At 41.7% G+C, this 144,179-nt stretch overlaps 1 protein-coding gene across 2 annotated transcripts; it reads left to right on the top strand.

Annotated features, from left to right (window-relative positions):
* The first annotated feature begins 28,728 nt into the window (after positions 1 to 28,728).
* mtpn (myotrophin) lies at positions 28,729 to 92,674 on the top strand. 2 transcript variants are annotated; one of them, XM_063059647.1, is made up of 4 exons: positions 28,729 to 28,907; positions 55,873 to 55,986; positions 70,528 to 70,611; positions 80,409 to 80,546. In XM_063059647.1, exons 1-4 carry the CDS (start codon positions 28,830 to 28,832, stop codon positions 80,529 to 80,531), a joined length of 399 nt encoding a protein of 132 aa, XP_062915717.1. In that variant the 5' UTR covers positions 28,729 to 28,829; the 3' UTR covers positions 80,532 to 80,546. The 2 variants fall into 2 exon arrangements, with proteins under 2 accessions (XP_062915717.1, XP_062915718.1); XM_063059648.1 differs by lacking the exon at positions 80,409 to 80,546 and adding an exon at positions 91,912 to 92,674 and having other exon boundaries at positions 28,735 to 28,907.
* Positions 92,675 to 144,179: the final 51,505 nt, after the last annotated feature.

The raw sequence follows: 144,179 nt of genomic DNA, 5'->3' as shown, positions 1-144,179 counted from the left end.
GGCCAGGCTGCATCTATGAAAAAGAGTACAGTTGACGTTTCGGGCTGAGACCCTTCATCAGGATTGGGCCCTTTTCCATAGATGTTGCCTGGTCTGCTGAGTTCCTCCAGCAGTTTGGGAGAAAAGGTTTATCTTCCTTGTCTGTACTGACGGATCTAATAGCATTCTACACACACCCCAACTAAGAAACTGCCAGACACTAGCAAGGACTTATTCCTCTTTCTGCATTAGTCACTTGAGTCCACCCAAAAGCAATGTACCTCTATTAATATAGCCCAAGGACACTGAAAAATACTCCCTTTCTACCTCTATGAGTGCAGCTCCAGAGACACTGAAGAATGCTCTATGCTTCCCTCAGTAAGTGACAGTGCAGTGTATTTGCCTCTGTTAGTGGAGTTCCAGTGAGAGTGATGTATAATCCCTATCTGCCAGTGTGCATGCAGCTTGGTGATACTCAATAATACTCCATCTCATTATAGACAATGATGCTGCTCAATGCCAAAGCCACGAAACATTACATAGCAGTACCACAGTGCAACAACGGTGTAATGGCCAAATAAATTTTGAGTAAAACTTGAAAGCTTCCTCACTAGCATAAGAGGAAGCATTTAGAGTTATAGAGATGTACAGCACAGAAACAGGCCCTTCGGCCATCTAGTCCATGCCAAAACCATTTAAACTGCCTACTCCCATCAACCTGCACCAGAACCGTAGCCCTCCATACCCCTACCATCTGTATACCTATCAAAATTACACTTAAACATTGAAACGAAGCTTGCATGCATCACTTGTGCTGGCAGCTCATTCCATATTCTCATGACCCTCTGATTGTAGAAGTTTCCCCTCATGTTCCCCTTAAGCTTTTCACCTTTCACCCTTAACCCATAACCTTTGGTTATAGCCTCACCCAACATCAGTGGAAAAACCCTATCTATACCCCTCTTAGTTTTGTATACCTCTATGAAGTCATCTCTCAACCTTCTATCTTCTAAGGAATAAAGTCCTAACCTATTCAGTCTTTCCTTATAACTCAAGTCCTCCAGACCTGGTATCATCCTTGTAAATGTTCTCTGTTCTTTCTCAGCCTTGTTTACTTCTTTCCTATAGGTAGTTGACCAAGACTGCACACAATGCTCCAAGTGAGCCCTCACCAACATCTTATACAACTTTAATATAACTTCCCATCTCCTGTACATTTGCTGGCTCTATTTCTAAAGGCACCAGTCAGCTGACTACCATAACAAAACAGACTCCTGGTCATATCCTCTTACAAAGTAGACAAGGGGTTTGTAGACCAGGGGTTCCCGACCTTTTTTTTAATGCCATGGACCAATACCATTAAGCCAGAGATCTGTGGATCCCAAGTTCGGAACCCCTGTGGGACATATACCTTATTTTCCCCGTGTATTCACTAATTCCCTGTTGTAACTGGCCCATAACAACAGAAATCCCTTCTTGCACAAACTATGAACCAGGCAATTGTCAGGGGGGGGTTTGACATTTTAAGCATCCAATGTATTCTCTGGTAATACTTTCATTGCCCTGGCATCCTTGTAGCCAGATTTCCCATGTTCCATTCTTGGTTCAGCTCTCCAGAGGTTGAGGGTGAAGAGATAACCTCAAGCTTAAAAAATTAAGAAGCAGCCTAGAGTGAGAGTAAAATGCCATTTTATTGGTGTGAGTAATAAACATCACCTCTCATAGAGTCAGTTGCACAACAGGAGCGCAACGAGTCTATGCTATCTCCCAGTGAAATAAACTAGTCATTACCATTTCTCTCAAGTATCTATTCAATTCATTCTTAAATGTCTTAATGGATTCCACTTCCATTATTCTGAAGGACAGTGAGCTCCTGGATTGCCATTGTGCTCAACATTTTTTTTTATGCACTTCCTCACTACTGAGACTTTTTTTTAGATTATGAGGACGCGCAGTCCTCTTTTATTGTCATTTAGAAATGCATGCATTAAGAAATGATACAATGTTCCTCCAGAATGATATCACAGAAACACATGACAAACCGACTGAAAAACTGACAAAAACTACATAATTATAACATATAGTTACAACAGTGCAAAGCAATACCATAATTTGATAAGAACAGACCATGGGCATGGTAAAAAATCTCAAAGTCTCTCGAAAGTCCCATCATCTCACGCAGACGGTGAACCTCCAGCACCGCAAACTTGCCGATGCAACATCCTGGAAGCATCCGATCACAGTCTGACTCAAATTCCTCCGAAAAGTCTGAGCCTCCCACCAGCTCTCCGACACCGAGCACCGAGCACCATCTCTGTCGAGCGCTTCGACCCCAGCCCCGGCAACAGGCAATAGGCAAAGCCGAGGATTTGGGGCCTTCTCCTCCGGAGATTCTCGATCGCACAGTAGCAGCGGCAGTGAAACAGGCATTTCAGAAGTTTCTCCAGGTGTTCCTCTGTGCTTCTCACGGCTGTCTCCATCAAATCAGGATTGTGCACAGCCCCCTAGTTAACACATCGATATCATTAAGGGCTGCACGCGCTGTGTCACGCTGCCATCTTCTCCTCCCTCCCTTTTAGCTAAAATTTTAAACCTACACCCCTCAGCCATGCCCTGTATGAGCCAGTCGTGATTTTGTACATCAATATCAAACCCCCTCTAAACATTCTTTGCTCCTTGAAGAAACCTAACATTTCCAGCCTAATCTGGTAACTGAGATCTCTCAACCCTGGAAGCATCCTGGTAAACTTTTCCTTCGTGTCTTTGAGTGAGTGAAATAATTGAGGTGCAATTGTGACCTAATCTGTATTTTAATAAAAGTTCAATAGTACCTCTCTGTTTATGCACTTTGTGCTTTTTTGAAAGCAAGAAGATAATTGAACCAAGTATTCCAAACCAGTAATGCTCTATCACCTCGTTATGCTTGGGAAAAAAAACCTGTGTCATTTGACCCTGCAGTCGTAAAAGCTGATAATTAATTTTTCTGGTGATCCAGATTAAGACACACAACAAAACAAAAACATTTAAAAATTGGAAAACTATTGCCATGCTTTGGCAGAAATAGAAAGATATTATTCAAACAACAACCTGTATCCATGTGCAATCTCTAAGAAAATTATGGAACTGTTACATAAACGGCAACAATGAATATCAATCGAGACAGGTTATATAAAAACAACCAAACATTTATTAAACATGTATAAACGATAAGGGGAAAAAAACAAAAGAAAACTTTAACCAGAAGTTAACAGATATGCAGCCGTTCACCAACTCGCCACTCGACTCTGGTTCTTAAAGCGTTAAATGCGAAAACAGTTCTTAAAGTGATAACTTCAAAAGTCCAACAGTTTTACACATTCAATTGAGAGAGACTTCTCTGGAGAACGATTTCTTCACAGACGCAACTTTACTGCTGGTTCTGTCCACAGGATTCACGATGCCAAAAATAAACAGTTTAAACCGACTGACCTTAAATTCCTTTAGAGAGAGAGAGAGAGAGCACCTTTTTGCATGAACTCCTTGCTCTTTCTGGCGAGAGTTATCTCAATGCAGGTACTCCTCCAACGAAGACTCAATAAGGTTGATTCTTTATTAAACTGCCAAACGATGCCGACTTCTCTCGATCCTTCAATAAATTCTTCACTCTCCCTTCAACTGTTGGAATTGAGTAAATTGGCACATCCAGCCACAAATTTCCAGTCCAAATAATATTCAACGGAATGCACAACCATTTTAAAAATGAAACTGCGTTACAAGAACAAACACAACAGAAACGGAGGCACAGCACGTTCTACCTGGAAATCTACAAACTTAAAAACCCTACTGCATCACCTGAGTCGACCCTTATATAGTCACGGGGCACATATCATCACGTGACCTCACATCGGCGGGAAAATCACATCAGGTGACCTCCAAAAGACCATTACATCATTCTCACCAAAAAAAAGATCTCCTTGAGCATGTAACAGAACAACTTAGTAAAGAACCATTGAGGTCAACAATCTTTCCAGCATGGCATTGGGTGTACTTATAGATTACCTTTAACTTCAAAGTGAAAATAATGTTAAGGAATTAGTATCATGTCAAGCAAAATAAACGGGGAGTGTTAATAAAATATGGCAGGGTTGGGTAGAAGAGTGCTTTAAATCAGTGTTTTAAAAAGTAGCGGGGAAATACATAGTTTATGGAGACATGGAAAACCATACACACAGTCAAACACAGGGGCTGGATGAAAATTTAAATGTAAATAAGGTAATAATGGATGCCAAAAGTACAAACGGTACTAACCTCAGTTATCTATTTATAAAATGGCAACAGCAATAATTCTCTGTGAGAAAAGGTAAACTCGGTGAAAGTGGTTAGCCAGCATGAATGAGATCTACACAGGAGAGAGGGGTTTTAACCACGATATCCTGTCATACACCAGCTCTTGCATGCAGTAATGAGCTCTTAACCAGTAATGTAGAAGAGCTCTGAGTGAAAGTATGTGAGAATATATTGAAATTTACTGAATATTTAATAAATCTGCAAGCTTTCTAACACTTTGAAGTGTTGTCTTTGGTGTTGGAAGCACCTTAATACATATATGTACTTAGGTGTATAATTTTGAGTCATAACTAATTTCACCAGTTTTAATATTTATGCGTATGTAATCTGTGAAATCCATGAAACATTTGGCATTCTGGGTTCATAATCCAATACAGAAACCAATGTGTTTTACTTGTATGAAAGAAGGAAGATGATTTGATTATGTGCATCTGAATTTATGATTCTATGCACATAATCAGATAAATTGTACATTTTATATTCAAGAATCTGGTATGAATTTATTTTGACTGTATTTCTTGTACTACTGTGAAAACCAATAAGTGTTTAAAAGAAAGATAAAATTCAACCTTGAGGAATTTGCATTTGTTACACTGCGTTTGAGTAAATCAATTCCTACCTTCTCATAGCACTTCGCTTTAACTGGATTACATCTAAATATTTCTATTGATCTATGGAGTTTAAATTAAATTGCCTAGCCTTATTTTAATCAATTCCAACATTCATGAATTACTGATTTTATAATTTGGTCATTAGAAATCTGTGAGAAATGATTCCATCACCCACTCCCCACTATGAACCTGCTCCCTCCCCCATACCACACCCCTTCTACAGGTTTCCCACTACCATCCTCAGTTTTTTTAGGTTTGGACTTTTAAGATCTAATTGGAAATTACAAATTAGGTACAAAGGAAAAGCACAAACTTATCAATGCTGAAATGAAGTTGGGAAATGGAAAAGACAGGAAAGGTATTTTATTTTCAGTGTTAAAAAAATAGCCGGTACAAATATTCATAATGCTATAAACTTTAAAAGTTCTGCAATTTAACCCTTTATGGGGTAATATTACAAATCCATTCAGCTGTGAACACTCACTTTTCTTCAATTACAATAAACATTTAACTTCATCAGTGTAAATTTAACAACATTTTGAGGATAGACCAATGAATTTCTATAGCTTAACAACATGTCATTAGCAATAGATAGCCTTTCCAGCCTCACCAAAGTAACTCAGATCTCTTATCTGGGGATGCCTTTCTCATTTTAGAAATAAAGTTAAACCCAATGATTTCCCATGGTGCATCACTGCTAATCTGTAGGTGGGACCTCTTATCACAAAGTGGAAGCACAGAACTGGAATCTGTAGGTTTATATTTACAAGTGTAGCTGAGGAAAAAAGATGTTTTTTTTTCCTCAGAGATATTTACATGTAGGGCAGACTCACAGCAGAAGCAAAAAGACATGACTTGACCACCTTTTTTGAGAAAGGACTCTGTTAAAATATCCTATCAAAATTTTAGAATCCACACAGAGTAAATTGGTCAAGTTATTGGCTGAATAGTAGTGCTAGAAACACTGAAGGATATTGTGACATTTTACTTAATCACCTCTATGGACCTTATATTCTTATTCAATCTTTTTCTAAGATCATATGTGAATGAGTAGAGATGGGCCTACTATGCCTGGTCTGTGTAAGGTGCAATTTAAATGCTCCAACTACTTCCCTCGCTGGATTTCTTCCTATGTTCCTTGAATACGGAACGTATAAGACAAAAAGTGATTGCAAATGAAAGAATATGCAAAGGAGTAATTTTAACTGACAAATGCTTGAATCAGGGCAGCAAATCCAAGAGCAGGTTGATTATGGCAACCCTGCTAAGAAGGACTTATTTCTATTCATCGCTTAAGCTGTCATTTGATCAAAGGCATCTTACATCTTTGCATTATTGCCATCCATTGCACAAAATCAATGCGCAAAGAATATGGATGCAATCTGTTGTAAAGAGTACATGAAACAATTGTTGCCCGTTGATGTGAAGCACAAGCGCTAATTTTTTTTTGCACTCAGAGCCAAGTTTCTCAGTCTGCTTGGAAAGAAATGTTATTTATAACTAACACTGGGTTACAACAGTTAGAAATTATTTTCAGTTTCTTATTGTAATAGCAATAAAGGCTATTCGTAATATTGGACACCAACGATGATTAGCAGTAACATAAGAGGGTAGCAAAATTAAAATATGGTGTTTGAGCAAATTAGAGAACCACCAAGGTTTTGGTCCTTTATTTCAATGAATGCCATAAAAAGGATAATGGATAACATACTGTAATTTCATTTACATTTACAATTATTAATAATCACAACATTCTGGACTTGCTATATCAGACAAAATACAGAATCATAATCAGGTCAAATATCACTGGCATATGCCATTAAATGTATTGTTTTGTGGTAGCAGTACTTTGCGATACATAATAATAAAAACTCCATATTACACTGAAAAATATATGCTGCAGTTTATGGTTAATTGGGCTATTGGTTAATCCGGCCAGCTGCTTACTTGTGACAATTTTTAAAGAACAAAAACTAATTGAGAAAATAGCTGGGATTCCCCGCATTTATTTGGGACACTATGCCACTTAATTGGGGCAGGAGACTGTTGTTGAACAGTTTCTAACTAGCATCAGTCGTGTGCATTTGCATGGCTGTTAGACACGCTTCGAGCAGTTTTTAAATGGTGTCAGTGGCATGTGTTTGTGTTCAAAAAGCAGCAATTTTTGTTATTGACAGTAGGCATAAAATAAGCAGTATGACAATTTGGAATTGTTTTGTTCACTGCGGTTTCAAGTATTCAAGCCTGGAGATGCCGGAAAGGATTTCACTACTTCAACTACGAAGAATTTGAAGATATCAAAAATCATCTTGAATGTTACAATGAAAATGAAGATCTGGAAGATGCAATTGTCAGCAGCATTATATGAAGGTAGTCCACTATCTGCACTAGGTGCCTGCATTGATTTTGTTCATTTTCCGTCAAAAGAAAGCGACACTAATTAATTCCTCCATCATTAAGTATTAGGAAAAATATATAGTTTTATAGTAATGTAGCAGTATTTGTAGTGCTCGAATTTGTTCTGTATTTCATTTAAATACATAATTTGTTACTCAGTTTGTTTTTTTTAAATAGCCTTTTTAACTATCTCCGTGAAACTTAGGCTAATTGGGGCAGTCACTTAATTGGGCCAAAGTGTACTGATCCTGATGTGTCCCAATTAACCAGAATCCAATGTATACCAAAAAAATAATTAATTAAATAAGTAACAAAAAGAGTTGAAAAAATAGTGAGAAAGAGTACATGGGTTAACTGTCCATTCAGAAATCTGATGGCAGAGGGAAAGAAGCTGTTTCTGAAATGTTGCGTCTTCAGGCTCCTATAACCTTGTCTTCGATGGTAACAATGAGAAGAAGCCATGTTTATAATCATAACAGAATCAATGAAAGCCCACCCAGTTTGGGCATTCAACCAGACAGCAGAAGAAAACAAACTGTGCAAACACAAAAAAAAGGAATGATAATAATAAATAAATAAACAATAAATATCGAGACCATGAAGAGTCCTTGAAAGTGAGTCCATTGGGGTGGAAACAGTTCAACGATGGGGCAAATGAAGTACAGTGAAGTTATCAACTTTAGTCCAAGAACCCGATGGTTGAGGGGTAGTAACTGTTCCCTGAGGGAATATTCAGTCTTCCCTTAGAAAATTAAGCTTCCTGAACACAAATTGAGAAGGGCACAAATTTAAAATGATAAAATGAGATACAGGCCATTGATCTGCAAAGATGTAAAGAAACTCCTAGCTGAAGTTGGTCAATGCCAGTAGCACCAAAGTCATTAGAAGTTAATGAAAGGTTTTCTTGTATGATATGGTGATCAAAAGTACTTTTCATTTATTAATTATTTTTCAAGGACATATGGTCCATAACATAAGAGAGAAAACTGTGGCAGGTGTCAGCTCTTCAGACATCCAACATTCATCTCCCAAGAGGGAAAAAACACTTCAAAGCCACTGAGGGTGTTGGAAACAGCTAAGCAAGACAAGTACGAGCTAATGATTCAAGATGAAATATTTCTCCCTTTATTGCATTTACATTAAGTGCCAGACAAGTATTGGTAATTTCCCGTGAACCTTCTGAACTCTGATCATTGGGACATAATTTTAATCCAAATAACCATGATCTATATACAAAGTTCACAGAGACTCCAGATGGGAGCATAACAATGTGGTCATAATGGAAAAATTAACTTGCACAATGTGGCAAGCAAAAAGCTTGCAACAACTTTTATTTTCATAATTGCTCATCAACCCTGCAAGTACAAATCAAAGGTCCATATTATTACTTCATTGGTGACTGTTGAGGCATGTCTAAACATTGCTTATAACGTTTAGACATAATGCAATAAAACAGTTCGTAGTTTTTATCCTATGTCCAGGGCTTGCTGAGCTCAGGCAGGAAGTGCGTGCATGGTGCATAGCTTGAGTGATCTGGCTAAATGAGTTGGATTTGTGTCCCCCTCTTCTGTTCTTCCCCACCTGTAATATCCATTCGTCTCTGCCTCTCACACCATCTGAGCAGACATCTACCCGCTGTCATATCTGTCCACTTCTGTACCAACCTTTACACCCCTCGTCTCTCACTGGCCCTCGACCTTTCTGCATTTCCGATCTCTAAGTAACTCTTTGTCATGTTGTTGCTCGGAAACATTAATATTTTCCTTTTATAATGTCTTACTTGTTTAAATTGTACTTTGAAAACCATCTAAATCATTTTAAAATAAACCAATAAATTCAAATATGTCTTTCCAACCTTTTGATTAGATCAGACCATTAAAAGCTAATTAAGTCAAATGGGTAGATTTAAATGAACACATGTAAGGTACTTCAGATATAATAAGAGATTAGTAAATCTAATTTTAATTTACATTCCAAGTCATTGAAGAATAAAACATCAGCAAAGACCAGTGGAAACACATTTAATCGACACAAAAGATCCTAGGTCTTTAAAATTGTTGGATAGCATCGTGCATCCTAACTGCAGACATCCATCCACCTAATGGATTAGCCCCATATCTACTTGACTGAAAGTTGCTGATGCAAGTCTGAATAGCCATTACCAACTAATACAGCCTTCTTTGTAATTGCAGATGTCAGATAATTGGTACGAGTCACTATTAGGCTCTGGTTCAGTTTGGTCTTTCAGCAATCCACCACTTCCTCACGCTTGAAACACACCATCCCCAGAAGAGAAAAGTATAGGGAACTCACATTTGCGGCTCGACAGTGCAACTATACAGACCACTTGGCACAAATACTCATAACCACCGAGGGAAAAATGTGCAATGACAGAAGATCAAGATTTTGAAAACATTTTGTATATCTTTACAAAATTTCCTATTATGTATTGCAATGTACTACTGCCGTAGAACAACAAATTTCACGACATATGCCAGTGATATTTAACCTGATTCTGATACTGATTCAGACTAATATATTTTGCTGGAAGTGTGGGTTGGTTCTAATACCAATAACACTCTTGACCACTTCTGAGCAGAAGATCAAATTCAGCACTAACTGTGCACAATCTACTAGTTAAGATTTTTGTCCCTTTCTAATCGGTTACACGATTTTAGCATGTAAATTGGGCGTAAAGTAAAATCTTTTAAAAAATCAACCTTTCAGTGTAGTATCTTTTGTCTTCTTTTATCAGCAATGCAGACATTTATATATTGAGCAACACACATCAAAGTTGCTGGTGAACGCAGCAGGCCAGGCAGCATCTCTAGGAAGAGGTACAGTCGACGCTTCAGGCCGAGACCTTTCGTCAGGACAGGCCCGAAACGTCAACTGTACCTCTTCCTAGAGATGCTGCCTGGCCTGCTGCATTCACCAGCAGCTTTGATGTGTGTTGCTTGAATTTCCAGCATCTGCAGAATTCCTCATGTTTACATTTATATATTGAGCTATGTTTAATCTCTGCAATAGCTTAGTAGCTATTGATTAATGAGTACAACATATCAAGGACAGTTTCAATAGGCCACTGACCCTAAATTCCTTATGTGTCTTAAGTTTCTCCAGAAGCAATGGACAGTTGTGAGGACATTGGCCATTGAAGATGGATATTGGTTTGAAATATATATGCGGTAACTAACTGTAGGTTCCAGTCCACTTTATCATACTGCAGAGCTGCAATCTGCATTTTAAATGGGATTAATTCTCATAAGGACCTTTGGAAATTTCCTTAAAAATATTAGCAGAACCTTGGTGATGGATTCTGACTACTGTTGTTATATTTAAATGTTTTGAACACAAGTTTGACTAAAGTTGAAAGGTTTATGATAAAATTAGGTGAAATATATAAGAAAAAGAGATTTGGACAGCTTCGAAATCTACCCTAGTCACCATCTGTGCAGGGACTCTTGGCCTTTCCACCAGATCTCTCAGAACTGGTTTAATGAGAAGAATCATCAATTCCAGGAGTAAGTTTACTGCAGACATAAGGTGTTCTTAGATTTTAATGCTGCCAAGCTTCGAGGGAAAAGAAACAACTTCATAGCTACCAAACTCCACAAGAAAACCAGAAATGGGAAAATTATACACTGCCAAAGTAAAGGATGTTCATGAACTCATTGATAAAGAAGCCCAATGCATTCTTCAGTAGTGTTTTGGCCATTTTGGCCCAAAAAGGCAAGACTCACCCTACTGAAAAATCAGCATGAAGGTGAGTATAATCAGTCAGAATCAGGTGTAATATCATTGGCAACACACACAAAATGCCGGAGGAACTCAGCAGGCCAGGCAGCATCTATGGAAAAAAGTACATTTCAGGCCAAAACCCTTCGGTAGGACCTGTACTCTTCTCCATAGACGCTGCCTGGCGTGCTGAACTCCCCCAGCATTTTGTGTGTGTTGCTCAGATTTCCAGAATCTGCAGATTTTCTCTTGTTTGTAATATCACTGGCATATGTCATGAACTTTGTAGTTTTGTGGCAGCAGTACATTGCAATACATAACAACAGAAAAACTATAAATTACAACAAGAAGCATGTGTACAAAAATTAAATGAAATAAGTAGCACAGAAAGAGAGGGGAAATAGTGAGGCAGCATTCACGTACTCATTATCCATTCAGAAATCTGATGGTGGTGGGGGGGAAGAGCAGTTGCTGAAATATTGAATGTGTGTCATCAGGCTCCTGTACCTCTTCCTTGAGGGTAGCAATAAGAGGGCATGTCCTGGGCGATGGGGCTCCTTAAGGATAGATGCCACCTTTTCAAGACATCGCCTTTTGAAGGTATCCCTGAAGCTGGTGAGGCTATTGTCCATGATGAAGCTGGCTGAGTTTCTACAGTGTTTTCCAATCCTGTGCAGTGGCCCCTCCATACCAGATGGTGATGCAACCAGTTAAGAGTGTTCTCCACAGTACATCTGCAGAAACCTGTGAGTGTTTTTGGTGACATACCAAGTCTCCTCAAGCTCCGAGAGAAATATAGCTGTTGTCATGTCTTTTTTCTAATTGTATCAATACGTTGGGCCCAGGATAGATCTCAGAGATGTTGACATGCAGGAACTTGAAACTGTTCAACCTTTCTACTTCCAATCTCCCGATGAGGACTGGTGGACTGGTATGTGTTCCCTCGACTTCCTGAAGTCCACAATCAATTCCCTGGTCGCACTGAGATTGAGTGCAAGGTCATTGGCATAACACCACTCACCAACTGATTTGTCTCGCTCCTTTAGGCTTCCTCATCACCATTTGAAATTCTGCCACAGAGCTATGCCACGCCATACAGAGAGTAAAGCGGAGGGCTAAGCACACATCTTTGAGGTCTGCCAGTGTTGATTACCAGTGAGGAGGACATGTTATTAGCAATCCATACAGACTGTGGTCTCCTAGTGAGGAAATCAAGGATCCATTTGCAGAGGGAGGTACAGAGGCCCAGGTTTTGGAGCTTGTTAAATAGAACCGAGGGTAAGATTATGTTGAATATGGAGCTGTAATCAATAAATAGCAGCCTGACACAGGTAATACTATTGTCCGGGTGATCCAAGGCCGAGAGAAGGATGTGATTTTGCGGCTTTATAAAGCACTGGTGAGGCCTCACTTGGAGAATTGTGTGCAGTTTTGGGCCAGTTATCTTAGAAAGGATGTGCTGATACTGGAGTGAGTATAAAGGAGGTTAATGAAAATTATTCCAGGATTCACCAGTTTGTCATAAGAAGGGGGTTTGATGGCTCCAGCCCTGTATTCACTGGAATTCAGAAGAATGAGGGGTGACCTAATTGAAATCTATCAAATTTTGAAAGGCCTTGATAGAGTGGATGTGGAGAGGATATCTCCTATGGTGGGAGTGTCTAGGACCAGAGGACACAGCCTCAGAATAGAGGGGCGTCCTTTTAGAATGGAGATGAGGAGGAATTTTTTAGTCAGAGAGTGGTGAATCTGTGGAATTCATTGCCACAGGCAGCTGTGGAGTCCAAGTCTTTACATATATTTAAGGCAGAGGTTGATAGATTCTTGATTAGTCAGGGCATGAAGGGATGGGGGGGTGGGGAGGCAGGAGATTGGGGCTGAGAGTTAAAATGGATCAGCCATGATGAAATGGCAGAGCAGACTTGATGGGCCAAGCTGCCTAACTCTGCTCCTGTATCTTATGATCTTATGTTGCACTTCAACAGGACCAACCAGAGTAGGTTTTACACAGTGAATGGTAGGGCATTGAGGAGTGTGGTAGAACAAGAGATCTGGGAATATAGGTCCATAATTCATTGACGTCACGGGTTGATCAGGTTGTAAAGAAAGCTTTTGGCACATTGGTCTTCATAAATCAAAGTACAGGAAATTGGATGTTATGTTTAAGTTTTTATAAGACATTGGTGCGGCCTAATTTGGGGTATTCTGTGCAATTTTGGTCACCTACCAACAGGAAAGATGTAAATAAGGTTGAAAGAGAAAAATTATAAGGATGTTGCTAGCTCTGGTAGACTTCAGTTATATGGAAAGATTGAATAGGTTAGGACTTTATTCCTTGAAACATAGAAGACTGAGGGCAGATTTCATTGAGCTATACAAAACTATAAGGGTATAGATACAGTAAATGCAAGCAGGCTTTTTCCACAGACGTTGGAAGGGACTACAATTAGAGGTCATGGGTTAAGAGTGAAAGATAAAAAGTTTAAGTGGAACATGAGGGGAAACTTCATCAGCCCGAGGGCCGTGAGAGTCTGGAACAAGCTGCCAGCTCTAGTGGTGCATACAAGCTCCATTTCAACGTTTAAGCGAAATTTGGATAGGTACATGGATGGTAGGGGTATGGAGGGTTATGGTCCCAGTGCAGGTCGGTGGGAGTAGGTAGCTTAAATGACTTGACATGGACTAGATGAGCTGAAGGGCCTATTTCTGTGCTGTGCTTTTCTATGACTCTAATTGATATTGAGGCAGTTCACCTTGCTCTTCTGGACACTGGTATGATTATCAACCTTTTGAAGCAGGTGGAGCAGTGAGAGATTGAAGTTGTCCTTAATACTGCGGCCTGTTGGTTGGCACAGGTTTTCAGTGCCCTGCCAGGTACATCATCAGGGCCTGACACCTTACAAGGGTTTACCCTCCTGAAAGATGTTCTGACGGTGGCCTCCAAGGCAGAGATCATCTTCTGCAGGTTGTACCTGGACTTCTATAGTTCTGAATCTCTGGTCTCGAATTCCACAGATCTAACCCTCAGTAGATTACAAATTGCCTGGTTTATTCACGGCTTTTGGTTTAGATATGAATCTCTGTGAGTCCACCGGGGAGTTCGAAACCCTGAGTCCACATCTGCCAGGGCTGAAACTGGAGGACTGTTTTGGGGTTAACAGACTGTGCACATTCATGGCTGGGAGGGAGGAATGAGGCTTGTTTTTACTGTCGCTGTGTTTTGTGTTGTTCTACCAAGCATTGAGCAGCATACTGTGTTGGCGCCAGAATGTGAGACAACACTGTGCGTGACGCAAGCATACCCTCATATGTTGGTTGTTAACACAATCAACACACTTCACTGTATGTTTCGATATATGCGAGACAAATAAACTTGAGTCTTGATTCTTGAATAGAGCCCAAAGAAATTTGTCTCTATATTATAATGCACAGAAGTCACAATTGTAACCAATGGGTCCATAAAAGAAACAGGCATTGAGTAGACTAATATCAAGCCAGGCTTTAGTCTTTTATAAATTTTCTTCATCATAATGCTCCACCTCATTCCAACTAGGCTCCAGGATAAATGGGAAGCTGTTTAATCTTTGATGCGTCCACTCCACTTCCAATTACATCCCAACTCAATGAACTGCAGTACACAGATATTTGAGCCTCAAACCACAGTTGGCTTGTTCACTGAAGGATATAGAAGAATAGGTCTTATACTGAAGATCTGTAAAATAAAGGTCCTCTATCTACCTATCTGTATTCTAGAACAGCATCTTCCAACAATTCCCCATGATAATACCCTGAAAAAGGTGGACCACTTCCACTTCTTGGGAGCCAGGTCTCAATGAAGGCAAACACTGATGATGAGATTCATCCCAACCTTTAGAGTCCTAGTATAGCTTAATTAACTCTTGTCAACAAAAGAGCTCATCTTTGACTTCAGGAAGGAGGGCAATTCACGTGCTCCTTTCTACATCAACATTATTGAGGTTGATAGGACTAAGAGCTTTAAGTCCTAGCAGTAGCCATCACCAAAGCCTGTCATGGTCAAAAACACATTTATGTTACAGCCAATAAAGCTTACTAATACCTTTACTTACTCTGGAAGCTCTAGAGATTTGCTGTGTCCCCATCAATCCTTACCAATATTTATCAGAATCAGAATCAGGTTTATTATCACCAGCATGAGTCGTGAAATTTGTTAACTTAGCAGCAGCAGCAGTTCAATACAATGCATAATATAGAGGGAAAAAATGTAAAAATAAATAAGTAAATCAATTACAGTATGTATATTGAATAGATTAAAAAGTGTGCAAAAACAGAAATAGTATACATTAAAAAAGTGAGGTAGTGTCCAAGGGTTCAATGTCCATTTAGGAATTGGATGGCAGAGAGGAAGAAGCTGTTCCTGAATCGCTGAGTGTGTGCCTTCAGGCTTCTATGCCTCCTACCTGATGGTAACAGTGAGAAAAGGGCATTACCCGAGTGCTGGGAGTCCTTAGTAATGGACGTGGCCTCCCTGAGACACCGCTCCTTGAAGATGTCCTGAGTACTTTGTAGGCTAGTACCCAAGATGGAGCCATCTAAATTTTGGCCCAGTGAACTTACCTGGATACATAATGGTTTGGTATGGCAACCACTCTACACATGACTGCAATAAACTGCAGAGACTTATGGACACAGCTTAGCACATCAGATCACCCAGCCTCCCCTCTGTGGACTCTGTCCATACTTCTCACTGCCTCAGCCACATAATTAAAGACTCCACACACCCCAGACATTCTCTTTTCTCCCCCTCCCATCGGGAAGAAGATACAAAAGTTTAAAAGCATGTACCACCAGGCTCAGGGACCTCTCTATCCAACTCTTATAAGACCCTTGAATGATTCAGTAGTATGATAAGACAAACTTGATTTCACAGTCTACCTTGTTCTGATCTTGCACATTATTGTTCACCTGCACTGCACTTTCTCTGAAGCTTTTACACTTTATTTGTTGCAAGGACATGGCAGTGGTACAAACCCAAGTGTTGAACACAGGCATGGAGGCCAAGTTGGGAGGCATTATGGTCATAGTGAGCGTGGAATTGGTGTCCAGAAAGAGTCTTTAGCTGAAGGCTGGGTTTATAGTAGAGAATTCAGGAACAATGCCAGCCTTAGAACTGATAGTCCTAAGAACCATGGAACAAGACTACTCATACAAGAGTCAACCAACAAACTGACAACTCTTTGTTGTGGTCACAGGGTCTTTATCCTGCAGTTTCTGATGGGAAGCAGGTGTGTGTAGTTAGTGGAACCTGGGAATGATTGGAATTTAAATGAGGTGATTGAGGCCCAATTCCTGAGGTAAATGGCATAGCGAGAGATTGCCAGAAGGGACCATGACATTATTGTGCATTGTTATTATTTTATTGGGTACTACCTCACAGCACTGTGTAATAATATGATCTGTATGAATAGTATACAAGATAAGCTGTTCACTGTCTCTTGGTACATGTGACAAGAATAAACCAATATGAATAACCTTTATTTGAGAAAAAGACTGTTTAAAGTTCATGTATTTATATATGGCATAGTGTTCATAGATAACTGAGCAAGAACACTGAAATATGGAGAGGTACTACCAAAACTATCTCCACAAAATGCTCCATGTCCTCTTGCAGAACAAGGGAACCAATATCAATGCCCTCTCCTAGCCTAAGATCACTGAGGCCAAAATTACATTCAGCCATTTCTAATGGGTAGGTCACCAGATTCCCAAAACTAACATTTTATTCTATTCATCATGGAAAGCCTCCTTGAAAATGTTTCTCATAGGAATTCTTGGCCCATAACCACTCAGAATTATGTTTGTCGTTCAATTCCACTGAAATAGACTGAAAGCATCCTTGACCCCTGAGACTGCCAGGAAAGGAATAATTCAGAATGGAAGGATCTGGAGCTGTATTTTTCAAATATTTGAAGGTGGAGAAAGAGATTGATAAAGCAGAACTGAAAACAAAGAAGTAATGTGCTTCACAATGAAGTATTTGAATATAAAAGTATGGAAATCATTCAAACCTCATCAGGTATCTTGTTCAGCCTCAGCTGGAAGCCTGGGGCCTATTCTGGGACCACAGTTCAATGAGGAGGTCAAGAATCCTAAAGAGAGTTCCAGGATAAGTCAATTTGGAGGCAAAACTAAAGAAACCTGGACTGTACATTCTGCAGCAGAGAAAGTTATGAGGAAACTTAATACAGCTGTTAAAAACTATGAGCAAATAAGGAGGAGCTATTTCCTGTGGTAAGTCTATTTAGCAATTTGAAGAAATGGCTTTATATAGAGAGTAGTAAAGATCTGGAATAAATTGAAACTTGCCAAACTTTATTAGCCATGTATTTATGAGGAATAATTTCCAAGTTTGGGATTAAACACTGAGAAACAGATTTAAATTTTTCTCAGTATGTAACTGGCTGAATATCCTAATTATGTAATATTTATATGTGGACCATCAATATCAAGAGACTTGATTCTTATCTATATCAAGTTAGTGGCATTTTCTGTGAAGTTCTTGTGTGTTTGTTTGGGTTCTTGGAAGGACACCATTTGGTCCATCCATTTACAAACATCAGTCCTTTGGCCTTTTGGCCTTTTTCTTTAACCAAGCAAGCATCTCCCTTCAAGCATTTATCCAATTCCCTTTTTAAATTTATTATAGGATTTTTTTCAGCATTCCTTAAGGCAAATTATTCTGCATCATTAGACATATGAGAGATATAATTTATTTTGCTTCACGCCACCACTTGTTTCGATTTCAATTGTCCTCTGATTACCTGCCCTTATGCCATTGGAAATAGCTTTTTCCCATCGAAAGCATGCAAGGTTTTGAACACCTCGAGCAATTCTTTTACTGACTTTCCTTTGGCTGTCCATGTAATCGAAGACTTTCATCCTGGTTGTCAATCTTGTAAATTTCCTCTGCACTCCCTGCAGGAATTCCCAGCCCGGAGACCATAGACCCCTTGCTTAATGGCATTGGTACATGGCACGAGAAGTTTGGGAACCCTTGCTCTAAGGGTTTGATATCTTCTTTCACATGCGTTGGTTGGTCAGGACTGGTAAAAATTCAAGCTAAGGTTCAGCATACTTTTCTTATTTTTTATTCCACACTCTACTTACAAACCATTGGGTCACGCAAGCTAAACAGACTTTCTCTATTTTTTTTCCTGCCTTCAGAGACGTCCGTCTATTTTGAGTTTCTTTAGCACTGTTTCATTTGGTTTATACCATCTTGCAAGACTCTTCCAAAAAGGCAGGCGTAACTATTGTAAAAATTGAAACCAGGATCAGGTGAAATTCCAATTCCGGGGGGGGGGGCGGTGGGGGGTACACAAAGTACCGGAATCCCTTCATTCTTATTCTGGATGGATGGAACTCTTTTATAGAGCAAAAAAAAATCTTTAAAGCTGAGAGTGACAGTGAGGCAAGGAGTAGTAGGGCCAAATGCTCTTGTGACAACTCCATATTTGCTTGTACATCACAAATGATCATGTCCATTTAATGAAGCAATAGAAAATCTGCAAATCAATTTCATGCTTTGATATGATGCACTAATGAGAGTGTCAATTTAATTGGATGATTCCTATGGCATATAATGCTGTCCAAAACTAGAGGTTATAAGCTTCGTCTTTTTTTTTGATTTTAGATGGCCGCTTGGGCTCGAGGATGACTTTCTTCCGTTCCAGACCTGTGGCTGAAAAATTCAACAAAGGATCTGCAGACCTTGACACAGTTGGAGGAGTGTATCTTGGTGGGATTGTAAGTGGGTTACTTATGACACTGTGTCCTCTTTCCACTATTTGTCCTTAGACTCTTCATGTTCCAGTCTGTAGAAAGCTGCGGTTGGATGCCTTTTTGCACTTTGAATGGTGACGATCCAGATTTTCTGTGGGCTGGGGGGAATATTATCTTTTGAATATTACCTCGAGATCATTCGTGCAGCATTTTCTCTCTGCAATCACTTGTTATTATGGAGCTTTGAACAGAGGGCTTATTTTGAGAAATGAGTCAGACCTGTTGATAGTACACAGTATATGACCTGGAGATGGTTGAGAGTAATTGGAGCCTCATTGCTTAGGTTGTTGGTGCCTACTACAGTGACGTTAGTCTGCCCACTCTGCTAATCGATTCATAAAATTTTCCTGAAGCACCATTGGTGGTATTTCTCCAGTGTTTTAAGGTATCTAATACTTACACTTTATACTTTATTGTCGCCAAACAATTGGTACTAGAATGTACAATCATCACAGCGATATTTGATTCTGCGCTTCCCACTCCCTGGATTACAAATATTAAATATTAAAAATATTAAAAATAGTAAAAATTAGTAAATATTAAAAATTTAAATATAAATCATAAATAGAAAATAGAAAAATGGGAAGTAAGGTAGTGCATAAAAACCAAGAGGCAGGTCCGGATATTTGGAGGATACGGCCCAGATCTGGGTCAGGATCCGTTCAGCAGTCTTATCACAGTTGGAAAGAAGCTGTTCCCAAATCTGACCGTACGAGTCTTCAAGCTCCTGAGCCTTCTCCCGGAGGGAAGGGGGATGAAAGGTGTGTTGGCTGGGTGGGTCGTGTCCTTGATTATCCTGGTAGCATTGCTCCGACAGTGTGCAGTGTAAAGTGAGTCCAAGGACGGAAGATTGGTTTGTGTGATGTGCGTGCTGTGTTCACGATCTTCTGCAGCTTCTTTCAGTCTTGGACAGGACAACTTCCATACCAGGTTGTGATGCACCCCAGAAGAATGCTTTCTATGGTGCATCTATAAAAATTAGTGAGGGTTTTAGGGGACAGGCCAAATACAGAATGTTCATGCTAGAAGAGGGCAGGAATTAATGCTGCTCAGTAGACTATACCTTGTAAGGCTGGTGATCTTGATCTTTGAACACTCATTTTGTCAGATGGCTAATGGCTAATTTGCTGTTCTTTAGAATCTAGTTTTTCCTAAGACAGTTAATGGACATAGATCAGGAAGAATCAGGTACATCGGACAGCTTCCAGCAAACTTGTGCCATGAAGATATCCAATTCCAACCTGCAAACACGAGGAATTCTGCAGATGCTGGAAATTCAAGCAACACACATCAAAGTTGCTGGTGAACGCAGCAGACCAGGCAGCATCTCTAGGAAGAGGTACAGTCGACGTTTCAGGCCGAGGCCCTTCGTCAGGACCCTCCCCCTCCTGTCTTCTTCTATCATTTTGGATCTCCCCCTCCCTCTCCCACTTTCAAATCTCTTACTAGCTCTTCCTTCAGTTAGTCCTGACGAAGGGTCTCGGCCCGAAACGTCGACTGTACCTCTTCCTAGAGATGCTGCCTGGCCTGCTGCGTTCACCAATTCCAACCGGCAATGGGTTTGTATTCAGCTCTAGACTGACTGGTCAGTTCCATTAATATGTTGATGCATCACACAAAGAAATTTCTGCTAACAGTTCTGACACTTTTCATGACACTTCCTCAGTGTGGAGAATATAAAAATATACATTTTTTCCCTGATTTTCTTTGTTCAAAGAAATGCTAACACTAAAGTAGCTTCAGGTTACTAATTACTTTTGGGATACTAATAGCTACAAAATCTAATATTATTCTCAGCTGAAGGCTGTAGTAAAGAGAGGTTTTTATTTGGGTGTAAATTAAAATTGTATTTCAGAAAGTACAGCTGTTTAATAATTTATGTAAACAGTAATTTCAAAAGTGTGCTACAAGGTATATATTATGAAATTTGTTTATTAACCTGGTCTAATCAGCACAAACTTACATGTCAGTACTTACACTTCAGAACAGCCCCGTCGCATGTAATAATTTTGCACCATTATCTAAATACTCCACACGGCTACTCCGGTGATGTTATTTGTCAAGTAGGGTGCTGTGCACAATTCTGATTTGATGGAGGCAGATGTGACAGCATGGAGGAACATCTGGTGAAACTTCTGAAATGCCTGTTTCGCTGCCGCTGCTATGTGATCCGAAATCTCTGAAGGGGAAGGCCCCGAATCCTCAGCTTTGCTTGTTGCTTGGCGGCCGGGGCGGGGTCGAAGCACTTGGCAAAGACAGTGCTCGGTGCTCGGTGTCGGAAGGCTGTTTGGAGGCTCGAAGTTTTCAGACTGACTCAGAGTCGGGTGTGGTCGGGTGCTTCCAGGATGCTGCATCAGCAAGTTTGCGGTGCTGGAGGCTCATGGCAGGGAGAGTTTCTCCCTTCTACCATCTGCGTGAGATGTTGGGGCTATCGGACTTTGAGATTTTTTTCTTACCGTGCCCATGGTCAGCTCTTTATCAAATTACGGTATTGCTTTGCATTGTTGTAACTATATGTTATAATTATGTGGTTTTTGTCAGTTTTAGTCTTGGTCTATCCTGTGTTTCTGTGATATCATACTGGAGGAACATTGTATCATTTTTTAATGCATGCATTTCTAAATGACAATAAATGAGGACTGAGTGTCCTCATAATCTAACACTCACAGCTCATATTCAAAATCCTTCTCTGTAACTTCTCACTATAAATTGTTTTAAAAGTTAAAAAATTAAAAACAGAACAAATATTGTTTATTGGTTAACAGATATTTTTAAACAAATCTAACTTGTATTTATATTAGCAGGCAGGAGCTACTCAACAACTGATTGGAGTATCTCAATCCACCAAACTATGTGGAATTCAGAACAGAAAATTATATAAAGAACTTTTTATGAGATGATTCATGTCTTTGTCAAGTTAAGAGATATCATTGTTATTAATTTGGCATTTAATGCTGACATTTCCTCGGTAAGCTCTCTCACGTGCAAATGAAATCTCATTAAAATCCTCTCATCAGCTTTAGCTAAGGCTTGCTGTCATCCCTAATATGCACATTCTCCACTGTCTCCCTACTTTTAACTTTCCTACGATTGTGGGCTTGTGAAATAGCATCACAAAATTTCTCTGCTATAGAATCCCATAAAGCACAATTGTATATATTTCTAAGGAAATACTGCTTTATAACTAATGTCATCAGACAACTATCTACATGACATCAACAAAAGGGAGGCATTCAGTATTACATGATGCCCCACTTTCATTCCCGGGATCTGGCTCTGATCACAGCTTGCGATAAAAGCTTCCACCTCCTGTCTCAAGAGATTGTGTTAACATGCAAATTGTCAAATTACACTCTGCAATGCTGATACCATGAAATGTTCTATTATTCCAATTCCCTTACTTGGAAAGATTAAAAGAATAGAGAGCAACAGCAAAAGGTTGGTTAGAATACATATAGATTTCTCCTGGGTCAGCCTTGAACTGTTTTACAGATGTACAGTATAACCAGAGTTTAACCCAGCATCTGACTAGTGCTGTACTTGTCTTGAGGGAGTAGAAAGTTATAGGGGAGGCAGAAAATTTTAAACAATTTCCTTTTATCAGATCTGGCTTCATTTCCTCTTGAACAAGATCAATGCCCCAGACATAGTAAGCGCCAAATAATCCCTTGCACTATTTACCTATTTTAGCATTTTACAGTCATTGTTATGTGTCGCACTGTTCTGCTGCTGAAAACCAACACAACTGCAACACATCGATGAGTATAAACCTGATTCTGATTCCGATCCTGACAAACTTTCACGAAACTTTTTTTAAAATGCAAGCTTATAGTAAATCGTCATTGGCAGCTTGAATATAAGCGACTGTTTCATCATTTCCCATGGTATACAGAAAGGTAGTGACAGTGTAGTCCAGGTAGAACTAATCTGTGAAAACAGCTTAGAAATTTAATTTGCATCAAAATATTTTCCCTGTGTTATATTAGGCTGGTGCAGATTACTTTATGACAGTTATAAACCTATTTGAATTTTTGAGGCTATCAACGATTTCTTTGGCAACAGAAAGGCCTGAGGCCGCCAGCTGAAATCCGATTACTAGTATTGCATTCACTGGGGAGACACAGGAAATGTTATTGCTTGACATAAAGGAGCAATGCTTGACATCAGCTACTGAGATGAGCTCATCAATTGTATAAAAAAATGATTAATGCAAAACAAATAATTGTTGTGAATATAATTGTGTTTACTGGAGATAAGGTATGCAGCAGTATTCAATAATAATAGGATCATACTGTCTAGACACCACAGTACAGAGACAAATTGAATAACCAAAGCACAGAAATGTTAGACTGTAAGTGACAATCTAGTACCAAACACTGGTAACAGTGATATCACAGGACAAAATCCTGTGTAATGCAGGAGTAGAAGTATTTAATAACTCCCTTGACTCAGTGCATCACAGGGATAATCTACTTCTGCATTTCATGTAACTGAATAAACCAGGATTGTGTGGCTGATATCTTATAGATGTCTTGATACCCCATGTAACAGATCTTCTTATTCCAAATGGCATGTACCTTATGTGCTATTACATTCACCACATATTGGTGACCGTACCTGGAAGCTATACAGCCTGGCATAGAGGTACTTGTAACATAAAAAGGTGGTTGTGCTTCTATCATCAGGTCTGCAAGAGCTAACTCTGACTCACTGTGGATATCTTGCTAAAATTAGATTATGATCTCGTAATCCACTTCCATACTTCCAGGTACTGGTGAAAAACTTCACAGATAATGCTGTGTGAAGGATATAGACTTACTGTGTCTGCTTTCACAAAACGGTACAATCTCCCTGATGGATTGTAAAACTGGATTATGGTCTCACCAGTTTTCATTTTGTAGTCTTCCTGTACAGTCTTGGAGTTAAACAGCACGGAAACAAACCTCTTGAACCAGTGTCCATGCCGACCAAAATATTGACCAGAACTCATCTGATTTTCCTGAATTTGGCCCATAGTGCACTGATTTTTTTCCTGTCCACGTTTCCATCTAAATATCTTTTAAGTGTTGTAACTGTACCTGCCGCTACCACTTCAACAGACACCTCTTTCCATTAATCCATCACTCTCTGTGTAACAACATTGCCCCTCAGAAACCCCATAAATCTTTCTGCTCTCACCTTAATTTCTGCCCTCTAGCTTTAAAGACTCAACTCTGAAAAAGACTTGAACATTCATTTTATCTATGCCTCTTGTGATTTTATATACCTCTGTAAGGTCACCCCTAAGCCTCCTTCACTACAGTGGGGGGAGAAAGCTTTGAACTGCATGTGCATTTAACGAGAGCTGTATAACTCATCTCCTACCTTAGGCCATGAACCTATCAATCACCCCTGCTGCGGACCACCTGGAGGTCCTAGACATTCTCGTTACATGCAGGTGCAGTTCAGCTCTTTGAGTGATAATGCAGAATGTGTGAAATTAATAACTCATCTCCTTCTACCTTAGACCACGAACTTATCAATCACCCCTGCAGTGGACCACTTCTACAAAGAAGGGATCCATATGCTCCACGACCACTGGACTAAGTATGTACATGTAGGAGGGTACTATGTTGAAAAATAAATGTGCTAGGTTTTCTAAAATTGACTCCTTCTACCTTAGGCCACAAACTTATCAATCACCCCTCGTAGATGTTAGTATTGTCCAGGTGATCCAAGACCACATGAAGAGCCAATGAAATCACATCTGCCATAGACCTATTGTGGCGACAGGCAAATTGCATTGGGTCCGGGTCCTTGCTGAGACGGGAGTTCATTCTAGCCATAATGAACCTCTCAAAGGACTTCATCACCATAGACATGACTGCTGTTGGACAATAGTCATGAAGGCAGCTCACCCTGCTCTTCTTGGGCATTGGAATGATTGTTGACTTTTAGAAACAGCTGGGGCCTTCCGATTGTAGCAATGAGAGTTGAAAACGACTTTGAACCCACCCGCCAGTTGATTGGCACAGTTTTCAGAACCTATCAGGTACTCCATCAGGGCCTGTCACCTTGCAAGAGTTCATCCTCTTGAAAGACAGTCTGACAGTCTGCATCTGAGACAGAGATCACAAGGATCCTTATAGCTGTAGTTTTATTTTCTCTTTCAAAGTGAGCATAAAAGGCTTTGAGCTCACCTGGGAGTGAAGCGTCACAGCCATTCATGATGTTAGGTTTCATTTTGTAGGAAGTAATGGCCTGCAAACCCTGCCAGAGTTTATGTTCAACATATTCTGTCTCCAATCTTGTCCAGGAAGAACCTATGGACTCATTTTCAAGATCTTTTCATCTCATGGTCTCTATATTTACTGCTTATTTATTTATTATTATTATTTCTTTCTTTTGTATTTGCTGACTTTGTTGTGTTTTACACACTGATTGAATGCTAGGTGATCTTTCATTGATTCTGTTATGGTTATTATTTTACTATGGAATTAGTGAGTACGCCCCCAAGAAAATGAATCTTGGGGTTGTAAATGGTGACCCTGAGGTTCATTTTCTTGCGGATGTACTAATTAATCCTTCAAATCAAATTCAAGTTTAATTATAGATAGATAGATAGACATACTTTATTGATCCCAAGAGAAATTGGGTTTCGTTACAGTTGCACCAACCAAGAATAGAGTATAAATATAGCAATATAAAGCCAGTAAATAATTAAATAATAATATGTAAATTATGTCAGATGAAAATAAGTCCAGGACCAGCCTATTGGCTCAGGGTGTCTGACCCTCCAAGGGAGGAGTTGTAAAGTTTGATGGCCACAGGCAGGAATGACTTCCTATGACGCTCTGTGCTGCATTTCGGTGGAATGAGTCTCTGGCTGAATGTACTCCTGTGCCCACGCAGTACATTATATAGTAGATGGGAGACATTGTCCAAGATGGTATGCAACTTGGACAGCATCCCCCTTTCAAACACCACCGTCAGAGAGTCCAGTTCCATCCCCACAACATCACTGGCCTTACGAATGAGTTTGTTGATTCTGTTGGTGTCTGCTACCCTCAGCCTGCTGCCCCAGCACACAACAGCAAACATGATAGCACTGGCCACCACAGACTCGTAGAACATCCTCAGCATCGTCCGGCAGATGTTAAAGGACCTCAGTCTCTTCAGGAAATAGAGATGGCTCTGACCCTTCTTGTAGACAGCCTCAGTGTTCTTTGACCAGTCCAGTTTATTGTCAATTCATATCCCCAGGTATGTGTAATCCTCCACCATGTCCACACTGACCCCCTGGATGGAAACAGGGGTCACCGGTGCCTTAGCCCTCCTCAGGTCCACCACCAGCTCCTTAGTCTTTTTCACATTAAGCTGCAGATAATTCTGTTCACACCGTGTGACGAAGGCATATGTGATATGTGGCATATCATTCAACCATACATGAATACAGCCAAACGAAACAGCGTTCCTCTGGGGTCAACATGCGAAACATACACAGCACATTCAAAATAGCCAGCAAAATAAATGCAGTCACGCAAAAAAAAACTTATATATCCCAAGACCCTGAGCGGTATGTACCGCAAATTGATGGCACAGCTCCCGGCACACCTGCTCCCACCCTTTCCTGAACCTCCCCGTCATGGTGTTTCAACTCCAATACCCCTCTTCCCTTTTTATTTGTGAACTGTCTCTCCCTCGACCAATTCTGCTTCCCAACTTTCACTACTCTTTCCAATAAATCCTGCAATTTTTTAATCTGCTTACTCATTCCATCACCCCCCCCCCCTTCTCTTTGGTCTGCAAGATCCATCTACTCTCCTTTCTGATCTACCAACTTCTTACCCACATCCCTCCGTCTCCACTTTTAATCACTCACTTTTTAAAAAAAATATACCATGGTGCTCTCCATTCCTTTTGCTTCTTTGCTTTCTCAACCGTCCTCTTCAACTCGTCTTCCCCTCCGCCACCCCAGACATCCCACCTCTCCCGGGAGTTCCAGGAGTCTCCCGCATATCGATAGCAGCTCCCTGATGCCCGCAAATTATATACAATATCCCCGAAATCGATTTTTTTGAGAGGGAGAGGGAGGGAAAAAAAAGAAAGAAAATGAATAAATCCTGTTTAATCTCTCTTTGTGCTAAGTAGACCTATCAGTTTTCTCTGTGGGCGGGCTTTACAGTCTCTCTCTTCCATATTCCATCAGTTCAGTTACTGCCGTTTGTAATGGCCCTGAAATCATCCAGACAACTGTCGGTGATGAAGTACAAAATTCCCAATACTGGCGGTGACAACCTGACTACGCAAGGCTGTCCTATGTGGGTAGGGCGCGTTAGCGTCTTAAAGGGGATTAGAGTGGGATTTAAATTGGAACGAAATTCCAAAATCGTCCAGTAAGACATCTATAAAAACGCGCTTGCAGCAAATTCTTCGGGGTTTTTTTCCTGAAACACTTCCACTTACAGGTACATCAAAGCCCGCGATGGGTTGGGTTTAGGTGCCACTGTTTTCAGAAGAAAAACGTATTTTAATAAATACCTGGCCCCCACCGAGGTCTCGTCATTACAACAGTGAGCTGTTTACCTGTGCTGCTCACTTTATCTGCATTTTGAATTACACTTTATTAAATAATATGGTAATACATTGTTTTATGTGGTGTGTGTGATATATGTATAGTGGCTACACCATGGTCCGGACAGGGGTTGTTTCGTTTGTGGACAATCAGACAGATGACAATAAACTTGAACTTGAAGATACAGAACTTCTAAATGACTCATTTAAAATCCTCCATTTCGATGTAAAAATGTAAGTTCTGATCCCAACTATTGCAGTGTGTGTGTGTGTGTGTGTGTGTGTGAGAGAGAGAGAGTGTGAGAATGTGGGAGTGTGAGAGAGTGAGAGACTGAGAGCAAGAGAGCATGAGAGAGTGAGACTACAGACGTATATGCAATCGGACATTGTCCGAATGGACATTAAGCGATGCTCACCTGTAATAAGGATACACCTTATGCTTTTATTTCTTTTAGGGACCGCAACATATTAGGGAGGCTAATCGCCGGAAAGGCTGCTCAAGTATTTCACAGTTCTTTTCAGCAGAAAACCGAAGTCTGACAGAGAAGGTCACTAGAGCTGAGGTGTCCTTTACACCTTTCGTCGTTGAGCATAACCTGCCATTCCAGGTGTGTAAGCACACAGGCATGCTGTCTCATCCTGCCCTGCAGAGTTGATGTATGGTTAGAATGACAATAAAGTTTTTTGAATCTTGCATTCAGGAAAATGTTTCCTGATTCAGAAATAGCAAAAAACTATGCCTGCTCATCAACCAAGACAGCAGCTATTGTGAACATGGCACATTAAGTCAGAATTCAGAAGTCAACTGTCTCACAAAACACTTGTGAATCTGATGTCTTGCAAAATTAACAAGTTCACTGACACAGACGGCTATGAGGTTGAGACCTCTCTGAAATGAGTTTTGGCAGGGTGGGATGTCCACCACCCCAACTGCCCCTATACGGCTTTTTCACCCCCAACCATTCCCAAATGCCGCCCACGACTCCCCTGACTTTCCCCCACTAGAACTTTCGATCCCTCACCGTCTCGCATGCCCCCTCCCCTTCAGCCTACCCCCTGGCTCCCCTTTCTATTGCCCCACCCGCCACCTCCTGCTTCCAAGCGCTGATCTCGTAAACCCGCCCTTCTGTTTCACCTCTAAATTTCTACTATGTTTTCCACTCCATCTGCCTTTCCCTCCGGACTCCCCCATACCCTCCTTTTGTTAATCAACATCCGAGGCCGACAAAAATTTGGCCTGGAAACACTTCCGGTTTCTCGGCGAGCCGGAGCCCGACCGGAAGTTGTGTTGATGTTGCACTAATATCCTTCCCTGGGTGTGGGTCTGTTTTCCTCCCCCCTTCCCCCCCGTAGACCGTTGCCGCCGTTAGCGCAGATACATACCATTCGCCATCATCGCAAACCATGTCGCAAATTGACACGGATGTAATCTGGTCCGTAAGGAACGGAGAATTAGAGGAAGTGAAGAACTTCGTGGCAAAGGTGTGAGTTTGGGGCGAACGTTTGGTGCGGGTTGGGGTGGGATGTTCGGGCGGCGAGTGACGGCGGGTGAGGCCTGCAATCCTGTGCCGGCAGACGGCGGCGGCCCGACTACGAATGGCTCGGCGGCAGAGAAATAACACCTCACAAGCCCTCCATAAAATCCCTGGATAACAATATTTTGAATATAACTGGGCTGATTGCAAATATCCTGTTATAGTTGTATGTAAATCCCGTCCATTAAAATGTAGGCTAGATTACGTGAGGCTATACTATGCATAATTTGGCCATGGTAAAACCGGAACGTGCCTGAAATGTGCTTTTCCATTCGTAGACTGGAGAGATAAACTTAATGATTAAGGTATTGACCTTTCATCTGTTCACAGTCCCGATGAAGTGGTTTGAAACGGCGACTGTTAATTTCTCTCCATAGATGCTGCCTGACTTGCCGAGTTCCTCCAGCATTTTGTACATGGTGCTAACATGTTCACAGCATTTCCTTTTTTTTAATCCTTTCATCCTAACTTTAATGTATTCTTATAAAGGGTAACGGATCGGGAAAAATAGCTCTAACATCTAATACAGTATTTTACTTGTGTAGTCAAGATCGTAGGTTAATGTAGGTGTGCTTAACTCATATAGAACAAGTTTTATGGAATGTATCAGTTTGAATCATATAGCCCCAGGCAAGTGAATTAATCTAGTTATGTTGGACACATCTAAACTTTTGAATCTATTATTTTGGATTTTTAATAGCAAGAAGTAGAAGTAAATTGTGAACTGTGGGAATGGTTTGCCACTTACCGAGATGTCTGTCATGAAGGATGTGATATTAATTGAGTAGCAGTACCAAAAAGCTGGCTAGAAATTGTTCTAAAGTTGAGTTTACATCTGCATACTATGAGGATATATTAAACAGTGATACAAGGATATATTAAAAAAGGATCTAGTGCTTTCCCGGTGTATATGACGAGCTCACGAGGAATTCTGCAGATGCTGGAAATTCAAGCAACACACATCAAATTTGCTGGTGAACGCAGCAGGCCAGGCAGCATCTCCAGGAAGAGGTACAGTCGACGTTTCGGGCCGAGACCCTTCGTCAGGACTAACTGAAGGAAGAGCTAGTAAGAGATATGACGAGCTTCCAGCTGAGTATGGGTGTCGATTTTAACCGACATTTCAATGACAAGCTCTGTCATCTTCATCAGGGATGATGCCTGGGCATGTCCAGTCTGATGGGATACACCTGAACCTGAGCGAAACCAATATCTTTACGAGCAAGTTTGTTAGCGCTGTTGGCGAGGGTTTAAACTAAGTTGGCAAGGGGATGGGAACCGGAGATAGTGGGCTATGAATGGGACACGATAGTGGGCTATGAATGGGACATTTGGTATACAAATCAATGTAGTGTGAAGTGAGACTGTGAGGGTGGACAGGCAGATGACAGGGTAAAATGTTAGTGAGTGAGTTGATGTGAAGTGAAACGTGATGGCAAAATCAAAAAGGGTGATGAATGCAGGACTGAAGGTGTTATATTTGAATACTCACAGCATATGGAATAAGGTAGTTGATCTTGTAGCACAGTTAGAGATTAGCAGGAGTGATGTTGGCATCACTGAGATGTGGCTGAAAGAACATCATGTGGGGAACTTAACCAGAGATACACCTTGTACCGAAAGGATAGCAGTAGGCAGAGGTGAGTTGGCTCTGTTGGTAAAAATTGAAATGAAATCCTTAGAAAGAGGTGACATAGTATCAGAAGAAATCTTATGGGTAAAGTTGAGAAACTGCAAAGGTAAATAAACTCTGATGGGAGTTATGCACAGGCCCTTGAATGGTAGCCAGAACATGGGATATAAATTTCATTGGGAAATAGAAAAGGCTTATAATAAAGGTAATGTTACAGTAGCCATGGGGGATTTCAATATGCAGGTAGATTGGAAAAATCAGGTTTGTGCTGAATCCCAAGAGAGGGCATTTGTAGACTGCCGACAAGATAATCCTCTCATGTCCCTTTTGCCAATCAACTGTCCAGCTCTTGGCTCCATCCCTCCCCCTCTTGTCTTCTCCTATCATTTTGGATCTCCCCCTCCCCCTCCCACTTTCAAATCTCTTACTAGCTCTTCCTTCAGTTAGTCCTGACGAAGGGTCTTGGCCCAAAACGTCGACTGTACCCCTTCCTAGAGATGCTGCTTGGCCTGCTGTGTTCACAAGCAACTTTGATGTGTGTTGCTTAGATGGCTTTCTAGAGCAACTTGTGGTTGAGCCCACTAGCAAAAAGGCAATTTTGGATTGGGTGTTGTGTAATGAACCAGATCTCATTAGGGAACTTGAAGTAAAGGAACCTTTGGGAGGCAGTGATCCCAAAGAAGTAGCATTCTAAAGGGAGGGCGAGGCAACTGTGGGTGATAAACAAAGTCAAAGGCAGCATAAAAGCAAAAGAGGGCATATAATATAGCTCAATTTAATGGGAAGCCTTTAGAAACCAGGAAAAGACAACTAAAAACAATGAGGAGCATAGGGATGAAGTATGAGGGTAAGCTAGCCAAAATTATAGAGGATACCAAATTATTCTTCAAATATACAATTGCAACAAAAGTTTGTGAGCCCTTTGCCATTATGTGGTTTTCTGCATTAATGACTGATAAAATCTGTTTTGATCTTCATCTGAGTCACAATAATAGAGGCCTGTAGGTTTCAGTGAGACCTTCTCTCCTCCTCAATTCCTATTTGGCTGAGGCTTCCTCATCAAAAAAAAATCCTCATTTCAGGAAGCCTTAAGAAAGTATATACTTTGTGAGATAAATGGAGCAAAACTCTGTGAAAAATCTGGAGCAGTGTTTTGCTTGAAACCTCGTACGTGCTTGTGTTGCAACGCATCTCCATCCTTTCATGCCCACCTGGATATTTTTTTTCCCCCCCAGAATTAATCTTGGCTGTCTTGTTTGTGTATCTGTATGTGTATCTGCACTTGGATGAATGACTGAAATTCTCTTCGGTCATAATTTACAAAGTACCTTGCAGCTGGCGGATTGGTGTTTGGATTGTAAACCTTCTAGTGGACCGAATGAAACAAATACCTGATCTTGCTTTTTTTTTGTTGGTGGCATCTGGCTCATTCTTTGGCAGTACTTAATAATACTGCTGATCAGTTTTGCATTGTTACCCACCAACTGAATCAAATCTGACGTAAAATTGAAAGTTGTAATTCTAAGGTACAAGCAACTAGAAAAGAGTTACTTCGGTTTAAGAGCAGCGACTTGCATTATTACTGCACAATCTTTATTTCCCCAAACCTAAAAAACACCTGCATATACTGGAAATCTGAATTTTAAAAATGAGATGCTGTTAACAGCAGATCAGATAGCGTCTGTGGAAATAGAAATATTTAACAATTCACATCCAAGATGCTTCAGATCTGAAACGTAACTGAAAACGCAAGGTATTGAAGGAATAGTGTAAACCTGGATTGAACACCGGCTGTCACATAGAAAAATCCTATGATGGGTTGCTTTTTATAAATTACCCCCAATATTAATAACAAAGCTTCAAAACCTGGGCTTCTGCACCCCTCTCAGCAACTGGATCCTTGACTGGTGCTGATTGGTGATAACATCTCTATGACAATCAGTACACCTCAATGATGTATGATTAGCCCACTGCACTACTCTGTCTATACTGGTGACTCTGGAAAGTGTAAAGATATAGATGCAATAGCATTTGGTCTATGCATGTTTGTGCGTCTTTGTTCCTTATTTGATATGTGTGCTTCGGCATTTGTCTTCTGCCTGTCCCTACCAACATTTTTGCACTCTCTCCAAATCACTAGGGTGTTACCAGGACTGGAAAAGGATGGATATATTGGAACTTTTTCCCTGGTGTGTAGGGTTCTAAGCGATGTGCTTGTAAAGGTATGCAAAATAATGACAGCATCGATAAGGTGAATAGTCAGTCTGTTTCCCAGGCAAGGAAACCCATTTTCCCAGCACTCCTGCAACACTCCTTTAGCAGGGTGAGAATCATTGTGCCCCTGCAAGGTAGCCCAGTAGTTTGCCATCAGTTGCATCCTTCTTAGTTCCAAAGGCATTATTCCCAATTCTACCTGTAGGGCTGACACTGGTGACGTTTTAAAAGCCCCACTGCACATTCTCAAGGCCTGAGCCTGAATCACATCCAGTTTCCTTATAAGAGACCTAGCTGCTGATCCATATGCTATATTTCCATAGTCCAACACAGATCTCACTAAAGCCACATATATTCTCTTTAACACTGAACAACTTGCTCCCCATTCCCTACCAGTCAAACATCTCATCACATTTTAAATTCCTATGGGTTCCAGCACGTGTAGGGGTGAAGGGGAATGAGAGGGTGGATGAGTTGGCAAAGAGGGCATTAAAGAAAGAGAATGTAGAAATGCACCATTAGTATCAGTAAAGCAGAGGTTAAGTTTGTAATCTGGGAAAAAGTCAACCAAATGTGGCAAGAAAGATGGGACAGGGAGGGGAAAGGGAGGCATTTATATCAAATATGAAAAAGTGTTGCAGGTACTAGGGTAGGTAGTGGAAACAGAAGAGAGGAAACTGTGTGGACTAGGTTAAAGCTGGGGCACTGTGCATTAAACAAAACATTGAAAATGATAGGGAAACACCAGACAGGATTGTGTGAGGAATGTCAGGAAAAGGAGTCAGTAGAACATGTAGTTCTGAGTTGCAGCAAGTATGGGATACAGAGAGAGATGATGAGAATTAAACTAAGGGAGTTGGGGGTGCAGGAATTCACATTAAAAGAGTTGCTGGGCATGGGTGAGAAAGCACAGGTCCGGGTATTTTTAGCGTTCTTAAGGGGTACAGGGGTTTTTTATAGGATATGACGGATAAACAGGAATAGGGTACACATTCCGGAGCAGAAGGTGGCGGTAATGCACCATTAAGCTGGATGCCAACCGTCGTAAAACAAGACACAGACAGACAGACAGGAAACCCTAAACCTGGAGGGTATAGGTTTAAGGTGAGCAAGTAAAGACTTGAAGAAGACCTGAGGGACAATTTTTTCCACAAGTAGGGTTGTGCATATATGGAGTGAGCTGCCAGAGAAGTGGTAGAGGCAGATTACAACGTTTAGTAAACATTTACACAGGTTCATGAACAGAAAAGCTTTGGAGGGATATGAACCAATACCAGGCAAATGAAACTAGCTCATGGTGGGTATGGGTGAGTAGGGCTGAAGGGCTTGCTTCTGTGCTGAATGATTTTATGATGCTACAACAAAAACGCTAAAAGATTTACTGTGATTTTTGAATCATTTGTTTATATTGCATTGAATCCTCCATTAGATCTGATAATATATTGCTTAAGATTGTGATAATAGGGTTTTGCACACCCTTAGTGCAACTGCTTACCAGCCGTAGAGATTTTTTTCAAATACCTTGGCTATACTGCCAAAGGAGCGGTCCCATTGGGATCTACCCCAGAAAGTCTTGCATTACAACTGCATTGCCTTAAGGGCTTGTTTTGATTGTCAACTACAGCAAAAAAAGGATGGTTATATTTAATTTAGTTTAATTCCTATTTTAAGTATGACAAATGTCAAAAGGGTTTTAGGCTCAAGGTTTATATTTATTGATTTTTATGGTAGCAATGAGAAAAAGACACATTCTGGTGGATGAGGTTCCTAAATGATGGATGTCACCTTTTTAAGGCATCACCTTTAAAAAGTGTCCTCGATGCTGGGAGGCTGGTGCCCATGATGAGTTTGCAATGGCCCCTTCATGCTAGATGGTGATGCAACTAGTTAGGATGCTCTCTGTGGTATATTTGTAGAAATTTTCAAGAGTTTTTGGTGACATACCAAGTCTTCTCTAACTCCTAATAAAATATAGCCACTGCCAATACTTTGTAATTGGATCAGTTGGTTGGGCTCGGGATTGATCTTCAGAGATGTTGGCACCCAGGAACTTGAAACTTCTCACCCTTTCCACTGCTGAACCCTCAATGAAGACTGGTGTATCTTCCCTCAACTTTCTATCTTCCCTCAACTTTCCCTTCCTCAAGGCCACAATCAGTCCTTGCTGTTACTGAAGCTTAGTGCAAGGTTGTTGTTGCGACACCACTCAAATAGCTAATCTATCTCACTCCTGTGCGCCGCCTCGTCTCCATCTGAAATTCTGCCAACAATAGTTGTGTCTTCAGCACATATATAGATGGCATTTGAGCAATGCCTAGCCACACAGTGTGTGTGTAGAGAGAATAGAGCAGTTTACTAAGCACATATCTTTAATGTGCCAGTGTTGATTTTCAGCAAGGAGGAGATGATATTGCTGATCTACATTGGTCATGGTCTGCTGTTGAGGAAGTCCAGTTGCAGGGGGAGATACAGAGGTCCAGGTTTTGAAGCTTGTTGATTAGTACTTCAGTGTACGATGGTGTTGAATGCTGAACTGTAATCAGTTTGCAGCAGCCTGATGTTGGTATTGCTGTTGTCCAGGTGATGCAAGGCCAAGTGAAGAGTTAGTGAGAATTGCCTACATTATAGACCTATTTTGGCGATAGGCAAATTGCAGCAGGTCCAGGTTCTTGCTTAGGCAGTTGATTCTGACCATGAACAACCTCTTAAAGCACTTCATCACAGTAGAAGTAAGTGCAACATTGGCATAATTGTTGAGCAGCTCACCCTGCTCTTCTTGGGCACTGATATGATTGTCGCCCTTTAGAAGCAGGTGGGAACCTCAAACTTCAGCAGAGAGGGATTGAAAATGTACTTGAAATACTCTAGCCAGTTGATTGGCAGGTGTTTTCAGTGCCCTACCAGGTATATCATTGGGGCTTGATTCCTTGTAAGTGCGCACCCTTATGAAAGATGTTCTGGTATCGGCCTCCAAGATAGAGACCAGAGAAAGTTGCAGGGATTCGCTCTGGTGTAAATTTATCTTTCAGAGTGGTGCATAAAAGATGTTAGCTCATCTGGGAATGAAGCATCATAGCCATTCATGATATTAGGTTTTGCCTTGTACGAAGTAGTGACCTGCAAACTCTGCTTGAGCTGACATGCATCCAATTCCATCTGTAATTTCAATCAGAACTGTACATTGTGTCAGAATTTATTGTACAGTTCTGGATCACTTGTCTTGAATGTCACAGATCTAGCCCTAAGCAAAGTTCAAATCTCCTGGTTCATTTACAGCTTTTTGTTTTGGATATGTCCGGTATGTTCACACACTCATTCACACAGATCTTGATGAAATTGGTGACAGCTGTGCCGTATTCATTCACATTCAAAGATGCATCCCTGAAAATTGTCCAGTCCTCCGACTCCCTTCACCTTTTTGGTCGTCACCACTGGTACTGTGGTCTTTATTCGCCACCTGTACGCTGCAAGTAAAAGTACAGCCAAGTAATTGAACTTCCCAAAGTTTGAGCATAGGATGGCACAGTAAGCATTCTTGATAGTGGTGTAACAATGGTTATGTGCGTTGGTTCCTCTGGTTCCATAGGTAAAATGTTTGTGGTGGTGGTTGTTGAAAGACTTCTTCAAGCCTCTGTGATTGAAATTCCCCCCAATGATTGGGAAGGCGTCAGTGTGAGCCATTTCATGATTGCTGATCATATTGACCAGCTCCTCCAATGCCTGCCTGACGTTGGCCTGAGATGGAATGTAGACTGCTACATAATAACAACATCCCTGTGTGATTTATTTCATCATCAGGGTAGTTTATGAGTTTGGTGAGGCACGTGTAAATAAAGCTGCTCCCCTGCAGCTTTTGCCCTTGTTGTCCTCAGATGCAAGCTAGTGAACTGCTATTCTGGTCTAGGCAAGTAACTGCCATGCATCTTGTTGATGGTATGTACTGCACCCGTAGTGCACTAGTGGCATACGCTATAAATGATTAGGATGGTTAGGGTACCATTTGACCGGGCTAATTTGTCCTGGATGATGTTGAGGTTTTTTTTTGCGTGTTCTACTCATCCAGCAAAGTAGAAGCATTGCCTTGTGTTCCTGATATTCCTTGACAGTGGAAAGTTCGGAGTTTCAGAATTCACCACAAAATACCCAGTATGTGACTTGCTGTTCAGCCCGTGGTATTTGTGTGATCCACTTAAGTTTCTGGCCAGCAGTGAACTCCAGCTTGTAGCTTGGAAGGCAATAGGCTGCTGCTGATCAGTTGACTGCTGAGTGTCAGAAGTAGATGGTTGACCACTCTAGTAGGAGAGAATCTAATATCTGTAGCAGACTGTGATCTTCCAGCATGAATTCCCTGTTGTGATTGTTGTTTCTACACACGAGCTTTTTATTCTTGCTTTTTAGTATGGTGGCAAATGATAACCTTCAGGATGGGACGGTACTCAAATTAGTATCAATTATGAATTGAAAATTTGCTTCCTAATGCTAATATTATTATATTCCGATTCTGAATGTTAAAAACAAGTTCTTGAAGGAAATTTTAAAAGACTTTATGATCAAGGCAAAGGACATTCTTTGTATCATTAGATTAATTTATCAAGTGAATAACTGGTTTGAAGGGTCCTGGTTAACTGTTGCGATTTTGGAAGTGTTATAACATGACTGAACATCAGTGCTATCTTTTATTTAATACTTCCAATATCACAATGTTTCAGTGTATAATCCAGTGTGTTGTTTTGCACCACCAACATTTATTCTTGGGTTTTTGTAGTCATACGTTGCGAAAGGGAAATGGTCTTCTGACAAATTTGCTAGAATAACAAACTGGATGGATTAAGAGAAGCCAGTAAACGTACTGTATATTTGGATTCTCAAAATGCATTTGGAAAGGTGTCACATAAATTGTTTCTTCGCATGTTTAGGGTAATATATTAGCATGTAAAGGATAGTGACCAACAAGAAAATGGATCTTCAGATTGCCAATCAGAAACCAGTGACTTGTTTCTCCAATGGAAGCTATCAAATACTCCCGTATCATAAGATATTGGAGCAGAATTAGGCCTTTAATTCTGCTCCAATATCTTATGATACGGGAGTATTTGATAGCTTCCATTGGAGAAACAAGTCACTGGTTTCTGATTGGCAATCTACTCCACCATTTCATCCCTTCATGCCCTGACCAATCAAGAATCTTATCAACCTCTGCCTTAAATATTTGTAAAGGCATGGCCTCCACAGCTGCCTGTGGCAAAGAATTCCACCAATTCACCACTATCTGGCTAAAGAAATTCCTCCTCATCTCTGTTCTAAAAGGACTTCCCTCTATTTTGAGGCTATGTCCTCGGGTTTTAGGCTCTCCCACCATAGGGAACATCCTCTCTACATCCACTTGTATCAAGACCTTTCACTGTACAATGGATTTCAATTAGGTCATGCCTCATTCTACTGAATTCTAGTGAACACAGGCTCAGAAGCCATCAAACGCTCTTCATTTGACAAGCCATTCAATCGTGGAATCATTATTGTGAACCTGCTTTGAACCCTCTTTAGTGACAGCACATCCTTGCTAAGATATGGGGCCCAAAATTGCTTGCAGTACTCAACCTGCAAATTAACCTTTAGGGAATCCTGCACAAGAACTCTCATGTCCCTTTGCACCTCCGATTTCAAAAAAAAAAATTTTCTCTCTATTTAGAAAATAGTCTACTCTTTGATTTCTTCTACCAAAGTGCATGACCATACACTTTACAACACTGTATTCCATCTGCCACTTCTTTGCCCGTGTTCCTAATCTAAGTCCTTTTGGAGCCTCTCTACTTTTTCAAAACTTACTGCTGCTCCACCTATCTTCATAACTTCACAAACTGCAACAAAACCATCATCCAATTCTTTGGCGTATAATGTAAACAGTGGTCCCAACACCGACTCCTGTGGAACACCATGAGTCATGGGCAGCCAACCAGAAAAGGCTCCCTTTATTCCCACTCTGCCAGTCAGCCACTGTTTTCTCCATGCCATTATCTTTCCTGTAATACCATGAGGTCTTGTTAAGCAGCATCATGTGTGGCACCTTGTCAAGGGCCTTCTGAAAATCCAAGCACACAACATCAACCAATTCTCCTTTGTCTATCCTGCTTATTATTTCTTCAAAGAATTCCAACAGTTAAGTCAGGCAAGATTTTCTCTGTACACCATCTGGTCCTAATGATTGATTTAGCTTCAGACCTTTTAGTGTCCCAAGAATTTTCTCCCTAGTAATGGCAACTTCACACACAACTGACCCCAGATGCTCTGGAAATTCCACCATATTGCTCATGTCTTCCACAGGGAAGACTGATGCGAAATACTTACTCAGTTTGTCCTGCATTTTCTTCACCTCCCCCCCCCCCATTGCTAACTCTCCAGCATTGTTTTCCAGTGGTTTGATATCCATTCTCAGTTCTCTTTTACACTTTATGTATCTGAAGAAACTTTTGGTATCCTCTTTAATACTACTAGCTAGCTAGCTTTCATATTCCATCTTTTCCTCAATAGCTTATTTATGTTACCTTCTGTTGATTTTTTTTTTAAAAGCTTCCCAATCCCCTAACTTCCCACTAATTTTTGTTGTATTATATGCCCTCTCTTTGGCTTCTGTTACCTTTGACTGCTCTTGTTAGCCACAGTTGTGTAATTTTGCCTTTAGAATAATTCTTCCTTTTTGGGACATATACATCCTGTGCCTTTGGAATTGCTTCCGAAAACTTCAACCGTTGCTGCTCTGCCATCATCCCTGCCATTGTTCTTTTCCAATCAACTTTGGCCAACTTCTCTCTCGTTCCTCCAGAATTCTCTTTACTCTACTGTAATACTGATACATCTGACTTTAGCTTCTCCTCAAATTTCAGGATAAATTCGATCACATTATGACCACTTGCCCCTTTTAAGCTCTAATCAATTCTGGTTCATTGCACAATAACCAATCCAGAATAGCTGGTCCCCTAGTGGGCTTAATCATGAGCTGCTCTTAAAAAGTGCATCATACATGGGCATTCTAGAAATTCCCCCTCTTGGAATCCAGCACTAACCTGATTTTCCCAATCTACCTGTGTATTGAAATCCCCCATGACTATTGTAACAGTTCCTTTTTGACATGCATTTTCTATGTAACGTTATAATTTGTAGACTACATCCTTGCTGCTGTTTTGGGGTCTGTATGCAACTCCCATCAGTAACTTTTTACCCTTGCTTAGCTCTACTCAAAAGGATTCAACACCTTCTGACCTTGTGTAACCTCTTTTGTCGTGATTTGATTTCATTTTTTTACCAACAGAGCAACGCCACACCTGCCTGCCTGCCTGTCCTTTTAATACAGTGTGTATCCTTGGACATTAAGCTCTCAGCTATAATCTTTCAGCCATGATTCAGTGATACCTACAACATCATATGTGCCAGTATAAACTGTGCTGCATGTTCACCTATCTTATTCTGTGTACTGCGCACATTCAAATGTAACACCCTCAGTCCTGTTTTCACCCATTTCTCTTTTATCTGCTTTTTACATTGCAACTCATCCTGTTAACTGTAGTTGGACCCCTTGTGGTTTATGTGTAATCTGTCCCTGAAGAGATCCCAATGATCCATAAATCTGAACCCCTGCCCCTGCACCAGTTCCTCAGCCATGCATTCATCTGCTAAATCATCCTTTTCTTACCCTCACTGGCACTTGGCACAGGCACCAAACCAGAGATTACTACCCTGGAGGTCCTGTTTTTCAGCTTTCTACCTAGTTTCCTAAAATCTCTCTTCAGGACCTGCTCACCTTGTCTACTCATGTCATTGGTGCCAATATGCGCCAAGACTTCGCCTGCTCACCCCAGCTCTTAAGAATACCATGGAGCTTCATCTGAGACATCCCTGACCGTAGAACCAGGGAAGCGACATACCGTTGTATCCACAGAAGCACTGGCTTTTAAAGCTTGATCGTGGACCTAATTGAAAAGGTAGCTTTTTTTTATGCACTGCCTCTTGTTGATTGGTTGCCACACAACTTTTTTGTTGTTTCAGTTTGCTACAGCTGAGAACCATGACTATTGATAAACTATATTAATGACATGGATGAAGGGGCTGAGCTATTGTAGTCATTTGGCTGATGATGCAAAGATGTATGGATATTTGAGTTATAAAGTGGTTACAAGGAATCCGTTAAGGGATTTGGATATATTAAGTGAGCATGTAGGAAGATAGGAGGTGGCTTATAATCTGCAAAAGCGGATGCCCTTGCTTTTAAAATGAAGTATGAATAAGCAAACTATCCAGTCTTTGGCTTAAATGTTGGTTAGATTTCCCACATTGGCCTCATCAGTCATAGAATCAGTTCTGAGGGACTAAGAGGAATGTGGTTATGACTGTTGGCACTCACCCTTGTCTGTTTAATTTTTCTCATTTTCATGCTTTCAATGCTTGCATCAGACCTTTGTTTTTTCTCATTCTTCAAACATCATGCATCTGACCTTAAACCATGTGCTGCCAGTCATCTTGTGGTTTTATGAGTTAATGCCTGGCAAAGCCAGAATCCACCTCATCAGCATTTGATTGAATATATAACATTAGGACTTGTTTAAGATCCCCCCCCCCCCATCCCCATCACCCCTGCCATTTTACCAGAGCTACAATAAGGTGTTTGTACAATTGAGTGGGAAACTATAGAAGGCTTTTAAAATTTAATTACTTTAGTCACTACTTTGGAGCCTAATTTTAATAAAATAACATTCAGGTGTTGTGCACCTGACAGCTCTATAGTTGGATTTGCCAGTACAAGGTTCTTTTGTTTTTTCAAATTTTCGGATTAGGCTGTGGGAACATTTTAGCACATCACTGATATGTTCCCACAACCTACGGACTCACTTTCAAGGACTATTCATCTCAAGTTCTCGATATTTATTGCTTCTTTATTCATTATTATTATTTATTTATTTTAATATTTGCGACTTGCCTTTTGTGCACTAGTTGAATGCCCAAGTTGGTGCTGTCTTTTATTGATTCTATTTTGGTTATTATTCTACTATAAGTTTATTGAAAAAGGAATCTTAGGGTTGTATATGGTGGCATATATGTACTTCGATAGTAAGTCTACTTTAAACTTTGAATGGAATTTGAATTGTTCATAAAGCTATATCACAGTTCTCTCTGAAAACTGTTGGTATGTACAATTGTGAAGCTTGTATTCCTCAACATGAATTTATGAAGGACTGGTCCATTTGTAAAGTAAAATGACTGGGCGTAGGGATTTCGCAATGCTCAGTAGCTAACTTTTCATTCTGACCAATGTGGTTTTGCTACGGGATATCTGTCAACAATAGTAGAATAGCAAGCTAATATTAGCAGTTTACTCTTTCGAGAGAATCTTTCCAGAAAGAGCCTTGTTTTTATTGGGCAACTAGGTGTTGTCAATGCAGTTTTTGGTTTTGTAATTGCATCTATTGGACAGTTCACTGAAAAAGCCAACCTTTCCCTTGCCCGAATTTAGGTCAGGAAGTAGATCTTCCAGAGAAGCTCTGGAGCAAGTTGTGAATTGATGCAATGGGTGCAGGCTCACTATCATCAAATTGAAATGCTTCTGGCCAGAAAGCAATAGATAAGTGCAGCATAAAATTAACAGGTGTAAAATTATTTCCTGTATAGATTTAACCACCTGTGAGAGTTGGAGAGGAATTCTCTAGATTAGTTTGCCCATAAATTCACAAATCCACAAATGATAATGCTGTTTCTTATACTTACTGTGTATTCCAAACTTTATTTAGTTGTTTTGTGTTTCAGTGAATGGAAGCAAACTTAGTAGTACTGTTGTAAGTCACTGGAGGAAAGTACTGGTAGATACAAAACAGCCTCTTTATTTGACAAACAGGGTACAGCAAATATACAGAGACACCTTCAATCAAAAAGTCTCACTAGCCCAATGTGGGCACAATATTTGGCATTCCAAACGTCAAAGGACAACTCCATTTTTACAATGTATGGACAATGCTTTCTTTGAAACTACATACAACTTTGACACCTCCTGATTCACATCCACACCACAGACATCCAAATGAATTTTAATCAGCATTGTCTGGTCTGGGATCCACAGCTTTTAGGAACCTATTGTTTAGAGCTATGCTCCAAAATTAAATCCACCATATATTTTCAAATGTTAAGACTGATAGTCAAAGTCAATTGCTACATGTATATGTCCTAAACCCAAAAATCACTCTTAACAGTCCCTCCTGTTGGTAGACAAAAATAAATTTGTATCACAAAAGGCCAACCTAAAAGAGGATCTATCTAAATAGAGCGGCAAAAATTCCCTGCCTCGGAATTCCCCCACCCTCCGATTATTTTATGTGTCTCTACATCTACCCTATGATCCCAAATTGCTACCTACAAAATGCTGAGCAGAGAGAAATTTGAACAACAGTCTTTAGAAATGCACCTTCATTTGTACATCTGTTGGCTCTTCCCCTGCCGGTCGATTGCAGCTTAATCACATTCCTTGTCTTCGCTCCTTCATTTTCTGGTAACTAAAACTTTTCCAGGGGCTCCAGCAAGGTAAGTGTGTCAGGCTCACAGGCCCTCTTATCAATATACAGGAACGGGTTGGGGGTGGTCTTTATATGAATGACTGTAAGGACCCCTCCCTGGTGGCACCCCCTTCTAATCTGTTCAGTCGATCACTGGCCCAACTGCTAAAAGGGCCCAGCTCATTTGTATTCACTCCCCATTCAGACGGGATTGACTGCCTTCAGATGCCATGTGCAATCTTTCCCATTCTGCCATGCCATCGAAGTTGTGGAACTTGCTGTCTCTGCTTTAACTTAAAATCCCTCCCCATTTATTTTCCCCAATATATTTCCTGTTCTAAGCCGTTCAACTAATCATCTACCTTCAGTGACCAGCTTTCATTACAGAGTACCATCACCATCACACTTTAGCATGCTATTCATGGGTTTCCGCCACACTCTCACTGTCCGCTGCATTTGTTTCATGTAGGTGAATTTTCATCAACTGTGGCCAGGTCTGGTGTGGCCAGCTGATGTTCATCTCTTAGGTTCTCTGTAATTACACAGTTATTGGGTACACATGATGCCCCTCTCTGTCGGTGGGAGGAACAAGATGGTGATACCATGACTCCTTCCTCCCCAAATGTTCAGCTCCCATCTGGTCCCTTCTTTGCTCCCTTTCTCCTGCATTTCTTCTTCTCTTTTGCCTCCACCTCTTCATATAATTTTACGAAACTGGCTTCCGTCATTTCTTCCTGTACACTTGTAATTTCAATTGTCTCTTGTCCCTCTGTTGCCTTCTTTGCAGAGATGTCTACCCATTAATTTCCTTTCTGCTCCTTAGTCTCCCCTTTCTGGTTAGCATTAATTACTGCCACCTCTTCTGGCAGACTCACTGCTTCCAGCAGTTGTTGTATTAGCTGCCCGTGCTGAATACCTGCCCTTCTGTCAGCCTCCCAGTATTCAGGATCTCTACAATGGTATGGAGTGTGTGTTATATGAGTTGTCCCATCATTACAATTAGTTCACTTGCACTGCCCACACGATGCAGTCTAAAGCTGCAACACAGCGGGGAAGTCCTACTGCAGTGGGTGCCTGTTTCCTTGAATAATATGCCACTGGCTTTCTTGTGACCCCATAATCCTGCACCACTACTGCATTGCTGCTTGAATAGGTGAAAGGGGGCGACCTGCATCTGGTAATTCTAGCGTGGTTGCAGAGACCAGGGCTTTTGTGATATCTGTAAAAGCCTTTTCCTTACCTGGTCCCCATCTTACTTCCTCCAGAAAGGGCTTCTCTCTTTTAATCAAGGCCTGCGTCGGGGCCACAAGTGCTGAGAACGCTGGTATGAGATTACGGCCGTAATTGAATAGACCCATTACCTTCCTCACTCCGCTTATGTTCATTGGACAAGGCATGAAGCTGATTGCTGAATGACTGTCATCTGACACGTCCTTCCTCCCCTGAAATGCTGTAGCCTAGGTACTGTATGGTTTGCTTTTCTATCTGAGCCTTGTGTGGACTAATTATACTCCCCTCGTCTCACAGCTTCTCCAAAACACTGGCTATTGCCTACAAACGACCTGCTTCATCTTCCAAAGCAATCGGTGGATCTTCTGCATATTGTAAACTGGTCGGCCTGTGCAGCGTTAGATTGAGCTTTTCCAAAGTCTGCCCCATGACCTTATTAACAATAGCTGGGCTGTTGCGAATCCTGGGGGAGTCTGGTCCACATATACTGCTGGCCACCCAGGGTGAAGACAAATCGCTCTTGGGTCATGGGTGCCAAGGAGAGCCCCCAAAATTCATTAGCAATATCCAGGACTGAAACTTCTTCTGGAGACAAGCCATTCAGGATTGTTGCAGGACTCACCACAATGGGATGCAATCTTGCCATGGTCTTATTAAGGGCGGTATAGTCTATTGTTAATTGATATGATCCATCGGGCTTCTTTACTGGCCATATAGGCAAGTTAGCAGTTGCTGCAGTCTCTCTGAGTATCTCCAGGTACTTCAGTTCCTTCACTTTACCCTGAACAGTGGTCAGTGCGTCAGTTTTTATAGGGTACTGTTTATGGGGTTAATACAGGCCCTCCTCTGTTTTAACTGGGTTTATCTTTACTTGACCACAAGCTTGCTTGTATCTAGCCCAGACTGCTGGAACCTGCTGACAAAGTAGCCCATAGACACCATCCTGGCTGCAGTCGCTAATGATTGGGGCAGCTTTGACTATGTTAGCTAGGTTGTGTATTCTATTGGTTGTACATGTTTGCTGCCCCTGACTTGTCCATATTATTTCTCCTTTTCCTGAATCTATAATGGCCCCTTCTTCCCTTAGCGTGTCCTCATTTCAAGGATAGTGCCCCCATTATTTGGACATACCCAGAAATATACTGGAAGCCACACTCGGTCGATTTGAAGAATTTGCAACTCACTTTTTTCTGCTTTCACTGCTTTCCCTCCTACACCCGTAATGTAAATTGTCTGTCCAGTTGTTGTAAAGGGTAGGTCAGTTATTGATACCGATGCCCCTGTGTCCACTAACATATTGCATTGCCAGCCTCCTAACAATGTTGTTGTGTACTCCACTGGTCAACAGAGCTAGCAGTGGGGGGGCTGCCACCACATCTTTTTCTGACCCAGGAGCCGTCTTTACTAGCTCTGTGATCTGTTCGACCGTCAGATTGGTCAGACTGGGCAACGATGGGGTGAGAGATTGCATTTCTGCTGTGAAGTTCACCTGTTTTCCTTTCCTCTTTTTTTTTGGACCCTGTCTCCAAACATGTCACAACAGGCTGCACCAGTAGCATATCAATTCCTTTAACCTCCCACATCTATTCCAGCAATTCCTTGTTTCATGACCTGGCCGCTGGCAAAGAAAACATACCCTCTGGGACATCACAGCAGCTGCATCCATTATAGCCACTTAACAATTTCTCTTGGACTTTCTTTGGTCTGTCACTGGCCCACGAACCTATCATAGGTTGATCCTACCATTATCCCTAAATCTAAAACTTCCTGGTGGGCTGACCCCAGGCTTTCCTTAATCTTTTTTAGAAAGTCTAGGTCCTTCCTCCCTGGATTATCCAATCTGGAATACTCTTCAAATGCTCAATGTTTACATTCTGCGTAATCCATGGCTGTCCCGCTGCCTTTTTGAATCACTACCCAAACGAGCTTTGAATTTTTCCTCAGTTACTCTCACCTCCCCCCCAGTCGCTGTCTCACTTCCCCTTTAAAAGAACGATATCTTTCTTCATTGCCAGCATTCCCAGTTGTTGCCCATGTACCACCCTGCACCCCTTGGGGCAACCTGTCCCCCATATTCCTCGGACACTTTGCTTTTACTAACACACGTATATCTTTAGGGTGCATCTGGTGAATTTCAATTATTTCTTCAAGCTTGCGCCAGAGCTTTGAATTCTCATATGCAGCTCTAAGTGACAAAATGCTCTGATTTTCTCCAAGGTGAATGGTCGTAATCAGAGTCACGGGCTGGCTTGGATCATCGGGGTTCTCAACCTGATGTTTCCTGACCTCAATAGGTGCCATCCTGACAGATGTATCTTGTTAGGTAAAACCCCTCCCTGAAATATCCCCACACTATGCAAAATATAATACCAGCTGGTGGCGTAGTGGCATCAGCGCCGGACTTCGGAGTGAAGACTCCCAAGTTCGAATCCACCTGGCTCCCCGGCACGCTCTCTATCCATGCTGGGTTGAGCATCTAGCTAGCAACTCGACCTCGTAAAAATAAGAAAGCCTGCTAAAAAAGCTGCCATCACGACGGCGTTCCAGTGACTCCACTCGGAGTTAAGGGCTTTCTTCTCCTCCTTTTTCTTCACGCAAAATTTTAATGACAGGTACCAACTAAACAGCATGTACTTAACACCGTATGTACCTGAACTCATGATGCCTGCTTCTTTCCATCACACTCACAGAAGAAGTGTGCTTAAATGCACCTCCCCGAACAAGTGTACACACCCCCTCTGTGGTGTCCAAAACTCGGTCCCACCTTCGCAACTGGTGGCTCCGTCTCACTAAATCTAACATGCAAGGTTTCCTGTCTTACATAAACACACATGCACACGCACGCACCACTTTTGTAACTACAGGTCCAGATCTCCATGTTCGTGATACCTCGTGGTCCCATGTACCACCAACCCAAACAGATCCAAGTGTGAGTTTTTAAAAAATGCACACCCATTTAGACTGCTAAGATCACTGGCCCACACAATGGGTCATGAAGGTATCCCACTTCTGACACCAAATGTTGTTCCATGAATGATGTTACTGAGAAAAATACTGGTAGATTGTTCCACTCTTTTCTTGACCATATCTCCTTTGAGACCAACGTTTTCAGAGTCAAAAGTCAAATTAAATATATTATCAAAGTGCATATATTTCCATAAACTTGAGATTCATTTGTTATGCTATTTGCAAATAGTTGCAACTTTCTGCATTTTTAAAAACTTTTTTCTGACTTCTTGTTTAAGATAGCGCTGGTGAAACCCAGCAGCTACATATTGGCAAAGAATACAACTAAATACTTTATTGATATTGATAACATTTTTTCTGGTAAATTTTGTGGTAAAAGATCACCACAAACACTGGAAAGGAGGACAGAGGTGAGGAAGTCGAGGGTTAGAGCGAGCGAACACAAAGCAAAGTCAGGGTGAATGGAGGCATAGAAGAGTCCAGGAACAGAGCATATTGCAGTGACAGGGCCGGGTCCTAGAACAAGGAATCACCCATTGTTTAGACGATTTAAACACCAGTCCAGATTGAAAAGGCAGGGTGTCAGGACCAGAGGTGAGGGTCATGCCATTTCTGCTCACTGTTCTTCGGTGTTTACTTGGCTGTGCATTGAACTGAAGCTGAGGCTGTGGCTTGCTCCAGACTTCATATTTGGACTCACTTTTGTTCTGAATGCTTTTTGCTTGCTTTTATTGTTTGCATGTTTTTCTTCCTCTCTGCATATTGGGTGTTTATTGTTTTTTTTATGAGTTTTTCTGTGTTTCTTTGTTTTGTGGCTGCCTGTAAGGAGACGAGTCTCAAGGTTATTGATAATAAATGTACTTTGAACTTTAAGCAATTGAAATATGTACTTAGAGTTTATAAAAAATCAAACACATTGTCCTTATGTAATGTATTTAAAAGTATTATTAATGCCTCAAAGTGCACCACAGGAATTTTCAGCAGATATACAACTACCAATGCTATTGATCTAGGTTGATGAAGAATCCAAAATTCGAGGGAAGCAGAGATTTCAGAGTTGTAGAACTGAAGATCAGTGGTAGAAGGAAGTAAAGTTGTATGTGAATTCGTTGGGGGCCTGTTGTAGGTCAGTAATTACAGTTGAAAGCTAGAGAGGACTTTGTGCCACTAATGACGTGATAATAGCATTAGATATATGAAAAGTCGAAAAAAGGAGAGCACTCAGGCATACTTTGGAATAGTCAAGTTCAGAGGTTGCTCAGACAAAATGAAGGCTTCAGCAACAAATAAGTGAAGGCTGACAGGAGTCCAGTGATAAATGAAGTATGAAGATATAAGTGTTGTTATGATAACATGTAGAATCCAAAGATCATAGTGTCAAATGGTATGTGAAACAATGGTTGCAGAGAAACTAGTTCAGATTTAGAAGGTTCCAGACAGTGAAAGAACTGAATCCTGTGGAGAATTTGTGACATCAGATAATGACCTTAATTCTTACTTTGTGCTAACTGCTGCTAGGTTCAGCTATGACTGGATGCTGGACATGCGGTTTAATCATTTAGAGAGTGATGAGCTTCACTCTGGTGGTGAAGTAAAGCTGGATGTCAAAAACGTACATTTGAACAATGTTCCTGAAGTAGTGTCCAAGTGAGAAATGGAGAAAAAAGGGGGACCAACCATAGATTTATGAGGGAATTCTAAAGTAATGGTGTAATTATAAAAAGAGGAACCATTGCAGCTAATTCTCTGCCAATGATGGGCAATATAAGATGGAACTTCACAAATGCAGTTTGATAAATAGTAGTGGAGAGGCATAAGACAAAAGCTATAGTCCACGATGTGAAAGACTGAGGCAGACTTGCTGTAGGTGCAACTGAGGATATCAATAATAACTTCAATAAGAGTTGTATTGGTATCTGGAGCAGACCAAAAAAAAAGGCTAATTTGAGTAAATTCCTTAAATCTTTTCAAAGTAGGTACAGTTTTTGAAGGCTAAGAAATGTTCAAGGATTTTGGAAAGGAAATGGTACTCGAAGATGGCAATGGCTTGCAAGACCAGAAGAGTCATAAGCTATCTTTTGATAAACATGACTACAGATTTTAAATGGTAATGGACAATAGTGAAGCAGAGAGAGCCACCGGCATTATTAGCTGACTTCAGAACGGGAAAGGTAGTGAGATGAAAGTTCAGTTGATGGTGAACTATGATTAGGCCTTTTATGACTTAAATTCTATATGTTGAGGGCATGAAATAAATAGGAAAACAAAAATCAATCTTGTCAGCACCTTGGGCTTGGGATAGTTCCACAACTCAATCTTGAAATTTGGCCATTAGAATGGGGCTTTTAAAGTTGTAAACTGCTGAAAGAGAAACCTACTGTGTTCCATTTATATTGCAAACTTATGTATATTTCCTTTCACTTTCTGCATTTTTTGGATAAGATATGAGTTGGTATTTATCACTTGGAAAAGAGCACATACTATGTAAGGGGCGTGATAAAAGTGGTTATTTGAGTAGTAACACTATAACTAAACACTGCAACAACTAATTTTGTTACAACTGTCCTCACAAAATTTTATCCTTTACGACCTTATCTTGACAACTTATTGCAGGTGTTAAATTTGAAATGTTATTTCGTACTTCCTCTCTGCCTAAATGGTCTTTCCAGCTTTTTCTGTAACTTTAAATCCATTTAAATATTGTACTTTGTACTGTACCCACATGACCTTTTTACTTCCCTTGTACTTTAGCTAATAACTTTGGCAAATTATAGAGGCAATTTCAATAATTATATGTAATAATAATTTTTCATTAGGAAATAAAAAGTGAATAAGGTGAACTTAGTACCGTGTATGTAATTTAAACAATCTGCTGACTGAAGAAATAGGAAGTGGGAAACCCCCATGCAAGTGTTTAAGTCATTTTGAGTGCTTTACTTCCCTGGATGCTAATTTGGTGCTAAAATTAAATACGCATGTGAATTCTTATCTTGATTGTGTTAAATAAAAGACATTTCAACTAAACTTTCTTCAAATATTAAAACATTTGTGACTACAGGTCGACTTTCACTAATCCGGCACCATTGGGACCTGAGGAGTGCTGGATTAGTGAAAATGCCGAATTACAGAAGGATCACATTAAGCATAATCAGTGCCGGATTATCGAAGGAACAGGATTACAGGTAGTCGGATTAGTGAAGGTCGACCATATAATCATACATAGAGGCTATGGTACCTTTTTAGAAGTGTACATTGTTTAAAAAAAACTTACAAAACATGAATTTTTCAACAATAATTATTTTAAGAAAAGCAAAAAATCTGAAAATCCTGGAAATCTAAGATCTTAACAGGACATGGTGAAGGTCAGGCTGCATCTGTGGAAAGAAAGGCGGAATATATGTTTCAGGTCCACGGTCCTTTGTCAGATCCTTCATCAGATTTAATTTCTTTCAAATGTTATAGCATAGCTTATTACAGTCATGAATAGACTAATCAATGCATATCAAGCACGGCAGCATAGTGGTTAGCACAATGCTTTACAGTACCAGCAACCCGGGTTCAATTTCTGCCACTGTCTGTAAGGAGTTAATGCATTCTCCCCAGGTCCGTATAGGTTTCCTTCGTGTGTTCTAGTTTCCTCCCACAGTCCAAAGACCCACCAGTTAGTAGGTTAATTGGTCATTGTAAAAATAAAATTTCCCATGACTAAGCTAGAATTAAATTGTGGATTGCTGGGCAGCACATTCCGAGGGCCAGAAGAGCCTATTCTGCATTGTATCTCAATAAATAAATAAATCATTAACTTGCAAACTGTTGTCTGATGTTAGCGCAGTATTGAAAGATTTTGTCATTCACAATACTCCCTAACGCCACTACCACCAGTTTTCCCTCACTTTTCCCCTCCGATACTGACTAATATTTCTTTGTTAAAAAAAATGAAAGTGAAAAGTTAGGCCTCTGACCATTCTGATATGAATGATACAATGTTAAGCTTATTTAACTATTGTACTACCAAGCTGTATGAAATATCAAAATGGTCAAAGTTGTAGTAATAAATGAGAAAATCTGCAGATGCTGGAAATCCAAACAACAGCCACAAAATGCTGAAGGAACTCAGCAGGCCAGGCAGCATCTATGAAAAAAAAGTATAGTCAACATTTCGAGCCGAAACCCTTCAGCAGGACTGGAGAAAAAAAAGAGTAGATTTAAACGGCGGGAGGAGGGGAGAGAGGAATGCAAGGTGATAGGTGAAACCAGGAGGGAGAGGAATGAAGTAAAGATCTGGGAAGTTGATTGGTGAAAGAGATACAGGGCTGGAGAAAGGAGAGTCTGATTGGAGAGGACAGAAGGCCATGGAAGAAAGAAAAGGGGGGAGGATCACCAGAAGGAGGTGATGGGCGGGCAAGGAGATAAGCTGAAGGAGGGAAAAGGGGATGGGGAATGGTGAAGGGGGTGTGGGTGTGGGGCAGTACAGGGAATTTAAGAAATCGATGTTCATGCCATCAGGTTGGAGGCTACCCAGATTGAATATAAAGTATCTCCAACCTGACTGTGGCCTCATCATGACAGTAGAGGAGGCCATGGATTGACAGATCAGAATGGGAATGGGGTGGAATTAAGATGCATGGCCACTAGCAGATCCTGCTTCTTCTGGCAGATGGGGCATAGATGTTTGGCGAAACGGTACTTCCGGAGCACCGGACACCGTATATAACCCCCAGCAGATTCTCAAGTGAAGCGTCATCTTACTTGGAAGGACTGTTTGGGGCCCTGTGTGGTAGTGAGGGAGGAGGCGTAAGGGCAGGTGTAGCACTTGTTCTGCTTGCAAGATAAGTGCCAGTGGGGAGGGCTAGCGAACTTGTCCTTACTCAACAAAAGGTGGAGCCATGGGCACTTACGTGGGTCCCAGCTATGCCTGCCTTTTCATTGGCTATGTGGAGCAGTCTATGTTCCAAGCCTACACTGATGTGCATCCCCCGCTTTTCGTATGCTTCATCAGCGACTACATTGGTGCTGCTTCCTGCACTCATGTGGAGCTTGTTAACTTCAACTTTGCCTCCAAATTTACCTGGTCCGTTTCTGACACCTCCCACCCCTTTCTCAAACTCACCGTCTCTGGAGACAGTTTACCTACTGATGTCTAGTATAAACGCACGGACTGTCACAGCTACCTGGACTATACTTCTTCCCACCCTGTTACTTGTAAAAATGCCATCCCCTTCTCTCAATTCCTCCATCTCTGCCGCATCTGTTCTCAGGATGAGGCTTTTCATTCCATAACGATGGAAATGTTCTCTGTTTTCAAAGAAACGGCTTCCCTTCCTCCTCCAGCAATGCTGCCCTCAACCAAATCTCTTCCATTTCATGAACATCTGTTCTTGCCCCATCCTCCCGCCACCCTACCAGGGATAGGGTTCCTCTTGCCCTCACCTACTATCTCACCAGCCTCCGCCATCTTCAACAGGATCCTAAGACTAAGCACGTCTCCCCGCCTCACCTCCCACCCCACTTTCTGCTTTCTAAAGGGATCACTCCCTATGCGACTCCATTGTCCATTTGTCCCTCCCCACTGATCTCCCTCCTGGCACTTATCCTTGCAGTACCTATCATATATGGTGTCTGGTGCTCCCGGTGTTGTCTCCTGTATATCGGTGGATTGAGAGACTGCTTCGCTGTGTACCTACACTCCATCCCCCAGAAGAAGATCTCCCAGTGGCCACCCATTTTAATTCCACTTCCCTTTCCCATTCCAATATGTCAATCCATCACCGTCTCTACTGTTGCGATGAGGCCACACTCAGGTTGGAGGAACAGCAGCTTGTGTTGCATGTGGATAGCCTCCAACCTGATGGCATGAACATCGATTTCTCGAACTTCCGGTAATGCCTCCCCACCCCCTTCACCATTTCCCATCCCCTTTTCCCTCTCTCACCTGATCTTCTTGCCTGCCCATCATCTCCCTCTGGTGCTTCTCCCCCTTTTCTTTCTTCCATGGCCTTCTGCCCTCTCCTATCAGACTCCCCCTTCTCCAGCCTTGTATCTCTTTCACCGAACAACTTCCCAGCTCTTTACTTCACCCCTCCCCCTTCAGGTTTCCCTTCTCGCCTTGTGTTTCTCTCTCCCCTCCCCCCCACCTTTTAAATTTACTTCTCATCTTTTTTTCCTCCAGTCCTGCTGAAAGGTCTCGGCCTGAAACGTGGAATGTACTTTTTTTCCATAGATGCTGCCTGTCCCGTTGAGATCCTCCTGCATTTTATGTGGGCTGCCATAATGTTGAGTTCAGCTGGCTGAGTTGGATTGGTGCTTTGTTGAATTTTTATAATGGCCAAGAAGTAGCTTGGCCCGCAACTAGTTAACAGTCCCAATCAGTGGGCTGGAGCAGGTTCACTGGCAGCCCACATCAAGGACATCTGCATTATAAAATTAAGTTTAATTTGGATTTTACCAAAATTTTCTGCAAATGGAAGTCAGTATTCTGCCTAAGTATGATCTCTGCATACTGTGGCTTCTTCTCAGTTTCTGTTTCTAACTTTGAACTCTTGTCTTAACATGAAATTCACAACTATCAAAAAACATGATAGTACTTTTTATCTGTGAAGTTGGCCATCTGATGTAAAAAAAATTCCATTTAAATTACCAAAGTGCTTCTGTACATGGAAATTAGATTTTGTAGCTAAAAGGACAAGCCAGGTTTCTTGTATCCATCCCTTCCATGGTAGAAAGCAAAAAAAGTCATCTTAAAAAAAATCATGCTCTGCTGTGAAGCATATTGAAGCTTATCATGAGATCCCAAGTTCTAATCTGGGATGATCTTAATAAGTGAGTGTGCCATTTGAAAAATGAATGGTGGGATGCCGTGTGATCCCAAAATTGCCTAGATGTCATGGACATCCCATGACAAAGAGCACTAACTTCCACGGTAGTATTTTTGGTTTGCCACTGCACTAATCCCTAGCCTAGACAGCAGTGAAATAATCAATAAACCTTTTGTCATCCAAAAATATTAGTTATTCTCCATTCTGTATTTCCAACCTCCAGAATTCTGGTACCCAAGTACTTTCCACATTTATTTTTGCTTTCTCTGTCTGTCTGTCTCTCTCTCTCTCTCTCTCTCTCTCTCTCTCTCTCTCTCTCTCTGTCTCTCTCTTTTTGCACTTATTGCTGGTTTTCTGTGACAATGAATGGTTAAGTTACTTGTCACCAGAATTATTTGTTACATCTTGGACCACCTGAATCAAGATTGGCCAGAATAAGCAGTGAAGTTTTCACTGAGAAAAGAAGGTTGTCAATGAAAGCTAAGATGAGAGGCATTGATCGTGTCCATAGTCAGAGGCTTTTTCCCCATGGCTAAAATGGCTAACACAAGAGGTGCTTGGAAGTAGGTACAGGGGAGATGTCAGGGGTAAGTTTTTTACACAGAGTGGTGAGTACGTGGAATGGGCTGCCGACGACGGTGGTGGAGACAGATATGATAGGGTCTTTTAAGAGACTCCTGGATAGGTACATGAAGCTGAGAAAAATATAGGGCTATGGATAACCCTGGGTAATTTCTAAAGTAAGTACATGTTTGGCACAGCATTGTGGGCTGAAGGGCATGTATTGTGCTGTAGGCTAGTTAGAGAATGCGATTGAGAGCAATTTGGAAATTTGATTTTGCAAAACAACTGCAAAAAGAAGTTACCTGAGAAAGGAAGATAAATCTGTGTTACAAGTTTTGGTAAAATGTTCACAAGTAGCCAGGATTGTGATCTCAATTGCCTTGGGAGAAAAAGCAAGCTGGAGCGAAATGACCATTAACATGGGTACAGTTTAATTGGTGGGAAAGAAGTATATAGAACAAAAGGACAGTGAATTTCAAGGAGTATGAACAAGAGAAACTTGGACCAAAACCTGAGGGTCATTGTAAAGTTTGAGGGAAGAAATGAGAAAATCAATCTTGGAATGGAGCTTTCATTAAATAGTGTTTGTCAGGGATTAAAAAGGCTGCTATTTTCCTTATGAATTTTTATGGATCACTTCTGAAGAATTCCATGCTCATAAGGTATTCAGAGAGATATTTCAGATGTGTCAACATCTACAATCTCTTAATGATTAGTTTCTATTTTATAAACTGTATAATTATTTTTAAAGTGTTGTACTATTAACCACTTACTCTCATTTTTCTGGATGTTTTGTAACTGCCTATGTTATGAAATTTGATTTAATTTTATTATCAACTGAGATCTAATTAAAATTACTCTTAATATTTTTGAGTATTTTGTCAATACTTACTGGAATTTTGAACTTGTATATTTTGTGTGGGTTCTAATGGCTTTTTTTACATCTTCTATCTTCAGGGGGCAGATGTGAACAAGATTGTAGTAGCTGGTCGAAAGCCCATCCACTTTGCAGCAGACAGTGGTCAGCTTGATGTGCTGGAGTTCCTGATTCATGCGGGAGCAGATATTAATGTAAGATAAGAGCAAGTATCTCAATATTGGTGTTAACATAACACAATGGTTGTTCTAGGTGTACCTGAAGAAAATGCTGATGCAGTTGCCGATCTTAATTGAAGCTGTACCATCAAAAGTTTAAAATGTTTATTCTGCTAGTTTTGAGCCACACCAAGCCCAAGCCTTCATAACTATACTCTTGATGCTCAAAAATAAATGAAAACGCTAATGTTAAATTGTTGTGTAGTTACCAGGATTAGATGGTTTGTAACCAAGTGCTGAAAAAATTTGGAGCAGAGTTGGAGATTCTGTACCCAGAATTTTTCAAGAATGGGGACTAAGTTTCAGCTTTGCTCAGCTTAACAGCCATTTAAGTATGTACCTGTTTGAAACCTCAGGTTAGTTGGTAGAAATGTGTGGCAGAATGCATGCTCATTTCTGACATTAATCACAGCTATCTGTAGATTTGTACGTTTTGTGATGCAAAGAATTGAACTATAACTAATGTATTTCTTTGATAAAGGGATGTCCAAGTTATTATCCATTTGTGTAGGCAAGTTTCTAAGCTGGAACCTATGGGGGTAAAAAGGTACAAAGCAATCATAGTATATACAATGGTGCTAGAAAGTTTGTGAACCTTGTAGAATGTTTTCTGTTTCTGCATAAGTATTACCTAAAATGTGATCAGATCTTCACATAAATCCTAAAACTAGATAAAGAGAACCCAGTTAAGTAAATAACACAAAAAAAATTATACTTGTTCATTTATTTATTGAGAAAAATAATCCAGTATTACATGTATTTGTTGGGAAAAGTATGTGAACCTGTGGGGTAATGCCTTCTACAAAAGCTATTTGGAGTCAGGTGTTCCTATCAATGAGATGAGATTGAAGTTATGGGTTATAGAGGGGCCCTGCTCTATAAAAGAAAGACACAAAGTCAGGTTACCAACAGCTCCTGCTCTTGTCGAGAAAGATCTGTTTATGTGCACCATGCCTTGATCAAAACAACTTTCAGAGGACCTTTGAAGAAGACTTGTAGAGATGCACGCAGCTGAAAAAGGCTACAAAAGCTTTACTAAAATCCTGAGTGTTCATCAGTCTACAGTGAGAGAAATTATCTACAAATGGAGGAAATTCAGTACTGTTGCTACTCTCCTTAGGACAACTTGAAATGCCGGAGGTGGTGAAAAAGAACCCAAGGGTAACATCAAAAGACCTGCAGAAATCTCTAGAACTTGCAGAAGTCTCTGTTCATGTGTCCACTATAAGAAAAACACTGAACAAGAATGGTGTTCATGGAAGGACATCACAGAGGAAACCACTGCTCTCCAAAAAAAAACATTGCTGTACTTCTCAAGTTTTCAAAAGACCACCTGGATGTTCTACAACACTTCTGGGATAATGTTCTATGGACAGGCGAGACAAAAGTTGAACTTTTTGGCAGAAATGCACACTGTTATGTTTGGAGGGAAAAGGGCACTGCTCACCAACACCAAAACCTCATCCCAACTTTGAAGCTTCATAGTCATACTTTATTGATCCCAGGGGGAAATTGGTTTTTGTTACAGTTGCACCATAAATAATAAATAGTAATAGAACCATAGATAGTTAAATAGTACTATGTAAATTATGCCAGTAAATTATGAAATAAGTCCAGGACCAGCCTATCGGCACAGGGTGTCTGACCCTCCAAGGGAGGAGTTGTGAAGTTTGATGGCCACAGGCAGGAATGACTTCCTATGATGCTCTGTGTTGCATCTCGGTGGAATGAGTCTCTGGCTGAATGTACTCCTGTGCCCACCCAGTACATTATGTAGTGGATGGGAGACATTGACCAAGATGGACAGCATCCTCTTTTCAGACACCACCATGAGAGAGTCCAGTTCCATCCCCATGACATCACTGGCCTTACGAATGAGTTTGTTGATTCTGTTGGTGTCTGCCATTCTCAGCCTGCTGCCCCAGCACACAATGGCAAACATGATAGCACTGGCCACCACAGACTCGTAGAACATCCTCAGCATCGTCCAGCAGATGTTAAAGGACCTCAGTCTCCTCAGGAAATAGAGATGGCTCTGACCTTTCTTGTAGACAGCCTCAGTGTTCTTTGACCAGTCCGGTTTATTGTCAATACGTATCCCCAGGTATTTGTAATCCTCCACCATGTCCACACTTGGTGCAAAGAGCATCATGGTTTGGGGCTGCTTTGCTGCCTCAGCCTAGACAGCTTGCAATCATTGAGGGAACAATGAATTCAGAATTGTATCAAGACATTTTACAGGAGAATGTCAAGTGTAGCAGTCTGTCACCTGAAGCTTAATAAAAGTTCGATCAAGCAACGAGACAATGATCCCAAAGACAAGAGTAAATCAACAACAGAATAGTTTAAAAAGAAAATTTGTGTTTTGGAATGACTGAGTCAAAGTCCTAACCTTAATCCTATCGAAATGTGGAAGGACCTGAAGCAAGCAGTTCATCCAACATCCCAGAGCTGGAGCAGTTTTGTAAGGAGGAATGGCCCAAAATTCCTCCAAGCCGATATGCAGGACTGATCAACAATTACCAGAAACCTTTGCTTGAAGTTATTGCTGTACAAGGGGGTCACACCAGTTACTGAAAACAAAGGTTCACATACTTTTTCTACAAATGCATGTAATAAATATTGGATCATTTTTCTCAATAAATAAACAAGTATGTTTTTTGTGTTGTTTATCTAATTGGGTTCTTTTTATCCAATTAAAAAGACTTGCATGAAGATCTTTTTAGGTCATATTAATGCAGAAATAGAGAAAATTCTAAAGGGTTCACTAACTTTCTAGCCCCACTGTAGACCTGTACGAGAGGATGATAGCTTACTTATTGGCTCTTGAAGATGGCAGAGAACAAAAATAAAGTCAATTAACTGCTGATGCTCACTTTACAGTTTCAAACTTGTTGCAGGAGTTGTAGGCATGGATTTGCAGAATACAACATATTTAAGAATATGGAGCATCAAAGCAGTAAAAGTGTCTACATCAGGCTGTTGTTTATTGATTACAGCTCTGCCTTCAATTCTATAATTCCACACAAACTCACTACCGAACTCGGGATCCTGAGAATCAATGCCTCCCTCTGCAGCTGAATCCTTGACTTCCCGACCAACATACCACAATCAGTCAGTAAGGGTAGGCAGCAGCAAACTCCGCTACAATTATTCTAAACACTGGTGCTCCACAAGATTGCATCTTCAGCCTTCTATTCTACTCCCTGTACACTCAACAACTGTTGCCAGGTTCTGCTCTAGTTTGATCTACATGTTTGTAGATGAATGATATCACCATTGTGAACTGTATCTCGAATAATGATGAGTCAGAGTACAGAAGGAGGAGGTAGACAGCTTGGTAACGTGTCATTACAACAATTTTTCTCTCACTCGACAAAAAAAGCTGGTTATTGACGTCAGGAAGGTGGAGGAGAACAGTGCACATGCTTGTGTTTGCACCATCAGTGTTGAGATTGAGAGCTTCAAGTTCCTATGAGTGAACAGTGCCAATACTCTGTCCTGGTCCAACCACATGGATGCCGTGACCAGGAAAGCTCACCACACATCTAATTCCCCAGGAGGTCAAAAGAAATTTGGTGTGCCCTCATTGACCTTTACCAATTTTTGTCAATGCACCATGGAAATCATCCGGTTTGAATGCATAATGGCTTGGTATGACAACTGCTCTACACAGGTCTGCAAGAAACTGCGGAGAGATGAAGACTCAGTTCAGCACATCAGGGAAACAAGCCTCCCCTCTGTGGATTCTTGCTCAACTTCTTGCTGTCTCAGTAAAGCAGCCAGCTTAGTCAAAGACCTTTAGGCATCCTCTGTTCTCCCTTCTTCCATCAGGAGAAGAGCTTGAAAGCATGTTCCACCAGGCTCAAGGGCAGTTTCGACCCTGCTCTAATAAAACTATTAAATGGTTCCCTAGTACAAGAAGATGAACTCTTATGCTTTGTTTACCTGCACTGCACTTTCTCTGCATTGTTATTATTTTACCTTGTTCTACCTCAATGCACTGTGTGGCAGTCTGATTTGTATGAACAGTATACAAGCAAGCTTTTCACTGCATCTCGGTACATGTCACAATAAACCAATTCCAATGAGTGCATGCTTGATTGTCAGTGTGGCCCATGAGGCATGCTCCCATGCTGTATGATGTTATGATGTAGAAAGGAGATTATGAAGATATGTGAAAAAAACATGAACGCTGGATTGAATTGTATTTGTCCCTTGGAGAGCGTGGATCAAATGGGGATATGCCCAATGAAATTCTGATAGGTTATAAAAATATTGATTCTTCCATTTGTTGAACTGTTAAACTGAACAGTTCATGACCATTACCGAGAATGAAAGGAATAGCTCAGAAAACAATCTGTCCATAGAGGGATATTGGAATGTTAATCATCTTATATAATTAACATTGTTTATTGAATTAGATCACTATTTATTTAATATAGTTGCAGAGTAATTGATGTAATCTAATTAAATTAACTGGAATAATATTGATAAGCACAAACATGATGGTATACCTAATGCCACTTGGACTTGATTGTAATCTACAGAGCAGAACACAGTGAAAACAAACAGACAACAATCCGTACATGGTTGCCTCATAGTCAACAGAATATTCAATTTGTAACAGAAGTACATAGAACCGTACAGCACAATACAGCATCTTTGGCCCATGATGTTGAACCAACCTTTTAACTTGCTCCATCCTTCCCTCCTACATAGCCCATAATTCTGCATTTTTTTCCATCCATGTGCATATCTAGTAATGCCTTTAATGCTCCTAAATACATATCGTTAGAAAAGTTAAAGATGGGATAATTTAATGAGCCTGCTCTATCCTTTTATTTTCTCATTCTTCCAAAGTAGCTAGTGTTGTCCATTTTAGAAGGCCTGCGGGAACAGGCCAGAAAACTAAAAGCTGGTAAGGCTGATACGAGTCGTGGGAAGGTTACTTGAGAGGATTCAGAGGGACAAAAACTACCAGCATTGGGAAAGCCAGGATGACGAGGGGTGGTCAGAATTGCTTAGTGTATGGGCTATCTTTCCTTATATTTTGATGTTTCTGAGGACTCGTTTATTTATTATTGTCATATATACCAAGGTACAGTAGAAAAACTTGTCTTGCATTCCTTTCATAGAAGATTGATGAGGGTGGTGGTAGACGTTGCCTACGTGGATTTAGCAAGGCTTTTGACAAGGTCGTGCATGGTAGGTGAGTCTAGAAGGTTAGATTATATGGCATCCAGGATTAGCTAGACAACTGGGTACAAATGTGGCTTGCTGGATGGAGGCAGAGGGTAATAGTAGAGGTTTGATATTCAGATTGGAGGCCTGTGACTAGTGCTGTACCACAGGGATTGGTACTGGGTCGGCTGTTGTTTGTCAGCTATATTAATGACTTGGATGCCAGTGTTGTTACATGTTTATAAATAGGCGGATTATATCGAAATTGCTGGCGTAGTAGACGTAGAAGGAGGCTGTCTAAGGTTACAACAGTATCTATATCATCTCAGGAAGTGGGCCAAGAATGAGGAGACGAAATTTAACTCGGACAAATGTGAGGTATAAGATATAGGAGCAGAAGTAGGCCATTCAGCCCATTGAGTCTGCTCCGCCATTCAATCATGGGCTGATCCAATTTTTCCAGTCATCCCCACTTCCCTGCTTTCACCCCTTACCCTTTGATGCCCTGGCTAATCAAGAACCTATCTATCTCTGCCTTAAGTACACCCAATGACTTGGCCTCCACAACCACTCGTGGCAACAAATTCCACAGATTTATCACCCTCTGACTAATATCTCAGTTCTAAATGGATGTCCTTCAATCCTGAAGTTGTGCCCTCTTGTCCTAGAATCCTCTACCATGGGAAGTAACTTTGCCATATCTAATCTGTTCAGGCCTTTTAACTTTCAGAATGTTTCTATGAGATCCCCCCTCATTCTCGTGAACACCAGGAAATACAGCCCAACAGCTGCCAGACGTTCCTCATCGGTAACCCTTTCATTCCTGGAATCATTCTCATGAATCTTCTCTGAACCCTCTCCAACGTCAGTATATCCTTTCTAAAATAGGAGCCCAGAACGGCGCACAATACTCCCAAGTGTGGTCTCACAAGTGCCTTATAGAGCTTCAACATCACATCCCTGCTCTTATATTCTATACCTCCAGAAAAGAATGCCAACATTGCATTCGCTGCCTTTACAACCGACTCAACCTAGAGGCTAGGGTATCTTGCACAAGGACTCCCAAGTCCCTTTGCATCTCTGCATTTTGAATTCTCTCCCCATCTAAATAATAGTCTGCCTGTTTATTTCTTCCACCAAAGTGCATGACCACACACTTTTCAACATTGTATTTCATTTGCCACTTCTTTACCCATTCCCTAAGCTATCTAAGTCTCTCTACAGGCTCTCGGTATTTCCTCAACACTACCCGCCCCTCCACCTATCTTAGTATCATTGACAAATTTGGCTACAAATCCATTAATACCGTAGTCCAAAGTATTCACATACATCATAAAAAGCAGCGGTCCCAACACCAACCCCTGTAGAACTCCACTGGTAACCAGCAGCCAGCTAGAATAGGATCCCTTTATTCCCACTCACTGTTTTCTGCCGACTAGCCTATGCTTCACCCACACTAGTAACTTCCTTGTAATCCCATGGGCTCTTATTTTGCTCAGCAGCCTCATGTGCGGCATCTTGTCAAAGGCCTTCTGAAAATCCAAGTACACCATGTCTACTGCATCTCCTTTGTCTACCCTGCTTGTAATTTCCTCAAAGAATTGCAGTAGGTTAGTCAGGCAGAATTTTCCTTTCAGGAAGCTATGCTGGCTTTGATCTATCTTGTCATGTGCCTCCAGATAGTCCGTAATCTCATCCCTAACAATCGATTCCAACAACTTCCCAACCACTGATGTCTGGCTAACAGGTCTATAGTTTCCTTTCTGCTGCCTCCCACCCTTCTTAAATAGCAGAGTAACATTTGCAATTTTCCAGTCATCTGGTACAATGCCAGAATCTGTCAATTCTTGAAAGATCATCATTAATGCCTCTAATGTCGCTAATTAATCGTTAATTAAAGATGTTGTATTTTGGTAGGTTAAACCAGGGCAGTACTTGCACAGGAAATGGTAGATCCATGGAGAACGTTGTTGAACAGAAAGGCCAAGAAGTAGAAGAACATAATCCCTGAAAGTGGTGACACAGGTAGACGGTGGGGAAGAAGGTGCTTGCCTTTGTTAGTCATGGCATTAATACAGGAGTTTGAATGTCATGTTGCAACTGCACAAATCTTTGGTGTGACCATACTTGGAGTATTATGTCTGTTCTAATCCCCAACTATAGGATGGACATCAATAAGCTGGAAATATTCATGATTTTGTACCATGACTGAAGGGCTTGAGCTATAAGGAGAAGCTGGAAAGGCTGGTACTTTTTTCACTGGACCTTAGGAGGCTGAGGGTGATCTTAATAGCGATATCGATGCCCCTCAAGATTTTATGAGGTGACTACCCACAGTCATTTTAGAACAGGTTTAAGCTGGAGGAGGAATGATGTAAGGAGGTTTTGGGGAGGGTGGGACAGCTTTTTCACCACGGAGGGTATTAGAGTATGTAGAATGAGCTATCAGGGAAAGTAGTAAAGGTGGGTACAATTATGGCATTTAGACCATAAGATATAGGAGCAGAATTAGGCCATTTGGCCCATGGTGTCTGCTCTGCCATTTGTTCATGGCATATCCAGTTTTCCTCTCGGCCCCAATCTCATGCCTTCTCCCCATATCCCTTCATGCTGTGACCAATCAGGAATCTATCAACCTCTGCTTTAAATATACATAAAGACTTGGCCTGCACAGCTGCCTGTGGTAAAGAATTCCACAGATTCACCACTCTCTGGCTAAATAAATTACTCCTCATCTTCATTCTAAAAGTGTGCCCTTCTATCCGGAGGTGTGTCTCAGAAAGATATTTATGTAGGTTCATTAAAATGAAGAGATTAGAGGGATGTGAAGCGAAGGCAGGTAAATAGGACTAGCTGAGGTAGGCAACTGGGTTAGTGTGAACTGGTTGGGCTGAAAGGCCTATTTCTATTCTAGAGGCTAAGAAATCTTTCTTTCTTTATATTCCTGCCATTGGAAACTGATGATAAATGATGAGATAAGAATAGTGGTACCAAAATGTTTATGCCAAGAAATTACAATTTATAATTGGTACTGATGGAGCTTAGAAATAACAAAGAATAGAACTGCTGGATGGAATTGTTTTTGTACTGAAAATTATAAAACAGCATTGTAATCAAGGGGGTCTGTAGGGGAAAAAAGTAGAATTGACAAAATATTTTGGACCAATATTTGTAAATACAATTAAAGCAGTTTCTAGAATTAATGCGTTGAGGGAACAAGAAGTTAATTAACTAAGTTTAAATCTAGTATTGTGAAATGAGGCAATATAAATTAATTAACTTGTAATAAGGAAATCTCAAGAGAAGATTTGATCGCCGGTTAGAATTGCAAACTTGAGTTTTAAAGACTGAATTAAGATCTTAAATTTGAATAGATCCAATTATGTCAGTGTAAGGGGCAATACAGATTGGAAAAATATTTTGAAAAATTGAATTGCACAAAAGCCAATATCAAAATAAGGAATTCATAATTGTCAATAAGTACATCCGATGAGGAATAAAGTCTTCAGATAATGACACTTATCAGTATTAACAATAAGAGCAGTAAGACTAGGGATTGAAGGTCTTAGAAATCAGCAAAGGACAATGAAAGAAAATAAGGAAGAAAACAGAATGAAAATAAAATTAAAATATTTCAAAAAGACTAAACTTCTGAATGCATGTGAAAATGTGGATTATTTGGAAGCAGAGAGAAAAGAAATGTTAATGATGAAGAAAGATGACCAGATGGAGGAAGCACAGCAGCTACTGATAAAAGTGGAAGTGGAGTGCAATAAAGTTGGACTTCACCTAAACGCTAAAAAGACAGAGTACATGGTGTTTAACTGCGACGAAGGTACTCAAGACCGTAGAGAATGATACCATTAAGAAAGTCTTTGACTTCAAGTACCTCGGATCAAGAATGATGAGTTCGGAGAAGGACATAAAGATACGGAAGGCGCTGGCGTGGAGGGCTATGAACGACATGAAGGAAATCTGGAAGTCGAACCTGACCAGAGGGCTTAAAAAGAGGATCTTCATAGCAGTAATAGAGTCCATTCTCATGTACGGATGTGAGACACGGACACTCACCAAGACTATGCGAAAGTCTCTAGATGGTTGCTATACACGAATGCTCTGGATGGCTCTTGATGTGAGCTGGCAACAGCACATGACGAACGTTGAGCTCTGTAACAACCTACCGATGCTCACCACTAAAATCGAGGCAAGAAGACTGCAACTAGTGGGACACTGTCTACGCCACCCCGAGCTACCTGCCAGCCTAGTCATCATATGGGAGCCCAAGCATGGGAGGATGAACCCTGGGCGCCCTCCCAAGACTATGGTCAACACGCTCCTAGAAGACAGTGGCACAGCTAATGTAGATGAACTGAACACACTGATGAGGGAGAGGGGGAAGTGGAGAGTCCGTCATCGTGCCCGACGCCGGCCCCCTAGGCCTGACTCAACGTAGTAGTAGTAAAGTGGAAGAGATGATGAACAAATATTCTTCTTTTTTATCTGTCTTCAAAGTAAAGCCTTAAAAAATGTATTAGATATAGTGGGGAATCAAGAGTCCAATGACAGAGACTATTAATGTTAATAACGAAAGAGAAAAATTTTTTTTAGTGGAACCAAAAGCCATATCCTGAAATTTTAAGAAATGGCTGCAGAGAAAGCAGATGATTTGAATATCCACAGTTCTGCAGAGTCAAGAGTAGTTTCAGTGGATTTGAAAGTTACAATTGTAACCTGCTGTTCAAGAAAAAAGTGGAAAAGAATGTGTTGAACAACAGACTACACAAGTTGAAGGAAGATTCTAGTACTTTTTTAGGGTTGTGGAGTACTTAGAAAATTGTAATCATGAATTTTCAGTAGGTATTTGAAAGTGTCACGAGATTTCTGTGTAACTTTGGATCTGATGGAATTGGGACTGTGATATTGGTTCAGTTTGTGCAACAAGTAATGATATAGCTTGAAGCATTGACTGATGTAATGGAGGAAATCGGTGAGTAACAACACACCGCAGTACCTCCAAGTGTTTAAAACCTGGAACTTGCCGTACTTCCCTGCTTCTCCATGGCTTGTGCTCACGCAACCTTCATGCATTCAGTAGAAAACAGATTGGTTGCATGTTATATTATTTTAAAAAACACAAATTATTGATCCTTGTGGAATAGGATGGAACTGAATTTTGAAAGTCATAATCAGTTACTTTGAACGTACCTGACAATTTGCCATTTTTTAAAAAAAATCTTGTTTTCCATTTATAAAAAAAAACTTGAGTGTAAGAGGGCCACTTGACACCTCAGCTCTGCTCTGCCTTTTAATAAGAATAGACAATAGGTGCAGGAGTAGGCCATTCACTGTGATCATGGCTGATCATCCACAATCAGTGTCCAGTTCCTGCCTTATCCCCATAACCTTTGATTCTGCTATCTTTAAAAACTCTATCCATCTCTTTCTTGAAAGCATCCAGAGACTTGGCCTCCACAGCCTTCTGGGGCAGAGCATTCCATATATCCACCACCCTCTGGGTGAAAAGGTTTTTCCTCAACTCCGTTCTAAATGGCCTACCCCTTATTCTTAAACTGTGGCCTCTGGTTCTGGACTCACCCATCAGTGGGAACATGCTTCCTGCCTCCAGCATGTTCAATCCCTTAATAATCTTATATGTTTCAATAAGATCCCCTCTCAGCCTTCTAAATTCCAGAGTATACAAGCCCAGTCGCTCCAATCTTTCAACATATGACAGTCCTACCAGCCCGGGAATTAACCTTATGAACCTACGCTGCACTCCCTCAATAGCAAGAATGTCCTTCCTCAAATTTGGAGACTGTCTTCAAGGGCCCAATTTTGGTCTTAACTAATTTTTTTCCTTTTCACATACCTAAAGAATGTGGTTGAAGTTATTGTAACTTCAGCTCCACATTCCTGACAAACTGCATATTTTTGTCTGCTTTAAATATATACACAGGTTTTGATCTGTATGCCTCAAATTTTTTTTAACCTCTTTAAAATTGTCAAAAATTTGTTCATAGCTTGAAACTTTTTACTTCGCAGTTTGATGTACGAGAATTTTTCCATGCACTTGTTTGCTCAGCAAGATGGATGACATCACTGCTGTTGGACCCCAGAAATCCAAGTGGCTAACATCTTACAGCAATTGATGTCAGGAAAGGGAATTCCAAAGCATAGAAAACTAGTAATGGGAGTACCAGCTCAACCATCATGGTTTATTTATTTATATATTCATATTCAGTGGCTTAACTGAGATGTCCACAAGTTCACCACCTCTGAAGAAATTTCTTCTCACCTCTGCTCTAAATGTTTTTCCGCATATCCTAGGACTGATTTGCAACCCCTGTCCACCATTTGGGGATATTCCCTGCCATCAACCTCTCGGACCCTATTGGAAGTGAGATTTCCTCCAGCCTTCCAAAATTCTTCTAAATATTTGTGTAGTCATTTCAATATTTCCTCACATAGCAATCAATATGCTGAATTTTCCTTGCACTCCCACTGTTTTTGCTTGTCCTTTTATTAATAAGTAGTACGGCTACAGTTAACTGTGGAGTTGGGTGTAAATTTGAAAATTGTGCAAATTGACCTGATGATGGAAGGAAAGTCATGACAACAACCTTTCCCTCAAAGTCAGCAAAACAAAAGGGCTAGTTGTTGACGTCAGCAAGGTGGGTAGTGCACGTGCTCCTGTTTACATTAACAGTGCTGAGGCCGAGAAGGTTGAAATGCTAGGAGTGAACATCACCAATATTCTGCCTTTATCCAACCACATTGACACGACAGTCAGAAAGCTCACCAGGGCCTCCTGAAGAAATAAAGAAATTTTGCTATGTCCCCTTTGACCCTCATCATTTTTTATCAATGCACCATAGAAACTATACCCTCCATGAACTCTGTCTAGACTTTTTGTTGCCTCAGTAAAGCAACTAGCATAATGGAAAATCCCATTCAGCCTGGACATTCCCTCTTCTACCCCATCCTATCAGGCAGAAGATATAAGTGAAAGCATATACCACCAGGCTCAATGACGGCTTCTGGCACTATTGAATGTTTCCCTAGTAAGATCAGTCTCTTGACTTCACAATCATCTTGCTATCTGTCTATCTGCTCTCTCTGTACAGTAACTTTTACTCTGCACTCAGTTATTATTTTACCGTGTATTACTTCTATACACGGTAATGAATTGATCTGTAAAGGTGGTATACAAGACAAGTTTTGTACTGTTACTCAGTGCATGTGACAATATAAACCAGGTTACTAATTTGAAGCAATTTATCACAGCATTTTTCTCTGCACAAAGTATGATGCCGACTATTGGAGTGTTATCCATTTGATGTTTTTTGTCTCGGTTTTACCAGGACTCAATGTCGCATTCATTTATAGTACTTTGATATCAGTTATTCTAATTTCACTTTGGTATTCAGCTTTGGCCCACAATGCTGAGGATGTTCTACAAGTCTGTGGTGGCCAGTGCGATCATGTTTGCTGTTGTGTGTTGGGGCAGCAGGCTGAGGGTAGTGGACACCAACAGAATCAACGAACTCATTCGTAAGGCCAGTGATGTTGTGGGGATGGAACTGGACTCTCTGACAGTGGTGTCTGAAAAGAGAATGCTGTCCAAGTTGCATGCCATCTTGGACAATGTATCCCATCCACTACATAATGTACTGGTTGGGAACAGGAGTACATTTAGCCAGAGACTCATTCCACCGAGATGCAACACAGAGCGTCATAGGAAGTCATTCCTGCCTGTGGCTATCAAACTTTACAGCTCCTCCCTTGGAGCGTCAGACACCCTGAGCCATTAGGCTGGTCCTGGACTTATTTCCTGGCATAATATACATATTACTATTTAACTATTTATGGTTTTATTACTATTTAATTATTTATGGTGCAACTGTAATGAAAACCAATTTCCCCTGGGATCAATAAAATATGACTATTACTATGTCTCATAGATACCATGTTCTGGATTGCCAGATCTTTTAGATCTTATTTAGCACAGCATAAATACCTCAGAAAAACAATGGTATGGGTCCTTGGTGCAAAGGAAGTTCTTGTGAAGACAGAATTATCCACGTTGGTCATTTTTACTTTAGGACAGGTGTACCTATAACATAGAATGGTAAGAGAGAAGTTGAGTAGATTTATACCTCAGTTTCCTAACTTCCTGCTATGGATTCAGTCAAGCAACTTTGTCTTTCAGTCTAAGTCAGTGCTGCTGTTGCTGCTATCAAGCAGGTCATGGTGATGGACATTAAGTACCCCACCTAGAGTCCATCTTTACCTTGCTGATTTGTTCTTCCAAGTACTGCTGGACATGAGGAGCAGTGCTGTTTCAACTGAGAGAGAATGTAAAATCAGGAAGAAGCTTCCTTGCATGTGTTTGACTTGATGCTGTGCACCTTTATGTGGCGTTAATGTTGCATGCTCCTAAAGCTGCTCCCTCTTGTGTACTTCTAGTGGGAATGTCTTGCTGGTGGCAAGGCCCCAAGGACTGAGATGGAGGAGTTTGCATGTTGTATGTAAGTCATATTTTGCAAGTATGACCATACCAGCTTGTTCTTAATCACTCCTTGTGACTTTTTAGACACTGGTCCATAGATGTTTGTGAGGATGGCTTTGGAAGCTTGAACGAGCTGGGAGCAACCAGGTCAATGCAAGATAAGCACATGAGTTCTATTCTTCCTCTGTTTCATTGTTATATTGTTGTGCTGAGGTTGTTTCTCCTATATGGGGCTTTGACTCCATATTTGGAATATTTTGTGCAGCCTTGGTCTCCATACCCAAGAATATTGTACTTGACTCATAAGGCAGTGCCATGAAGATTCATCTATTTGATTTTTGGATCAAAATGCTTGTGTTCTGAGGAGATAGTGAGCTGAATTGACAATGTCCTCTGGAATTCACAAGAATAAGAGGTGATCTTATCGAAGAAAAACAGAACTGTGAGATTTTATTAAAGTGGAAGCCAAAGAGCAGTTATCTTTTAATAGAACTAAAAATCATAGCTTCATAAGGGATAAATTGCTTAAGATCGGGAAAAAAAGAAATTTCACTTGGATGGCTGTCCTTATAATTCTGCTCTAGAGACTTGAGGATCTCATGTCTTTGAACCTGATCTTGAACTTGCAACTCTGTAATTCCTCTTTCTATGGTGAAACTCCAAATGAAGACAGTGCTGTTAATTTGATTGAATTTTGTTATGAAATTTGTATTTAGGTTTTTTTGGTGATTTATTATTTAAGGGTGTTTAGCTTGCATTGATATCATTAAAAAATTTAATTGTTAACTTGTACTACAGTTTATCTTTGTTTCTCTGATCCACAGACTCCAGATGCAAATGGTTTTACAGCACTTATGTCAGCTGTTTGCGAGGGACATTTAGACTGTGTAAGATTGCTGCTATCCAAGGTAGGTGCAATATATGGTGGAGTCTCTCTGGAGGACTGGGGATGAGTGAAGGGCCTGCTACATATAGTACCTGACTGATACCCTAATGAGAGGCCAGCATGTAAGCTGGTATTTATTTTCCATGTTAAATAGTTTATTATCATGTACACATGTATGATAAATTGCATGTACAATGAAAAACTTGCTTACAACAGCATCATTGGCATATAGGTTCAGACAACACTCAGAATCTAAATTGTACAAGACAGTGAAGAGAAAAAAAATGAATAACTGCCCCTGAACGTGGTGATGTGGGACCTGAAGCTCCTGTACCTCCTTCCTGAAGGCAAAGTAAGAAGAGTGCATGTCCTGGATGGTGGAGGTTCTTGATGATGGATGCTGCTTTCTTGTGACAGTGCTAAGTGGTATCCCTCCCCACCAATCTCCCTCCTGGCACTTATCCTTGTAAGCAAAACAAGTGCTACACATGCCCTTACACTTCCTTCCTCACCGCCATTCAGGGCCCCAGACGGTTCTTCCAGGTGAGGCGACACTTCACCTGTGAGTCAGCTGGGGTGATATACTGCGTCCGGTGCTCCCGATGTGGCCTTCTGTACATTGGCGAGACCCGATGCAGACTGGGAGATTGTTTCACTGAACATCTACACTCTGTCTGCCAGAGAAAGCAGGATCTCCCAGTGGTCACACATTTTAATTCCACGTCCCATTCCCATTCTGATATGTCTGTCCACGGCCTCCTCTACTGTAAAGATGAAGCCACACTCAGGTTGGAGGAACAACACCTTGTATTCCGTCTGGGTAGCCTCCAACCTGATGGCATGAACATTGACTTCTCAAACTTCCGCTAATGCCCCACCTCCCCCTTGTACCCCAGCCGTTATTTATTTATTTATATACACACATTCTTTTTCTCTCTCTCCTTTTTCTCCCTCTATCCCTCTCACTATACCCCTTGCCCATCCTCTGGGCTCCCCCCTCCCCCTTTCTCCCCAGGCTTCCTGTCCCATGATCCTCTCATATCCCTTTTGCCGATCAACTGTCCAGCTCTTGGCTCCATCCCTCCCCCTCCTGTCTTAGAAACATAGAAACATAGAAAATAGGTGCAGGAGTAGGCCATTCGGCCCTTCGAGCCTGCACCGCCATTTATTATGATCATGGCTGATCATCCAACTCAGAACCCAGCCTTCCCTCCATACCCCCTGACCCCTGTAGCCACAAGGGCCATATCTAACTTCCTTTTAAACATAGCTAATGAACTGGCCTCAACAGTTTGCTGTGGCAGAGAATTCCACAGATTCACCACTCTCTGTGTGAAGAAGTTTTTCCTAACCTCGGTCCTAAAAGGCTTCCCCTCTATCCTCAAACTGTGACCCCTCGTTCTAGACCTCCCCAACATCGGGAACAATCTTCCCGCATCTAGCCTGTCCAATCCCTTTAGGATCTTATACGTTTCAATCAGATCCCCCCTCAATCTTCTAAATTCCAACGAGTACAAGCCCAGTTCATCCAGTCTTTCTTCATATGAAAGACCTGCCATCCCAGGAATCAATCTGGTGAACCTTCTTTGTACTCCCTCTATGGCAAAGATGTCTTTCCTCAGATTAGGGGACCAAAACTGCACACAATACTCCAGGTGTGGTCTCACCAAGGCCTTGTACAACTGCAGTAGTACCTCCCTGCTCCTGTACTCGAATCCTCTCGCTATAAATGCCAGCATACCGTTCGCCTTTTTCACCGCCTGCTGTACCTGCATGCCCACTTTCAATGACTGGTGTATAATGACACCCAGGTCTCGTTGCACCTCCCCTTTTCCTAATCGGCCACCATTCAGATAATAATCTATTTTCCTATTTTTGCCACCAAAGTGGATAACTTCACATTTATCCACATTAAATTGCATCTGCCATGAGTTTGCCCACTCACCCAACCTATCCAAGTCACCCTGCATCCTCTTAGCATCCTCCTCACTGCTAACACTGCCACCCAGCTTCGTGTCATCCGCAAACTTGGAGATGCTGCATTTAATTCCCTCATCCAAGTCATTAATATATATTGTAAACAACTGGGGTCCCAGCACTGAGCCTTGCAGTACCCCACTAGTCACCGCCTGCCATTCTGAAAAGGTCCCGTTTATTCCCACTCTTTGCTTCCTGTCTGCTAACCAATTCTCCACCCACACCAATACCTTACCCCCAATACCGTGTGCTTTAAGTTTGCACACTAATCTCCTGTGTGGGACCTTGTCAAAAGCCTTTTGAAAATCCAAATATACCACATCCACTGGTTCTCCCCTATCCACTCTACTAGTTACATCCTCAAAAAATTCTATGAGATTCGTCAGACATGATTTTCCTTTCACAAAATCCATGCTGACTTTGTCCGATCATTTCACCGCTTTCCAAATGTGCTGTTATCACATCCTTGATAACTGACTCCAGCAGTTTCCCCACCACCGACGTTAGGCTAACCGGCCTATAATTCCCCGGTTTCTCTCTCCCTCCTTTTTTAAAAAGTGGGGTTACATTAGCCACCCTCCAATCCTCAGGAACTAGTCCAGAATCTAACGAGTTTTGAAAAATTATCACTAATGCATCCACTATTTCTTGGGCCACTTCCTTAAGCACTCTGGGATGCAGACCATCTGGCCCTGGGGATTTATCTGCCTTCAATCCCTTCAATTTACCTAACACCACTTCCCTACTAACATGTATTTCGCTCAGTTCCTCCATCTCACTGGACCCTCTGTCCCTTACTATTTCTGGAAGATTATTTATGTCCTCCTTAGTGAAGACAGAACCAAAGTAATTATTCAATTGGTCTGCCATGTCCTTGCTCCCCATAATCAATTCACCTGTTTCTGTTTGCAGGGGACCTACATTTGTCTTTATCAGTCTTTTCCTTTTTGCATATCTATAAAAGCTTTTACAGTCCGTTTTTATGTTCTCTGCCAGTTTTCTCTCATAATCTTTTTTCCCCATCCTAATTAAGCCCTTTGTCCTCCTCTGCTGAACTCTGAATTTCTCCCAGTCCGCAGGTGAGCCACTTTCTCTGGCTAATTTGTATGCTACTTCTTTGGAATTGATACTATCCCTAATTTCTAATTTTCTAGTCTTCTCTTATCATTTCAGATTTCCCTCTCCCCCTCCCACTTTCAAATCTCTTACTAGCTTTTCTTTCAGTTAGTCCTGACGAAGGGTCTCGGCCTGAAACGTCGACTGTACCTCTTCCTAGAGATGCTGCCTGGCCTGCTGTGTTCACCAGCAGCTTTTATGTGTGTTGCTAAGTGGTAGAGAGGGTTTTACCCGTGGCAGACTGGGCTTACCCACTACATTTGTAAGCTTTTCTGTTCAAATGCAGTGGTGTTTCCATATCAGGCAGTGATGCAAACAGTCAGGATACTCTGCACTGTGCACCCATAGAAATTTGTCAAAGTTTTAGATGCCAAATCTTTGCAAACTTCTAAGGAAATAAAGGCACTAACATGCCTTCTTTGTAATGGCTTTGTATGTTCTGTACCCAGGACAGATCCTCTAAAATGATAATGCCAAGAAATTTGAAGTTGCTGATCCTTTACACCTCTGATTCCCTGATAAGACTGGCTCATGAAGCTCTGGTTTCCTCCTCCTGTAGTCAATAATTTGCTCTTTGGTTTTGCTGACATTGGGTGAGAGGTTGTTGTTGTGGCACCACTCAGCCAGATTTTCAATCTCCCTCCTATGTACAGATTTGTCACCACCTTTGATTCAGTCCACAGCTAAATTAAATATGACATTGGAGCTGTGTATAGCCTGACAGTGATAAATATAAAGTGAGTAGAGCAGGCGCTAAGTGCACAGTCTTGTAGTGCACCTGTGCTGATCGTGATTGATTGCCACTCCATGAGCTTTTGCACCCAGCATGTCATTCTCCACATCTTCCACCATCTTCAACAGGATCCAACCACCAAACACACCATTACCTCAATCCCACTCTTTGCTTTCCACAAGGATCAGTCTCTCTGTGATTCCCTTTGACCATTCCTCCCTTCCAACTAATGTCTCTCCTGGCACTTACTTCTGCAAGGGAAAGATGTGCTACACCTGCCCATTTACCTCTTCCCTCACCTCCTTCAGTCCTTCCAGGTAACATTTCACCTACAAATCTGTTGGGATCATCTACTATATCCGGTACCTTGATACAGCCTCTACATTGGTGAGACCCAACATAGATTGTGGTCTGCTTTGTTAAGCACCTTTTACAAACAAGCAGGAGATCCAGGTGGCCAATCATTTTAATTCCAATCCCCATTCCCCTTCTGGCATGTTGATCCAGGACCTCCTCTACTGCAATACTTTCTCTTCACCATTTACACTTCGGACTTCAACTACTGCACAGAGTCTTGTCATCTTCAGAAGTTTTCTGATGACTCTGCCGTAGTTGGATGCATCAGCGAGGGAGATGAGGCTGAGTACAGGGCTACGGTAGGAAACTTTGTCACATGGTGTGAGCAGAATTATCTGCAGCTTAATGTGAAAAAGACTAAGGAGCTGGTGGTAGAACTGAGGAGAGCTAAGGTACCAGTGATCCCTGTTTCCATCCAGGAGGTCAGTGTGGACATGGTGGAGGATTACAAGTACCTGGGGATACGAATTGACAATAAACTGGACTGGTCAAAGAACACTGAGGCTGTCTACAAGAAGGGACAGAGCCGTCTCTATTTCCTGAGGAGACTGAGGTCCTTTAACATCTGTCGGACGATGCTGAGGATGTTCTACGAGTCTGTGGTGGCCAGTGCTGTCATGTTTGCTGTTGTGTGCTGGGGCAGCTGGCTGAGGGTAGCAGACACCAACAGAATCAACAAACTCATTTGTAAGGCCAGTGATGTTGTGGGGATGGAACTGGACTCTCTGACGGTGGTGTCTGAAAAGAGGATGCTGTCCAAGTTGCATGCCATCTTGGACAATGTCTCCCATCCACTACATAATGTACTGGTTGGGCACAGGAGTACATTCAGCCAGAGCCTCATTCCACCGAGATGCAGCACAGAGCGTCATAGGAAGTCATTCCTGCCTGTGACCATCAAACTTTACAACTCCTCCCTTGGAGGGTCAGACACCCTGAGCCAATAGGCTGGTCCTGGACTTATTTCCTGGGATAATTTACATATTACTATTTAACTATTTATGGTTTTATTACTATTTAATTATTTATGGTGCAACTGTAACGAAAACCAATTTCCCCCGGGATCAATAAAGTATGACTATGACTATAAGGCCACTCTCAGGTTGGAGGAGCAACACCTCATATTCTGTCTGGGTAGCCTCCAACCTGATGGCTCAATGACATTGATTTATCTAAATTCTGGTCATTTTTCTCCCTCCCCCTTCCCTCTTCTCCCATTCCCCACTCTGGTGCCTTTTATCTCTTCTCTTAACTTCCTACCACATACCCCTGATGCCCCTCCTCCTTCCCTTTCTCCCATGGTCCTCTCCTATAAAGATTCCTTCTTCAGCCCTTTATCTTTTCTAACTATTACTTCCTAACTTCTCACTATGTTCCTCCGCCCACCTGGTTTCACCTATCATCTTCTAGCTTGTACTCCTTCCCCTCCCCCCCCCCATCTAATTCTGGCTTTTTCCCCCTTATTTCCAGCCCTGATGAAGAGTCTTGGCTCAAAGCATTGATTGCTTATTTCTTTCTGACTGCCTGACCTGCTGTGTTCTTCCAGCATTTTCTTTCTTTTCCAATCTCTTTATTGATTTTAGAATATATAAACAAAACATAGCAATGATACAAATAATAGGAGATAAATTGTTACACTTACAAACAGTAATTATAAAGTCCAATATTGAAATTTGACAAAGCTCCCAATCATGTAAAACTAACAACGGATAAAACAGATCAAAAAAAACTAAAAAAAACATGAAAAAGAAAAGAAAACCAAAACCAAAAAGAAAACCCCAACCCAAAAGAAAGACAAAATTAATCAGCTAAACTAAAAGACTTGGGCAAATCTAAGAACTTAAAAATGAAAAAGAAGAAAACCTCAGTGCCAATGACTCCATTCCCCTCCTTCCAGCATTTTGTGTGTGCTGCTTCTATTAGAAATGGTCAGATGTGAAGCAACAGACTGCTGTTCATTACTTAGATTCTCAATAATGAATTGTCGCTGGGTAGACTTGGTCCCTTGGGCTGCCTGTGAGGAACAGCCATACCGTTTAACCTGAGCCTAGTGTTTCCACTGGTTGCTTCGCCAGCCTTGCACATAAACACTGGTGTCATTTGTCAAGAGCACTGCCTATAGTTCCATTAATCTGGGAGCAAACCCTTCCTTTTCAGACAGCTCCCTTACCATGACCTGGTAACTTGGCTATGGGAGGACTATCTTCTCTCCCTCTGGTTCTCTCTGAACAGCAATATAGTGCTGCTGTTTTACTCAGTCCCTCAATGTGTTAACCTGGTTACAATGATCCTTTATATCTCCATATAATCTTATTAAATTAACATTTGTAGTTTCTTTCTCTATACTTTCAATTTCTGTCATCTCATGTTCTGTTGCTCTCTTTGCCCTGTGAATCTTTTATTAGGAACTTCTCTGATAATAAAGATCATGAAATTAATGTTTTGTAGCTAAAGTAACTTCAGGAAAGGTTTCTCAAGCTGTTGAATTTGATTATAAATTTAAAGTTCTTAATTAGTGATGTTTATTATAATTGCTGTGAATCCTGCATGTGGACAAAATCCAAGAATGGCCCTTTACCAGGTTACTATATTTGTTTTTTTGATGAACAAGATAAAATAAATGTATAAATGCAACACACATCAAAGTTGCTAGTGAACGCAGCAGGCCAGGCAGCATCTCTAGGAAGAGGTACAGTCGACGTTTCAGGCCAAGACCCTTCGTCAGGACTAACTGAAGGAAGAGTTAGTAAGAGATTTGAAAGTGGGAGGGGGAGATCCAAAATGATAGGGGAAGACAGGAGGGGGAGGGATGGAGCCAAGAGCTGGACAGGTGATTGGCAAAGGGGATATGAGAGGATCATGGGACAGGAGGCCCGGGGAGAAAGACAAGTGGGGGGGGGAACCCAGAGGATGGGCAAGGGGTATAGTCAGAGAGAGAAAAAGGAGAGTGAGAGAAAGAATGTGTGTATAAAAATAAATAACGGATGGGGTACGAGGGGGAGGTGGGGCATTAGCGGAAGTTAGAGAAGTCAATGTTCATGCCATCAGGTTGGAGGCTACCCAGACGGAATATAAGGTGTTGTTCCTCCAACCTGAGTGTGGCTTCATCTTTACAGTAGAGGAGGCCGTGGATAGACATGTCAGAATGGGAATGGGATGTGGAATTAAAATGTGTGGCCACTGGGAGATCCTGCTTTCTCTGGCGGACAGAGCGTAGATGTTCAGCAAAGTGGTCTCCCAGTCTGCGTCGGGTCTCGCCAATATATAAAAGGCCACATCGGGAGCACCGGACGCAGTATATCACCCCAGTCGACTCACAGGTGAAGTGTTGCCTCACCTGGAAGGACTGTCTGGGGCCCTGAATGGTGGTAAGGGAGGAAGTGTAAGGGCATGTGTAGCACTTGTTCTGCTTACAAGGGTAAGTGCCAGGAGGGAGATCAGTGGGGAGGGATGGGGGGTACGAATGGACAAGGGAGTCGCGTAGGGAGCGATCCCTGCGGAAAGCAGAGAGGTGAGGGAGGGAAAGATGTGCTTAGTGGTTGGGTCCCGTTGGAGGTGGCGGAAGTTATGGAGAATAATATGTTGGACCCGGAGGCTGGTGGGGTGGTAGGTGAGGACCAGGAGAACCCTATTCCTAGTGGGATGGTGGGAGGATGGAGTGAGAGCAGATGTGCGTGAAATGGGGGAGATGCGTTTGAGAGCAGAGTTGATGGTGGAGGAAGGGAAGCCCCTTTCTTTAAAAAAGGAAGACATCTCCCTCATCCTGGAATGAAAAGCCTCATCCTGAGAGCAGATGCGGCGGAGACGGAGGAATTGCGAGAAGGGGATGGCATTTTTGCAAGAGACAGGGTGAGAAGAGGAATAGTCCAGATAGCTGTGAGAGTCAGTAGGCTTATAGTAGACATCAGTGGATAAGCTGTCTCCAGAGATAGAGACAGAAAGATCTAGAAAGGGGAGGGAGGTGTCGGAAATGGACCAGGTAAACTTGAGGGCAGGGTGAAAGTTGGAGGCAAAGTTAATGAAGTCAACGAGCTCAGCATGCGTGCAGGAAGCAGCGCCAATGCAGTCGTCGATGTAGTGAAGGAAAAGTGGGGGACAGATACCAGAACAGATACGGAACATAGATTGTTCCACAAAGCCAACAAAAAGTCAGGCATAGCTAGGACCCATACGGGTGCCCATAGCTACACCTGTAGTTTGGAGGAAGCGGGAGGAGCCAAAGGAGAAATTATTAAGAGTAAGGACTAATTCCGCTAGACGGAGCAGAGTGGTGGTAGAGGGGAACTGATTAGGTCTGGAATCCAAAAAGAAGCGGAGAGCTTTGAGACCTTCCTGATGGGGGATGGAAGTATATAGGGACTGGACATCCATGGTGAAAATAAAAGTGGTGGGGGCCAGGGAACTTAAAATCATCAAAAAGTTTCAGAGCGTGAGAAGTGTCACGAACATAGGTAGGAAGGGATTGAACAAGGGGGGATAAAACCGTGTCGAAGTATGCAGAAACGAGTTCGGTGGGGCAGGAGCAAGCTGAGACAATAGGTCGGCCAGGACAGGCAGGTTTGTGGATCTTGGGTAGGAGGTAGAAACGGGAAGTGCGGGGTGTGGGAACTATAAGGTTGGTAGCAGTGGATGGGAGATCCCCTGAGCGGACAAAGTCGGTGATGGTGTGGGAGACAATGGCCTGGTGCTCCTTAGTGGGGTCACGATCGAGGGGTAAATAAGAGGAGGTATCCGCGAGTTGCCGCTGTTCCTCGGCAAGGTAGAGGTCAGTACGACAGACTACAACAGCAACCCCCTTATCGGCGGGTTTAATAGTAAGGTTAGGATTAGTGCAGAGGGAGTGGAGAGCAGAGCGTTCCGAAGGAATGAGGTTAGAATGGGAACAAGGTGCGGTGAAGTCGAGATGGTTGATATCCCATCGGCAGTTGTATAAATGTTTGTTTTTAGGTAGGGCACAAAATAGAGAGTGGTGTCATCCAAGAAAATTATTCCATTTGAGTTCTGCTATGAAGTTGTAAGAGATTCTTACAGGCATTGAGTCGGGGCTACAGATCCTGCTCTTTGAAATATTATGAAAATTTACAAGGGATTTAATTGTTAAAGGAAAAATAAATAACGGCAGCTGTTCATTTTGCCCCATTCCTGGTGGGATTTCCATAGGGTTGTGTAAGATCTATAGAACACCTTTCATGCCACCTTGTGGAATTATCTCTCAATGGCAGTCATCCGGCTAAAAATAACCGCAGCATGTTGCATTTGTGGTGAGCTGGAGAATTGAGCATAAGGTCATGAAGTGAGTATCATAAACTCTTAGCTGTCCAAATCAGCCTCAGTTATCTGAATTCCTTAAAGGCATTGATTGGCTACTTTTATATCCATAGCAGAGATATCAGCTGTTCCTTAAATATATCTATAAAGTTCAGGAGTTTTGTCTTTTTCTTGTTGCTTTTTACTGAGGTAAGTTATAGGCACTTAACTACTGTTCTGGATGCAGTTCATTAAAAGTATCAGGAAGTGTCAAATCTGAAATTCTCCTGATTTGCATATCTCAGTACCGTTTTTCACTCTTAATAACTCCACATGCTTTTTGTATACTTTCCTTTTAACTTGCTCAGTTCCTGTTTCCTCTCTCAAAGGCGTTCTTGCTGTGCTGTTGCTCAATAAGTCTCCTCACACCTGGTTGCAATTGCAGAAAGCAAGTGTTAATGAGTAACCAATCGCATGAGCATCAAGTTAAGCCATATATTGTTCCTGTGTGATGTCCACTCATTGAGATGATGTTAATTTCAAGTCTGCCAATTGATCAATAAGGGAAAAAAAATTGTGCTTAAACAGCAAAAGCATATCTTTCAGATTGACAGATGGCTGACAGATGCTCAGGAATTTTTCATTTTTCCAAGTTGTTATTTTTCCAATGCGCTTCTATGCAGTTTAGGTCCAAGATTAAAGGAGAAAATAATATTTTAAACGGCACATTTCTCTTTGTGGATAATCAAAAAATTGGATCTTGACAAAGAATTGACTGCCAGAGTCAGAATCAGATTTATTACCACACTTGTATGATGTGAGATTTGTTGTTTTGCAGCAGCAGTACTACGCAATAGGAAGATAACGGAACACATTTTTGAATACTTAATATTGAGCTCTTTGTACCAATATATAACAGTTTGCTAAGAGTGAGTGGTGCCTAAACACAGGCAAGCAGCAAGCAAGTCTACAATTTCCTGACTAAACTGCGTTGTTGATGCCAGGGAGATTTTGCAGCTATGTTCCCTTTTTCAAAACTCTCCCACTAGAGAAAACAATTCAACATCTACCCTATCTTGTATGTTTGAATGCAGTCACTGCTCATCCTTCTAATCTCCAAGAAATAGAAACCTAATCTGTTTAGCAGCTCCTGCTAGAACATCCTCGCATCCCAAGAATCAGCCTGGTGTGGACTACTTCCATTCATTGCATTATTCTGTTTAGGGAGAACAAAGCTGTGCACAGCACTCTTGTTATGGCCTCACCAAAATCCTGTACAAAACCTCCCTATTCCAATACTCCAAATCCTTTTCAGTAAAGGCCAACATGCTGCTTGGCTCCTTAACTACCTATTGGACCTGTCTGGTAACTTTTTGAGATTAATGGGCTAGAATACCTAAATCCCTTTGAACTTCATTCATTTGTAATCTGTCTTTCTATAATCTGCCATTGAAGTCCATGATCTCATACTTCCTTGCGTTGTTACATTTGCCATATTTTCATCCGGTCATGCTATCCAGCGATGTCCTGTTGCAGGATCACACCTGCTTTTGTATCATCAGCAAATTTGGGAACCTAACATAACAATCCTGGGATACTCCAGTAACTAATGCTTCCATCCTGAAAAAGACCTATTGATTCTTACCGTGTTTTCTATGTGACAACCAATTATCAATCCATGCCAACATACTTCCTCTAATACCATGATCTCTTAACTTATGCATCAGTATCTTACATGGTACCTTGCCAAATGCCTTTCGGAAATCTAAATACCCTCCACCAACACCCCCTATACCATCCTCAAGGAATTCAAGTAAATTTGTCAACTGTGATTTACCTTTGATAAAACCATTGGCTTGATTGTATTCAGCTTTCCTAACTGGTTAAGAATATTGTGAAAGAACCTTTGCACTTTCCTCTTTGCTGGGTAGGAGTCCTGTTTATGGCAGGACAGAGTTTTAATTTCACTGGCTTTGAAATTTTTTGGCTATGTTTCTAGTACATCTCTGGGAACTATACTTCATTAGGAGTTTGAGAAGATTTGGCATGTCACCAAAGACTAGCAAATTTCTACAGATGAACCGTAGAGGACATTCTAACTGGTTACATCATAGCCTGATGTGGATCACAAGAATGCACAGGATCGAGGGTATTGTTAGGGAGTTAGGAAAAGTAAATGTACACCAATCTGTTCAATGTCTTGTGGGGAAATTTCTAGAAACAATCAGGAAGAAATGTGGCAGTCGCTAGTATCTGCAATTGAATGAAGAATGGACTTGTTATGCCTCTCATTGATAGACTATGCCTCTCATTGATAGATGTTTAATATGGTGAAAGTAAGAGTGTCAAGCTTTGGCTCAAAGGAGGCTTCAGCTTGAAAGAGATGTTGGCTCTTGGTAAGCTAAGCTTCCTTTATTTTTCACTTAACTGTACTTAGTTTAGTAAATGACTGTTGTGTGTTCTTCATGCCAGATGTTGGAGTCCTGAGAGACCCAGGGTCCCCAGGGAACTACATCTGCATGAAGAGCATTTGGCTGCAGCTCCATGTTAGGGATGTGGAGCAGCAGCTGGATGACCGTCAGCTTGTATGAGAGAGTGAGGAGATAATCAGAGTTACAGTGAAATAGTCACCCCGAAGTTGCAGGAGGCGAGTAGCTCAGTGACTGTCAGGAGAAATGGAAATGTGAATAGGCAGATAGTGCCCTGTGGCCATTCCCGTCAATAATAAGTATACCATTTTGGATACTATTGTGGGATGTTTAGATGATCTCCCAGGGGAATGCCACGGAGACTGGGTTATTGGCACTGAGCAGGTCTGTAGTGCAGAAGGAAAAGAGGGAGAAGAGGGGAGCCAAGGTGAAAGGGGACTCAATAGGGGAACAAACGAGATTCTATGGGCATGAATGGAATGTTGCCTCCCAGGTGCCAGGGTCAGGGACATCTCTAATCACGTCCACAACATTTTGGAGAGGGAGGGAGAGCAGCCAGATGTCTTGGTACATGTTGGTACCAATGACATAGGAAAGAAAAGCAAAGAGGTCCTGAAAAGAGAATTTAGAGAGCTAGGTAGAAAGCTGAGAAGCAGGACATCCTGGCTAGTAATTTTTAGATTGCTGCATGTGCCACACACCAGTGAGGGTAGCAACAGGGTGACTTGGTAGGTTAATGTGTAGCTGAGAAGCTGTTGCAGGGGACAGGGCTTCAGATCATTAGGATCTCCTCTGGGGCAAGTATGACCTGTTCAAAAGTGATGGGTTGCACCTGAACCCGAGGAGAACCAGTATTCTCGCAGGCAGGTTTGTTTGAGCTAATGGGGAGGGCTTGAGCTAATTTGGCAGGGAGGTGGGAACCAGAGTGAAGGGACTCAGGATAAAATGATGGTAAAAAAGCAAAGGTAGCATGCAGACAGACTGTCAAGAAGGGCAGGCAGATGATAGGCTGTAATTGCAGCCAGCAGGGTGAGTATCAGTGAATTAGGGATATAAATACATTAGGGACACAAATACATTAGGGTAGCAAATACATTAAGTGTTATATCTCAGTGCATGGAGTATAAGAAATAAGGTGCATGATCTAGTTGCACTATTATAGTTTGCCAGGTATGATGTTGTGGCCATCACTGAATCGTAGCTGAAGGGTGGTTGTAGCTAGGAGCTGAATGTCCAAGGTTACACGTTGTATCGGAGGGATAGGAATGTAGGCAGAGGGGGTGACATGGCTCTGCTGGTAAAGAATGGCATCAAATCAGTAGAAAGATGTGACCTGGGATTAGAAGATGTTGAATCCTCGTGAGTAGAGTTAAGAACTGCAAGGATGAAAGAACCCTGATGGCAGGCATATACAGGCCTCCTAAAGGTAGCCATCGGCTTGCAGCTTGTTAAGCAACCTCGTGTGTGGCACCTTGTCAAAGGCCTTCTGGAAATCTAAGTACACAACAGCAACCAATTCTATCATGCTTGTTTTTTCTTCAAAAAATTCTAGCAGATTTGTCCGGCAAGAGTTTCCCTTAAGGAAACCATGCTGACTATGACCTATTTTATCATGTGCCTCCAAGTATCCCAAAACTACATCCTTACGAACTGATTGCAATAGCTTCCCAACCACTGAGGTCAAACTAACCTACAATTTCCTTCCTTCTGCCTTTTTCCCTTCTTGAAGAGTGGAGTGGCATTTGCAATTTTCCATTCCTCTGGAACCATGTCAGAATCAATTGATTCTTGAAAGATCATTGCTAATGCCTCTACAATGTTTTCAGCTAGCTCTTTCGGAGCCCTTGGAGTCTACCACCTGGTCCAGGGGACTAATCTACCTTTAGATCTTTCAAATTCCCAAGAACCTTCTCCCTAGTAATAGTAACTTCACACACGTCTGCCCCCTGACACTCGAACTTCCGGCTTACCTGTAGTGTCTTCCACAGTGAAGACTGATGCAAATTACTTATTTAGTTCATCTGTCATTTCCTTGCCTCCTATAACTACCTTTCCAGTATCATTTTCCAGCAGTCCGATGTCTACTTTTGACCCACTTTTACTCTTTATATATCTGAAGAAACTCTTGGTATCTTCTTTAATATTATTGGCTAGCTTATCTTTGTATTCTGTCTTACGCTTTTGTCTATTTTAGTTGCCTTCTGTTGGTTTTTAAAAACTCCTCAATCCTCTAACTTGCACCAATTTTTGCTCTATTATATTCCCTCTCTTTGGCTTTTATGTCAGCTTTGACTTGTCGAACATGGTTGTGTCATCCTACCATTAGAATATTTCTTCCTCTTTGGGATGTATATATCCCGCACCTTCTAAATTGCTTCCAAAAATTCCAGCCTTTGTTGTTCTGCCATCATCCCTGCTAGTGTTCTCGTCCAATCCATTCTGGCCAGCTCCTCTCTCATGCCTCTGTAAATCCCTTTACTCCACTTCAATACTGATACATCTAACTTTAGCATCTCCTTCTCAAATTGCAGAGTGAATTCTATCAGGTACTGGTCCCTCAGAGTTCCTTTAGCTCTCGAATCAATTCTAGTTCATTGCAAAACACCCAATCCAGAATAGTTGATCCCCTAGTGGGCTCAACCACGAGCTGCTCTTAAAAAAAAGTAATCTCATAGGCATTCTAGAAATTTCCCCCTCATGGGATCCAGCACCAAGCTGATTTTCCCAATCTACGTGCATACTGAAATCCCCCATGACCATTGTGATGTTGCCATTTTGGCATGCATTTTCTATTTTCCGTTGTAATTTGTAGACCACATCTTTACTACTGTTTGGGTGACTGTATGTAACTCCCATGAGGGTCTTTTTACCCTTGCAGTTCCTTAGCTCTACCCACAACAATTTAAGGAAATATAACAGAAATTAAAGTCTGATTACTCTAGTCAGATGAATGTTGTCTTGTTTCCATATTTTCTTTGACAGTTATTATGTATAGTCTTTGTAATAATTGAGAATGTATTTTTTAATAGTGCAGATACTTAATATACAAATCTATTGGAAAATTCTATATCTGTAATTGGGCAAGGATCAATTTTGGATATCTTTAATATTCAATATATTTGTAACTTCCATTTACTGATACCAATGAACAGACGTTGGTATCTATGAATGCATTTTGCTTAAAGGTATTTCTTTTGTAATTAAATGGAGTTCTTAAAATTATGGCTTCCGTGGAAGCACCTTATTGTAATGGCATGGTTATTTTCTTGTGTTCTACTATTATTCCTAGTCTTAGCAGTAATTTCAGCTTCATCCATTAGTCTCTCTTGATAAAGGGACCTTAATCCCACATTAAATCAAATGTTCAAAAATTCTATGCTCAAAGGTTATTATATTGTTTCAACTGATTAGGTTATAGACATCAATAAAAAAAATGGGCGCAACCCCAAAACACAATCCAAAATAAGCTTGAGGAAAACCTGCAGTATTGATAAAATCAGCTAATCAAATTAAGGACTGGTTGTACCAGCATCAGTAGGAATGTCAAGTAAATGCTGTTATGCTAGCCACTGGATAGCCCAGCTGTAATGTGAACAAAGTCACTGGAGAGGTGTAGCTGGTAGATATAAAATAGTTTTTTATTTGGGACACACAAACAAGCTGACAGCTTTTGGAGTCACTCGAGAGACAGGCTCCCCGATCCAACATTATAGTACATTTTTATATGTTAAAGAATAAAGGGAACAGGGCACATTTTATAGTGCGATGCCCTCATAATGCTTCATGAACGATGCTGAGGATGTTCTACGAGTCTGTGGTAGCCAGTGCTATCGTGTTTGCTGTTGTGTGCTGGGGCAGCAGGCTGAGGGTGGCAGACACAACAGAATCAACAAACTCATTTGTAAGGCCAGTGATGTTGTGGGGATGGAACTGGACTCTCTCACGGTGGTGTCTGAAAAGAGGATGCTGTCTAAGTTGCATGCCATCTTGGTCAATGTCTCCCATCCACTACATAATGTACTGGGTGGGCACAGGAGTACATTCAGCCAGAGACTCATTCCACCGAGATGCAACACCGAACATCATAGGAAGTCATTCCTGCCTGTGGCCATCAAACTTTACAACTCCTCCCTTGGAGGGTCAGACACCCTGAGCCAATAGGCTGGTCCTGGACTTATTTCATAATTTATTGGCATAATTTACATATTTCTATTTAACTATTTATGGTTTTATTACTATTTATTATTTATGGAGCAACTGTAACGAAAACCAATTTCCCCCGGGATTAATAAAGTATGACTATGACTATGAAGGTTACATGTTTCAAATTCATGTGTCTTCCCACCATGTACCCAAAATAAGTGTTAATTACTGTGATCTCTGATTTGTATTCGTGCATCGGGTGTCGATTACATATGTGCCATTGCAGACATTTCAATCAATTGGATGTCTCCTGGTTTACAATTTAAGTGCTTTCATCTGAGTCATATTCATGCAATTGGTAGGGTGGGGAAGAGGTGGTTGATTTCATTCATACATATGCAGACATATATTGTTTATTAGGTGTTTCCTGGTCTGCAGTTTACTGTTCCGAGCTGTATTTTGAATTCACTCCACAATCCATATTCAGGTCTGAAGGCTGGTTATTGTCAAATTAATATTTGTTATATTGCATCTCTAAATTATGCCCTAACAAGTTATATTGCGTCTCCAAAATACATCCAAACGACCCAAGCCCCTGGGGTTTGAATATCATTAACTAAAAGTTAATTGTTAAATTAGATCTCAAAAATTAAGGCAGTGCAAGGAAGGGAAGGGATCTCAGCAGAGAAATAAATGTCTTTACTGAAATGCAGTATTATTATAATCCATGCACCATGTAGACAATGAAAATATCAAAAAAGGTGCTCATACCCAAGTTTGAAAGGTAGAATAGGAGAATACAAGCATAGCAGATACAGGTTTCCCCCGCCATCCGAAGGTAGAGCGTTCCTGTGAAACGGTTCGTAAGCTGAAATATCATAAAGTGAAGAAGCAATTACCATTTATTTACATGGGAAAATTATGTGAGCATTCGCAGACCCAAAAATAACCTACCAAATCATGGCAAATAACACATAAAACCTAAAATAACAGTAACATATAGTAAAAGCAGGAATGATATGATAAATACACAGTCTATATAAAGTAGAAATACTTTTCAACAATCATTACTGCACTGTTCTCCGTAGCGAAAATCTCACGCAAGCGCCGTCGGCAGAAAATCTCACGCAAGCGCTGTTGGCAAAAACACGGCGCAAGCGCTCTCCAGTAACCTTTAAGCTATGAAGCTGCCAAATCATACCAAATAACACGTAAAAATACACAGCCTATATAAAGTAGAAATAATGTATGTACAGTGTAGTATCACTTACCGGAATCAGGAAGACAGCGCTGAGCACCCTGATGATGGTGTGTTAGGCTGAGCCGGAGTTTGGGTGGTGCATGGTGCAGTGGCCCCCACCCTCCAGGTCGCTGAGTGATACATTGCTGCGAAGCATGCAGGGGTGCAGCGGTAGCCGGGAGGCACACAGCAGATCTTTAAGAAAAAAGCTGAAACAAACATGCTAATTAATTAGGTGCCACCCGGCACATAATTGTCGGCCCAGATCAGTGCCGATTTCCGATTGCGTCGTCTCTGATCTGGGCCGACAATTACGTGTCGGTGGCACCTAATTAATTAGCATGTTTATTTCGGCTTTTTTCTTAAAGATGTGCCGTGTGCCTCCCAGCTACCGTTGCATTCTCCACGATTCGATATCTGTCCGTGGCCTGGGGGTTGGGGTGTCGGGACACTGGGGTGTCATCTCGTCATCATCTGTTTCCATTAGAGCAGGCAGGTCATCTTCTATCTCTGCCTGCTTCGATGTCGAAGGTTGAGGTTCGTTGTCTGCTGTGGCTGATATGGAAGGCTTGCTTGACTGCTAAGCCTCAAGCATTTTTCTATCACACAGTTCTTTGTAAGGACTCAAACCATCCTGCGAATATCCCCTAAACCAATGTACCCTTTCAAAATTAAAGTCATACATTATCATTACTCATTCGGTTTTGATTGTTATCCTTTTTTCTTCCAATTGCATCAGCTCTTCATCTATCAGATCTTAGTCATGGGATGCCAAAACCTCTTCAACATCATGTTTGTCAGCTTCCACAAGCCAAACTCACTTTGTCCTTACTTGGTTCACTACGATCGAAACGCTTAATTATGTCTAGTTTTACGCTAAGTGTAACACCCTTACGAGCTCTTTTAGGCTTTTCCGTTACCATAGAACTCATCTTGCAAACGACTGCTCACAGGCATGTGTTTAAGCAATGCCGGCGAGAATGCAGTTCGGAATCCGGGGGAGAACAGCTGCTCGGGGCGCGCGCTGCCTTTTATCGCGCGCTGATTTTTTTTATCACGCACTGCTTTTTTTCTTAACAGTGAGGTTTTGTAAAACGACCGTTCAAAAAGTGGGGGACACCTGTAAATACTAGAAGAGACCTCAAATGACAGATCGTTTTTTTTCAAATTTTCAATATATATCTCTATACCGTATGAATATAAACTAGGCAAGATCAATTCCAATAAGGGAGGCATCTTACAATTTCAAGTTAGAATATTTTGAAATAACTTTTGTTAGGAATAATTGAAACTGTCAAGTTTGTCTGTTGGAAAGCACATAAACCCTCATAATTCTGAGTTTATTCTCTACTGCTCAATCCTGTACAAACTTTGCGTGATGGGATTCACTGGTCAAGAATAATCATTACAACAGGGTTAGCTGCCATGTTTCTACATCATAAGGCACTGTGCAAGCCATTTAGTAGATCAAAAATTGATTCTCTGATTAGCTTTGATTTGACAGAACTCGCCCAAGTATTAAATAGTGTGTTTTTGTCCATTGGCAATGCATAATCTGTTCCATATCCATACCAATTTTGTGCATTTTATAAGTTTTCTCAACTTAGTGTGAGTTTTGATGTAATTTGATTGATTGCCTATTCTGAAAGTCTCGTTGAGAAATAAAAGAAAAATTTAGATGTGCTACCACAAAACTAATACAAAACATGGTCAGATTTAGCATAGATTATCAATGATGTTTTAAAAGGTCTCACTGTTAGAAAAGACTTGTAAACTTTATTGAATGGAGCTGAGAGAGTATAGAATTGGCCTAAAGGAAATTGTGTTAATAAGTTTGATGTGGAAAGAGATGGAGCAGGAGACTGGGGATTAGAATAAATTTGGAGTTCTGGCAGGTGCATTTTACAGAATTTGACAGTGGGATTAACATTTGGGCTAGAGTGAATAAGCAGCTTGCTATGAGAGCAGAGGAGAAATAGACCACTGGGGTGGCTCAACACCTGTATCCGTGGTGACTGACTAGTCAAGATCCAACATAGTTGACTGTAACTGAGCTGTAGTACCCAAGACCAATGGTTAAAAAGCAGGCCATGCAAATCTTTGAAAAGCACTGATTTGTCAGAAAATATAATTGGTGCATTGTGCTGCTTTACTCTGCTAATTTAATGTATTGCCAAGAGCATCCAAAGAAAACTTGCCTTTCTATCAATTGTTAATATATTTAATGCGGTACTCAGTTAAGTTCAGCACATAGTACATAAATATATTGTTGATCTGCCATTAAGATTTCAGAAAAGTATTATAATGAAAATGTTTGCTCTCAAACAATCCTAAAGGTCAGAATATTAGTGATATATGAGCAGATTTTAAAAAACTGAAACACTCTGGATTAAAACTTTAATTATTTAGTACATTATGAGTATATTTAGAAAAAATCATGACTAATCTGTTGCTAGATGTATGAGGCAATTAGTTACTGATCTGATTTGATAATCACAAACAAGAGAAAATCTGCTGCACACTCAAAATGCTGGAAGGACTCAGCAGGCCAGGCAGCATCTATGGAAAAGAGTATAGTCAACGTTCTGGGCCGAGACCCTTCAGCAGGACTAGTGAAAAACTTGATGAGTATATTTAAGAGGTGGGGGAGGGGAGGGAGAAGCACAAGGTGTTAGCTGAAACTGAGAGGGGGAGTGATGAAGTAAAGAGCTGGGAAGTCGATTGGTGAAAGAGATACAGGGCTGGAGAAGGGGGAATCTAATAGGAGAGGACAGAAGGCGATGGAAGAAAGAAAAAGGGGGAAGAGGAGCACCAGAGGGAGGCGACGGGCAGGCAAGGAGATAAGATGAGAGAGGGAAAAGGGGATGGGGAATGGTGAAGGGGGGGGACATTACCCAGAATTCGAGAAATCAGTGTTCATGCTATGAGGTTGGAGGCTACCCAAACAGAATACAACCCGAGTGTGACCTCATCGCAACAGTAGAAGAGACCATGGATTGACATATCGGAATGGGAAGTGTAATTAAAATTGGTGGCCACCGGGAGATCCCGCTTCTTCTGACAGACGGAGCATAGGGGCTCGACGACGCAATCTTCCAATCTATGTCAGGTCTCACCGGACACAGGAACATTTTGCTTTTATTTTCCTATTGCTCTAGAGTTTAAAACATCAGTGATTCATACTTACTCCTGAGCATTGAAACTGCATTGAGGAAATTTAGTGGTCAGTTTAGAAGTGTTTGAGAATGATTGAAATCAGAATGACTTAATATTTTGAGAATCATTCATTGGTCACCTCACTATGGGAAGGATGTGGAAGCATTGGAAAGGGTACAGAGGAGATTTACCAGGATGCTGCCTGGTTTAGAGAGTATGCATTATGATCAGAGATCAAGGGAGCTAGGGCTTTACTCTTTGGAGAGGAGGAGGATGAGAGGAGACATGATAGAGGTGTACAAGATAATAAGGGGAATAGATAGAGTGGATAGCCAGTGCCTCTTCCCCAGGGCACCACTGCTCAATACAAGAGGACATGGCTTTAAGGTAAGGGGTGGGAAGTTCAAGGGGGATATTAGAGGAAGGTTTTTTACTCAGAGAGTGGTTGGTGCGTGGAATGCACTGCCTGAGTCAGTGCTGGAGGCCGATACACTAGTGAAGTTTAAGAGACTACTAGACAGGTATATGGAGGAATTGAAGGTGGGGGCTTATATGGGAGGTAGGGTTTGAGGGTCGGCACAACATTGTGGGCTGAAGGGCCTGTACTGTGCTGTACTATTCTATGTTCTATGTTTTTGAATGCTGAAATTTGATAAGGATCACTTTTTATACACTAGTGACTATCGTTGGTTCTCTCGTCAATTTCACGCAGGTAGTCAGAATAATTTATATACAGCTTATGGACCGCAGACACATTTATTTTAAAGCTTGTCCCATTGCTTTGTTCCCCCAGGTGTTACAACGCTATGATGTGCCTTATTATAATTTCACTTTGAACTGAAGACAGTGTTTAGCTCTTATACTTGTAAACATTGTCAGTTGGCTTCTAATTAATTTTGCCTTGTTTCTATCTTTCCCCTGCAGGGTGCTGATAAAACTGTAAAGTTCCCTGAAGGACACAGCTGCTCTGAAGTTGCTGCAACTCCTGAAATGAAAGAACTTTTCAATTGACGGTTGTCTTGCTTTGTTGTGGCCTTGTGCTGCCTCATCTCATTGTTCTCTTCTTCCTTCTCACTCACTTCTTTTGCTTCCAGTTGCACCTTTTAATTCTGACTAAACAAACAAGTTTGTAGCATGTTTTTGTACGGTTACAGACATCTTTAGTTAACATGAATATCAGAGTTCTTGCGGTGTACAATGGACTGATCATAACCTTGATTTGGGATAGTTCAACACAAAAATAAATTGCTGCAACTATTGAAAGCTGTTAATATCACGATTATTCAGCAAATCCCATTTTCCTGAGTTAAGTTAGCTCAGGCTTGAGTTTCTATATTGTGGACCATAAAGTGAAGAAGAAATCCTTTAAGTGATTATGCTGAAAACTTATCTAGAGAGTAAGCAGAGATTTATTGTGTTGCCCTTCTATAGCACCCTAAGCATTGGTGCCTTATTTCCAGCTTTTGAGAAATTGACAATGATGGAGCCTCATTGTTTTGACGAAAACTTCCAAATGTTTTGTTTAATGATTATCATGTGAACTATACTGATTCTTCAGTGTCATAAATAAAACAGTTCTAAGTATAATCGTGATAACAATTGGATAACTGAGTGATGAGCTGCCACTATTCCTGTTGCCTAATCAATGACTTGAGAAATCTGTTTTAATAAAATAAAGGTGTGCAAACTGTTGTTTCACTTATTTTGTGGACATAGCATACAGCAATAGGCGATCTGATGCCTCATGCCTACTTCACCGTTCAGTGGAATCATAACTGATCTCTTGTCAGCAAATAATACAACATAGAACAGTGTAGCATAGCATAGGCCCTTTTGTCCAAGTTGGTGGGTGTGTAGACTAATAATAATGTATTCAGAATCAAGTTTAATATCACTGCCATATGTTGTAAAATATGTTTCCAGCAGTATTGCATTGCAATACGTAATTAGTTATGGAAAAGTACAGCACAGAAACAGGCCCTCCATGCCAAAACTTTTTAAACTGCCTACTCCCATCGATCTGCATCGGACCATAGCCCTCCATACCCCTACCATCCATGTACCTATCCAAACTTCACTTAAACGTTGAAATCGAGCTCACCTGCACCACTTGTGCTGGCAGCTCGTTCCACACTCTCATGCCCTGAGTGAAGAAGTGGACCCAGCATTGATCCCTGTGGCACTTCACTAGTGACAAGCCTCCAGTCAGAGAGGCGACCATCTACTGCCAATCTCTGGCTTCCCCCAATCAGGAAAAAATAAATCACAATAAGATATACAAATTAAATTATTAGCACAAAAACCTTTAAAAAGAAAAAAAAAAATAGGTACTCTACTTGGGTTCATTGTCCATTTAGAAATCCAGTGGTAGTGGGGAATAAGCTGTTCTCAAAACATTGAGTGTGTCTTCAGGCTCCTGTGCCACCTTGATGATAGCAATGAGAAGAAGGCACATCTTGGGTGATTGTGACAGCTGCTGCCTTTTTGAGGCATCTCCTTTTGAAGATGTCCTCAGTGCTGGGGAGGCTAGTGCCCGTAATGGAGGTGGCTGAGTTGTAACTTCCTACAGCTTTTTCCAAACCTGTGCAGTGGCCCCTCCATACCAGACAGTGATGCAACCGGTCAATGCTCTCCACGGCAGATCTGTAGAAATTTGCGAGTGTCTATGGTGACAGTGCAAGTCTTATCAAACTCCTAAGGAAATACAGCCACTGCTGTGCCTTCTTTGTAGTTACGTCAATATGTTGGGCCCAGGATAGATCTTCAGCGATGTTACACCCAGGAACTTGAAACTGCTCACCCTTTCCACTGATGAGGACTGTTCTGTGTTCCCTTAACTTCCCTTCCCAAAGTCCACATTCAGATCCTTGGTCTGACAGACATTCAATGCAAGGTTGTTGTTTCAACGCCACACAACCTCGCTCTCCTGTGTGCTTCCTCATCACCATTTGAAATTCTACCAACAATAATCATGTTATTGGCAAATTTGTCAATGGCATTTGAGCTCTGCCTACCCACACAGTTGTGGGTGTAGAAAGAGTAGAGCAGTCGGTTAAGCACTCGTCCTTGAGTGTTGATCGTCTATTTCCAACCTACACTGACTGTGGTCTCCCAATGGGGACGTCAAGGTTCCAATTGCAGAGGGAAATACAAACGCCCAGGGTTATGGAGCTTGTTGAATGCTGAGCTGTAATCAATAAACAGCAGCCTGTATAGGTATTCCCCGTTTGTCATAGGGTTTGGAGGCTTGAGTGATTTAATGACCTGAAGAGCTCTATTGACTGGAGGCCAAGCCTAGAGCTTTGTCTCCTGATAAAGATCATCCATGCCAAAGAGGTCAAAGGGTAGAGCAGACTAAGAGTCGTCCACCATCTTCCAGGTTCAGGGGTTCAGCTCAGGGCTAACAATCCTGACTGATCAAATAACATTTTGTTAGAGAAACAGCAATAAAGAATCCCATATCTGTGTGTGACAGTATTCCTAACTCCCCTCCCAGGATGTGCATAACTGACTAGTGAAAACTGAGAGGAAGCGACTGGCATGATGAATGAAGCCGTGAACACTGCCAAGATCAAGACCAAAATAGTTTTTTGGAATGTACGAACCATGTACAACACTGGCAAACTAGCACAAATATACAGTATCTATAAAAAATATTCACCCCTTGGAAATTTTAATGTTTTCTTTAACAACATTGAATCACAGTGGATTTAATCAGGCTGTTCTGATGCAGATCAACAGAAAAAGACTTTTGTGTCAAAGCGAAAACAGATCTCCACAAAGTGATCTAAATTAATTACAAATATAAAGCACAAAACAATTGATTGCATAAATATTCACCCTCCTCAAGTCAGTATTTAGTAGAGGCACCTTTGGCAGCAATTACAACCTTGAGTCTGTGTAGATGGGTCTCTATCAGCTTTGCACACCTGAACACTGCAATTTTTCCTTATTCTTCTTTATAAAACTGCCCAAACTCTGTCAGGTGGCATAGGGATCATGAGTGAACAGCCCTTTTCAAGTCCAGCCACAAATTCTCAATTGGATGGAAGTCTAGACTCTGACTTGGCCACTCCAGGACATTAACTTTTTTTGTTTTTAAGCCATTCCTGTGTAGCTTTGGCTTTATGCTTGGTGTCATTGTCTTGCTGGAAAACAAATCTCCCAAGTCACAGTTCTCTTGCAGACTATATCAGGTTTTCCTCCAGGATTTCCCAGTATTTTGCTGTATTCATTTCACCCTCTACCTTCACAAACCTTCCAGGGCCTGCTGCAGTGAAGCATCCCCACAGCATGATGCAGCCACCATCATGTTTCACAGTAGGGATGGTGTGTTTTTGATGATATGTGGTGTTGGGCTTTTGCCAAACATAGCATTTACTCTGATGACCAAAAAGCTCAGTTTTGGTTTCATCTGATCATGGAACCTTCTTCCAGCTGACTTCAGTCTCCCACGTGCCTTCTGGCAAACTCCAGCCAAGATTTCATCTGAGTTTTTTTCAACAGTGTCTTTCCCTTTGCCACTCTCCCATAAAGCTGCAACTCGTGGTGAAGCAGTCTCTCCCATCTCAGTCACTGAAGCTTGTAACTCCTCCAGAGTTGTCATGGGTCCCTTGGTGGCCTCCCTCACTAGACGCTTCTTGCATGGTCACTCATATTTTAAGATTGGCCTGCTCTGGTCATATCTACAGCTGTGCCATGTCCTTTCCATTTCTTGTTGATTGGTGATACTCAATGACTTGGAAATTTTTTTGTATCCATCTCCTGACTTGTGCTTTTCAGTTACCTTTTCACAGAGTTGCTTGGAGTATTATTTTGCCCTCACGGTGTAGTTTTTGCCAGGATACTGGCTCACCAGCAGTGGGACCTTCCAGGTACAGGTGTATTTTTACTACAATCAATTGAAACACCTTAACTGCACACTGGTGATCACCAGTTAACTATGTGACTTCTAAAACCAATTGGCTGTACCAGTGATGATTGAGTGTGTCATATTAAGGGGGAGCGAATACTTAAGCAATCATTTATTCTATGTTTTATATTTGTAATTAATCTAGATAACTTTGAAGAGATCTGTTTTCACTTTGACACACGTCTTTTTCTGTCAATCAGTGTCAAAATTAAGTCCATGTGATTCAATGTTGTAAAACAATAAAACATGAAAACTTCCAAGAGGGATAAATACCTTTTATAGGCACTGTACCTACATATACAAGGAGTCAGTGAAAGCAGATGGACAGGGTCTGACAGACTAAAGGCAGCAACTGGTAGAACAGTTTTATATCAGGAAGGAAAGATGTTCAGCATCATGATGGTGTAGCTGTCATTTCAAAGAAAGGCATTGAGAAGTGCTTGCTGGAGTGGAAAGCAACAGTAGACTGATGAGAGTCAGGCTAAAAGGGAAGCAGGTGAACGTGACTGGTCCAGTGCAACTGGTAGACCATCACCAAATGAAGAACCTGACATACAAGAGGCAACAGAGGATCTCAACATCAGCACAGTCCACCCAAGAAAGAAGAGATTGTTACCGCAATTAAATCATCAAAGAGCAGCAAAGCTCCAGGACATGACAATTTGAACACCGACTCTTCAAAGCCGAACCAAAGGTTGCAGCAACCATCCTGCAACCACTGTTCACTATAATCTGGAGTGGGGACAAGTGCCCAGGAACTGGACAAACGATCCCTTCAAGAAAGAAGCATCAAGCGACTGCAACATCTAGCATGGTATCACACTTTTGTCAGTGCCCAGCAAGATTCTCACCAAAGTCATTGTCCAACAGGTTACAGATGCTGTCGATGTGTGCTTGAGGAAGGAGCAAGCTGGCTCCAGGAGGAACAGAGACTGTGTCAAGCAGAGGTCACACTGTGTAACATCATCGAGCAGTGCACAAAGTGGCAGAGACACTGTATGTGAATTTTGATAACAAACACAGGGAGACCCTCTGGCAAATTCTCGGATTATATGGGATTCCTTCCACAATTGTCCAGCTTATCCAGATATTCTATGCTAACTTCACCTGCACAGTTGTGGACTGCAATTTGAGTTTTGAAGTTAGGAGAGGAGTCAGCCAAGACTGTGTGATAGTGCTATTATTTAACCTGGTGATTGACTGGGTTATGAGGCAAACAATGAAAGATAAGCAGAGAAGCATTAGGTGGACTCTATTCTCTACTTTAGAAGACTGACTTGTGGATGACTCGCATTACTATCACATACATACCAGCACATGTAGGAGAAAACTCAGTGCCTGTGTACATTTGGTGGACAGGTTGGGCTTTGAGTCTCCTCAATGTAGAGTCAACACCTCCCATCAAGGCATGTGGCATCAACTTACCCAGCACCGGTAGATTCACCTGGCTGGGCAGCATCATTCAGCAGGATGGTAGGACCAAGGACAACATTCAGTGCCCACTCAGCAAAGCCAGAAATGGGCTCAAGTGGTGGATGCGATTTCAATTTGGATAGGTACATGGATGGGAGTGGTATGGAGGGCTATGGTCCTGGTGCAGATCTATGGGACTACGCAGTCTAAATGGTTCTCCATGGACTAGATGGGCTGAAGGGCTTGTTTCTGTGTTGAACTTTAGAATTTTCAAAAACTCTAAATCGCAAAGATTAAAGGTCCCTGAGGAACACCATTTGGCACCAGCCTCCAGGCAGAATGCACTCCGTCTTTCACCACCCTCTGCCTTCTGTGGGCAAGCAATTCCGAATCCATGCAGTCAGGTTTCTGTGTACTCCATGCCTCGTGACTTTTTGAATGAGCTTACCATGGGCAATCTTGTCAAAGGCCTTACTAAAATCCATAAACACCACTCTACCATCAATTGTTTTGTAAACTACTTGAAAAACAATTAGACTCGTGAGAAATGACATGCTCCTCACAAAGCCGTCTCCAATAAGACTATGCTTCTCCAAATAAGACCATAAGATATATTATGATTATGAAGACACATAGTCCTCTTTTACTGTCATTTAGTAATGCATGCATTAAGAAATGATACATTATTTCCTCCGGTGTGATATCACACAACACAGGACAAACCAAGACTGAGAAAACTGAGAAAACCACATAATTATAACATATAGTTACAAACAGTGTAACAATACCATAACTTCATGGAGAAGTCCGTGAGCACAGTAAAGTTCAAAGTTTCTCAAATGTCCCACATCTCATGCAGACGGGAGAAGAAAGAAAAACTCTCCCTGCCATACAGACCACAATCCGACTCTGAGTCATCCGAAAACTTCGAGCTCTGATCAGCTCTCCGACACCGAGTACTGAGCGCCATCTCTGTCCGAATGATTTGACCTCCTTCTCGGTCGCCAAAAGCAGGCAAGGCCGGGGATTTTGAGGCCTACCCTCCGAAAGATTCCCAACCACACAGTAACGACAGCAGCGGACGGGCATTTCAGAAATTTCTCCAGATGTTCCTCTATGCTTTCACGTCCATTCTCCATCAAATCAGAATTGTCCATGGCCCCTATTTAACAGATACAACATCATTTTTCACCAGAGAGCTGTGCACATGCAGGCGCGCTGCCATCTTCTCCTCCTGCAGAAATAGGCCATTTGGCCCATTGAGTCTGCTCTGCCATTCCATCATGGCTGATCCAATTTTCCTCTCAGCCCCAATCACCTACCTTCGTCCTGTATTCCTTCATACTCTGGCCAATGAAGAATCTACCATCCTCTACCTTAATTTTACAAAAAGACTTGACCTCCACAGCTGCCTGTGGCAAAGAATTCCACAGATTCACCACTCTTTGGCTAAAATATTCCTCCCTATATTCATTATAAAAGGATGACTCTTTACTCTGAGGCTATATCCTCTGATCTTAGACTGTCCCACCATAGGAAACATCCTTTCCACATCCACTATATCAAGGCCTTTCACCATTCAATAGGTTTCAATGGAGTCACCCCTCATTCTTCTAAATTCTAGTGAATGCAGGCCCTGAACATTCAAACGCTCTTCATATGAAACCATTCAATCCTGGAATCATTTTCATGTACTTCCTTTGAACCCTCTCCAGTTTCAGCACATCCTTTCTAAAATAAGGGTCCCAAACCATCTCACAATACTCCAAGTGAGGCCTCACCAGTGCTCTATAAAGTTTCAACATCACATCCTTGCTTTTACATTCTAGTCCTTGTGAATACTAACATTGTATTTGCCTTCTTCACCACAGAGTCAACCTGCAAATTAACCTTCAGCAAATCCTGCACAAGGACTTCCAGGTCCCTTTGCACCTCAGTTTTTTGTATTTTCTCTCCATTTAGAAAACAGTTAAACCTTTCATTTCTTCTACTAAAGTGCATAACCTTACACTTCCTGACACTGAGTTACAAAATACACATGGACTAAGATGTTAACTGCCCTGTGCTATCACCAGTGGGATCATCAGTTGATCTGCCACCTGTCTTCAGGAGTTTTGGCCCGCTTATGATCAAGACTCCCTCGAGGTGGTGGGCCAGCAGTGCTAAAGCACCACCTCCCACTGGTGAGCTTAAAAACTTGGCATCTGCCTCTATCAGAGTTGTTGGTCACTTCCATCCAACAGATAGTCTACTCTTCAGGTGTCTATGCAACTACTGAAGGGTTTGCAAGGTATGTATACACTGTCTAACTATCTGCCCCTCTGGACACACTTGGTCCACACTCATGCTGATCCTTTCTCTGTTGCCTCAGCTACAGCCCTGCTGGTTGACTTGATCTCTCTTCTAGTGAAGCCAAGGTTACGCTGCCACTTCTGGAAAGTGAACGCAATAAACCCACGGCAGCCTACTTCGAATGGATAACAGGAGACCTTCCACCCTCTGTCTCTGCACTCTGATCTTAATTCTGCATACTTGGTTAACTTGCGCTCATGGGCTTCATGGATGTTGTCTTCCCAGGGGACTGTGAGTTCACCAATAACCACTTCTCTACTAGTGTCAGACCATACGATTATATCTGGACGCAATGTTGTGAAAGCTATTTGCTCCGGGAAACTGCCTTTCCCGTCCAGGTCAGCTTTGACACACCAATCATTGGCTGAAGAAAGTATGCTTGATCGTGAACCTGTGCTGTATACCTTTGACTTGGAGCCTTCTTTCGCAAATGATATGCGATGTTCTGTGCAGCATGGGGCATGAGATAAGTTGTGCTGCAGTACTCTCTGCTCAACTGCTTCTGTTACAACTTTGAGAACGTTGTGATATCTCCAAGTGTACATGCCGCTGGAAAGATTGTCTCTGCATGCACTCAAAATATGTTGAAGTGTTCCCTTCTCGCCACAAGCAGCGCAGCTGTCTGTCTTATCTTCATACCAGGTGCTGAGGTTGGCAGGTGTTGGGAGCAGATCGTACGCTGCTCTGCATAGAAAAGAAATGCGGAGCGGATCCATCTGCCACAGAACATTTCAAGATAGATGTTGTTCAACACTTTCCCACCGGGTCCAAGCACCTTGTTTGGCCGGGCCAGCTGTTTTAGCTAACCTCTTCTCCTCTTCTACCTCTCATATTTCTTGTGTTACAAGCTCACGGTGCTCCTTACCTGTAGAAGATGACCACCGCTTGTGGGTTGTCCATTCAAGTCCCTGGTGGCCTAGCTGGATAGCCCCAACTGTCTCCTTGTGCTTCAATCTAGACTCTGCCTCATCAACTGCTACACAGGCTGACCACCTCCTGCCTGATCTCACATCCGGCTGGGTGTTCTTGATGACAGGGTCTTTTGAGTCTCGAAGCATCAAGAATGATGTTGGCTACCTTGACCTCCTCAACAAGGGATTGCACTGGGATGGTAAGCTTTGTCTGGCTACTGTGGATTGCAACATTGGTGAGGCTGCTCGGTACTCCAAGCCACTTCTTCACATACTTGTTGATCTTCCGTTCCATTGCCTCAACATGGGACATTGCCACTTCATAAACAGTTAGTGGCCACATTATCTGTGGCATCAGTCCGTACTGCAAGCACCACAACTTCAACTTGCCAGGCAAGCCACACTTGTCAACAGACATCAGACCTCTGCTAATCAGACCCGTCTCTTGAACCCTCTTGGTGTCTCTCAGCTCCTCTGTGTACCATTGCCCGAGGCTCTTAACTGGTTGGTCCTGAATGGATGGAATCTCCTCTCCACAAAGGGTGAAATGAAAGTCAACCAGCTTTCCTTTCCCAAGAACAAGGCTCCTTGACTTCTTGGTCTTGAACTTCATTCTTCCCCAATCCATTAGCTCCTCGAGTCTAGATAGTACATTTTCCACTGCCTCCGTGGTGGGACCCAAAAGGGTAAGATCGTCCATGAACGCTCATATTGGTGGTAACTCTCCTCCGCCATCAAGAGTGACACCTCATCCCACTGATTCTGCAGCCCTCACAATGACCTCCATGGCTAACACAAAAAGGATGGGTGAAATTGGACATCCCATTGGGATTCCAACATCCAAGCTCTGCCACCTAGTTGTAAACTGCTGAGTGGAAAACCTCATCTGGAAATCGTTGTAGTACTGCATAACAAAGTGCCTCACCTTAGCTGGAATCCATAGGAATTCCATCGCAAACTCAATCAGGACATGGGGAACAGAACCATATGCATTTGCCAGATCAAGCCAAACTACAGCCAGGTTTCTTCTCAACCTTTTTGACTTCTGGATGGTGTGCCATATCATACTAGAATGTTCAAGGCATCCTGGGAAGCCTGGTATTCCTGCCTTCTGCACAGATGTATTTACTAATCCATTCTCTATCACAAATGAAGATATTCTTTCTGCCAGAATGCCAAACATAATCTTCCCCTCTACATTCAGGAGTGAAATTGGTCGGAACTGATTCAATGTAGAAGAATTCTCTTCCTTCGGGATGTATACTCCTTCAGCCTCACTCCATGACAAAGGAACAACACCTTGTCTCCACACCACCTTTAACAATCTCCACAAGTATTTCCTCAGCTCTTCACACTTCTTGAACACCTTATACGGCACTCCATTAGGTCCTGGCACTGATCCTGACCTTGCCTTTCTGATGAACCGTTCGACTTCTGCCAGTTTGGGTTCTGACAGATCGAACTTCACTCTTGGCTCAGTGGGCTTCACAAGCCCTGAAATGTCAAGCAAATGTCCCGCTGTTCGTTAGAGTAAGTGCTTGCCAGGTGATCCTCAAGTTCTTGTTGAGAGATGTTAAGCTGCCCGCTCTTACTTTATTCAAACAGTTTCTTTGTGAACTCATGACGGTTCTCAAAGATCGACTTTCTTGCCTTCTCTCTCTTCTTTCTCTTTTTACGTTGTGACTCTGCACGATGGAGTGATGCTAACTTCATTCGAAAATGCTCTCGGAGATCAGCAAGCCCTGGCTGTCACCCTCACTTGCTACCTTCCACCTCTGTCTCACCAATCTAAGCTCTCTCCTCAACCTACTGATCTCCTTCTGGCGCCTGCTTGGTTGCTGTGTAGGCTTTGCTTTCTTCAACTCAGCCAAACCAAACCTGTACTTTCCAATATCGTAAATCATATCGCCTATCACTTCCAACTTTCTCTTTGATGTTCCCCTGAGAGTGTTCTCCAATATCATACTGATATCCTCATCAAATACATGCCAAGCCTTCTCATCTGCCATTGCTGGCGACTTGACCTTCCTCTTCTTCTCTACCTCCACACCACCATCATCATGCGAAGAATATACCTGGGTACTGTGGTCTGAAACCTGACCTGGGTTATCTTTCATCTGACCTGGAGTATGATGACTCTCTCCAGAGCGAATCACTGTGGCTTGTGAATCAATGGTTGAAAAGACCACATTATCTGTGCTTGGTGAAGTCATCTCATCTTCATCCACTGGAATGGAATAGCACTTCACCTTTGCTTGGTGGACTCGAAAACGTTAATGCTGGAAAACGCTCTCCCACACCAACACACTGGACATTCAGAGCCTCTTATCCCAGCTCTTGGTCGTAGTCGTTCCCTGTAATTAACTCTATCTGTCCGATTGGGTCCATCATTCTCCCTCCCTCTTGGAGGACCCCGAGGGTATGTTTCTCCATATAAACTAGAAGCTTCAAGAGGTATTCCATCTGCCATTTCTTCGCCCATTCTCCTAATCTGTGTGAGTCCTCCTTAGCCATTCTACTTCCTCAAGACTATCTGCCCCTCCACCTATCTTCATATTGTCTGGAAACTTTGCAACAAAGCCATCAATTCCATCATCCAAATCATTGACATATAATGTAAAGAACTGATCCCAACACAGAGCCCTGTGGAACCCCACTGGTCACCGACAGCCATTCAGAAAAAACTTCCTTTATTCCTCCCTCTTCACCTCCTGCAAATCAGCCACTGCTTTATCCATGCTAGAATCTATCATGTAATACCATGGGTTCACAGCTTGTTAAGCAATCTCATATGTGGCATTTTGACAAAGGCCTTCTAAAAATCCAAGTTCACAACATCAACTGATTCTTCTTTGTCTATCCTGCTCGTTACTTCTTCAAAGAATTCCAACAGATTTGCCAGGCAAGATTTTCCCTTGAGGAATCTATGCTAACTATGGCCAATTTTATCATGTGCCTCCAGGTACCCTGAGGCATCATTTTTAATAATCAACTTCAACATCTTTCCAACCACTGAGGTCAGACTAACTGGCCTATAGTTTCCTTTCTTCTGCCTCTCTCCCTTCTTGAAAAGTGAACTGACATTTGCAATTTTCCAGTCTTCTGGAACCAATCCAGAATCTAATGATTCTTGAAAGATCATTACTAATGCCTCCACAATTTCTTTAGGCACCTCTTTCAGAACTCTAAGGTGGACACCATCTGGTCCAGGTGACTTATCTACCCTCAGACCTTTCAGCTTCCCAAGAACCTTCTTCGCTTTAGTTATGGTAACTTCACCCACTGTTGTAAATCTAGTCAAGAAGAAAAGAAAAGCTTACGAAAGGTTCAAAAAACTAAGTAATGATAGAGATCTAGAAGATCATAAGGCTAGCAGGAAGGACCTTATGAAAGAGATTAGGAGAGCCAGAAGGCGCCATGACAAGGCCTTGGCAGACAAGATTAAGGAAAACCCCAAGGCATCCTGTAAGTATGTGAAGAGCAAGATAATAAGACGTGAGAGAACAGGACCAATCAAGTCTGACAGTGGAAAAGTGTGTATGGAACCGGAGGAGACAGCAGAGGTACTTAAATACTTTGCTTCGGTATTCACTATGGAAAAGGGTCTTGGCGATTGTAGGGATGACTTACAGCGGACTGAAAAGCTTGAGCATATAGATATTAAGGAAGAAGATGTGCTGGAGCTTTTGGAAAGCGTCAAGTTGGATAAGTTAGCAGGACCAGATGAGATGTACCCCAGGTTACTGTGGGAGGTGAGGGAGGAGATTGCTGAGCCTCTGGCAATGATCTTTGCATCGTCAATGGGGACAGGAGAGGTTCCAGAGGATTGGAGGGTTGCAGATGTTGTTCTCTTATTCAAGAAAGGGAGTAGAGATAGCCCAGGAAATTATAGACCAGTAAGTCTTACTTCAGTGGTTGGTAAGTTGATGGAAAAGATCCTGAGAGGTAGGATTTCGAGAGGCATAATATGATTAGGAATAGTCCGCATGGCGTTGTCAAAGGCAGGTCGTGCCTTATGAGTCTGACTGAATTTTTTGAGGATGTGACTAAACACATTGCTGAAGGTAGAGCAGTAGATGTAGTGTATATGGATTTCTGCAAGACATTTGATAGGGTACCCCATGCTAGGCTTATTGAGAAAGTAAGAAGGCATGGAATCCAGGGGGACATTGCTTTGTGGATCCAGAACTGTCTTACCCACAGTAGGCAAAGTGTGGTTGTAGACGGGTCATATTCTGCATGGAGGCCGGTGACCAGTGGTGTGCCTCAGGGATCTGTTCTGGGTCCCCTACTCTTTGTGAATTTTATAAATGACCTGGATGAGGAAGTGGAGGGATGGGTTAGTAAATTTTCTGATGACACAAAGGTTGGGCTTTTGTGGATATTGTGGAGGGTTGTCAGAGGTTACAGCGGGACATTGATAGGATGCAAAACTGGGCTGAGAAGTGGCAGATGGAGTTTAACCCAGATAAGTGTGAGGTGGTTCATCCTGGTAGGCCAAATATGATGGCAGGATACAGTATTAATGGTAAGACTCTTGGCAGTGTGGAGGATCAGAGGGATCTTGGAGTCCGAGTCCATAGGACACTCAAAGCTACGGCGCAGGTTGACTCTGTGGTTAAGAAGGCATACGGTGTATTGGCCTTCATCAACCGTGGGATTGAGTTTAAGAGTCGAGAGGTAATGTTGCAGCTATATAGGACCCTGGTCAGTCCCCACTTGGGAGTACTGTGCTCAGTTCTGGCCACCTCACTACAGGAAGGATGTGGAAACCATAGGAAAGGTGCAGAGGAGATTTACAAGGATGTTGCCTGGATTGGGGAGCATGCCTTATGAGAATTGGTTGAGTGAACTCGGCTTTTTCTCCTTGGAGCGATGGAAGATGAGCATTAACCTAATAGAGGTGTATAAGATGATGAGAGGCATTGATTGTGTGGATGGTCAGAGGCTTTTTCCCAGGGCTGAAATGGCTAGCACGAATGAGCACAGTTTTAAGGTGCTTGGAAGCAGGTACAGAGGAGATGTCAGGGGTAAGTTTTTTATGCAGAGTGAGTGGGTGGAATGGGCTGCCAGCAACGGTGGTGGAGGCAGATACGATAGGGTCTTTTAAGAGACTCCTGGATAGGTACATGGAGCTTAGAAAAATAGAGGGCTATGGGTAACCCTAGGTAATTTCTAAGGTAAGGACATGTTTGGCACAGTTTTGTGGGCTGAAGGGCCTGTATTGTGCTGTAGGTTTTCTATGCCTCTATGGCCCCTAACATCTGGAACTTCCACCATACTGTTAGTGTCTTCCACAGTGGAGACTGATGCAAAATACTTATTCAGTTCATCTGCCATTTCATTGTCCGCCATTACTACCTCTTCAGCATCATTTTCCAGCGGTCCAATATCCACTCTCGCCTCTCTGTTTTTTCACTTTACGCATCTGAAGAAACTTTTGATATCTTCTTTAATATTATTGGCTAGCTTACTTTTGTATTCTATCCTTACCTTCTTAATTACTTTTTAGTTGTCCACTGGTGGTTTTAAAAGCATCCCAATCCTTTAGCTTCCCACTAATTTTTTGCTCTGTTATATGCCCTTGCTTTGGTTCCTATGTTGGTTTTGACTTCTTTTGTTAGCAATTATTGTGTCATCTTTCCTTTAGAATACTTCTTCCTCTTTGGAATATATATATCCTGTGCCTTCCAGAAATTCCAGCCATTGCTGCTCTGCTGTCATCCCTGCCGGTGTTCTTTTCCAATCAATTCCAGTCAATTCCGCACTCAATGCTCTGTAATTCCTTTTACTCCACTGTAATGCTCATACATCTGACTTTAGCTTCTCCTTCTCAAATTTCAGGGGTAATTCAATCATATTATGCTTGTAACCCCAGTTCCTAAGCATCCTCTCCAACATTTTCCTATGACTGACTTAAGATTAAAAACCCATTGCTCTGCCTTGAATTTATAGTCATCCCACGTGCAATATTTCACTGCTCTCTGAATTGAGAAATTTCTTCATTTCAGTCCTGAATGCTTAACCTTTGTACATAACAACATTTTATAAGTTTGTGACCTATACACTTCTCAGTTTTCATAAATGAAAACAAAAACTGCAGCTACTAGAAATGGTGAAATTAAAGCAGACGATGCTGGAACCACTCAGGTTTGGCAATTTCAGTGGAAAGAGAGAACAATTTAATGTTTTGAGTCCGAGCTGTTTGACAGAAACTTTTCAGGTGCAGGAAGGTCAGGTAGACGAGAAGGAATATTTATCATAGGCTCAGACCAAATGGGTTAGCATGGCATTTGATTTTATCAGTGGTACAGTATGTGCTGATATTAGCAGGGCTGTGGGCCATGCCCAGCAGGTCACAATATGTTACACAGAAAAACTGAACCAAAAATCACAGATGGCTGACCAGCAGAAGGCCAAACAAGTGGCAAATCACTGAGGTCCTGTGTTGGCTACCCACAGAGCCTTTGACAGGAGGCAAAGCTGAGAAGGCATCTCACTTTCTCTCAAACCAAGGAAGGATTTTCAACAGTATTCACAGGCATCTAAAAACTATTAAAGATTATCAAAGTAAAAAACTGAAAAAATACTAATATTTAATTTTAAATTAATCAAAATCGTTAAAATAAAAAGTTTGGGGGAAAAATATTCCTAGGTCAGGGATTCCTCATTTGAGTGACTCATGTGTAGCTGAATGCTGGCAATTCCAAACAGAATTCTGCCACAGCCAGTACAATTCAGAATATGTGTGTGTGGTTGGAATTGACTTCAAGTGCAATGCTTCACATTTTTTAGAAAATCTAATCAATATCAAATCAAGTTTAATTGTCATTCAAACCAAACCAGACATGGATGCAGTCGAATGAGACAGCACTCCTCTGGGCCAAGGTGCAAAAACACACATGTATTCAAAGTAACAGGAAAGGGAAAAAAGATTCTAGTCACGTAACTAAACAATTGTTTACTCCAAGTTCCTGAGCGAAGTCCCACAAATTGATGGTTCCCAGCAGTCCACCTGTGATTCCACCAATCCACCACTGGGGAGCAGCACCGACAGGAGAGGCCATCCCCAACTGAGTCCGAACCCCACACTGCAATGCAAGCCCGAAGACTGAGGCCTAGTCCTAGCTACAACCGAGGCGACACTGTCGTTTCACAGCTTGTCTCACAACCAAACAAGGAAAGCAGGCCTGCGACGATCAATGTCCAACAGGGTCTTGCGATCACAAAAGACCCGTACAAGACAGTCACTCAGGGTTTCACTGCATGCCGCTTTCATGCCAACTCGAAGGCACCAAGTCCGGTGCCTCCAAGCAGCAACCAGCAGCAGCACGGTCTCCACTCGGGTCAGCTCTTCTGAGCACAATCTGGCTTCTCCTGTGGTTCGGCTCGAACCCCCCGACTCAAATCCCCAGGCCTGACGGCCCCACTCAAACCTCCAGGCCCGCCGGCCCGATTCAACATCCTGGGCCCAATGGGCCGACTCGCCTTTTCCGAACTGCCAGCCGGCTCTTTCAACACCCTAGCTGGCTATTCCAAACAATAAGCAGCTCACTGATGCAGTGGACTTGCTGTACAGATACTTATTGGAGTCAAGAGTAGTCGTACCATGTGTAAGAACACATTTAGCAAGGCCTTTGGTTGGCCCCAGAGAGGCCGCTGCGTGTACACACGCCATCATCTTACTGGATGCTTAGATGTTTATGCCAAATTTCAGGGTCATTTTCCCTAACAATATTTGTAGTTAAATCCTGCTGTAATAAAAATTCACTTACTGTGGTAAGAGAAAGTCTTTTCAGTTAAGAAATTCGGAGCTATCCTTACTGTGATATTAGCAACATTAACAAACCTAACCAATTAATTTTCCACTGTAATGAAAAATGATGAATAGATACAATAGTTTTACCTTTACTTTCCAAATGGGTAGCTTGCCCACTAAGGAATATACATAAAGGAAGTAATTGCTCTTGGTTTCTCTCAGAAGCCTGTCAGTTTGAAGTGCTGCAGTAAAATATGGGAATGTACTATAGATGACTGGCAACATCTTTTCCCACTGCCTGACAGAATACACAACCTGTTTGACAACAAGCAGCTGCCAAACTCCACTGCACAGCAGTGACCTCCTCTCTGGAACCAAGAGCAATGAAGACTGAGAGGTTTTGTTATAAATGGTCTATTTGGAGACTGGTTGCTGAATTAATCCTGCTGCACAACAGCTTCTTAAACCATTGAATTCCCTCCTGCTGCAATTCTTCTTCAGCTTTCCTCCTCCTCATCGCCACTCACTTCAGCAAAATTGAATCATTGATTTTAAAAATCTCTTCATTCCCTGAATTAATGGCCAGTTGCCTCACCAAGAAACACAGCTATTTGTAAATATTGCACATACAAGTAATGCTGTGCTCCTTCATGGGGATCTTGGTTTTTTTTAATCTGTTGGCTATTCGGTGCCATTTGTTACAGTCCACCTGGTGCAGAATTCTTTTTGCAGTTTCCCTGCTTCATGGTTGTGTTATGGTTTCTGTATACCACAGACAGTGCTGGTCTCTTCCAGTGACCTGCATGCTTACTATCCCATACCCCTTGCTGGATCAATGGCCAAGTGTGTTAAACTAGAGACTCATTGCCATATATTTGTTGTCGTGGTTGCTGAGTGCCATCAAGACCCTATGGATGGTGCACTTGTCCATAGGGCTCTTGTGGCAAGATATGGAAGTAGATTGCCAGGCCTTTCTTCAATGCAGATACTGTTGTTGCCTGTTTCGAGACAGATATTTCAGATAAAAACAAGGGCACATACGCACCAACTTTAATCGTCTGCTCACGACTGCATGTACATCATAACATCCCCCTTTTTATCAAAACAAAGAAAAGGAACAATTGTATTAACCATTAAACTCAATTTCTCTGAAGTCTGCTTTCCAGTGTATTTTCAGGGAATTAACCTTCAAAGCATTCATTATAGTCATAGTCATAGTCATACTTTATTGATCCGGGGGGGGGGGGGATCATGCCTTATGTCTCTTGTGCCTGTCACAAATACATACCACTCATTATTTCCATTTGTATGAGCATATATACAAAATATAAAAGATACTAAAATTCGACTTTAACTTCAAACTACAAACTACACAACCTCAAATAGGACATGGTCCTTCTTTGAGTATGAACATGACAGTAAGATGCTAAATAGTGTCACAGACATTGTTCAATTGTTCATGCAATTATTCAACGTGGGACAAAGTCTTTTAGATATTATGGCCTTTTCACTGTGCGGCCAGAACAAGTTTTTACTGTTTTGTCCGAATCCTGTTGTTTGTTATTTGCATGTTTCAACGTTTGTGTTAGTGTTGGTGTTGTGTCATTAGCCTCTGCATGTGTGCATTTGATGCGGTAGGCACACTGAGGTCATTGATCTCAGTTATTTGACCTAGTTTTGCCGTTCATAAGTGATTACATTTTCAGACAGTTCCTCAGCCGTCTTTCGTAGATGTGTGCGATTACGTTGGTAAATCCCAGTAGGGGTTTGGACTACATCTGAACGCTCATCAAGGCGCCGACACACAATTGCTATCTCCCAATTCTTTTTACCTTGCACCAGGGGTTGCACGCGCACGGTATCCCCCTCATCGAGTGGGGCAAGATCTTTGGCTGATTTGTTGTCATTGTCCGGCCTGCTGCTGGACGCGTTGTTTCATACGTTCGCGTTCGCCTACAATTCTGGGTTCCAGTAAACTGGCTGTTGTGGGCAGGAGGGTGCGTGTGCAGCGATTCATCAAACGCTGGACAGCACTCGTGCTGAGCCCTTGCGAAGGTTTGTTGCGATGGTCTAGAAGGGCGAGGTAGGGATCTGCTTGTGATTTGTTGCTCTTTGTGAGGATCTGCTTAGCTGTTTTAATTGCTGTTTCAGCTTTTCCATTCGCTCTGCTATTTCCGGGGCTGCTACACAAGTGCTCAAAATCCCATTCTCATGCAAATCTGTGAAACTCCGCTGACGCGTATTGTGGCCCATTATCACTAACCACTTGTGTTGGGCGACCATATCTCGCAAAATGAGCCTTCAATTTTCGGATCACGGCTGCGCTGGTCGTATCGCAAAGAAGACCTACCTCAAAGAAATTGCTGCCGTAATCAATGGTGACGAGGTACTCTTTTCCTTCGAATGTAAACAGGTCAGTACCTATCTTTTCCCATGGCTGAGCAGGTGCCTCGTGTCTCATAAGCGATTCTTTCTGCTGACTCATTTCGTATGTGCGACAAATATCACCCGTAGCAATATATTGCTTGATGTCGCTGCTCATGCCTAGCCAAAAACGACATTCGCGTGCGCGTCTGAGGCCCAAGTGTGACAAATGAATTCTTTCCTTCATTTGCTTTCGCTCACTTTGCGGTATGATGACACACTCACCTTTGAAGATTAAGACGTCTTGGACTGTGAGCTCATCCCTATAGTTATAGTAAGGTTTAATTGCTCTAGTAGCGCGTCACGTTCACTCAGCCATCCACTGATGATTATGCGTTTCAACATCTGTAGTGTGTCATCTTTCGCTGTTTCTATGCAAATCTGCTCTAGACACTCATCGCGGATTCGCAGGTGCGATAGCATGTTGACTTGTCGAAGCTGGTTCTCCTGGCCTGGGGTACCGCTAACTGCTCACGATAGCGTATCCGCGAGGTGCATGCGCTTTCCTTGCCAGTAGGTGATGTCGAAGTCATAGCTCTGCAAGCGAAGAAGTATTCCCTGTAGGTGCTTTTGTGCCTTCACCAATGGCTTCTTAACTATCATTTCGAACGGACTGTGATCGCTGAGTACACTTGTGAAGCGGCCAAAAGTGTATTGATGAAAATGCTCAAGTGCGAAAATGATTGCGAGCATTTCCTTTTCGATCGCTGCATAACGCATTTCTGTGTCCATTAGCGCTCTGCTTGCATATGCGATCGGACGTCCATTCTGGAGGAGTGCTGCCCCTAGGCCTTTTTGCTGGCGTCACACTGGATGGTTAGCTCTTCCTTAGAATTATAGTATGCAAGATACCATCCGCTTGATCTTGGGGAGAGCATTTTGCTGCTCAGCTGACCACTCCCATGCTACATCTGGCTTTGTCAGCTGTCTTATTGGCTCAAGGGTATCTGAGAGACTTGATAGAAAACGGCTCAGTTAGTTGACAAATCCGATCAATCACTGCACTCCCTGCACATCCGTGGGTACTGGCATGTTGAGAACATCTGCGACCTTTTTAGCATCAGGCTGAAGTCCCTCACTTGTGATGAGGTGCCCCAAAAAGGGTATCTCTGTCGCTCTGAAGACAGATTTGTTCTTGTTGGGCCTGATATGCTGCCCAGCACAACGCTGTAATAGCTGCTCAAATTTCACATCGTGATCGGCGATTGCCTTTTCCTACGTTTCCCCTTTTCCGTACACCAGAATGTGGTCTGCGACGCGGATCACTCCTGCTATTCCTTCCAGCACCTGATACAGCCTGCGCTGTAAGATCTCTGATGAAACGCTGGTTCCAAACGGGAGTCTGAGCCATCTCTACTGCCCGAAAGGTGTGCTGAAAGTGGTGAGCACGCTTGACTCACTGTCCAATTTCACTTCCAGAATGCAGAACTCATATCAAGCCTGCAGAAAACCTTAGCCTGGTGAAGATCTGGCAAAATGTCCTCTATCACCGGAAGGGGGTAGTGTTCTCGAAGGTCAATGCATATACAAAGATTGCTGTTCTTCTCTGCGACCACTAACTGACTAACCCACCTTGTAGGTTCATGGACGGGAGCTATCACCTTGCTGTCTACCAGCTGATCAAGTTCAGCTTTCACTTTCCGCTTCATAGCGTGAGGTAGACGTCGTGGGGGTGACACTGTGGGTTGAACTTCCTCATCAATCTTGCAGGTGGGCTGCACCCGGAAGCCCCCCGAGCGCATCATCGAACACTTCCGCATAGCGTTCTTCTGGTGTGCATTGTTTTTCTTTAAGTGTAGATGGATGCACCCTGCGAAAGTTGTCATCGTTATCCGTAATCAGCTTCATTTGCTGGCTGGCCCTGCTTCCCAGCAATGGTGTAAAGTCGTCAGTGACCACAACAAATTCAACAGAATACTTGTGGTTCGTCATGGGGTTACGCAATTTCACTCTGCACATCCCTTCTGCATCCATGGTGGTCTTGTTCCACCTCATCTGCTTTTTTGTGCATTGTCTTAGTGTGTGGTCTACTCCCTTCAAGTATTTGCGGGGTAAAATGTTAATGCTTGCCCCGCTGTCGACTTGGAAGTCTATTGGCTTTCCATTGATGAGTATCTGTGTGAATACGTCATCCTTTGTCTTCAGACTGTTGATCACCAGTATGACGTTGTCGATAAACTCGGTGCTGCTGTCACTGTCGGTTTGGTCATCGCTTTGTGCTTCCAGCCCATGCACGGGCTTCTACCTGCATACCTTTGCAAAGTGATTTTGAATGCCACGCGCCTTGCACACCTGTCCGTATGCTGGGCGCTGTTGCTTGTCTCCTGCATGTTCCGTGCCACAGTACTCGCGAGGGTTCACCTTGCTTCTGTGGCCGTTCGAGGTGCCTTTTGCTCTGGCTCCAACACTAGCACTAGCCTTCTGTCCAGGATGCTTTGAGCCTTTCTTGTTAGTGTGAGGTTTAATCCCATGGACAGTAGTGGACCTGCTATCTGCAGCTGTTCTGAATGCCTGTAGGTGTGAGTCTGCCATTTCTGTGTTTTTACGGATGTCAATGCAGTCACTGAGCGATAGCTTTCTCTCTTGTAACAGACGGTTTCTAGTTTGGGAGTCGTTAATGTCCAGTACGATCTTGTCCCTCAGCAGACTGTCTGACATACACGAGCAAAAATTACATGTCTTTGCAAGAGATCTAAGGCTGGCAAGAGCTGATTCAAAGGTCTCACTTCGTTCTTATTGCCGCTGGTTGAACAAGTACCGTTCATATGTCTCATTTTTCTCACCGGTAGCATTTCTGTCAAATGCAGCTAAAATCTTTGTGAGGTCTTGGCCTTCAGCCTCATCTGCAAACACAAAACTGTTGTAGACCTCAAGTCCTGATGGTCCAATTGTATGTAAAAATAATGCCGTCTGGTGTGCTGGAACTTGTTCGTGCAGTTGTGCTACGACGCTGTAGATAGTCCACATCTGCCGCCATGTATTCCATCTGTCTATTACTCCGCGGTTGACCTTCACGGCTAGTGGCGGGCGGATGCCGCTGACTGGGGGAGGCCTTCTGCCCCGACCATGGTTCCCCGGCACGGGGTCACCCACGGGTGCTGGGTGCCGCTGAGACTCTGCTATCTCACCTCCAGGCATTGCCACTGCACCCATCTCTATTTGTGGCTGGTTGCTCGTCTCGGTCGACTTTTTTCTACTCTTACACTCACCCGCCGATGTTTCAGAGTTGCGCTATTATTATGCTGCCAACCGCAAGTTGAAAAAATTGGGCGCTGAGGTTGAAAAAAGCAATTTTCTGAGCCCCACAGCTGCCACCACGTTTCAGGACAGATATTTAAGATAAAAACAACAGCGCATGTGCACCAACTTTAATGGTCTGCTCACGAATGCATGTACAAGTATATCATAACACTGCCCAAGTTGGGACCCGGCCGGCTTCAAACTCAGGACCATCCCTCTCGAAGTCCTGTGCTGATGCCACTACTGCACCAGCCAGCCCTGCAACAAAATACAAAACATTCACCGGTCATTCAAAGTCATGCCCGAATCTGAACATACGTAAGATTAAGCATACTTGCTATGTGGTGACATATTTAATTGGGCACTTCATCACTTTGGTTTGATTAGTAATCAATTTTATATCATTTAATAAATAAGAGCAAAAACTTGTGCTGGTGCCATTATAGTTTTGGAAATTCAGTTGAGAATTTGAAAAAATATGCAGATCACAAAATGATGTTTGTTGCTTCAAACCTCATTTGCAGATCTGTGCACACAAATAATTTGTGCAGAGACTAACAAATACAGGTCCCATTGTCAACTGTCAGCACCTACAGAATTGCAACGCCACGTCTGGCATATTCATCCAGATGCCTTGCTTCCTTGCTCGGCCTCTCGATTTCTTCATCCCCAATTATCCTGTAAACATATCTACTTAACGATGTTAGAACACAAATGACAGGTCTTTCACACAATGCAAGTGGTGATAATTTCACTTCAGCTCTTTAAAGTGAAATGGACCTGTAGCCAGTACATGCCGGACACTCCAATATAGAAGGCAGCAGCTCAATATGGCGATAAAAGTAATCAGAGAACCATGAGTTAGGTACAACTAGGATTGTCAGTTTTATGTAATGTTGGCAATGGATGCAATATACTGTATCCTCATCAACAGCACTTGATGCGAGGACTTCAGAAACAAGGATACAAACAACCAAAAGTGCCAAATGTACTCAATTTTCAGCAGAACAATCATTGATCTGAAATGTTAACTATTTGTGTCAATGCAATTGCTGCCTGACATACCGAGCATTGCGACGATTTTCTGTCTTTTTTCTCCAGATTTCCAGCTCTTGAGTTATTTTACTTCTGAAATGGCCCATTTACACTGATAATCACCAAGCATCAGATTTCGTGTCTTAGCTGGTTGAAACGCACACTGATTTGGAAATAGCAGAACCATGTGACCGCAGTAGCAAATCTGAATATCCTTTTGGAAACGGATGCAGCTAACAAGACAAAAGAGTTTAAAGATAATTCCAGTGTGCAGAGATGTGATAGCGATGCAAGCAAGGGAAGTCCAACGTGGTTTATGTCAACATTAGCATTTGAGATGGACTCAAGAATACAGGTGAGGCAAGGCATGCAATGTATTGCAACTGCGGTACTTTAGAGATCCATATTTCCAATAAATACCTGCTGTCCAAGTACCTATGGCTCTAAGATGATAAGCTGGTGTCTGAGACTAGGAGATTGTGATGGAAAAAGAAGGAAACTCACTTGTCCGAGCAGCCAGTCAGGTCTCTTTGACGAACTGTAGAGTAGATCAGTAAAGGATAAGAGAGTGAAAATAGGAGTGAGGCAAACAGTGGCACTGGGATAGCCACAGGTCTTGCACAACTAGTAGATTTGAAGTTCTTGCAGAATGAATGAATGGAGAAACTAGCTACAGGGGTTATTCAAACTGGAATGGAAAGGACCATGGTGGTAGTAATACAGGGCAGTATAGTTAGAACAATACATACTGTTCTCTGCAACTATCAGCAACCTTGAGTTTTTTTTCCATGGTCAGGCTTAAGGCTGCCTGGGAGTAACAAGAAGATAACAGTTTCCACAGTTCACCTGAGAACTAACAACATTAGACAAAGTAGGAGCTGCTGCTGAAGGAATAGCTGAGGTCTAAATTAAAAAGTAGAACCTCATAAGTAGAAATTGCTGGGCCGCCTGAGCTCTATGAAAATTGGCATAGGATGTATAAGATCACTAAATTGAATAAATGGTGAAAATATTGGTTTGGGAGGGGTGAAACATATTTCTATTCATGGGAAACTTGCAGCAATATTGGGAAAGATGCCGGAAAAGTGTTTCTTTCCTCAGATACTACTTGATCTGCTGAGTACAGCAATTTTAATTTTTACAGAGGAAAGAGAGCTGTTCTTTTTGAATAGGCTTCAGCTGAACCAGATCAGAGTAAATGAAAAGCATAGGGCTATAGACAAGGTGTGTCTGACTGTGTGTCCACGCACATGCACATGCGTGTTTATGTGTGTGTATTAGAGTCAGAGCAGGGAAAAAGGACTAATTGAATATAATGCAGAATTCATAGCAAAGCTGCCAAATTATTGGCCTTATGGGTGTGATCTACTATTCATTACAAAGACATGGTTTCAACATGACCAAGGTTGGGAATTAAAGATTCTAAGATACTTAAGTTTTAGGATAGGCAAAATGGAAAAGGAGTGTGTTTGGTCCTGGCAGTAGAGAATTAGCAAAGTATGCAGAGAAAGAAACTTATTTCAGGAAATGAAGAAGCTGAATCAGTTTTGGTGGAGCTAAGAAATAACAAGGAATAGAAGGATTTGGTGGGAGTGGTAGATAGGATCCAAATAGACAAAGATTTGGGCAATAGATTAAGAAAGTAATGTGTTTAGTAAAGGCAGTACAACATCAATGGGGACTCTTAATTCACATAGACTAGTCAAACCAAAGTTGGAAATGTACAGTATAAGGGATGGTTTTCAACATCAGAATTTTGAAAAACCAACAAGATAGCAGGCTATCTTAGATCTAGTATTTTGTAATGAGAAAGGGTCAATTGTAGTTTGATAGCTGATGGCCTTCAGGGAAGAGTGATTATAACATAATAGAATTTTATACCTTGATTGAAAGTGATTTAATTCAATCTGAGACTATAATCTTAAATCTGAATAAAGTGAATCACATTATGAGTCATGAATATGCTATAGCGAATTGGAAAATAACAATAAGTTAGACAGTGAACATCAATGGCTAACATTTCAATAATATCACTTTTGAGGAAACAAACAGTCCAGGTAAAATATAGTCATTTCAAAAGTTAAAATATTATTAGATTAATGAAAAAAGGATTATAAGAGTGGCAAAAGGCAGCAAATAAGAACTGGAAACATGTCAGAATTCATCGAGGCAGAACCAAGCCATTGAGAAGGAGAGGAAGTTTAAAATCTGACTGGTCCGATGAGTAACACAGAAAAACACAATTCATGTTTCTGTATATATACATAAAGAGAAAAATACCAACTGAAGTTAAAGTGTGAATCTTACAGGTGAAGGCGGAAAAAATACTGGGAAATCAGAAAATACAAAAAAGTTTTAATATACAGTACGTTGTGCCGGTCCTTGTGGAAAAAAAACACAGAAACCTGAAAATAGTGGAGCGCTATGGAGAAAAAGCAAATGAAGAGCTTTAAAAATAGTATTAATAAAATCATTGGGAGTGTAAGTGTAATAATTGCCCAGAACCTGATGACTTACATCCTTGGGGGAAGGGGATGACAAAAGAGGTTGTGAAAGTACTGACTGTCATCCCCCAAAATCCTATAGATTCTGGAATGGAATAATTAAACTACAGAAGGATGGGGTTATAATAGACCAATAGTAGGATTGGGCAGATTCAAAATGTTATGAAAGGAAAATCATTTCAGAAATCTGTTAGCATTGTTTTGCAATTGTAGCCAGCAGAATAATGAATTGATGTGATGTAAGTAGGCTTTCAAAAGGCCTTCAATAAGGTGCAACACATTATCAAACAAAACTTTTGAAGGATAATATACTGGCACAGTCCAAGGATTAGAAATGGACTGAAACAGAAAAAAAGGGATAAATGGGTCTCTACACATTCGCTGTTTGACCATCTTCTTTTGTTATAATGGGTTCTATTGGGTTTGCTTGTCTTGTAGCTGTCTGTAAGAAGATGGATCTCAAGGTTGTATAAAGTATACATACTTTAATGAATGTACTTTGACTTTTGGGTTGGGTGGCTGTGATGAATGAGGAACTGAAGGGATCAGTGCTGAGTCACAGCTGTTCACAATTCATAGCAATGATTTGGATGAGGGCATCAAGTGTAATATATCCCAGTTTTTGTTGTTTGCTGATACAAAGCTGGGGACTGATTTGGGCTGTGTGTGGGGGATGACTGATGGAAGTCAATGAGACTGAAATGTTTTGGTGTTGGTTCTCCAGGTGCTCCGGTTTCCTCCCACAATCCAGCTACCGGTTGGTCATTAAATTGTCCTGTTATTAGGCAAGGATTAAATTGGGTGATTGCTGGGCAGCATGGCTCAAATGGCCAGAAGGGCTTAATCCATGCAGTATCCCAATAAATAAATAAAATAAATACATGAATATCCTTCTACATGGATTACTTGAAGTTAATATGCATGTAAAGTGAGTAATTTGAACAGCAAATGGTGTACATTCACACAGCAAAGGAACAGACCCACCATGCCCATGCTAACCATCAATAACCGATCTAATACTAATCCCATTTAACACATTTGGTCCATACCCTCTGTGCCTTGACAATTCAAGAGCTCACCTGAATGCTCCTTAAATGTTTTAAGAGTACCTGCCATTACATCTAGTCAGGCAGTGTGTTCCAGATTCCAATCACCCTCAGGGTGAAAAAGAAATCTTCCTAAAATCTTCACTCAGACTCCTCCTGAATAAAATGCCACTGCTATGGCCAAAGGTTTCTTTTTAATCGATCCTCTATCCCTCATCATGCTGTGTACCTCTCTCATGTTCCTACTCAATCTGCTCAGTTCTAAGTCTGCCCTCATAAATGAAAGGCTTCATCTAAGCAATGTCCTGTTGAATGTCCTCTGGAAAAATGCAATCATGTTTTCCTCTGTTCCCACCTTCACCAACTCTTTTATCAGCTCTTTCTGGATATCCACTACTTTTTATGTGAAAAATTTTACTCCTCATTCCCCCTCACTTTAAATCAATTCCCTCTAGCTCTAGGCATCCCTACCTTTGGAGACTGATTCCAGCTGTTAACTCACATAATTGTGTGTATATACTTCTACCAGGTCACCTCTCAGCTTCCTTTGCTCCAGGGAAAATAGACCGAGCCTATCCAATCTCTCCTTATAACTCAATATTTCCAATCCAGGCAACATCATTATGAATATTTTCTGCACCTCTCCTGCTTAAATCATTGAAGTGTCCATATGGACAACATTTACCATGCTGTCCCCATCAATCTTCTTGGTTACCTCTTACAAAAATCTGTAACAGGTTTGTGAGACAGTTTCTCATCCACAAAACCATGCTAACTATCCCTTTTTAGTTCTTGTTTATCCAAATGCTGGTAGATCCTGGGCTTCAGAACCTCCTCCAGTAACTTACCCACCACTGATGTCCGACTCAACAGCCTATAGTTCCTTGGCTTGTCTTTGCTGCCCTTCTGAAATAACAGTACAACATTTGCCACCTTCCAGTCTTCAGGAACTTCACCTGTGGCTAAAGATGAAGCAAATATCTCTCCCAATGATAATCAACATACAAAATTCTTTGTGCTGAGAGGGAAAATGTGGGAATGGTGTTTCTCCTAGCTAGAGAGTCAAGAACTTGGGTTCAAAATCACTAAATAAAGCTCAAAATATTCCAAAGGTTTAGTTCCTTGTAGGTGCTTAAATAAAGCTCAAAGTATTTCAAAGGTTTAGTTCCTTGTAGGCATTAACCTCATTGAAATTCCTGTGCCAAATTCAGTCAGTAGCTGCTGCTCAGCTAGGATCCCCAGTGCAAATTCTGGAGAATTGCCACTACATTGCAGTCTAGCATAGAAATCCTAAACTTGCAGATGGTTAAGTGCGAAGTTCACAGCACCTTCTTAAATATCTCTCTAAAAATCGGCTCCCATAGGTAGAAAAAAGTAACTGAAATTAAAAATTGTTTAGCATTGAAAGAAATTTACGAGGAATATAGTCAAAGTTGTCAGATCCGGAAGCATTGCTTTCTGACAAGATGTTTCTTACATTACACAAATGACAAACATCAAGCTCTTCAATTTGGCTATCCTAACTTCTGATATCCTAAGGCAAGGCTTGTCATTTGCATTCAAAACATTTAGTTGACTTGATTTCCAGCTCTAAGGTTAGCCAAGAGAATCTAGCAACATTGTTGATTTAGTCTAATCAGTCTGAGCCTATTTCATATTCTGCATTTGTATGCTTTCAGTGAGATATAAATCTGCAGATGCATGATGAGAAATCTGTCACTTACTCTAGCTCAGTGCCTTCAATTCATCACTGAAAGATACTTCCTGCAACTATGAAAAATAGCATTGTCATATGAAAAATATATCAGTAATTTACTCACAAGATAAATATTAACCTAATTTAATTCATGCAGAATTACGAAGAATGATATATTAAAATATCATCATTACTGTTACTTTTCTTCAAACGTTCAGTCTAATTTCAAAGAGTTTTCCATGAGATTGTTAATGACTTCAGAAGAGTATTTTATACGTTAAGTATTAAAAGGAAAAAAAGGTGCACCTTCTGCAGCATAATGTAAATTAAAATGGTATGTTTAACGCGGATTGATTAAATTATTGGAAATTTTTAGACATTTTATGCTAAAGTTAGTGACATACTGTATGTAAAGGGTACATTTTGTTAGAAATGCTGATTGATAACTTAATCATACCTTCACTGTTTCTCATTTTATCAGAATTTTAATTCCGAATCAGAAACTTTGACACACAATCCTAGATGTGCCTAACATCCTTTAATTAACTTCAAAGGTCAAAGTAAATTTATTATCACAGTATGTATGTTACCATATACTACCTTGAGATTCCTTTGCTTCCAGGCATTTACAGGATAACAAATGACATATAATGGAATTTATGAAAAACTATGCATAAACAAATACTGACAACCAACCAATGTGCGGAAAAAGATAAACTGAGCAAACAGGAAAACAGAGAACATCAATTGTAAAAGTCATTGAAAGTGATTCTGTAGGTCGTAGAATCAATTCAGAGTACTGATAACTGAAGTTATCCACTCGGTTCAGGAGCCCAACGGTTACGGGGTAATAACTGTTCCTGAATCTGGCTGTGTGAGACCTAAGGCTTCTTAGTTCACTTAAGAGAACTAAAATGGCCTTTTTACGTTTATTTCTCAAAACACTTGAAATAAAACTCACAATTAAATCTTAATTTCATAAAAACAATATAATCTTATGCAGCTATGCGTAGCCACTTACACTTAGACTACCACTTAAATCACTTGATTTTAAGTCTCAAAAGGGTAGTGCAATTTTTGGCATTTCGTCAGATTCAACAGAACTTTCTCAGGTCAAGACTGCTGAGATTTGAGTCTACTCAATTATATACCTTCCTTCTCTCATGAACAAAATGAATTAGGAAGGTGAAAATTCACTGCTGTTCATCAGAAAAGTAGCTTTGTTGCTCAGTAAGTTTCAACATACAGTGGAAATTGGACCATCAGTTAATTGGGGCAGCCACCTATTTGGGACAACTCTTAAAGAACAAAAACAAATCGTGAAAATAGCTGGGATTCCCTTCAATTATTTGGGACACCATATCGCTCAACTGGGAAAGGAGACTGGTGCCAAAGAGTTTCTAACTAGCATCAGCCGCGTGAATTTGTGTGGCCGTTTGACACCACACCTTGCTCAGAGCAAACAGTTTTTAAATAGCGTCAGATGCCTGTGTTTGTGTTCAAAGAACAGTGTTTTTTGTCACTGATAGTTGGTGAGAATTAAACTGTAAGACAATTTAGAACTGTTTTGTTTGCTGCAGTTTTGTATGCCACAAACAGCCAGAAGCAAAAATGAAATTATTTCATTATTTCAATAACTTAGGAACTATAAAAAATTTGAAGATATCGATAATCATCTTGAATGTTGCAATAGAATTTTGGAGAATGCAATTGTTGAAAGTATTATATGAAGGCAGATTACTATCTGCACTGGGTATCTGCACTAATTTTGTTCACTTACAACAATCAAAAGAATACGGCAGGTCTTTATATCAAAAGAATAATACACTGGATGAATTGCTCTGTCAATAAATATTAGGAACTAATACACCATTTTATAGTACTGCATAATTTGTTCTCTATTTCATTTAAATACATAATTTGTTATTCAGTTTGATTTTTTAATATTGCTTTAACTATTTTTATGAAACTTAGGCTAATTGGGGCAGCCATTTAATTGGGCCAAGATGTAGTGGTCCCGATGTGTTCCAATTGATTGTAATCCACTGTATTTTCAAATATTTTGACAGGCAACACACAAGACAGAATGAGGGCAGGCTGCTGTGCTGTAGACTCATGTGAGACATCATGTGAACAAGAGGCATGCCAAACCCAGTTTGATGTTTTTGAAAATATTTATAAAATTGCTTAACATATATGTAACATCCTGGTTAAGATTTTTACTGCTATGCTGTAGGTATTTCATTTTAGCAGTTCTTTAAGAGCAGACTGTTCTGCTTTCACCCTGTTTGGGTTTGAGCTGAAATAAGGGGCTTTGTTGTTCAACTTAGGTAGGTGGTGTCAGACAATCAGGATGGTGGAATTGGGAGAGGGTTCTAGAGAATGCTGGGTGGAGAGGTTTTTTGTGATAGACACTGGTGTGGGTTGAGGTCTTTTTGGCAGGAACTTGGAGAGGACCTGAGGGAAGATGGTTGAGGACGCCATCCCTCATGCACAGGGTGCTTTGTGCAGATGAATGGCTTCAAGGAGGAAGGGCCAATTCTCCCATGGGAGAGCCTGTTTGTTCAAGATGAATTTCGAGTGACATTTGGAAAGTGGTGTGGGCTTTCACACAGACTGAGGGTCCAGCACATGAGTTACAGACAACTCCAAAATGAGCTCCAACTTATGTGCACATTTGACTGTTTAATTATAATGGGGCCTTTTTGTTTTTTTCCTTTCTTTTCTTTAATAACTCTTTGGTTAAGTTAACGTTCATAAATATACTTTCTTTATAATTGTATGCAGTGTATAGTCAGTTATTTCTTGCCGACGGGAAATTGCAGAGGGGCAGTAAACCACACAGCATTACACAAACCGGGTTTGAGTGGGTAAGACGTCACAACCTTACAGGTTTGGTGGGACCAAAGTCATATACACTTTAGACATACGGAGCTTGAGAAAGGTGGGTTCCTTGCCTCAGAGTCCAGTGGCTGTTAGCGAAGGGCTAACAAGCTACGTTTCCAGAGACACCCAGTAAAACGGGGTTCCATAATTAATATTTGCTAGTTGCATGAAAATTCCAGATGCATAAATGAGAGCTTACTGCACTCATCTCTCCTTCTAGTTCTTTTTTCACGGAGTACTCAAGAAGTTTCCACTGCTGAATGATAATCAGTGCACAAATTAACAGGACTCAAAACACTGTAATTATGTTTATTTTTCCAGATGTGAGCTTTTCTCATTGAGGAGATTACATGCAGGTATCAGGGACCATCTGCTTAAAACGATGTAACAGCAGCAGATCAGAGGAAAAACGTGAGGGAGGATCAATGTTTAAACCTTCCACTTTCAGACAAAGAACTTCACTGGATCAATATTTTAAATGTGAACTGAATTATACACAGCTAATTACAGTGATGGATGGACACACCATAGATACAGAGAAATTGGGAATAGTAGAAAGGCTTCTAGCCCTTTGATCCTGCTTTTCAATTCAACATGATCACGACTTTTCATCCAAATTCAGTGTCCTCTGTCCTATGCACTTGTAATGCCAAGGTGACATTGTAATTTCCTTTGTGATCAATGAAGTATCTATCTACCTGCTTTCATTTCAAATTCCTTGATCTTTTTAGCCATTGGCTCTGCATCAACTTTCCTCTTGAATATATTTAACAGTTTGATTTTAATTGCCTCTATAATGAAGCCCTACAAATCCACCATTCTTTAGGAGAAGGTATTTTTACTCCTATCAGTCCTAGATGTCCCACCCTGTATCTTCAGCTGTGATCTCCAATCTGGATTTCCAGATCACTGAGAACATTTTTGAAGCATCAAGTCTGTACAGATTTGTTAGGATTTAGTAGGGTTTTGTAAGTTTCCCTCTTATTCTTCCAAACTATATTAAAATTAAGCTTAATTGTGCCATGCAACACACACACAAAATTCTGGAGGAACTCAGCAAGCCAGGCAGCATCTATGGAAAAGAGTAAATAGTCGATATTTCGGGCTGAGACCCTTCATCAGGACTGGAAAAAAAGATGAGGTCAGAATAAGAAGGTGGAAGGAGGGGAGGAAGAAGTACAAGGTAGTAGGTGATAGGTGAAACAGGCCGAGGGAGAGGGGTGAAGTAAAGATCTGGGAAGTCTATTGGTGAAAGAGATAAAGGGCTGAAGCAGGAGGAATATGACAGGAGAGGACAGAAGGGTACAGAAAAAAAGGGAAGCAGGAATAGCAGCAGAGGGAGGTGATGGGCAGGTAAGGAGATCAGCTGAGAAAGGGAAATGAGAACAGACAATGGTGAAAGAGGGGGGCTATTACCGAAAGTTCAAGAAATTAATTTTCACGCCATCAGATTGGAGGCTACCCAGCTGGAATATAAGGTGCTGCTCCTCCAACCTGAGTGTGGCCTCATCGCAGCAACAGATGGGGCCATGGACAGACATGTCGGAATAGGAATGGGATGTAGAATTGAAATGGGTGGCCACCGGGAGATCCCCCTTTTTCTGGTGGACGGAGCATAGGTGTACGTCTGCCCTCACCCCATCCACCCGCCAACCCACCACGGATAGGTTCCTCTTGCCCTCACCTACCACCCCACCAGCCTCCGCATCCAGCATATAATTCTCCATAACTTCCACCATCTCCAGCGGGATCCCACCACCAAGTACATCTTTCCCACCCTCCTACTTTCCGCCTTCTACAGGGATCACTCCCTACGTGAATCCCTTGTCCATTTATTCCTCCCCACTGACCTCCCTCCAGGTATTTATCCTTGCAAGCAGAACAAGTTCTACACCTGCCCTACACACCTCTCACTACCACTCAGGGCCCCAACCAGTCTTTCCAGGTGAGGCAACATTTCATCTGTGAGTCTGTTGGGATCATCTACTGACACTTCATCAGGACTATGTGCGTTGCTTGGATTTTCAGCATCTGCAGATCTTCTGTTGTTTGTCACAGTGCTTGGGACTAGTCTTTCCAAGACTGTATAATTGCAGTAAGATTTCCCTTCCCTTGTACTCAATTCTTCTTGCTTCAGAGGCCAATGTACCATTTGCCTTCTTATCTGGTTGCCGTATTTGTATAATTAATTTCACCAACTGAAGCACAAGGACACTCGGGTCTTCCTGCACCTCCCCCTTTCCTAGACATCCATCATTCAGATAATAATCTGCGTTTTTGTTTTTCCTACCAAACTGGACAACCTCAGAGAGATTTGTGCTTCACACAATGCTTGATGGCCCCATGTTCCTTCTTTACTCTTCAGACAAAAGATAGGATAATTGTTCAGCAAGAAGCAAAGTAAGGACCAAAAATCCTCTGTGAAATATTAATAATATTGAATGCCATTACACACGTTAATTATCAAACACTTTGGAATATTTGCCCATTTCAGACAAATGACAACCCACTCTCATTGAAGCATGTCTTCAATTTTCTTAATGTGTATGCTTGTAAAGATCATATCGCACAGTGACTCAAGTAAATTTTGCCCACAATTTAATTAAAAAGTTACAAAAGCATATGGCTCCATCCTTTGTCCTCTGGGCTAATCTTCTGTGCCTCAGCTCTGAACTCACCCTCTTCCTAATTTCTCTCATGCCCCTTCCAAGTTTATCTTTTCCATAAATCTAGTTCCTGCTCCCTTGATGCTAATGCCTTTAAGCTTTGAGCACCTAGTTTCCCTCCCTGACTCCACTGCAGTTGATGCAATTTGTGACTTTACCTCCGCGGGTTTGGACCCTCTGTCCTACAAATCTATCATCATCGTCTCTCTGCTGTCCTTGCCAAATCTATACCAATGTCCCACCTCAAATCTATCCAGTCACGTTCTTTGCCCTTATCCTGAACCCCCAAAGCACATTTAATATGACTGCAAGATTATTTTTAGGCCACACATTTGTACCACAATGATTACCCATGACACCACCACTTACCACAACACCACCATAACAGCTCTGCCATCTTAGTTCATCTGCTGCTGAAACCTCCACAACTGAAGCTCTTCCAGAACTCGAGTGCTCTTGTCCTAACTCACACTGTCTATCACCATCTATCATTATCATTCCTGGGCTTGCTGAGCTGCGACATCTTAATATTAAAATTCTCATTCTTGATTTTTCATCCCCAAATGCACCCACGCTTCAATCCTCCCTATCTTCGTAATCCCTTTCAGCCCTACACCTCACTAAGAAACCCAACTTCATGAACTTCAACACAGCATTCAAGAATAATTTTTGGTAGATACTATTTCTTCAACTCGCAAGGCCTCGATCTCTAGAATTTCAACCCTAAATTTCTCCACTGAACTATCTTTCTTCCTTTAAGACTCTCTTTAAAACACATGACTTTGCCCTTGTGTTTGGTAACCTATACAACTACATTTTCTTAAATTGTGTTTGATAATGAGTTTCCGAAGTAGATTGGAAGTAGATTGTTTACTCTATAATTAACTGTTATTGCAAAGGGAAAAAAGAAATTAAAAAGGCAAATCTTCGGTGGTGTATGGGACAGTTTATTTTTCACCACCATCTCAGCAGATGTCTTTCACATTATGCATACTGCCCTTAGAAGAAAATACACATAATCAAAAGAAACTGCACATTTCAAACAGGATCTTCGAATTATATAGCTATGGGTTTTAGTAATTGATTAAGTGTAGTTAATGAATATTAACTAGAAGTCTTGCTCTATTCTTTCAACCATCCTCTGGGCTTACTTTTACTCTAGAAGATGTTAATTTTGCTACTGCACTGAGCCCATTGGCCAAGGTAAATGATCTTCTCTCTCATAAGTACTTGGCTTAAAAAAAATCAGTATAACACATGCTGTATCTCAGTGGAAGCCACATTAAATCCTGAATAATTCCTACATATATTAAAACTGAGACCATGGTTTCCAGAGGCAAAAGCATTATTAGCTGAAGCAGTTTAATGTTTCCAGTTACATGGTTTGCATGTGTAAGTAATGCAAGAATCACAGCAAATTATGTGTGTGTATATATATATATATATATATATATATATATATAAACAATCCAGACCTGTATTTCTTGGTACGGACAATCAGATCCTGATGATTTACCTACCTGTTATCCCACGAGTCCTTCTATTGAATTAATTTCAATCTTGCGTCCATCCCGCGACACAAGGGAGTAAAAATCTTTGCATTATGACTCTGTCATAAAATACAGGCATGTGAATTTATAAGTCTAATGTCTTGTAGACAGAAGCTGTCCTGTAGCTTGTTGGTCCTGGCTTTAATGCTGCGGTACTGTTTGCCAGACGGAAGCAACTGAAGCAGTTTATGGTTTGGGTGACGGGTGTCCCCGACGATCTTCCAGGCCTCACGATGGGGATTTCTGCCATATTGAAACTCGCCCCTTTTATTTTGTGATATTTGCAGTGTCCAAAAATAAAAATCAATTCCTCTATTTATGGATGGTCCAACAGGAAAGATTAACTTCCTTCAGCAAATGGATCAACCACTAAGTAGTAAAAATTTAACTTAATTGTTAGAGGCATTACAGTTAAATTAAGGAAAATTTAATTAAATGAAGTGGTTCATTTTTGTAGGTCAAATATGATGGCAGAATATAGTATTAACAGTAAGACTCTTGGCAGTGTGGAGGATCAGAGAGATCTTAGGGTCCGAGTCCAAAGGATGCTCAAAGCAGCTGCGCAGGTTGACTCTGTGGTTAAGAAGGAGTACGGCGCATTGGCCTTCACCAATCGTGGAATTGAATTTAAGTGGCGAGAGGTAATGTTGCAGCTACATAGGACCCTGTTCAGACCCCACTTGAAGTACTGTGCTCAGTTCTGGTCGCCTCACTACAGGAAGGACGTGGAAATCATAGAAAGGGTGCAGAGGAGATTTACAAGGATGTTGCCTGGATTGGGGAGTATGCCTTATGAGAATAGGTTGAGTGAACTCGGCCTTTTCTCCTTGGAGCGACAGAGGATGAGAAGTGACCTGATAGAGGTGTATAAGATGATGAGAGGCATTGATCGTGTGGATAGTCAGAGGCTTTTTCCCAGGGCTGAAATGGTTGCCACAAGAGGACACAGGTTTAAGGTGCTGGGGAGTAGGTACAGAGGAGATGTCAGGGGTAAGTTTTTTTACGCAGAGAGTGGCGAGTGCGTGGAATGGGCTGCTGGCAACGGTGGTGGAAGCAGATACGATAGGGTCTTTTAAGGGACTTTTGGATAGGTACATAGAGCTTAGAAAAATAGAGGGCTATAGGTAAACCTAGTAATTTCTAAGGTAAGGACATGTTCAGCACGAAGGGCCTGTATTGGGCTGTCGGTTTTCTATGTTTCTACATTTCTAAAATGCTTATCACCCAGGTGAACTGGAAGAAGTCGCCCTCTGGCTCCATCTTTGTCTCCTCCTCTCAGCTAGGAACAAAGTCCTACCTATTCAATCTTCCCATATAACTAGGTCCTGCAGACCCAGCAACATCCTTGTACATTTTCTCCGTACTCCTTCAAACTTATTTATGTCTTTCCAGTAGGTGACCAAAACTGCACACAATACTCCAAATTAGGCCTCACCAATGTCTTATACAATTTCAATGTTGTAGCGGCAATTAATAGTTTCATTCCTGTTCTAATCAGTTAGTCTCTACCACACGGGAAGAGTTCACACACTGTACAAGCAGGGTTATCAATATCCTGCAGGCTGGTGTCCTGGTATGCTCTGGACTATCTCTCAATAACGAACACAACATGGTGTCAGAAGTGGTTGATCATTGATGAATTGGTGCTACAGACCCAGTGAGATCCCCAACAAGAAAGAATCTCCTGTAAGCCTGTTCTTGTTCACATATACCTATGAAAATTATGCCAACACTTATCACCCTAAACTGCCTATGCTAGTTTGCTGACCGTATGCACCATGAGGCATGAGCTGAGAAAGGGCCAAGGTTGTTAGACAATGCCTTCAAGCTACACCCAAAAGTGGATACATTGTAAAATCTGTGGGCCACTAGCCTGGGGAAGTCCACAGAGACATAGACATAGACACAGGAGAAAAAAAAGACTTCTGTAGTCCAAATAAAGAGGGGTAATGAGTTCAAACACCAGACAAGCAGCCCACAGGACCCACAGGCAAATGGAGAAGCAGAAGGAGCAGTGCAAACTTTCTAAGAGTCTTCTACTGAAAGCAAAAGGACCCTACAAAGCACTGCTAGCTTATTGCTCCACACTTCTTGCAAATGGCTACAGTCTATCAGAGCTGTCAATGGGCCAGAGACTGAGAACAAGCCTGCCCGTTTTTCCTTCCCATCTCCAACCTCATTTACCAGACTTAGACGAAACGAGAAATCTTGAGACAACACAGCATGAGAAAACGAAGGGCATGCATGATCTCAGACACAGCGCAAAATCTTTGTCGCCGCTCAGGACTGCTGAAGCTCCTTGGGTTTCAGACCAATTCACCAAGCGAACTGTAGTCCAGCAGCATGCACCAATCATTTGTGATCATATACACTGCAAGCAAGGTTATCAATAAAGTTTAGTGAAGTATCCTGCATGTTGATGTCCTGGTGTACTCAGCACTATCCCTCAATAACGAATGCAACAAAGATAACATTCCACCTCCTGTACTCAATACTTTGTTAAGGCCAATGGTGCCAAATTCTTCCTTTTACAACCCTATCTAACTGTGATGTGACTCTCAAGGAATTCTGGAGCTACATTCCCAGATCTTTCTACTCTCCTCACTCCTTGGAGCCCTACTGCTCACTGTGTGAAACCTATCCTGGTTGGTCCTCCCAAAGTGCCAAGCCTCGCCTTGTCTGCATTAAATTCAATCTGCCATTTTTCAGCCCATTTCACCATCTGTTCCAGATCCCACTGCAAGCTTTGTTAGTCTTCCTCACGGTCCACTACAGCCCCAATCTTGGTGTCATCCACAAATTTGCTGATCTGATTAACCTCATTATCATCCAGATTGCTGATATAGATGACAAACAACAATGGACCCAGCACCGATCACTGCAACACACCACTAGTTACAGGCTTCCAGTTAGAGTGGCAACCATTTACAACCACTCTCTGGCTTCCTCCATGAAGACACTATGTAATAAAATTACTACCTCATTTTGAATGCCGAGTGACTGAACCTTCTTGACTAACCTCCCATGCAGGACCTTGTCAAAGGCCTTGCTAGAGTCCATGTCGCCAACATCCATGCTTTGCCTTCATCAATTTTCCTCGAAAAACTCTATAAGATTGGTTAGACACAACTTAACACGCACAGAGCCATGTTGACTATCCCTAATCGGTCCCTGTCAATCCAAATATTTATACATATCCAATCCCTCAGAATACCTTACAATAACTTTGCCACTACTGATGTCAGGCCCACTGGCTTATAATTTCCTGGCTTATTTTTAGAGCCTTAAGTGTTCTTTTGCTTTTATTATACCCAAGTACCTCATTTGTTCCTATCTGCCTATTCCTGCTATACACATACTTCTTTTTCTTAACCAGGGCCCCAATATTTCTCAAAAACCAAGGCTGCCTAAACCTGTCATCCTTACATTTTACAAGGGATGATTGATAAGTTTGTGGCCTAAGGTAGAAGGAGATGAGTTACTAACTTCAAACTTTCTTCATTTCACTCAGAGTTGAACTGCATGTGCATGTAATGAGAGCATCTTGGACCTTGAGGTGGTCCACAGCAGGGGTGATTGATAAGTTTGAGGCCTACAGTAGAAGGGGATGAGTTATACAGCTCTCGTTACATGCACGTGCAGTTCAACTCTGAGTGAAATGCAGAAAGTTTGAAGTTAGTAACTCATCTCCTTCTACCTTAGGCCACAAACTTATCAATCACCCTGCTGTGGACAACTTACTGGAGGTCCAAAACGCCGACTTCTACAAAGAAGGGATCCATGTGCTCCACGACCACTGGACTAAGTGTGTAAATGTAGGAAAAATAAATGTGCTAGGTTTTCTAAAATTGACTCCTTCTATCTTAGGCCACAAACTTATTGATCACCCCTTGTATTCTGACAGGAACATACAAACTCTGTTCTCTCAAAATTTCACTTTTGAAGTCCTCCCACTGACCAAGCATACCTTTGCCAGCAAACAGCCTGTCCCAATCCACACTTGCCAGATCCTTCATGATACCTTCAAAATTGGCCTTTCTCCAATTTAGAATCCCAACTCAACAACTAAGTCTATCTTTTTCTATATTTACTTTGAAATTAATAGCCTTATGATCACTAGATGCAAAGTGTTCCCCTACATAAACTTCTGTCACCCGCCCTGCCTCATTCCCTGATAATAGATCGGGTATCACACACTCCCTCTCTGGGACTTCTACGTTTCGATTAAGAAAACCTTCTTGAACATATTTGATAAACTGTATCCCAACTGGTCCTTTTACAGTATGGGAGTCCCAGTCAATATGGAAAGTTAAAATTATCCATCATAACAACCTCACATATTATGCAACTGTCTACGCTCTCTCTACAATTTTGTTCCTCTAATTCTCTTAGACAGCTGGGTGGACTGTAATATAACCCCATTAACATGGTCATACTCTTCTTAGTACTCAGTTGCACGCATAACACCTCACTAGATGAGATCTCCAGTCTGTCTGACTGGTAACGCCACCCTCCTCATTTAATCCCTCCTGCTCTGTCGTGTCTAAAACAGAACCCTGGAATATTGAGCTGCCAGTCCTGCTCCTCCCCCTCCTGGCTACAATATCATAATTCTAGCTATTGATCCATGCCCTGAGCTCACCTGCCCTTCCTATGATACTTCTGTCAATGAAATATATACAGCTCGGGACACTAGTCCTCCATTCTCAACCTTTCGATTCCTGACTTTGTCTCAGATCTGTCGCCACAATCTCTTCACTATCTGTTCTGGTGCTACTCCCATCCCTCTGCAATTCTAGTTTAAATCGCAGACCCTGGCACCTGAGAGGCAACATACCATCCGGGAATCTCATCCTCGTCAACAGAGCCTGCTTCCTGTTCCCCTAACTAGTGAATGCACTATCATCATACCTTGCCTCTTCTCCCACCCGCGCCCCCTCCCCACTGACTCCTTTCCCTTCTGTATCACAGAGCCAGACTCAGTGCCAGAGACCTGACCGCTGTGACTTTCCTCTGCCAGGTCAACAACACCCCCACCCCCCCACAACAGTATCCAGAGTAATATACAGTACCTGTTGTTGAGGGGGATGGCCACAGGGGTACTCAGCACAGGCTCCTTAACCCCTTTCCCCTTCCTGACTGTCACCGAGTCTCCTGTGTCCTGCACCATGGGTGTAACTACCTCTCCATATGTCCTGTCTATCACCCCCTCAGCCTCCGAATGATCCGGAGTTCATCCACTTCCAACTCTAACACATAGTGTTACAGTTCACCACTTCCAGATTCAGCAGATTATATACTCGGGCTACTTTATTAGACACACCCGCTTGTTAATGCAGATATCTAATCAGCCAAAGATGTTGCATGAACTCATTGCATAAAAGCACGCAGACATGGTCAAGAAGTTCAGTTGTTGTTCAGACCGAATATCAGAATGGGGAAGAAATGTGATCTGAGTGACTTTGGCTGTGGAATGATTGTTGGTGCCAGACAGGATGAAATGAAATATCTTTATTGTCATTGCATAGTACAGTTGTCATGTACTGACACAGCGAAAATGAGTTTGCAACTCTCATACTCAATGCGATAAAACAACAAATAAAATAAATAAACAATAAATAAAATCAAGTAACCAGCCAGTACAAGCAATATCCAGCAGTACAAAAGTGCAACTCAGATGCATGACAGCCATAAAACCAGTATTAAAGTAGCAATATAACAAATTTATGGACGATGCTTAATCGATTGGTTCAGAGCAATTATGGTCAGATTATCACAGCAACTTCTGATCTTCTGGGATTTTCACACTCATCAGTCTCTAGAGTTCACAGTGAATGGTGAGATAAACAAATAGACATCCAGTGAGCAGCAGTTCAGTGGCTGTAAACAGCTCATTAATGAGGACAGTCAAAGGAGAATGTCCAGACTAGTTGAAGATGACAGGAAGGTGGCAGCAATTTAAATAACCACACCTTACAACAGTGGGGTACTGAAGAACATCTCTGTATGCACAACCTGTCGAACCTTGAAGTGGATGAGCTATAGCAGCAGAAGACCACACTGGATTCCACTCCGGGACCGAGTAAACTGCCCACTGAGTGTATTTTAGCATGGAGAAAGGACTGGCTAGGGATTATAACATCTTATTCTATTCCCATATCATCCCTTCATTCCCCTGGCTGCACATTGTACACATGCACAAATGTAAATCCTAAATACTTGACAACAGCTGCCAAATCTGCAGATTATCACCAAAAACGTGAGTGTGTGGCCTCCGTCGGTCGTGGTCGACCGTGGGTACTGCGCCTCTGGTCGCCACTGGGAGTGGTCTCTCCAGGGCACAAGCCAGGGCAGAGTTGATATGGAGATCCGTCTGTTGCCCATGCAGTGGGACCCCCCTCTCCATGCTGATGACAGGTCCAAAGGAACGATGAAAGTCGATACACTTTGGTGCCAGCAGCATCGCAGGAGTTGCCGTGCCGGTGCTGGGTACAGCAGTCAGCCGCCTTCGGGACTCCGACTCCGAATTTTTCCTTGGAGTTTACTCCCCAAGCCTTTCCCGTGAGCGGGTATAGCCGCAAGGCAGGGGAGGTTTTGAAATCGGAGTTTTCCCTCTCCTAGATGAGCTACCATCTGTGATTAAAGAGCCTCATCTGCCTGGAGCAACTGGTTTTAAGGCACCAGTGGCCCGCCTTTGCCCCTTCTCCTGTTTGAAATCGGAGTTTTCCCTCTCCTAGATGAGCTACCATCTGTGATTAAAGAGCCTCATCTGCCTGGAGCAACTGGTTTTAAGGCACCAGTGGCCCGCCTTTGCCCCTTCTCCTGTCAGTGAGAACAGCTCCGCCGGGCATAAGAACTATGCCACACGTGAAGGCCGGGTGTTGGACCTGGTTGTCAGAGGCTGTTTGAGACGCACGCCATGAAGAGCATTTGTTCAGCAGTGGGAACTCGTCCCCACTACCACCCTTCGGCTATGACTACCTTTGGAGCCCACCGAAAATGATAAGGGATGAAATCACATGGAAATCCAACATCAGCAAGTCCAAGTCCCAGTCAATTCCTACTTTGAATTTATTGGTACTTTTCTGCTGCTTGGTCAATGCCTTGTCTCCCACTTCACCCCGTAACAGGAGAAAAGATGCTGTGAACCTAATAGCCTTTAAGAGATTCTTAGATAGGCAATTGGATGTAGGAATATAAAGGATGATGGTCTGCATTGGATGGATGTGATTGATTAAGGAGTAGATTCACATGGGCTGGCACGATGTTGTGGCCTGAATTGCATGCTTGTAGAAAAAGGACAATTGGCCATGAGGGAGAGTCGGCCTCTCAGCTGGAACTCTGAATAATTCTTTCATCCTGAAAAATGAAAGCTGGTAAAATGCAGGATGTGTTAAAATTACTTAGCTCTTTCAAATAATTTGCAAAATTCCAGACCACGACTCACAAAGTTTGCCACACGGGTAATCAGCGACGAGATTTCCTCCCCACACCACGACTGATTTCCCAGAGTGACATCCAGTCAGCTGATTGAAAAGTATACAAAGGCCAAGCATTCAGAGGACGCATCACAGTCAACAGCGCACTGACGATGTCTCCTCGCATGGTGATGAAAAGTCTGCAAGTAAATTGCCAAGATCGGAGAACAACTCAACCCAGCCATCAACCAACCCAGCTACACATTGGCTGAATTATTTCCAAGATAGCTTCCCATTTGCTTTTAATTTATATTGTTGATTGACTCCTCTGATTTAGATACCCTGTGGCATTCTGAAACATCAAAATTGATGGCTGCAATAGATTTGAATAATACTGACAGCATTATCTAGAATGAAATTTTAATCGGAATGAATTTATAGAAATGGCATTCATATCAATCATCTGCATTTTGTTCATAAACCCACCCTCTTGCTGCTTAACACTATGCCTACTCGAATCTCCTCAATAAAGCAGGTGATTTGGCCACTATAGACAGTACATTAGAGAGATTGGGTCATACTCCTCTTCAGCCAGAAATTCTGAAAAGGATGACCACCTGGACACATCATGCACATCACTACATTCCAGGCTGCATACTGCAGAGCAGACCTATGGAGCGTCCAGAGGTCCGATCTGGGACTGCTTACCATATTCAGTGGCAGTCTACAATAGCATTCCTTTTCATAGTGAAGCTTGAATAGTTCAAACTTCACTTTAAAAGTTACAAATGGGGAAAAAACACATTTAAAAAAGATTATTGTTGTTTTAAAGTAATTTATTATACAGTATATATTGATTATTTTTAAATTATTTAAATGTTTTTCAGCTATTTCTGGGTGACCTTGATGTCTATATGCTTCCATTGCCTGGCCCGACCTACTCCACCTCCTGGAACGGCCGGGGCTGCAATGTCAGCAGGATTCTGGGAGCTACTGCATGGGCATCCAAATGAGGGATAATTGCAAGGTGCCGACTAGGTCTGCATGATCTGGCACAGTGTTATGAGAATAGGACCTTCTGCATGCACCAGCCAAGCATAGAGTGTAGAATCGTACAGCACAGTGCAAGCCTTTTGGTCTACGATGTTGTGTCAGCCTATAGAAACCCATCCTATAATCAATCACATCCTATCCTCCTACATAGCCCATAACCATCCATTTTCCCTACAACCATGTGCCTAACTAAGAGCTTTTAAATGTTATTTTTGCATCAGACTCTGCCACCATCCTTGGCAGTGTTCATATTTCCCCTAAACTTTCCTCCACTCACGTTAAACAGATGTCCTCTGACACCCTGGGAAAGAGGTACTAGCTGTCCACTCTGTGCTGTCTTATCTGCCCCAGCCAAACCCCTTTAAAAGCAGGGATGAGGAAGAGAGAGGCTTAAAGAAACAGAAAGGAAAGCTCAAGAATGAGCAACAAAACCAGAAGCATGAATAGACCTCTTGACCTCTCAGGTCTGCTCCTCCAATCAGCAAGATAATGGTTGGGTGACTTTCTCAAACCCACTTTACTATTTGATTTCTATAGCTATCCCTACAATCTGTGATTTGTGCTTTGAATACACTCAGTAACTGAATAGCTACTGCTTGTTAAAGCAGAGAATTCCAAAATTACACAAACTTCATGTTCAATCTATCATCCTGAGATTATCTTTTAAACCAAATTGACAAACAACTTTTCAGCATCCATACATACTGTCAGGCTCTTTTGCAGTCACCCATTCTTCATGATTCTACATAATATGAGCTTGTTCTACTCGATTTTTCCTCGGAACGATCATTTTATCCTTGAAATCAATCTAGCGAACCTTTTCTGCACTGTCTCCAAGGCAAGTGTATCCCAGTGATGAGAAAACTGTAAACAATATCTCATCTATGTACGCATGAAGGTCATACATGAGATACAACCACAATTTTGGGCTACAAATTGTGTCATATATTCTCTTTTAAATTTTACCAGTGTTCTGTGACCTAACCGGTAAGCACAGGTATCGGCCCCGCTTCCCCCATCATCTCATGCAACAAAGAATTGCCTTCTCCTGGCTCTGACTGTACCCCCAGACTCTTGAGCTGTCTTGGAGCACTGAGCTAAGATGTACAGACCAGCATAATGAGAGCCAGAATCAAACTTATTATCACTGACATATGTCGTGAAATTTGTTGTTTTGCTTACCGTGCAATGCATTAAAAAATTACTATGTTAAAATAAGAAATATAGATAAAAAAGTAAATAAAATAAAAGTAAATAAATACTGCAAAAAGTGAGTTAGCGCTCCTAGCTTTATGGTCCATTCAGAAATCTGATGGTGGAGGGGAAGAAGCTGCTTCAGGGTCCTGTGCCTCCCCCCAATGGCAACAAAGAGATGAGGACATGAACTGGATGATGAGGATCCTTAATGATGGGTACCACCTTTCTGAAGCATCATCGCTCATAGATGTCTTTGATGGTGGGAAGGCGAGTGCCCATGACAGATCTGGATGAGCTCATAACCCTCTGCCACTTTTTCTGATCCTGTAATCTGGCCCCTCCATACCAGACAATGGTGCATCCGGTTAGAGTTCTCTCCATGTTACATCTGTAGAAATTTGATAGAGTCTTTGATGACATACCAAATCTCCTCACACTCCTAATGAAATATAGCCCCTAGCGTGCCTATTTCATAATTGCATCAATATGTTTGGTCCAGGATAGAACTTCAAAGATGTTGACACCCTGCAATTTGAAGCTGCTCACAATTTGCACCGATGAGTTCTGGTGTGTGTTCTCCCAAATTACTCTTGCTGAAGTCCGCAATCAGTTCCTTGGTCTTACTGACGTTGAGTGCAAGATTGCTGATGAGGCACCACTCAGACAGCTGATGTATCTCACTCCTATGCTCCTGGGTGCATAGAACTGGGAGTTAAACCTTAAAACAGTAAACTCACCAACCCCAGATTTGCACCAAAAATCAAACTGTGGCCTTTCATCTTTTAGCACAACACACACAAAATGCTGGGGGAGCTCAGCAAATCAGACAACATCTACGGAAATGAATAAACAGTCCATGCTTCGGGTTGAGGTTCTTCATCAGGACTGGAAAGGAAGTGGGGGGGGGGGAGAAGCCAGAATAAGGAGGTTGGGTGGCGGGGGGGGTGGGGAAGGGTTACAAGCTAGAAGGTGATAAGTGAAGCCAAGTGGTTGGGGGATAAAGGAAGCAGCAGGGAGGTGATAGATGGAAAAGGTAAAGGGCTGGAGAAGAAGGAATCTTATGGGAGAGTAGAGTACACCATGGGAGAAAGGGAAGGAGGTGGGGCACCAGAGGGAGATGGTAGGTAGGTGAGGAGAAAAGGAGAGATGGGAGGGGAGCCAGAGTAGAGGATGGAAGAGAAGAGAAGGGGAGGGGGAAAAATTACAGGAAGGTAGAGAAATCAATGTTCATACCATCAGGTTGGAGGCTACCCAGATGGAATATGAGGTGCCACTCCTCCAGCCTGAGGGTGATCTCATCCGTGCAGTAGAGGAGGTCATGGACCGACATGCCAGAATGGGAAACCCTGTGTTTTCCAGATGGAGTGAAGGTGCGGAACAAAGCGGTCCCCCGATCTACATCAGGTCTCATTGACATATAGGATGCCGCCTCATGGGCACTGGTTACCATTAGTTGAGTCACTCACTTGGCTGAAAGCCAGCATGAGTGCACCATAGAACCTGCTTTCCTGAACAGTTGGCAAGGATGGACTGGAGCCTGAATTAGGAAGCCGCAGTACTGTTAGTATCTGGGCAAACATGGGATTGTACAGTTGGGTGTAAAGATACAGAAAGTATGAGTGAAATTATTTGCTTGTCTTTCTGCATTTCTCCAAAACTTCAGCAAGAAAACCAAGCTCAGAAAAACTTCATAAACAGATTGCTCCAAAATTAACTATCCACCTATCACTGGGGATTGAAGCAGAGTCACCACTGACAGTGATCAGCAGAATTATCACCGTCTAACAGGATGTGGAATTTGTTTTGCGGAAGCAGTACAGTGCAAAGACTTAAAAGTTATTATAAATTAAAACTACAAAATAAATAGTGCAAGAAAGGAGAAGTTCTGTTTGATATTTATTTACTTCCTCACTGGAGACTGTATTCCCAGGCTGCATCATGATCTGTCAGATATTGCCTTTCAAGTCTCAAGTTCATCGTCAGAATCATACAGTGTGGAACAGGCCCTTCAGTTTCCACGTGCGAGCCAACCATCAAGCCGTCCATGTCCAATATGCTGACTTTAAATCTATTCACGTGACAGAAGGTTGATAACCACTTGTTTGCAACCAAGTTCTGATTATTTAAGGAAGAAGAGACAGAAAATAGAGTGAATTGTGGATCTGGTAGGAGGAAAAGCGCCAGGTGCTATTATGAAGGAAGAGGTAGCAGGGCATTTAAAAACAGTAATAATAGATTCTGCCATCAATAAGGATTAATGAAAGGGACATAATGTTTGAAGAAAACACACAAGAGATTATTACACAGATTTAGAATACATTAGATTCAAGATTGTTTAATGTCATTTCCAGTACACAAGTGTAGAGGAGAACAAAATAATTGTTATTCCAGATCTGATGCAGCACAAAAAGAAACACAATAAAATAGCAAACACAATAAATATAAATACATTAAATAGCTTATATACATAGATTAATTGCATGTACATAAAGCAACGTTAGGCACATGAGTGGGCATTATACGGGCATAGTGTGAGGATTAGCTAGTGGACAGTAAACAGAAGGAATAACTGCATCATTTTTATTTGGATTGAGGTGCTGTACCACAGGGAATAGAGCCGGGACCCAGATGTTCACAACCTGGAATCAATGACTTGGATGAGGGAAATGTGTACCATATTCACATATGCTTGGATACAAATTTGGGTGCATGTGGATTGCGAGAGGATGTAGAGAGTCTTTGGGGTGGGGGGGATACAGGCAGGTTACATGAAAGGGTGAGGACATAACAGATGGAATATATGGAAAATATTAGTTCATCCACTTTTGCAGAAAGAAGAGGAAAGCAAGCAAAATGATAGAAGATGAAAAGTGATAGTGTTTTGAATATCCTTCAACATAAGTCACTTAAGGTTAGCAAAAAGGTAAAGTAAGCAATTAGAAAGACAAACAATATGTTGACCATTAATGCAAGAAGTTTTGAGTCCTGAGTTTAGCTCGAAGCATTGACTGTACTCTTTTCCTAGATGCTGCCTGGCCTGCTGAGTTCCTCCAGCATTTTGTGTGTGTTGCTCGGATTTCCAGCATCTGCAGATTTTCTCTTGTTTGTAATAAGATTTGAGTACAAATGTCCTCCTGAACTTATATTGGGCTGTGGTGAGGGCATGCCTGGAATATGGTGAGCAGATCTGGTCTGCTTAACTATGGAAGGATATATTTCCAATAGAGGGAGTGCAATGATTCATTACCAGTTTGATTCCTGGGAGGAAGGTTTATCCTTTGAGACATTAAATCTATTGAACTTGCATTATCTTGAGTTTAGAAAAATGAGGTGATCTCATTGAAATGTATAAAATCCTTATGGGGCTTTGCAAGGTAGAGGCAGGGACCATGTTTTTTTGGTTGAGGTATCTAGATCTAGAGGTCACACTCTTAAAACAGGGGTCAGCCATTGTTAATCTTTAGAACTTTCCTCTCAGGGGGGTTTACAGAAGCTAACTGCTGAACATATTATCGGCAGGTATTCTTGGATATCAAGAGAATCAAGAGTCCTGACGAAGGGTCTGAGCCCAAAACGTCGACTGTACCTCTTCCTAGAGATGCTGCCTGGCCTGCTGCGTTCACCAGCAACTTTGATGTGTGTTACATGACATTTATGCTAGGATATGGTTCCAGTTCAAAGGTCAGCCACGATCTTAGTGAATAGTAGAATAGGAAAGAGGGGCTGAATGGACTACTCTTGCTTTCTTTTGTATGTATTATTCTACCTTATGCACACTAAATTTTAATTGATGCCCCTGTTTGTCTCGAGGATGCCAATGAACATGCTGGAATAGTGTGGGATGTTGAGCATCAGGTGATTAATAAGGGTTGGAAATGGGTGAGTACAGGATTGTGGGGTATCAGTGGTTATTTGGGATTGAAATGAATGTGAACGTGTGGTTCTCAAGTAACAGGTGCAATGGAGCTGAATTGTGTGGTTGACCAAAGCTGGAATCAATACTCCAAGTGCGGTCCCACCAAATGCAGCATAATATACTGCACCTACTACTAAACTTGATGCCCTGACTGATGAAAGCTAGCATGCTAAACACCTTCTTAGCATCCTGACTGCTTACACAGCCACTTCCAGTGAATTGTGCTCTTGTACTCTGGGGTCTCTCTGTTTCCCACTGCCATGCCATTTACTATGTAGGCCTACCTTGATTGCAATGTCCAATATGCATCACCTCAAGTTGGAATCCATTTCCCATCTCCCTAACAGAGCAAGATCTCTTTATAATTCACTCACACCTGCTTCACTATCAACAAGACTGCTTAATTTAGTATCATCAGCAAACTTATTAACTGTGCCATGTACATTCACACTAAGATCATTTATGTAAATAATGAATAGCAGTGTCCTAACACTGATCCCTGGGGCACCCAACTAGTCACTAAAAAGAACTTCTATTTAAGTAATTTCATGCTACTAAATACCTTTGTTAAGTCTCCTTTTAATATATGTGTGCAAATAAAACAGAAACGTGGGAATATATATCAGAATAAGTTCCACTTATTTCTTACAATCCCAGAGAAAGAGCTCATTACCTCAGGACTATGAGAGCTATGAGCACAGCTATTACATCAATCCCATTCCTCCTCTCCTCATTTCATTATAATACTGCGACTTATTCCCCCTCACATATGCCCATTAACACCCCTTTGATTCTTTTCATTTCCTTACACTGAGGCACAATTTACAATAGCTAGTTAATCTGCCAACACGTCCCTGGGAGATGGGAGCAAACTGGAGAATCTGATAAAAAAAATGCAGAAATATTCATATTCCAGACAAACAGGAACAAACCCTGGTACCTGGACCTGCCAGACAGCAGCACTAACTTATGAGCTCTCCTACAATTAACGTTGCCAATAAAAGAAGCCTATAAAAGACAGTGATACACATCAAAAATTGGTTCTTGGACTCAATTGCCACGACCTTATTGAATGGTAGAGCACATTTCAAGGGGTGTATGACCTACTGTTGTTTCATTTTTTAAAGATATTCTTACAATGTTAGCCAGGTAGACACCCAGAGTAAATAGAGCTTTAGCTCACTGAGTATTATTAAAGCCAACAACACTAACCTTATGTATCAGGAGACATACCATTCATCTTCCATTGATGTAATACTGTAGTTAGGATGTGTGCAATAATTACGTACTGTCAGGATAATCCATCAAAGGCTGTAATCAGCTGCTCAGCACACTGTCTAATCATTTCCATTTTCAACTGTTTAGTCATGATTTTTATCATTATCACAAACTAAATGAAGCAAAATCGGCAGTTTTGCTGCATTCATTTACTTTTGCTTTTCTTATTATTGCTTATCTGATGTCCTTGATTATTATTCGAGTGACTCGCCTACGCGCAAGCTGGAATGTTCATAAGCTCAGAGACTGAAACTCGGTACGACTATGGAATAGAAGGGAGTTACTAAAACTAGCAAAGGAATCTTGCTTCCTTCACCACACAATTCAGCTGCATTGCACCTATTACTTGAGAGCCACACAGTCACCTTCATTTCAACTCCAAATAACTACTGATACCCCATACTCCTGAACGCATCCATTTCCAATACTTACCAATCATCTGATGCTCCACAGTGTCCTGATCCATCCTAAACTATCCCAGGTCCACTCTTCACTCCTCTTCACTCCACCTGACCTCCCCTACAGCCTGGCAAAGGAATGCACAGCGTGCAAATTGTATATCCGTTTTTATTGTACTTAAGACATCGTGGACAAAATAATCTAGCGGTCAGGTTCCTGGCACAAAGCTGGTTTTAACACACTGAAGAATTTATACCCCCATTTCCCATTTTCTCTCTTCCTAAGTGCATCACTGCCACGAAATTCAATAATGCCTGTTTCATACCATTTAGAAGTTTCATAATTATACTTCCCATACCCCAAGTCCAAGTGAACCAACAATCCTAACATAGAAGATCTTGAATCTTTTCCTTTTTGTGGATACAGTCTGGTTTGTCAAGTGCTTCCAGCGTTTGCTTTGGTCCCCAAATAATGTCTGGAGACCTCATGGCATACCTCTCTTTAAGATAAACATCAGTCGCCACTTCACTCTACTACATAGCTATCAGATGTTATCACTGCGACCATAATGCCTTGTGTTTCTATTTTCGATTCAAGTTTGTAAATGCTTTTTGGATGGTCATATTGATTGCACTAGTGGCCCTTCACGCTACTTCATCAAAAATGTGCTGCTTCATTAACTTACCCTTACAAAATTGATCTTTGGAGCTGATTGGATTGGAGCTGACAATAGTAGTCATTTTTATAAGTGCTACCAAAGATTGCACGAGAAAATTTTCAACCTAATTGTTATTTTTTTTTCCTTCTTCAGATTTCATTTTCCTGCTATTCAGGTTTTCATGTATCTTTTGGCAACTATTGTACCACTACCATTTTATCTTTGACCTACAGTGGCGCTGAAAAGTTTGTGAACCCTGTATAATTTTCACTATTTTAGCATAAATATGATCTAAAATGTGATCAGACCTTCACACAAGTCCTAAATCTAGATAAAGTGAACCCTATTAAATAAATAACACAAAAAACATCATACTTGTTCATTTATTTATTGAGAAAAATGATCCATTATTATATGTATTTGTAGAAAAAGTATGTGAACCTTTGTTTTCAGTAACTGGTGTGACCCCCTTGTACAGCAATAACTTCAATCAAACATTTCTGGTAATTGTTGATCAGTCCTGCATATCGGCTTGGAGGAATTTTAGGCCATTCCTCCTTACAAAACTGCTTCACCTCTGGGGTGTTGGTCGGTTTCTTTGCATGAACTGCTTGCTTCAGGTCCTTCCACAATATTTCCATAAGATTAAGGTCAGGACTTTGACTTGGCATTCCAAAACAAAAGTTAGTTCTTCTTAAACCATTCTGTTGTTGATTTATTTTGTCTTTTGAATCATTGTCTTCTTGCATTATCCAACCTCTTATTAAGCTTCAGGTGACAGACTGCTATCCTGACATTCTCCCGTAAAATACCTTGATACAATTTTGAATTCATTGTTCCTTCAATGATTGCAAGCTGTCCAGGCCGAGGCAGTAAAGC

The sequence above is a fragment of the Mobula hypostoma genome, chromosome 9 (genome assembly GCF_963921235.1).
Source record: "Mobula hypostoma chromosome 9, sMobHyp1.1, whole genome shotgun sequence".
In the NCBI taxonomy this organism is placed as follows: Eukaryota; Metazoa; Chordata; class Chondrichthyes; order Myliobatiformes; family Myliobatidae; genus Mobula; species Mobula hypostoma.
Note: the sequence above shows the minus strand (reverse complement) of the source record. Positions and strands in the feature narration are given on the sequence as shown.

Coding starts and splice junctions, on each gene's coding strand:
- mtpn (XM_063059647.1), top strand. CDS start 28,830: ATGTCGCAAATTGACACGGATGTAATCTGGTCCGTAAGGAACGGAGAA. Junction 28,908..55,872: donor TGAAGAACTTCGTGGCAAAG/GTGTGAGTTTGG, acceptor TTCTATCTTCAG/GGGGCAGATGTGAACAAGAT. Junction 70,612..80,408: donor TAAGATTGCTGCTATCCAAG/GTAGGTGCAATA, acceptor CCTCTCTCAAAG/GCGTTCTTGCTGTGCTGTTG.